General features: G+C 38.4%; 1 protein-coding gene and 2 pseudogenes across 2 annotated transcripts; 2 read left to right on the top strand and 1 right to left on the bottom strand.

Annotated features, from left to right (window-relative positions):
- The first annotated feature begins 13,902 nt into the window (after positions 1-13,902).
- Positions 13,903-108,831, top strand: CD96 (CD96 molecule). 2 transcript variants are annotated; one of them, XM_090262383.1, is made up of 14 exons: positions 13,903-14,053; positions 15,974-16,321; positions 25,786-25,907; positions 38,685-38,892; positions 43,497-43,552; positions 53,963-54,053; positions 56,719-56,907; positions 71,431-71,523; positions 92,054-92,122; positions 92,641-92,712; positions 101,469-101,534; positions 102,464-102,553; positions 105,782-105,905; positions 107,812-108,831. In XM_090262383.1, the coding sequence occupies exons 1-14, from the start codon at positions 13,993-13,995 to the stop codon at positions 107,918-107,920; spliced, it is 1,698 nt and encodes a 565-aa protein (XP_090118509.1). In that variant the 5' UTR covers positions 13,903-13,992; the 3' UTR covers positions 107,921-108,831. The 2 variants fall into 2 exon arrangements, with proteins under 2 accessions (XP_090118509.1, XP_090118579.1); XM_090262453.1 differs by having other exon boundaries at positions 101,472-101,534.
- On the bottom strand, positions 48,738-52,119 carry ZBED2 (zinc finger BED-type containing 2; annotated as a pseudogene).
- On the top strand, positions 98,078-99,091 carry LOC150021515 (cytosolic 5'-nucleotidase 3A pseudogene; annotated as a pseudogene).
- Positions 108,832-144,179: the final 35,348 nt, after the last annotated feature.

Consider the following 144,179-nt stretch of genomic DNA (forward strand, 5'->3'; position numbering starts at 1 on the left):
TTCTGTATATTTCATGGCTATCTTATACTTTATAACTTAATGGCAGGCCAAGCTGACTACATAATGTTGAGATCTCTAAAAATCATTCAGTGATGACCATTAAACTTGTCTTGAATCAGTGAACTAGAGGGCATTTTAATTTCTGTAATATTTAGTAGTTTACTATTTTACTAATGAGAAAATGCAAGTCCAGAAAAGTTAAATGGATTATCTGTCCAACATCACTGAGTTGGGGAAAAGCTTTGTCTGGCAAGTCTTCCTTCTCTTATTGCCCCTCCTTTGTGTCTTATTTTTTATGAACTTTATTGTGGCTTCATTAGCTATACTGTGAGCCAAACTCTGTACCAAGTCTTTCACATATGCAATCTCATTAAATTCTCATAACAACCTTGGAGGATAGGTATAGTTACTATTTTAATTATACACATAAGAAAACTGAGACTCAGCCCTGGGGAGTGTGGATCAGTGGATTGAGTGTTGGCCTGTGAACTGAAAGGTCACCAGTTCAATTCCCAGTCACAGCACATGCCTGGGTTGGAGGCCAGGTCCCCAGTTGGGGGGCATGAGAGGGGTAAGCGAGCAATATTTCTCTCCCCCTCTTCCTCCCTCCCCATCCCCTCTCTCTATAGATAAATTAAAATCTTTTTTTTAAAAAAAGGAAACTGAGGCTCAAAGAAGTTACTTGACTAAGGTTGTTAAACTATTATCTAGTTAATCCCAGATTTTAAAATGAAGCTTGTTTCAATCCAAACCCTAAGTTTCTGACCATACCCTATACATAACATTACTTAGAAAGATGAGATTATGATGTTCTCTCTCAGTTGTCTCATTCCCCCAATGTCTCTCTTAAGGCAAAATGTGATTTTCTAAATTGTTGATCCTCTGAGAGCAATTCTTTGTCTGAAAAAAATCACTCTTTTTCACCACCTTTTGCTGCATACATCACTGTCTGTGTTAGGGATTCAAATCATAGCTGGGAACTTCAGTTAATGATGGTTGGCACTAAACAGGGTACAGATCACTTTTCTCCAGCTCTTTCGAATCTGTCATTAACACAAGCAGACAGAAACAAATTCAAGTTATTTTCATCAAGAAAAGAATTAGGCAATAAATGCAAATTAATATTTGACAAAAGATTATTATTATCATTAGAAAAATCAATAAAAAGGAGTATTGTGTATTTTATGTTACTGATAGGTAATTTTGCAGTAGGTTCACCTTGGTGCCAGGCACTTAATATGTTATCAATCTTCACACTCATCTGTTTAGCAGCTCGGAGAGGTTAAGCATCTTGTTTTGGTCACAATGCTAGAAAATGGCAGAGTCAAGAACTGAAGCGGGTCTAACCATAGAGCTCATATTCTACACTTGTTGCTGCACATTAATACAGGTACTTTCTTTATATCCATGTACAGGTTTAGGTGTGGTTTTCTTATAAGGTTTTAGATTCTAACATGAAAACCAATCCCCAGTAGAAGGTTTCTTCTAGGAATGTAGATAAGATGTTTCTGGAGGCCAGCTGGGTGCTACTTAGTCTCCCCCCCAGAGATCAGTATTAAGAAACCACATCTTTAGAAAGGTTGGTTATTGATGATATAAACCACTGAGAAGAAGACTCTATCCTGTAGGTCTCCATGGTCACAGCAGAGGACACAACACTGTGATACACTTGTTTCATCCTGAGATTATTACAGATCTAGATTACTTTTTAACTTTTAGCTCATTTTTGTTTTTCTATTTCCATACTTAGAATTTTGTTTTGTTTTTTCTTACTCTCTGTTCTCAATATCTAGGACCTTTTACTTTCATTTTCTGTTTAAAAACATATTCTCAAATCTTTTTAATAATGATAATTTCTCTTACTAATACTCAATACCTGCTGATAACCTACTCTGCCGTCTAATTTTTGAAAAATGTTGCCTCTATTTTTTAAATTTTGTCATCCTTCTCAGGTTTGTGATAAATTTCTTATACCAGGTTTCTGATCACAGGGATGATAATAAGCAGGAACCTCACATAGTGAAGGGAAAGGACTTCTTTCACTCAAGGTTCCCTTTGATAACCCCAATGACTCTCCCAGCTCACTGGGAAAATGGTTCTCCACTGACACTATCTAAGCTACTTAGATTATCTATGGTTTATCTCACGTTAGTGTGTGTCTTCGGTCAAGGTCCTTGGGAAACAGACACTGTGGTGGGACTTTTCTGTCAGCGGTTTACTGGGGACTGCTCTTGGGAATAACACCTACAAGGGAATAAGGGAAGCAAGATGGAGTAGCAGGAGAAGTTGATAGGGGAGCTCTGGAGCTGGGATTGTTACTGGAGCTTGGTTCTTCTCACCGATGCAGTAAAGAATTACAGATCAACAAGATGAAAGTGGATGACTAAGAAGTAAGAGTTTTATTATATATCCTTGAGGGAGAGAACAGACCTGTCAAAAGTGGCAAGTGGCAAGAAAGGTGTGAGTCTCCTGAGTCTGCTACCTTAAGTATTAGATAGTATAAAGGAAGAGTTCTATACTGATTGACAGATATTTTGGTCATATAGCGTTAGTCTCTTCCACATATGCCCTTTCCCATAATTCTTCTTGACTGCCCACTGGGTGGGAGGAGTAAAATCATAAGGGAAATTTTGCTAACAAGGGCAGATAACTAAAACTACTTCAGCTGTTTGCGTTGGATCAACAAGGGCAGTGGTCCCCTCCCGTCTTTGTCCCTCCACTCATTTCTAACTGCTGCCAAACAGGATCACCCTTCAGAGTTGTCCAGAATTGAGGAAAGGGGCCAGGGTTTTGTACCTTCCTCTTCATTGTCTTCGCATTACATGTGGGCTTTCTCAGGGAGAAAGCAAAAATATGGGGAGGCAGTTGTCTTCAGATGAAGGAAATTCTTGGAGAATGACTCTGCTATGAGCCATTAGCAAGTGACCCTCTCAGTAGCAGGGAAAATGACTGCTTCAGTCCTTAATGGGGAAGTTGGTCAGCACACCACAGTATTTACGATCAGATTCCAATTTCCTGAGTGCTGATAGCATGCTTAATTCTCTGAGATGATTTTGCTTCATATCTTTAGTATCTTGAATGGTGTCCCACCACCAAAAAAAAAAAAAAAAAATAGGTGTGTAAATCCTAAATCTTAGTACCTGTGTGACCTAAATTGATAAAAAAAAGATCTTTGCCAATGTAATTAAATTACATATCTCAACATGATATTATCCTGGAAGAGCAGGTGGGTCCTAAATGCAAAAACTAATATCCTTAGAAACAGAGGAGACAACACAGGGAGAGGAGGAGAAGGCCATGTGAAGACTGAACCAGAGATCGGAGTGATGCTGTCAGACACTGGAAGCTAAAGAGCTGATGGACAGAGTGTCCTCTCGAGCCTTCACAGGGACAGCAGCATTTCCTATGCCTTGATTTCGGATTTTTTGCCTCCAAAATTGTGAGAGAAAAAATTTCTGTTAGTTTAAGCCACAAAGTTTCTGGTAATTTGTTAACGGCAGCCCTAGAAACTAATATAATGTGTTACCCCATTTATTCCTACATAAGATATTTTTAAAACCCATGGTCTCCAATATTTCTGTCCAACAGATTTTGTGCAAACCATGACAACAGAGGTCAGGATCCAGCACTACATAGACATTCATCATTAACCATCCTATGGTATTGTAGAATGTCTTGATCGTCAAGAAAGAGTCTTTGTTGATAGTTTGTAGTTGGGTCTTCTTCTTTCTTTGAAACCAGTCAATGTTTTAAGTATTCATGTCTCTTATTAACAGGTCATGAAAGTATTTTCTTGGTCTTTGATATTTTGTGCCCTGTATCAGGTTTCTTTCCCGCATTATAAAGGTAAAAAATTAGTTGGAAAACTCCAAGGGTTTTCCCAAATAAGGGCTTCAAGTTCACACCTGTGCTCGCTCTTCACTTGTCAGGAAAACCTTTGTCCTACCTCTAATGTTCAGACATAATGGAAAAAGGAGATTTATTATGTGGGTAACACTTGTCCTCCCCAGGATAAGCTCTGGACCTATAAGGAGGTAACAGAGGTGATGGAAGTTAGGGGTCTTGACCCTTGGCCTGTCTTTAAAAGCAAGAACTAAATGTTAATCTACAATGGTTAGCATCTCAAAAAATGTTTTAATTACTCCATATGCAGAGCAATATAAAACAACTCTTACAATTTCATTTTCTTCCATGAAATCTCTTATGAGAGCCTCTAACAGGCATTGCCAATAGTGAAAGCTTTCCCATAAGATATACCTCCTATTGCACATGAAGTGACACTTTTTAAGCCTTTCTCCAACGAAGAGAAGGATCCTCGTCTATCACCCTGCTGCACATACTTTGACTGGTGGTTTCTGAGATGCCTCCTCACCAGCAGTCTGGGCACTCAAGGGTGAGCCCTGGCGTAGGTCAACCTTCAAAGAAAACCTGCAGCCTGTCCTGTTGCAATTACTGAAAAGCACATAGTTCATATGCCATATTACTTGTTTGTCCCTCTAGATCCTTTGGGAGACTAACCTGTGTGGACTATATCAATGGGGCCCCTTGACCTCTGGCTTCAGCAAATAAGTACAAATAAATATCTGACCTCACTCTCCTTCTTCCCTCTATTAAGAAAGAGAATGAGGTCAGGATATTTACATCCTCAGCTTCCTACGTGACGTGTGCCAGTTTGTCTGCACTTCTATACTGAGGCCACATTTCTGTCAGGAAGCTCCCTTCCACCACCCCCCATCGCCCCCACAACTACTCTCTCCAATTTCCCCATAGTTCTGGGGAAGAAAATGGCTTCCCAGTGTTGGTAGTCCTGAGGACTGTCAACCCTTTTTCCCCTACACCCAACCACAACTTTATAAATAAACTCTATATTAAGCTCTACTCAATTATCACTTTTGAATGTTCCTTCTGTTTTCTGCTGAGATAAAATTGGCTTACCAAGTCGGGAGCAATGCAGCTCCCAGACAACAGTAACTTCAATGAATACTAAGCCATATTGACAGCAAAAGTTGCATTGTGGTTTTCCTGATACATTTTATTATGTGCCTATAAGTAAGAGACCTAGACTTTATCATATTCATTTACCTATAGTTATAGTATTATAGCCTTTAACTCTCTGGTTATCAGAGAAAAAAATCCTGTCTGACAGACATTAGTGGAGGTAGATTTGTCACCCTTATTTCTATCTTAAGTACTGCTATTGAATTTCGAGTCTCATGTGACAAGACTTCTTTCTTTTCTACAGCTGATTTGAGCACCTGAAAAGTCAGCCATGAAATATCTTAAATTTTATATTCACTTTGTCAAGGTACATATTGTCTGCACTTTTCTCAGGATACATACTGTCTGCTTTTTTATGAGCTCCTAATTTCTTTAGTCTTGTATACTTCATAGGGGACCAAAAGGTCATAATTGGTGGTAGATCCAACAGGGGTCCTTGAAATGCTCACACTAATTAATAGAAGTCATCCCTTTTCCTGATAGTGCCGAGATGACATCAGCGGAGAGGAGAGTTTCTTTAGCTTTGCCTCTGAGGTTAATCCTAGTGCCTGACATGTAGGTACAGCCCAATGTTTGTTGAGAAGCTCATCAAAATAAAAATATGTCTTATTTTTAAGATGATTTAATTAGCTTATTTTAATTTTGTAAATAATGTGAAATGACTATGCTATATTATTCCCCTTGAAAGGAAATGGCATTACTTAGTCAAGAGAGTACCATCTGAAATATTTATGTAGCATCTGTTACACTCCCAATGCAATTCTTGGGGCTGCAGATAGAGCAGTAAGTAAGAAGGCAGCCTTAGCATGCACTCTGCTCAAAAGCACAGTGCAAGATAAGAGCCTGCTTACCATACTTTGAGATATTATTCTCTGGAACAGGAATGGGAAACTGAAAAAGAGAAAGCAGGGAAGAAGAGAAAGCTAATCCCAAGGTGCATTATTAAGCAGTTTGCACCACAGACAAATGTGTCAGGATACCCCTGGGCACCCTCTGAGGAGCCATGTCAAATGCACCTTAGAATCATTCACCTGAACATCAGCAGGGGAGGGGTTCATGCACCAGCTCCTGATCCCATTGATCATGTGTTTCCCTGTGGGGTGTTGACTTCCTTGCACTTTCAGGGCTATGCTTGTGTGAGAATGGATGAGGCACCGTGTCTCTTCCCTAAAGATGCCACTTCAGAAAGTGAGAGGCATTTTGGGCACCTGAGGAGAGGTACTTCTGGTTGCACATGTGAGTAGCTGGTTGACTTCTCAACAGCTGGAATAAAAAGGCAGTTTGGTGAGGCAGAAGCAATGACTAATACATAAAATCCCTATTTTCACAGGGTTTATATTCTAATGGAAGGTACAACATACCAATAAGAAAATAAGCAACCTAACTTCTCATGGTGATAAGCACCATGAAGGAAATACAGTTATAGCTCTAGATGTGACAGAAATTCATGGGGCAGTTGGAGAAGGGGAGATGGGGGCTCACCTAGGTAGTTACAGAAATCAGGAAAAGCCCTTGCAGAGGAGAAGGCATTTGAATGCCCTCAGGATGAGGGAATTCAATCACATAACAAGTCTATGGAGGAGTATTTGAAGTAGATAAATTGGCAAATGCAAAGAACTTGGGGTTTAATGGACATGGAGCACCTAAGGGATAGAAAGGAAAGAGGAAGCAGGACTCTAGTGGGACTGAGGAGGGAGGAGAGGGAGCAGGGCCATCCGAGTCATACAGGGTCTGGCAAGCTGTGATGAAATGTTGGGTTCCCCTCAAACATGTGTATGCTTTATAGATGTGTGAAAAGAGAAACTTGGGCATTTACAGAGCTGACATTTGAGGTTTACACCTCTCACAAGTAACTGTCAGGATCTCTGATGACATTGTGTTGTGCAATTTTCTGTCACAGAAGCGCACATTTGAGTTACCAGTGCTGTGAAGCTATAGGGGTGACTCACTTTACTGGGAAGTGATTCTGGTTGACAAGTTAGCACCCACATTTCAGCCTAGTTCCTTTATTCCTGATCATGTAAATAGCAACATCTGTAACATGGTTAATCTTTATGGGGAAAGTAATGGCCCAGGCTAAAGCCAAATCCTTCAGTTGGTGTTTATGGCATAACTAACTCTGTAGCCTCAAGTTTATTATTTTTCTCCACTAGACACCAGATTCCTCATTTACGAAATAAAGAGGCTTATTCTTCTGAAATCCCATAGTTCCATAATTATGGTTAGAGCATGAAACTGATACACATACTCCTAATTCTAAGGAGATTCTAACATTCTCAGAAGCAAAAAGCCATGATTTTGTTTTAGAATAGAAAAACGTTGAGAATCATCTGCTTCCTCAAAAGGACTCTCCACATACAGTGTTTTTCTTTGCTCATTTGTTTGCACCCTCATCTAGTTCTCCTAGAAATGTGGCCTTCCCAGCTAGGTGTGGGGGAATTAGAGCAGCGTCCCCATTCACCCAGGGGCTGTGTGTGCTGAGGAGGGAAGAGAGGCTATACAGAGAAAGAGAGTTGTTTGGAGATGTAAATAGGAGATCTATACTATCTTTTCAGAGCAAAACCAAGGGGAAAATGCATAGTAAATGGCTAAAGAAGTGTGAAAATAAAATAAATTGATACTGAGTTATATCACATCCGTATGAGGTTAATTCAACACCTTGGATAAAAAATAATGTGCCTGATTTCACCCAGAGAGTTGGTTAGAGTTCCTCCAGGAAATCAAATTGAAGAGCAAGAAAGTGAACAAAACACACAAACACCCTGGCTGCTGTGGCTCAGTGGATCGAGCGTCGGCCTGCGAGCTAAGCATCGCTGGTTCAATTCCCAGTCAGGGCACATGACTAGGTTGCACATCAGGTCCCCAGTTGGGGGCGTGAGTGAGAGGCAACCACACAGTGATGTTTCTCCTTTCCTCTGTTTCTCCTTTCCCCTCTCTCTAAAAATAAAGTAAACAAACTAATTAATTAATTAATTAATTTTTAAAAAACATAAACAGAAGCGTCTCGAATAAATATATTTAAATATATATATTACAATATTGTTTCCTCCATAATGTATAGATACAGGCTAATAGAAATGTCATGGGAATTAAAGTTTTTATAATTGGATCTTATTTGTCCAGATATTTGCATTTTAATTTGAAGAATGGTTGGTTTTAACTATTCATTATGTTAAACTAAGTAACTTAATAGTGTAATATAATACAATATAGCAAGAAGTATGGGATTCTTTTTTAAATTATTGTATGATTTCATTTATGTAAAACATCTAAACAGGTAACTCCATAGACACAAAAGGTTGGTTGATGGTTACCAGGGGCTGAAGAGGACAGGAATGGTGAGTGACTGGGGCTTTTTTGAGGGTGATGAAGTTGTTTTAGAACTAGATACAGGTGGTGGTTGCACAACATCACGAATGGGATTCTTCAGGACAAGCTCTTTAACCTTGGGCAAGACACTGTTAACTTTCAGAGCTCAGTCTCTTCATCTGTAAAAGTAAGGGCTCTTTCTTTACTAGCTGATTGGTACAGTTCCTTCTAGCTCTATAGGCAGAAAATAGACACCCTTTGTGTGAGCGCATGCTCATGCCTCTGCTTTTAACTCTCCCACAACAGAGGCAAACCTTTCAACAGTTAGACTTCTTTTCAGGAGGGGGAAGTATGGTTTGATTCACAACTATCCTCTATCTTCATATAGTCCACTCTGGTGTCTGAGGTTCAGAGCAATGTTCCTGGTCTTTGTAAGAAGCTCACTCACCAAATAAAATAAAATAATGTTCATTACAAGGTTTCTCATTGAGCCAGGAATATGAAATAAAAATTTTTTAAAAATGTTCTGCAACAAGGACTTTCTTATCATTTCCTTTCTCCGTTACAGTTTTTCCTCCTCCAAGAATTTGGTTTCGTTCTTAGTTACCAAGGAAATGCTAATAATGACAATATATTTCCTGATAGCATCACTTAATTGAGGTTGCGCTGAGCTATACCATCACAAAAAGTAAGAAATTCCAATGTGTGAGTTCTCTCACTCTCTCTTCTTTCCCCCTTCCCTCCCTCCTTCCTTCTTGTTCTCATGCTCAGAACTCCATTTAAAAGGAAATTGTTGAAAAAGATGCAGGATGTGGGTCAGGGTTTTACTAGCAAAAGGTCAGATCCAGTCCTTGGTTGATTTTACCTAACCTATTGTTTTCACCAAGTATAGAAACACAATATTTCTATGTGAATCTACAGTTGTAAAAATACAATATAGTTAAGAATATTTTTATAGCTGTCTACAAAAGGATCTCAGTATGCGATTTAGCTTTATGCAATCTTTCTAAAACCAGTAGCAACACTTCTCAATGTTTTATTGAATGTGAGGAGGCATTTTAAATCAATTTCCAAGTTCTGAAACCAGGTAGAACGTAGAATTTAAAATATTTCTTCTAATTTTGCCTATATTAAGTTTACTCTAGAAATATTGATGATTTCTAAAATGTATTTCTGCAAAACTCAACAATATTGAGCCATTATTGAGTCAACATTAGCTTCCCAGCATTTTGGCAAAAATCAAGCTCTCTCTCTCCACCCTTATTTCAATTTACCACTAAAAAGATACATTCAAAGATTACTAACTATAATTATTCAGTTAAACTTCATAATTGTATTTCTCAAAGTAAAACATTAGGTGGAAGTTTTATACTTATTTTACTTCAGATTATTTTTCTGTGCATCCATACAATAAAACATCATACAATCATTTAAAAAGAAAAAAGTTTATCTTTGTTGTATAACATGTTGTACGTCTATGATATATTGTGAAGTGAATAAAAGCACAAGTTAGAGTGCCCATGGTAAAAATAGTAAATATCACTTTTCTTCATGTATGTATATTTATGTAAAACTGTAGAAAGATGTAAGGCAAATATAAGTATTGGTTGTCTTTGGGTGGTTAGGAGTCCAGCTGATTTTTATTTTCTTTGTTAATATTTTTAAATGTTTTCTGGAAATGAGCAGATATTGATATTATCATTGGAAAAATGTATTAAATCAAAACCAGTCTTTAATAGATAGAATTGAGCATGGTGGAAATCATGATGGTAAAACAGATTGCTATGCTGAAAGCCTCGCAAAATTCTTTCTCTTTCATTAGATAGTAATTCCTAAAACTCATAAAATCTGAGTGAAAACCAAAAGAAGGAACTGGGCTCTCAGGAAGGCAGGCCATCTGTGCTGTACCCTAACCGGTGATTCCTCTCTTCCCATCCAAAGTCCAGTGATCCTTTGACAATTGCTCTTTGGGTGGGGTGGCCCTTTCAGCGGGAATCCAGCTCTACTAGTTTTTCTCTTTTCCTAAATCTGATGCATTAAACTTTACAGGAGACTTTGATTCCAAGTCCAGTCAGACAACAAGCCTCACCTCCCCTATTTAGTAACGTACCTGCCCCCATCGCTCTCATGGTAATCACTGCCAATCCGCAGGCTTTCCCCTCTGAGGCCAAAGGAAATGTGAAATTCCCTACAGATATTCTGCTTCTCTTTCCTCCCTTCTTTTATTCAATCTACATATGTCAATTTAATTCATTCTTCTTTCTCCAATGTTACATTTAAATATATTACTCTTTTGTTGAAAATTCTATAATTCTGTCTGACATAAGAAAAAAGCCTATAGGCTAAAATTCAAAGCCCTCCATAATCTAAGCTCCCTGACTGGACAATTTTGTGGGCCCCAAGCCCCCAGTAAAGTCTCTGCTCAATGGTAACAACCAAATCCCTGAATTAACCTTTAACTTCAATACTACCAAGTGTTGGTTCTTACTGTTTTCTCTGCCTGGGGTAACTTACCTCATGGATTCCACCAGATGCACTTCTATAATATAAAGCCAAACTTAGGCTCCACAATTCAGATGTTTCTACCCAACTTGATCCCTGGAGATCTCCCCTTTCCTAAGCCCTGTCCTTCCTACCCTTTCGGTCCTACACATTATGTTACTCAACTAATTTGGTGTATAGGAATGTTTTCTCTCCAGCAAAATGTAAGTGCCTAAGGGGCAAGAGGTGTGTTTTATTATTTATATTTTTAAATCACCTGGAACTATGGCTTTTCAAAATATTTTAAGAGTTGGCACTCAATAACTACTTTTTGAGTAACAAAGATATTAAGTATTATGCTTTCTAAACATTTTGGGAGAGAAATATAATACTCCACATATTTTTGTATAAGTAAAGAACAGAATAAAAGACAAATTCAGTAATGCTTGAGATAACATCTATGAAAACCACTAAACTAAGTTTGCCATTTTGCTCAACTTCCTATTTCTGAAAATGTCTTTCTCATTGAGGATAAGTGTTTAGATGGAGCATAGAAAAAGTTTGTCCAAAGCACACAGTTATGGCTTGCCAGTAGCAGAAATAATGTGTGTCCCTGCTTCTCTTTGTAAATAATTGAATTTGCCTCTGAAGTTCAAGAAGTTCAAGATTTCTTTTTGTGTGTGAAACTGACTGTTTCTGATTTCTCTTTATATGCAGCAGGCTATACGCTAAGACACAAGAAATGCTGTGCAATTGGGATTTGGTGAGCAGGAAGGACAATAGAAGAGATTGACATGACTTCCACAGAACAGTTATTTTTAAGCTTAGAGAATGCCTATCCCCATGCTGAAAGGGCCTTTAGAAAATACTATTGGGATTGAAAGGCAGTGGAAGCAAACATTTCCATCATCTGGGAGAGCTGTGCCGGTCTGCAGGCTGCTGCTGCCACCTGCTGCATGCAAACGGACATTAAGGGGCTGTCACCTGGTCTTGCAGCTGCAGGACACCAGGTGCATTCAATAAAGATTCTGTGGGCATCTGAATTTTTTCCTCTCTTAGAGCCTGAGTGGGTCCCAAAGGAAAACTAGTCAAATCTGATAATTCCAAGCTGCAGGGGTTTCTAAGTATAAGAACCATGAAACAGGCTGTGAATAAATACCCACAGAGGGCCAGTTTGCCCAGCAGCCACTGAGCGAGTGCTTTGAGTAGTTCAACTCAATGAGAGGTAAGGATTCCATTAAAAGTGAATCTGTAACTCTGGGGGATGGGGAGGGAATGACAATTTTCTTTTTTTCTGAATTTAGAGTGATTTATTTTATTTTTTAAATTTTTTATAGAGTTGCTTTACTTTAAAGCAATAAGAAATAGGAGATATGTAAAAATGTCAAGAGAAGCAGGTTATTGCTCCTAGAGAACTCAATAAATTTAGATTTCTATTGGTTTCCACTTAGGCTAATTCTTCTTAATATGAGAAGTGGAGTGAGGTAACAAAGTTTCTTCCCCAGGCTTGTAATGTGTCCCAATTTAGCAGGGACACCAAACTACAGATCAGGATCTTCCCAATGCATCTCTTGCACTGCCTTTGGTTCTGTAGTCCATCACTGTAATTTACTGGAATTTCTAGGGGAAATGAAGAGGAAATAAAGGCAACAAGAACGAAGACTTTGGACTCCACAACCCTCTCTGAGACTTAGTGGGGAGGTTGAGGGGAGGGGAGCTGGAATAAATATTGGGAGAGTCCTAAATTAGGAAATAGGTAACCATCTTCTGGCCTTAGCAGAAATCACCGTTAGCTGAGTAGTAATGGTAAGCTTGATGTTTGTCATGGTAAGTATTTGCAGTGATACTGTACAGTGCAGCCTGGACATCCAGGAAGACAGAAAGCCCATTTCACCATATGCTAATCTCTCTTCTCCCAGCTAATTTCTAACCGCCTCAGTGACAAGGATGATGCCTCATGTCTCAGCATTATCTATATCTCCCCCTCCACCAAGTCCTTGCATTGGACAGGTCCGTATATACTTTAATGACATGGCATGATGACATGAAACATGGTGACAATCTGGTGAAAATTATCTCCAAAAAATTATCACCTCAGGAATGAAGCTCAGCCTTCTCCTTTGTCTTCAGGTTTTCTAGGTGCTGTCAAAGGTAGCAGTGTAGTAGTGAGATGAGGCCATAGAATATCTCACCAGTTGTTCATACAGTTGTATGTAGACACATGTATTTACTCATTCTTGTTCTTTGTTTATTAAACATACACTGTGGTCTTGAGACTAATGTTTGTTTTCTTGATGTTGGAAAGTGAAGATGGTTTATTTTATTCGAAGCTGGAAAACTATACAGTTGCATCTGTCGAGGGGAGAGTCATCATGTCCCCCCAGTCTCAGTCCTCTGCAAATGGAAGCGACTAAGCAGATGTAACAGGCTTGGTGGCTGGCTGAGGAAGGAGATTCTCTGTCTTTGGGCTCTGCTTGATTCAGCCTTTCTCTATATGGCATAAGCTTTTCTGCCATCAGCACAATAGGCCTGCAGCCAGCAGGGAGAGAGACTTCCCTGCCTAACTTCTAGTCAATTCCAGACATGGGGTAGGTAGAAAAGGAGCCTCCACTCCCCAAAAATGTAGGTTTCCCTGCAAGAGAGGAGACAATAAAATTTGGTTTGATAGCTGATGCTCAGTTATTTTTCATATTTTATTAAAATTAAATGTGTTAATTTTTTGTTCTTTTACTCCAAAGCAATTCTGTAAAGAAAATATATTTTTAAATTGAACAGAAAAACTATTATAAAGGACACAAAGCTCAAAACTGTTAAATGACTTTGTGCTCTTGAAAAGAAGTATAAAAAGCACATTGTGAACTGCTCTGCTTGATTTCTTCAGATCTTAGAAGCAGCTTGAGTGACACGGAGGTCCTGACAGAAAATCTTTGGATGCTGAAAAGTCTTTTAACAAAGGTGATACACAAGGTTTCAGAGAACAATTTCAGCATTGTTCCGTTGAAGGTTATACTGAGCTCTGAACCACATTACTTTCCTGTCTACGTTTCATTTCCTGGGGTCTTGCTAAGTGATAAACAGACCCAGGCGTGTGGTAGATTTGGGGTTTTTCAGCACAAATAGGGTGTCTGGAGTTTGCTTAGTTAAAGGCATCAATTGACTTCTGTGATCACGATGAAAATGCTGGTGTGAGGCCTTCAGGAGACGATGGAGAGAAAATGGACATACTGTGCTGTCTATTCCATCATCCAGATACACTTTGTCAGGGGTAAGGCTTGCAGTTGTCCTTTCTTGTCAAATCAGCCACTTTAGGGGGTAAATGAGGTCTCTGTTCATTTAAAATGTCTGTCACTGCCGCTGAAATTGAGCACCAAAGGCAGATAGTTACCAAGGGTTTCAGTTATGTATTTAAGCAGCAGCTATGGGAGAGCTGTTAGAGTCTAGAAATGATTACTAACGAATGCTAAAACCAAGAAGGGAATGGGTGGTTTGTGCCACTGCTGAGAGACATTTTTACCCATTTCCTTCCTAAGAGGATCTCTGGAGTAATGGGGAAATGTTGTGTCTTGGAAATAAAATGCTCTCCAAATGATAGTCAAAACAACTCTGGAATACTACAAATAAATAAATCACAAAGCCATCAATGCTCAGAGATCCTTGCTCAACTTTTTCTCTCTTTCAACTACTCTTTTTTTTTTTTTTTTTTTTTCTTTTGTATATAATGAACATTTCTCCTCCAAATGCTGTCTTTGGGAGTTGAACATATGTTGAATTTTAATGAGGCACATGTAGGTAGAGACCTGGGAGACATAGTGGAGTCCTTATGACAGTGGGAAATGGTGCCTAAAGGGCCTATTTTAAAATAGTAGAGAAAAGCTTAGTTCTGTATCTCACAGTATGAGGGTCTTAAGAATTAACTGGCTTTTCAGATAGAACTACTAAGATTTTTAAGGAGAATTTCTAAATCAAAGGAGACTTTGTAATATAATGCTGTAGATAGGATCAGAAACATATGATCTGGCAAAGGGGAGCTCACAGGGAGCTACATTAAACTTTACTAACCTCTGCCTACCCATAAAAAGTGCAATAATTCCCATTTGCCAAGTACCTTTAAGAGCCTTGTTTCTTCTCAGTTGCTTGTCATCTTTTTATCTTTCCCTTTGTTAGTTTCTGTGGTACTAGTCACAATAATACATCATTTCTGTAAAAGTATTCCATGTTAATTCTAAAACTGAGGCCTACAGTATTGAAGGAATGTCAAAAACTCAATACTTAACATTTTTTAAGTACCTGTACCATTCAGGCTGAGCACTGATGGGAGTGAATGTCTATATGAAATTCTATCTCTAATATTTCAAAGCATTGATTATAGATGATGCTAACCATTGATTTATCTTTACCTGAAGTATTCTCTCCTCTCCTCCCTTCATGAACACTAACTACATGGGAATGAAGACCCTTTCAAATTCATATATATTGAATATCAAAATTCCTACCCTTCTCAACCAATTTGGGAGACATTTGGAGGTTATGAGATTATAGATAGAACACAGACTCTAGGCAGTCGAATTCATGTTCTTTTACTGAGGTGTGACTCTGAACAAATCATTTAATCGGTTCCTCAGTTTCCTCCTTGAAGTGTTAACAACATCACTCTTTGGTATTAGAGAAGGATTAAATGAGACAGTGTATATAAAAGCCTCTTGTAAACATATATTTTTTAAAATTTCCATACATAATAGTTTGTAGTTATTCTTGCAATTTTAAAAAGTACTATTTGCGTGTTACACACAAGTGTTGATTCATCCAAAAAAAAAAAAAGTCAATAGTATTAAATGTAAGAATAGTTGCCTTAATAAGTTTGATGGTGAGTTTCAATTTTAGCTAGTCTTAATTTTATTCACCTGTAGTCAGAGACCTTAAGTTCTTTTTTACATAGACCAACCGACAAAGAAGTAAATATTCAGAAGTCAGTAAGTTCCTCAAGTGCCCTTAAGTAAGTGCCTCCTCATATGTACTGAAACTCATGCTTCTCTCTTTGGGTCATACACAAGCTCTCTCCAACCCCTCAGGCAGCTAGGGAGAAAATTCTTCTGTTGCTCCCTCATTTCACCACAGTACACAAGTTTAGAATTAAGTCACTGCATGTGAATCATGCAAACTAATGGCTCATGTTCTTCCTTTTCAGGAGTATGGGGAGGAAAATTCAATGCAGAAGAAGACATCTATGCATTACCTGGCTCTGATGTCAACCTGACCTGTGAAACACAGAAGAAAGGCTTCTTGGTACAAATGCAATGGTCCAAGGAGTTGGATCTCATTGCTCTTTATCATCCCCAGTATGGCACCCATTGTGCCAATGGGGTTCCCTGCAAGTCACTAGTGACTTTCACAGAAATTCCTGGGAATGTGACAAAATGGACTCTGCACTTAAGGAACATATCCTCTTCACTCAGTGGGAAGTATGAGTGCAGTTTTATTCTGTACCCAGAGGGCATTCAGACTAAGATCTACAACATTCTCATTCAGGAAAATGGTAAGCCTAACAAATGTGTGTCATGTGCCAACCATGTGCTGGGCATGATACTAAGTATACAAGGTTGAACAAAAACAGATATTCCTTGTAAGGGATACAGAAGGTATCACATAATTCCACCAATAAATGTACAATTGCAACACTGAAAAGTAATAAGAATTGCAATGGTCTTGTGAAAGAGCATATAATAGAGGTCAGAGAAATTATCTCTGAGAAAGCAAAATCTGATCAGAGGTCTGAGGAAAGAGTAAGAGTTAACACCATTTCAGAGATGGGAGGCTAGTGAGTGATCAGGGAGAGGCAATAGCTTGTATGAAGGGCTTTGTAGTGTTTGAGAAAATGGGAAAATGTCAGTGGGGATGAAGTGTGAGATATGGTAAGGGCCAGATCATGCAAGACCTTGTCAGCCATGTTTGAGGTTTTGATTTTTATCTAAGTGCCATGGAAAGACATTGAAGTATTTTCAGCCAAATGATGGGATGACATTTATGGCTTGATTGTATCTGTGTTATAAAAAGATCAAGTATAAGAATGAAGTGAAGGTGCAGAAAAAGGGGAAAAAATGGAGAAAAATTAAAAGACGATCCCAGTAGCCCAGAGGAGACAGGGTGTTGTTTGGGCAGATGTAGGAAGAAAAAGATAAATTTTATGCATTGTATATAAAAGAGATATGACTTGGTAATATAGGACAATGGCAGTATGAGTGAAGGGGAGAGAAAAATGGAAGTTGATGTCCAGGCATCTAACATGCACACCTGAGTGGTAGTACCATTTGCTGAGATAGGAGGCAACGTAGATAGAGCAGGTTTGTGGGGAATTTATGAAAATAGCTTTGGATATATTTAGCTAAGAATGCCAAAGAGACTACTGGACATGTAGCATTCACACAAACATGCTTTGGACACCTACATTTGCAGACAGGAATCCTAGGTTTAAGTTCTAGCTCCTTTCTGGCTAGAAATAAGTTTTACCTGGGGTCTGCCATGTCAATTCCCTGAACACATCTGAAAAATGATCATAATAATTTCCACCCTATATTAGTTGGTCCTAAAATAACTGATTTCCATTTCTACTAATCAAAAAGAATAAAAACATTAGCCAAAAAATAGAAAATGCACTGGAAATAGAATATTTTTAACTCAAGGCAAAGTTGCCTGGTAATATAAGAAAAGAACAACAAATAACTCATGAAAGTTATGCTAAGGGAGGAATAGAGCTGCCCGGGGCAAGCAGGTATGAATTTATTATCTCCTTTCCATTTCCTATCAAGAAATAAGACCATAACCATGGCCCTGGCTGGGTTGCTCAGTGAGTTGGAATGTCATCCCATGCACCAAAACGGTTGCAGTTTCAGTTTCCGATCAGAACACATACCTAAGTTGCAGGTTTGACCCCTGGTTCGAGCATATGGGGGAGGCAACTGACCAATATTTCTCCCTCACATTCTTTCTCTCTCTGTCTCTCTCTCTCTCTCTCTCTGTCTCTCTCTCTTTCTCTTTCTGTCTTCCTCTCTCTGAAAGCAATAAAAATATGCTCAGGTGAGAATTAAAAACAGACAAACAAATAAATAAAAGAGATAAGACCATTGTATTAGAACAGTCTACCCATAGACCAGAACCTCCTCCACCACCACCTTACAATGCCCTAGTCCTATGACTGTTTGTTTTCCAGGGGAAAAAAAAAAAAAAAAAAAAAAATATATGTATATATATATATATATATATATATATATATATATACACACACACACATATATATGTGTGTATATATATATGTATATATTTGAGTTCAGTTGGGGATGGAGTTGAGGGTGGGGGAGATGGTGGTTGAGTGAATAGAAATAAGGAGAGCTGTACAGGGCATCATTTGGCTGCACAATATTGGAGTCAGGTAGCTCAGATTTTAGTATTGGCTCAGTCATTTACCATATACATCATCTTTGCCAAGTTATTTCAAGTCTCTAAGCTTTTGTTTTTCTATATAACAAACATAATACATAATTATAGTACCTTCTTCATGGATAACATTATTTTGATGATTAAGTGAGATAATCTATGTAAAGCACTTAGCATAGTTCCTATCAAAGGATGAGTATGGTAAATGGTAGTTTTAATTAAGTATGGTAATATAGTACTGAGTGAACTGTTTCTCGGTTCTTATTGAAAATGAGTCCTCATCCCTCTTTTTTTTATACTTGCCTGATTTGGAACCCAACAGGACATTTGTTACACATTAGCACAAGTACAAATTGACCTTGGCTTAGACAGAGATTTTGTACCTTCTGCCTAGATCTGTAAATTATACTATTACATATCTGAGGACCTGCTGTTTATCCATGAGACTGTTAACATGGATTGATGTGCTCTATAGGAAATAAGACATGTATTCTGTATGAAATAAGATGTCTTCAACATGAAGACAAAAATGAAGCAGAGGTAGTATGTTATTCGAAAAGAAAAGTTGTATTGCCTTTAAGGCAAGTGTATTTCTTAAAACGAGGGATCACCCAAGGGACCCAGCTGTTGCTACTAAAAACTACAAAACAATGGAGAGACAGAGCCAGGTCTGCATCTTACGTGGCTGCAAAATTCCTTGTCTTTTTATTATCACTTTGCTGTTGGTCAGCTGGATCAGATGAAAAGCAATGGCCTCAGTGTGAGGGAAACAGTTCTGACATTGTGTATTTGGGTATAAAGGGAGCAGAATAGAAAAGAGCAAAACAGAAAGGAGAAAAAAATCCCTCACCATGGAGTGACCAAAAATGCAAGGCTGACACAGGGCTAAGGGGTAGACACTTCACTCAGAGGAGATAGTTGCATTTCAAATGCCTTGTCAGGTCCCACACACAATTAAACATCTTTTCCCCCTCTATTCTTTTGATCTCCTCCCACTTCTCCTTTTACTTGTCCCATTTCCCTCTTATATCCCTGTGAGATTTTCAAATTTGCAAGCTAATTGGGTAAGCAAAGCACACAGGAAGTGCAAACCTTATGATGTACGTAAACAAATGCAAATTGAAGGGGCATATAGGAATCTAAGTAAGAAAATGCTCAGAGACCAGAGCAGTTGGGAGCTCTTCCTGTTTCCTTTCTGTTGTCACCTGAGTTGCTCTCTCCCCTTGTCTGCTCACACAACAGGGTGTGTCTAACTTCTGTCCCCTGTTCCCTGAAGGCCCAGCTGAGAAGGTTTTTGTTTTTGTGTTTTTTTTTTCTTTTCACAGTATTTTGTTCCTGTGTGTGAGTTAGTGCTCTGAGGTTGAGGATGAGGGTAGAAATATAATAAAGTTTGGTGTTTGCTTCTTACTCATTTTTGCTTGACAGAGTTTCCTCTTATGTTAGGAGCTTTCAAGTTATTCCAAGAAAGTTTCTGAGTTAAGCCTTGGGTTATTGTAACCTAGATTTCCTTAATTTGAATGCTACTACAGTGCTTCAGATTGTAAGACTTCAATGAATTTTAAAATTTGTAGTTATTAGAATTCAGTATAAAAGTACAATGGGACCTTAATTTTCCAGATTACAACAAAAGCCATAAGAGATTTTTACCTTTAATCACCACGCTATACATTAGATCTCCAGAACTTATTTATCTTATAACTGGAAGTGTATAACAATAAAATATCAGAAAGACAAACTAGGAAATAATCCCATTTAGTATAGCACAAGAAAAATAAAGCACCTAGAAATAAATTTAACCAAGGAGGTAAAACCTGTACTCAGAAAACTATGGAACACTAAATAAAGAAATTAAGGACAATACAAATAAATGGAAGTATATACCATGTTCATGAACTGGAAGACTTAACATTATTAAAATATTCATACTATCCAAAGCAATCTATAGACTTAATGCAATTCCTATTAAAATGCCAATGGCATATTTCACAGATCTATAACAAATATTGCAAAAATTTATATGGAACCAAAAAGACCCCAGATAGGTTCATCAATCTTGAGAAAGAAGAACAAAGTAGGACGGATCACAATACTTAATTTTTTTTACCACCTTTACTCATATTCTCAATCCCCCAGTCTCCACCTTTGGCAAGTACCAATTTATTCTCTGTATCTATGAGTTCAGTTTTATTTTATATTTTATATTCCACATATAGGTGAGATCATACAGTGTTTGTCTCTCTCTGTCTTATCTATTTTTTAGTATAATGCTTTTAAGTTCAATCCATCCTGTCTCAAATAACAAAATTTTATTTTTATGACTGAATAATATTTGATTGCATATTAGAACATTTTCTTTCTCTATTTATCCATTGTTGTTTCCATATCTTGGCTATTATAAATAATACTGCAATTAACATGAGGATGCAGATTCTTTTTGAAATAGTAATTTCATTTCCTTTAGATATGGAATTGCTGGATCACATGGTAGTTCTATTTTTAATTTTTTTTGAGATATCTCCATGCTGTTCTCTATAGTGGCTGTATCAATTTATAATCTCTCTCTTTTTAAAATTTTTGTCATGTTGTTTCCATTACCATTTAATCCCCCACCCCCTCCCCCTGCAATAACCACACTGTAGTCCATGTCCATGGGCGGTTTTTTTTTTTTTTTCCTTTTTACTCAATCCCTCCACGACCTATAATCCCCTAATTTTAGCTATCATCCTGCTCTCTATCTATGAGTATGTCTCTACTTTCCTTATTAGTTCACTTCATTAGATTCCACATGAGTGCAATCATATGATATTTGTCTTTCTCTGACTGATTTATTTCACTTACCATGTTGTTCTCCAGATCCATCCATGCTGTCACAAAGGGTAAAATTTTCTTCATTTTTATGGCCAAGTAGTGTTCCATTGTGTAAATATCCCATAGTTATTTTATCCACTCACCTAATGATGGACACTTGGGCTGCTTCCATATCTTGGTGATTGTAAATAACACTACAATGAACATAGGGGTGCTTATGTTCTTTCAGATTAGTTTTTTGGGTTCCTTAAGATATATACCCAGAAGTGGGATTACTGGGTCAAAATGCAGAACTATTTTTAAGATTTTGAGGTATCTCCATACTGCTTTCTGCACCAATCTGCATTCACACCAACAGTGTAAAAGTGTTCCCTTTTCTTCACATCTTTGCTGGCACTTGTTTTTTGTGGTTTATTGATGATAGCCTTTCTGACCAGTATGAGGTGATATCTCATTGTGGTTTTAATTTGCATTTCTTGATGCTTAGTGACACTGAGCATCTTTTCATATGTATATTGGCCATCTGTATGTCCTCTTGGATAAGTGTATATTCAGGTCCTTAGCCCATTTTTGAATGAGAATGTTTGTTTGTTTGTTTTTGGTGTTTTTTAAGTTTTTTATAAGTTTTGGATATTAATCCCTTATCAGATGTAACATACAATCTCCTAAAACTAAATCAGGAAGAATCAGAGAATCTGAATAGACATACTACACCTAGTGTAATTGAAGCAGTAATCAAAAAACTCCCAACAAACAAAAGCCCTGGACTGGATGGCTTCACAGATGAATTTACTAAATATTCCAAGAACTAACACCTATCCTTCTCAAACTATTTCATGAAATTCTAGAGGAGAGAAGTCTCCCGAGCTTGTTTACAGCAGTATCCTAATTCCAAAACCAGATAAAGATACAACAAAGAAACAAAATTACAGGCTTGTGGAGCACAGATGCTAAAACCCTCAACAATATATTAGCAAACTGAATACAACAATGCATCAAAAAGATCATACCATGATCAAATAGGATTATTCTGGGAATGCAAGAGTGGTACAACACTCTCCAATCAATGAATGTGATTCACCACATAAACAAAATGAAGGATAAGAACCACATGATCATATCAATAGATGAAGAGAAAACAGTTTATAAAATCCAGCATCCATTTATAATAAAAACTCTCAGCAGAATGGGATTAAGAGGGAAGATACCTAAATATAATAAAGACCATATATGACAAACCCACTGCCAGTATCATACTCAACAGGCAAAAACTACAGGCGTTCCCCTCAAGATCTGGAACAAGACAGAAGTGTGAGTTTTCACCTCTTTTATTCAATATAGTACTGGAAGTCCTAGCCACAGCAATCAGACAAGAAGAAGGACAAACTGCCATCCAAATTGGAAAGGCAGATGACAAGATGCTGTACATAGAAAACCCCAAAGAGTCCTCTAAGAAACTACTAGAACTGATAAATGAATTCAGCAAAGTAGTAGGATACAAAATTAATATGCAGAAATTAGTTGCATTTTTATATGCCAATAACAAACTTGCAGAAAGGGAAATTAAGAAAACAATCCCATTCACAATTGCTTCAAAGAAAATAAAATACCTAGGAATAAACCTAACCAAGGATGTGAGAGACCTGTACTAAACAAATTATAAGACACAGAAGAAAGTGAGGAAGATACAAATAAGTCAAAACACATACTGTGTTCGTGGACTAGAAGAATTAACATAATTAAAATGTCCATACTACCCAGAGCAATCTATAGATTCAATACAATTCCTATCAAGATCCCAATGGTGTATTTCGTAGAACTAGGATAAATATTTCAAAAATTTATATGAAACCACGAAAGGCAACAGTGATCCTGAGAAAGAAGAACAAAGTTGGAGGATCATGCTACCTAATATTAGACTATACTATAAGGCCATAGTAATCAAAACAGCATAGTACTGGCATTAAAACAGACACATAGCTCAATGGAACAGACTAAAGAGTCCAGAAATAAACCCATACCTTTATAGTCAATTAATATTCAACAGAGGAAACAAGCACATACAATGGGCTAAAGATACTTTATTCAATAAATGGTGTTGGAAAAATTGGACAGATATGCACAGAAAGATTAAACTAGACCACCTTTTTACACCACACACAAGAATAAATTCAAAATGAATCTAAGACTTAAATGTTAGACCCAACACTATAAAAATCTTAGAAGAAAACATAGGCAGCAAAAGCTCAGATATTGATTGTAGCGATATTTTATCAGATATATTTCCCCAGGCAAGGGAAACAAAAGAAAAAATAAATGGGACTACATATAACTAAAAAGCTTTTGTATAGCAAAGGAAAACATCAACAAAATAAAAAGACAACCCACAGAATGGGAAAACATATTCACCAATTGACATTCCCATCAATAGTGTAAAAGGGTTACCTTTTCTCCCTATCCTCACCAATGCATACCATCTCTTGTCTTTTGGATACTAGCCAATCTAACAAGTGTGAGGTGATATTTCACTGTGGTTTTGTGTTGCATTTTCCTGGTAATTAGTGATGTTGAGCACCTGTTCTTGTACCTGTTGGCCATCTCTATGTCTTCTTGAAAAAGTGTCTATTTAGTTCCTTTGTCCATTTTTAAACCAGTTTGTTTGTTTGTCTTTTGTTGTTGGGTTGTATTGGTTCTTTATATATTTTAGCTATTAACCCCTTATGAGAAATATTATTTGCAAATATTTTCTTCTATTCAGTAGGTTGCCTTTCCATTTGATGATTTCCTTTGATGTACCAAAGTTTTTAGTTTGATGTAGTCCCACTTGATTTTTCCTTTTGTTGCCTTTGTTTTTGGTATTAAATCCAAAAAAGTCATTGCCCAAACCAAAGTCAGGGAGTTTATCCCTTATGTTTTTTCTAAGAGTTTTATTGTTTTTAATGTTACATTCAATTTTTTAATCCATCTTGAGTTGAATTTTGTGTATGGTGTAAGATAGAGGTCCAGTTTTGTTCTTTTGCATGTGACTGTTTTTCCAGCACCATTTATTAACAAGACTGTCCTTTGCCCATTAACTACCCTTGAGTCCTTCGTAATAAATTAGTTGATGATATTTGTGTGGCTTTATTTCTGGGCTCTCTATTCTGTTCCATTGATCTATGTACTCGTTTTTATAGCATAGTTTGTTCTCGAACTTGGATGCTGGCTCTTCTTAAATTTTTGGATTTAGTATTTATCTAATAAATATTTTTAACAAATATATTACAATGGTAGGAATGAGGGGTATACTGGTATGCATTAGACATGACTCTGCCCTCAGGAATCAGGAAGTATAATGGGAGGAGACAGACATTTGTCAAATAAGCAAACAAATGTCACATTGCAATAGTGAGCAGTGATCATCGGTAAAAAAGTAGACAGTGTCATGAGAGGGCAGAATAGAAAAATCAAGAAAGTTTTCCTGGAAAAGTGACACTTGATCAGGCATTAACCAGGTAATGGTGGGGAATATAGCTTTACAAAGAACAGAATGTGCAAAGGTTCTGTGGTAGGGGAAGATATGGCAACTGTGGGGAATTTTAAAAGGTGTTAGGCTTTTCAAAAAACCAGAAGAATTGAAAAGAAAGCAGTTGAAGATAAAGCTAGAAAGTTCAATAAGTCTGGTTAAGATTTGTTATTACCCTAAAAACTGGAAACTAATTGAAAAGTGGTTTGTTTATATTTTTATTGTTTTGTTTTGCATATCAAAAAGATAGTTGTGGCCAATGTGTAGAGAATGGATGGGAGAAGAGCAGAAAGAATAGTTAGTGTAGGTCAGTTAGAAGACAATGGCAGAAAGCTAGATGAGAGATGCCAACGAGACTGAGAAAAGTGGCAGAGAGATAGATTCAGAATGTTTGAATTAGAAATATGTTTAGGAGATTCAACCTACAGGATTTGGAGGAAGACTGTATATGTGAAGAATAAAAAGGAGCACCAAGAGGATGCTTTGGTTTCAAATATGTAGAATAGGAAAAAAATTGGGAAATTACTCATTGTGTTAGGAAACACCAATAGATGATGAGATTATGTAGAAATGACTTTGAGATTGACTTCATCCATGCTGAGTTAGACATGAAGTTGAAACATACAGAAGATGTCAACAGATGAATATGCAATTTCTGTTTCACAACCCATAGTCTGTACAACACCAAGAGTGAACCCTAATGTAAATAAACTATACAGTTTGGGTGATAATGATATGTCAGTATAGATTCACCAATTGTAACAAACATATACTGTTAATAGGAATGTTAATAGTGGGGGAGGTTGTGCAGGCATGCGGCCCAGGGTTATATGGGAACGCTCTGAACTGTCCACTCATTTTGCTGCTTTAGGTTCACAGACTTAAAAATATTTGCATTAAAATTTAAAAAGACAATTAGAGGCAAGGTTTCAATGTTTTATATTCTATCTGATTGAGGAAATGTGATCTGAAGACTAAAGCATGAATTTGTAGGTAAAGCAGAGGAACATTTCAAATTATGAGCTGAATTCTTTTAGGATAGATTCCCTATAACTTTTCAGTGATAATTTTTCTCAGTGGCTCTGTTTTGCCATTTATACAGTAAGGACTATAATGTGATTTTGCCTCTTTACTCCATAAGTGTACCCTGAGGAAAGATCAATCTTTATACTAAAACAGTTCTCATTTCCTTGATAAAAAGTACTTTATGAACCAATCACAGATCCATGTCTTTTCTACCTTATGTTTTGTTACAGTTACACAGGATGAATGCAAAAGTGACAATACAATAGAAATAGAGATAAATCGTACTCTGGAAATACCATGCTTTCAAAATATCTCAGAAATTTCATCTGACTTCACCTTTGCATGGTTGGTGGTAAGTGTTGCCCTTTTCAGTGGATAACTGCAATGCTCTTTAAATATTAATGAAGTAAAAATGAATAACAAATAATAAGGAAGGAAATATACTGTATGAGAGACACGTATTATGTGTTAGGTTAGGGAATGGCTGTGGTGGGGGGTACACTCAGCAAGTCTCTGGGTCTGTGAATGCACTAATTTAGGGATTAATTTCTGAAGGTTAGTTTCTACTTCTATTTCAAGCTAGATACCAAGCTCTGATTACAGAAAAGAGTATGATGTTGCCCTTGAGAGGAGCCACATCCACTAGAATCCCCTTCTCACAAATGTTTGTTTTATAAGCAGCATATGCCAAGGGATAGATATTTTTTCTCAGAATACTTACCATCACATCCTGGGAAATGCAAACCATTGCTTTAGATAGAAAAACACAAAGTCTAATGCTTATAAAATACATGTAGAAAATGTACCTGATAGCAGCAGGACCTATATTACAAACAGCCACTGCTCAACTCTGTTACTGCCACAGGGATCGGCAGACCCATAGCTGCCATGTTTTCTGACTTCAAAAAAACCCCCAAAATCCGGAAATCTGAATTTGTGTGAGAAATTTTCCAAGACAAGCCAATCAAACGGCAGCTAGCTATTACCCAATATACATAGTAGAACTCTGATAGTGTTATATCAGATGATAATGTTACTGAACTGAAGGGGTCCCTTTGCCTGTGCATGTCAAAGCCCAAAAAGACACAAACAGGAGTTTGCAGCCAAAAAAAATAAGGATTTATTAAGGAGATGGCATCATGCCCGGAGTCACAGGTAGCTCATGCTCAAAGACCAGGCTCCTGGAGGGCTGCCAGGGGATGGATTATAGAGGGAAAAAATCATTAATCACAGTGACTAAAGCAGTTAATGTGGCAGGCTGTACTGATAGGTTGGTGCTAGGGTAGGGGGTGGTTGATCATTGCATCTGGTCCTGAAGTCAGCCAAGAAGTTGTTCTAACTTCACAAGAACTTATTCTATGGGATCGTTCCACTTCCCTGGATCTGGAGCTAAAACACCACTGAGGCCAAGGTATTATGTTTAGTTTGATTGAAAACTCTGTCTTAACAGTCAATAGACCCAGGATCTTGTTCCTAAGATTACTGGATGCTGACTAGAACCTCATTGTCCTGAGGGCTTAATTAAAAATGCTTACATTTTTAATATTGTCCAAGGGAGAGGGAGGTGGGTGAGTCAGGATGCTGGATGAGGCCAGTTTGAATCAATGGGAAAAAATCAAAATAAAGGGCAGATTAAAGAAAATAGGGTTTCTGCATGGTTACAATAACACAAGACAAAAACATTACAAAGATCATTGTAAACACAGTTTTGAAAATCACATAATGAGTGTTCATTTGGATGTTCCAGACTGTGACTATATTTTTAGACTGTCATCACAATAAAAACACAAAATTTTAAAATTCTTATAGAACTCATAGACCTTCATGAATGTAGCAACTGATAGTTTGCAAAATCATTTGTATTACCAGTTACCTAGATTTTTATGGACTGTCTTGGAAACTAGATCCTTCATATGAAAATATTTTTCTGGTGATACAACAAATCCAATAGGCCTTAAAATACAAACAGGCCTTAAAATACACCCTACACATCATTTTTCACTCTCTAGATAGTTGGGGGGAAGTCATCAGGATAAAAAGAAAAAAATATTCACAGATAACTTTCTCAAACTGTTCTAAATTTTATAATGTCTCTTAATTATCTGTCAGAAAACACTTTTCCATCATGGGGTTTGGTTTCTAAAATATAAGGCTTCCTGGGCATTATGGTTAGTATAAGTCAATTGTTCTGAACAGATACAATGTGTTCTTAGAAAAAGATTATAAAGTGGAGATGACCCCAGGAGGGCAGAAACTCACTACACCAAACATGATAGTAATGGAAATGTACTTTCTATACCTTGCTTACATTTTTAATATTGTCCACCAACAGGCAAAAAGTTTCCACCCTAATTATCATAAATTCAACTATCAATAACAATAATAAAGTTGAATAATAATGAAGTTGAATAAGCCTTTACTATAGAAATTTTTGCTGGCTAATAGGTTGTTCTGTAGTGCCTTATCTTATCTTTAGGGTATGTGATCTGTTTTTCCAAGCAAATGTTTATTCTGGAGCTTCTCCAGAATAAAAAATTAAATCACTCACTTCAAGAATCCCTAGCATCTGGTAGTGCTAGACTCAATAAATAATTGAATGGATCTGTTTCTTCTTGTCTCCTTCTCCCACAGTTTTATTCCTTGTCCTCATATTAAGTTGATAGTCACTAAATTGATGCTGGGCATTTGATTGGTTAATGATTAGCAGCTCATTAAGTATCAGTGACTAGATAACTGAAAAGGCATCCTTATCTAGTAGTTTTCTTTAAAGACACTAAGAAGTCTAAAAAGAATGAATCTTTGGATCCTTTGAGGACATTTAAGATAAATGAGGGGTGGAGAGAGTACCCTAAGGTCACATACTGAGAGAGTGAATTCTATACTTCTGCTGAAACCTCAAGCCATGCTGTCACTTTAAAGAATGCATTTTGATACAGACAACTTGAGGTATCTTTTTGAAAGAAACCTCTCTTCAAAAGGAATATTATATTGGCAAATGTGCTGATTAAATTCTTACTGTGCATTCCATTTTTAAATGTCAAAATCTATTTGCTCCTCTGAGTTACTTCCGTGCTCCATGCTGTTGACAGCTGCAGGATTCAGCAAGTCTGACATGAAGTTATCTAATTTCCTCATTAAGGAATAATCTGCAGCTTTTTTATGTCATGACTATTATACATCTGCAGACTATATAAATATCCTCTCCAACCCCTATTTTAGTTCTTTAATATCTTGTTAAACTAGCAATAGCAATCATGAAGATAAGCCAGTTCTCAAAAACATCATATAAATTGGCTTTTAGAGAAAGATTAAAATGTAGAGATGGGGAGAGGAGCTCAGAGGGCAGAAAACTGCTACATTGAACTCAGTTACTCCAGAGAGCTGCAAACGCTCTCACTTCCAGTCTGCATTAAACCCTGGAATTTATTTTACAAATCAAAAATTATTTTAATAAAGATCACTGGAAAATAAAAGTCAGGTCTTCCTATATGTGGAATTTTACAGAAGCTAATTAAATCAGTTATGACCCTCCTGGAGAAGGTTATTATTGGGATTCTCAGTTATCATTAGAAAATAAGTATTTAGCATATGTATCTGATCCCATAGTAAAACTGTGTTAAATGTGTTCATGGAGTAGATCCTTTGCATTTGGGGAAGTTACTTTCCAGAGCTGTGACTACATTGAAGCAGACAAGCATCAGGCACAAATAGGGCATCCAACATTGATCTACCATGAGAGGTAACTAGGACACAAAGGGGTAATCTTTCAGTGAACACTGAGGGACTGTGAATGGTGAGGTGATGTATAGGAAATCACAGAATACGTGTATGTTTAGATGGGATGCAACTGGTAGATAAAAGACAAGTGATATGTTTCCCATTTTATGTCCTAGGGCATAAGCATACAGTCAGGGAAATTCTACAGGCTTGTTCTGAGAGCTTCTACATACACGCTAATACTCTGTTTTCATTCCAAATTATCATCCTGATTTCCCACAGTATAAATTTCAGTTCAGTCCAATAAACATATGTGAATCTATTTTGAGTGCTAGGTCCTGCAGGGATACAAACTATAATGAACATATTTCCTAAAATGAAATACAGTTTTGATAAAAATGTGTTTAAAAATAAAGAAAAAATGTTGATTCTTACTAGATGAACCTGAGAAAACTTCTTTCAAAAAGTATTTTAAGCTGAATAATTAAAAATCAGTTAGCCAGTAAATGATAGACATGTACAAAGATTCCGGAACCAGTGAGTACAAGTTGGTAGTTGGTGTAGGGGCTTGGCAAGTGGGTTGAGAAAATGTTTGTTCTCAAAGTTGGTGGCTAAAGAGAAATTCATGATTTTTCTTTTTAAAATCATGACAAGAAGGAGAGGAATATTTCAGAAACAGTTGAATAGTAGTGATAAAGGCATGTAACTAAAACCTAGATGCTTATATTTTTTAAAAGTTTTACCTATAAATATAGGTTTTCAATATACTGTTTTAAAATATTTTTGATGTTTTATATTTAAACAAAGAGACAAATGATCCTAATAAACCATGCTGGTTCCCATGCCTATGGAAAGCCTTGCTATTCAGAAAACAAAAAGTGGCCTTCTACCCCATAACAGCTGATTCTAATTGTCCTCACCATAACTAAAATTAAAATGTTAGCCAACCTACAACCTATTGACAACCAATTGTGATGATTAGAAAAATATTGGTCTTGTGCTCTACAAAGTAGATGTGGGGAGCTTTGCCAAGAACCTGCTTTGACAGCACTGACTGGACGGAGAATAAATGGAGGAAATGGAAAGATAGAAAGCAGTTTGGAAATAAAGATGTAGCAAGTAATACTGTTAACAGAATTTACTGAATGAGCTGCATACAAGTACACTCAACACCCACTCTGTGCTTTGGTCCACACCGCTGGCTCTGACATGGAGCTTGTGCTATCCCAGAGATAAAATAATGCCACTAAATCAAATAGTACCAAGGTCCCTTTCTGGATGGAAAATTCTGATTGTAGTACAAAAATAGGAAAGCCTCCACAAATCAACTTCAGATTTGTCAGGTCTTTAAGGAACACAGTGAAGCAGTATCTCATGATTCAATATGACCCAGTCAACCCTCAGCATGCAAATCATCTTATCCAGCTCCTCTATGAAACTTAATAATGTGTTTATTTCTCTTCTATTAGGATGATTTTGTATTTGTTTTTCCTGTGAATGAGTTCCTCTCAAACAGAGACTGTGTATAGCAACATCATTAACAGCATGACTTTTGGAGGAAAATTGTTGTTTTCAAGTCCTGGCTCTACCATTTACTAACTGTGTGAACCAAGGGCAAGGATTGGGGTACATAGGGCCCTTCCCTTCAGTGCACAACTTAAGGGAGTGCCAAAAAAGTCAGTCATCACGACATAAATATTAATGAAATATTTTTAAAGACAAAATTTAGGGAAAATTCATGATGAACAAAATATCCACGTTTTAAATAAAGGCAGGCTATTGTTTGTTTGTTTGTTTGTTTTTTTGTTTGGAGACCCAGCTACACTGTTCAAGGAACAGTGTTTCCCAACCTGTCTGTGGTTCCTAAACCTTCAAGGTATCATCTCCCTGACTGGTGCATGTGTAAAAGTTGACAGAGGAGAAAAGACTGAGCAATGCAAGCTTTATGCAGTCATTTAGAAAAATTTAATTGTAGAACTTTTATTAACTTTTTCCACTTAGTCAAAATATGGGAGGATAGATTGATAAGTGTATATAGAAGCACGTTTTCCCTTTTGTCTCAAAATTCATAACTTGGATATGTTGCCTAATCTGAGTTTTAGTTATCTCATCTATAGAAGGGGATCATTTTAGTACTGACCTCATAGCATTGTTATGACTTGTAAATAAGGTAACACAACTAAATAACAGCATGTTCCCATATTTAGTATGTATTAAAAACCAATCTCTAAAGAGTTAGTTTTATGACTCTCCATAACTCCTCAATTTAGTCAGGCAGGTACAGAATAGTCATGAAGAAGCTGATTGATCATCATCAGTGAGGCTGGAGGACAGTCAGTTTGTATAGATTGATGTATTGAGTGTCAGGGCTAGTATAGGTTAGCTAGTTCAATCTACATTTCCCATTAAATCATGAAGGTCCATCAAATTGAGAGTCCCATGAAGTTTTAGAAATACTTATTCATATTTTTAAAAGTTGCCAACATGTTTTCCTAAAAGAGCAAGAAGAGAAAAACAGGCAAGAATAAAGACTCTATAAAATAAAGATCCCCTTACCAGTCTGTTTCCTGTAGACCCTAAGATTATCATTATCAGGTAGCAGTTGAAGTACATTCTATAACACCTAGAGTCACAGGGTATATGACTCCCGAGGGCCCTTTCAATCAGTATCTAGAATCTATAACTTACATAAAGGCCTCTGGCCTCCTGGAATTTCTTTTAAATTTTTCATTTCTGATACTCCAAAAGTGTGTGTGTGTGTGAGATGCTTTAGTTTTCATTAGCGTGTACTGTGTCTGAGGCTTACTTGTCCCTGGTCCCGGGCATCCCTGCTTTTTGATGCTGTAACTCAAGTACCTTCTTACTTTGTGTGACCTTTGAGCAACTTACTTAACTTCAGTTTACTCCAGATTGCTGAAAGGAGTAAATAAGGTAATATTTGAAATAACTTTGCCCAGTGCCTAAAATAGATGTTAAATAAATATAATCCATGACTAATAAGAAAATAAAATTTTAGTAGTGATCATAGCATGATACTGGTATTTTTAATATTTCTGCCTTTCCCAGCTGTAGACATTTCAATGTTCACCTGCACTGGTTTTTCCACCTCTCCTCCCATTCTCTTCATGAATGGAGCCACTCGTATGCAGTCTTGCCTTGGCCCCTTTATAACTGGAACTCAAGATTCTCTCAGGATCTCTGGATGTTGTAGGTTACAAGGCACACTTTGCAAACGAATCTCATCTTTCTAAACAAAGGAATGAAACCTTCCCTCTACAACAGTCAATGGCCCAGAAAAACAAATTTAAAACAAACAAAAAAAAAACTTTTGAATAAATTGGGTCTTTGTTTGTTTTGTTTGCAGTATATCTTTCTTCCACCAATTAAATCACCCTGCCTAGTTATACCCAGCCACACACTAAAGGAAAGGCAGCTTTTCTCTCCAGTCTCCAGCCTCAGCCTCTGACTGCCCTTCTTCCCACATCAAAGAGACAGATGGAAATGTCCCAGATGGTGAACTCTTTACTAAATGACCAAGGAGCATTTTGAAGTCCAAGATTTTCACAAAAACAGTCCCTGTGCTTGAAGCAGGAGCTATAAAATCAAGTTTGTTGTGCTGGAAGACCTGCAGGGGGAGACTGCCCCCTTAATTATAATTACTGGCCTCCAGATTTGCAAATGCTGAGTAAAATGCCACGCAATACTTCAGGCTAACTTCGGAGCCCCTGTCTCCAGAACATAAGCTCTTTCCCTTTAATGTGCTATACCATTCTTCATTAAGAAGGCAGCAGAATAGACTCGTAGGTCCTTTTTTATGTGGCTATAAAGGTATGTACATTGCTGTTTGTAAAGCTGATACCAATCTTAGCCACAGTCACTTAAAGAATTGTTTCTTACATAAGATTTTCTACTAAGTATATTTGGAAATATCTATATAAATATTTAAGTCTACATTCATGTTTCCACTGTTTCTGCTCCCAACCCATACTTGAATTCTCTCTAACCTGACTTCCATTTCTTCTACCCTGAATCCGTCTTATTTTTTAAACTATAGATTCCAGGTCAGATCTTTATTTTCATTGTCTCTTGACTTCTTCCCCATCAGATGCATTCCTGTTCACTCATCTCCTCTTTAGTTCCCTCCATTTCTCCTGGCCCCTGTGCATGAGTTTCATCTGTTGTTTAGAGTTAGACCAGTGGTTCTCAGCCCTGGACCCTCTGAGGAACTTAAAGAAAAAATGCCCCAACCTTGGTCTCTCACCAGAACAACTGAGATCAGATCTCCAGAGGAAAGGCTTATGCATCTGAATGTTTTCAAAGCAACTCAGTTGGGAATATTAAATTATACTAAAGGGATATGAGGATATAACCTTTCCTCAACCCTTGTGCCCCTCAAGAGTCCTCTCCTCACCAAGCCCTTAGTCAGCACAATTATTACATTGACCAACACTGTGACACTCCCAGGACCTTGTCCATGGAAATTCTGCATAAGGCAAGAATAATAGGAGCTCTCTTCATAGACCCATGAAAAGATATGGAATAGAGGAACCACATACTCCAAGTGAACCCTGATCTCCAAGGTTCAGATTAACATTTTTTTTGTAAGTATATTTTATTGATTATATTGTTACAATAGTTCCTATTTTTTCCACTTTCCTCCCCTCTGCCCAGCACCACCACTCCCCCAACAATACCCCCTCTACAAGTCCATGCCCATGGGTTGTAAATACAAGCTCTCCTGCCTCACCCTTTCATATATTCTTCTTCTTTTTTAAAATTAATTAATTAATTAATTAATTAATTAATTTAACAATAAAAAATAACAATTCCTCCCTCTCAGATTTAAGATCCTTTATAATCTTATAAAGGACAATGGGCAAAGGTCTTGAGCTCCTCTAGCTGCTTCAAGCTGGACATGGTCATCGTCCTACCTACCCTTGGGTCCAGAAATCCCTAATAAGAGTTGGGGTGTGGAGGGGATGGTTGCCTTCCCACATGGGGAAGAATCGTGCAGACTCCAGGTCGGTTGGCTGTCCCCAGACAATGGCATGTTTGATAAACAGGCTGGCATTCTTGTTGTATACTAGAGGCAACAGATTTGGCAACAGAGTTAAAAGACATCATTCAATCCATAACCACTAGATGACAAAAGGCAGGTATTAATTATTCAATGTCCCACATTAGGGAAAAGAAGGGCTTCTTTGGAGGAAGGTGTGCCAGGTACATCTCACCTGCCTAAAACACTTTTGCCCATTATACTTAGTTTGGGCTGAGGGAAATATTTTAGGTTTCCCCCCTCTCAAACCTCTGGGTTCTTTCTGTCCAAGCCATTAGGACAGAAAAGAGAAATCAGTTTTAAAGTGAAGCCCACAGACCGCCCCATACTTCACCAACCCAGCCACTTAGTTCAGCCAAACCATTGACTCTCAGGAGGCAGCGATGCAGACAGGATTAAGTGTGGCCTATACATACAGATAATCACTCAGGTAATGAGATCATAGGCTTATGCCCTTTGAGAACAGAAAACACATGTTAATTTATGTAACATAACCCACATACAAGTCTCTAAATCTGTAGGACTGTCTTATCGGAAAGACATCCAGTTGCAAGGCATTTGACATTCTTCTTGCCTGTAAATTAAACTTCTTTGATAATACCACAGACATAGTTTAACTTTCAAATGAAAACAAACTTTAAATGAAGATAAACTTTAAAGACGGTTAGCTGCACTACTTTATAGTCTACCACTGAGCGTTTTGATTTTCTTTGAATCACGATTATTCTCCCTAAGATTACCCTCCTTGTCATTAAAGGGACTGCATTAAGTCCACTTTTAATTTATCCTGTTCGTTTGCATAAACACAACAAGAGCAGCAAATGATCACTTATGATCTTTAGTTCTGCTTTGCTGGAACTTACGCAAGGAACACTTAGGGTGACCTTCAGTCTGCCCTTCAGGGCACAGAAGCAGAACCAGATACGTGGCATTCAGCCTTGCCTGCAAACACCTGTTTTTTCCAAGTCCTTCTGGTTTTCCATTGTGCCTTAAGGTCCCTTCTAGCCATCTTTCAGGAAAGCAACCTTCGTTCCTTCCCTGGAAAGATTGCCATGGACCACACATCCAACCAAGGTACCAGGCCTTTTATCTCGTGGGCTTTTATTACCTTTGAAAGTCAATCCCAGTTCCTCGGGGCTTTTTGGTAACAACCAGAGCCCAAGCATGTCTCCTTTAGGCATGACATTCCAGTCAAAGTCTTAGTCAAAAAAACCTCTTTAAAAACTGGTCTTATTAGTTTTATGCAAAGAAACCTGTCATTACCTACTTGTTTAGAATGCCAAACTCTGGAGTGATCAGATAGGGAAGAAAATATACAACGTGAAGGAAAATCCTTGTCCCTCCAACATTCACTGAACTTGCATTTCCATTCTTTATATTTTTATTTTTTCCCCCACTAAAAATTTTTTTTGTTTATTTTTCCATTACAGTTGTCCCACTTTTTTCCCCCTCTTGCGTCCCTGCACCCTGCCCTCCCTTCTCCCACATTTAGTCCCCACCCAGTTGTCCATGTCCATGGGTCATTTATACATGTTCTTTGACTAGACCCTTCCTCTTCTTATCCCCTTCTCTCCCTCCCATCTCCCCCTTTGTTACTGTTAGTTTATTCCTTGTTTACATACTTCTGGTTCAATTTTGCTCATTTGTTTGTGTTGTTCATTAGTTTCCCATAATAGGTGATAGCATAAGGTATTTTTCTTTCGTTGCCTGGCTTATTTAGCTAAGCATAATTCTCTCTAGTTCCATCCATGTTGTTGCAAATGCTAGAAGTTCCTTCTTCCTTTCAGTACTTATTCATTGTCATTTTCCCCCTTTGTACTCATGTTCCTCTCTGTCTCTCTCTGTTTCTTCATCTTCTTAAAGCAGACCCTTTAGCATCTCTTGCAATGCTGGTTTGGTGGAGATGTATTCTTTTAGCCTTCTTTTGTCTGGGAAACTCCTTATTTCACCTTCCATTTTGAATGAGAGTCTTGCTGGGTAGAGTATTCTTGGTTGTAGGCCTTTGTTTTTCGTTGCTTTGAATATTTTTTGCCATTCTCTTTTCATTTGTAGTGTTTCTGCTGAGAAATCTGATGATAGCCTTATTGAAGCTCCCTTGTATGTTATTAGTTGTTCCTCTCTTGCTGCTTTTAGGATTCTCTCTTTGTCTTTGAATGTTGCCATTTTAATTATGATGTGTCTTGAAGTGGGCCTGTTGGGTTCGTCTTCATTGGGACCCTTTGTGCTTCCTGGACTTGCATGACTCTTTCTCTCCTCATGTTAGGGAAGTTTTCTGTCATTAGTTTTTCAAAGAGGTCTTCTATCCCTTGCTCTTCTTCTTCTCCTTCTTGAATTCCTATGATATGGATATTATTACGTTTCATGTTGTCCTGCAGCTGTCTTAGGGCCTCTTCAGTCTGGTTCAATCTTTTTTCATTTTGTTGCACTGTCTGGGAGTTTTTGTCTACATTGTCTTCCAGCTCGCTGATCCGATCTTATGCTTCCTCTAGCCTGCTTTTAATTCCTTCTACTGTGTTCTTCAATTCAGAGATCGTATTCTTCATTTCCTCGTAGCTCTTATTGATAGCTTCTATGTCCTTTTTCAAGCTGGTGTAATCCTCAGTAAGTTCCTTGTAGTTTTTCTGGAGTTCCTTGTAGTTTCCCTGTAGTTCTTTGTAGTTTCCGCTGAGCTCATTGAGCTTCTCCATAATCCATACTTTCAACTCCATATCTGATAGTTGGCTCCCCTCTATTTCATTTAGCACTCTTTCTGGGGATTCTACCTTTCCTTTCAATGGGGGGTTGTTTCTCAGTCTCCCCATTTTTGTGACCCCTATTGTTTGTTGATGCTTCTTAGAATGATCTGCACTTCCTGGATCTGCCCCTGGTGGCATCAGATGCTGTACCAGTCTGGGCCTAGGCAACCTATTGGAAACTTCCAGGGATCTACTGCCTTTGTCTGACTTCTTTAGTTGTTAATCTATTCAATCTGTGATTAGCTGTCAGGTTTAAGAACCGTGGGTGTGGCAGCTCAATTCCTGTAGGCTGGGCTTTTGCTTCCCCTCAGGCTGATGCCATGTGGAGGGTGGGTAATGGTCTGCCTGCAGTACTGGGGATGAGTCAGCACTGGGACCCGACTGGCTGCTTCCCCAGTTCTCCCCGCAAAGCCACCACACCAAATTCTCCCCAAGTGTCTCCAGTCCTCTCTGCCTTCCCTCCGCTCAAGCCCAGGGTAAGTGGGGGCCAAAATATTTTCATATGTGATCCGCTTAAGAGCTCTTTTTCTCCAGCTGTTTCTCTATGGCTAGCAAGAAACCATGTGGCTTTTCGCTTTTCACAGCTGGATACTATTTTACTTTCCACTCTGTTGCTGTAGGCTGGGAAGCTCAGCTGGGGTTTTAGACCCTGCCCTTCTCAGGGGGAACCGCCGGCTGCTGAGCTGTTTCTCAATTCCTTCAGCTGCCACCTGTGTGAGCCCAGCCAGCCCTTCCGCATCTCCGCACTCCCTACCGGTCACGTTGTGATGTAGCGGCCTTTTCTGTCTCTTCGTGGTTATAAGACTTCTCTCCAGCTAGTGTTCAGTTGGTTATTCCAGATGATTTCTCCAAAATTAAGTTGTAAATCCAGACTAGTTCTGGGAGGAGGTTAGTGTAGCTTCCACTTATTCTTCTGCCATCTTGTTTCTTCCCAGATTAACATTTATAGCCTACTCTTCATGTGTCTTCTCTGAAGGTAGCACAAACACAGCAATAAAGGCAGAAGGGCAAGGACCATGACTGAGGTAAGGAGGAAAGGAGATGCCTACAGCACAAAATTTAAGGAGGCATTCACCTTCAAGTGCCTAGCTTGCACTTACAGACTGAGAGTGAGTACCTCCTTAAATGTTGTGCCTTAGGAGTCTCCTTACCTCAGCCTAGTCCTAGCCCTAAAATGGGACCTTTTCTAAAGTAATGCTGGGAAGAGAGAGTGAAACTGTGATCATCCAGTTCAGCTGAAAATTTTATAAGCAAAACTTATAAAGCCTTCTCAGCACATCTTAGCATTAAGATTTGTGAACCTGAAATGAGAACTGTGTTACCATTAGCCCTTCAAATCTCACCCCAGACATTCAGTTTATAGAGGGTTAAAAGGGGAAGTTCTAATCTGAACAGCAAGTTTCTATATATATACTAGAAGATAACAGTAGTGTTTAACTGAAAGTCAAGTGTAGTGATATTTTGTCTAATAACATACTAAATAGCTCTTAATTTCAATTCTTTATTCATAATCTATTTTTAGAAGATATATTATAAATAAATTACAGTAATGCTTGTGGAATACTTAGCTCAGCATGGCACAGTTGAGTGCTCAATAACTGGTAACTGTTTTTCTCACTAGGAGGATAATGGAACCCAGGAAATACTCATCAGCCAAGGTCACCCCATCAGCAAATCTACATTATTTAAAGACAGAGTCAAGCTGGGGGCAGACTATGGGCTCTACCTCTCTCCAGTCCAAATCCATGATAATGACCGGAAGTTCTCTTGCCACATTACATTCAGGCCTGGCAAAACCTTGAGGAGCTCCACCACAGTCAAAGTTTTTGGTAAGAGTTTTTGTTTTCTGGACTCCCCACCATCCTCCTGTCAATGTTGCCTACCTAGCTTTTTTCCTAGAGAGGAAGCAACCTGGTACCTGGAGTAGCCGTGAAAGGGTAGCTATTCCGAAGTTCTGTTCACCTTGATCCCTGTCATTCATGTTGGGGGTGGGGATGAGGGTAAGAAGTAAAACAATGATGATTCAGTTAATAGAATGAAATCACATGGAAAGCCATAAGTTGGTCAGTTTCCTAGTGACAACTCCCTTACTTACAATTTTAATGTTTCCTAATAAAACTGGAAATCTCTTTAACTATAACTGCCAAAGTATAATTGCTGAATTGTATAATTGTCTTAGCTGCTTGCTGGAGCAAGACAGAATAGGGCCAGTGTGAGGGAAGCAAGATGATAAACACAGCTCCCGAGAAACTCTGCCAGCACCCCCTCGCCCTCGCCACAGCCCGCTGAGGTGAAGACTGCCCTGCTCCTCCAGCAAAGGAGCCTGCAGGGTCCAAATTTGGGGGAAAATGTGAAAATTCTATTTTGCTCAGTGATACGAGGAAATATTAGTAAACAAAAATCCCTGGCTTTGAATACTTCTTTCATCTTTGTGACTAAAAACTGTGTTTTTTAAAACAACATTTTTATATTAAGGCAAAGAAAAATGCAGTGATGTGGATGAGCAATTACAGTAACTGTTTTTGAAAATGACATCAACAAAAAGAAATTAACACAAGTCATGAGTGACAGAACAAGTGAAAAAAATCTTTGTTTTTACTGTTTACTTAGAATCTTATTGCATTATTATTAGAGATCACACAATTCAGTTTTCTGAAGGAAATTCTAGCTCTGTGGTTAATAAAAACAGAGTAGCTATAGTGATGATTAATATATAAAAAACTCTTGCTTATAGCTTTTCCTATGTTTCTCTGGTTCTCACCCTCTTCTTTCTGACCCCCCTCCCTCCTTCCTTCATTCCCTCTCTAGCTCTCTCCATGGATAAGCTGGGAAATAAACACCCCTAATGGTCAGGTTCCTTATGGAGCCTAAGCAATGTCCTATGAAAAGTTGGAAAGGACTGTTCATCTCTTTTATCAATTATTACCCTCAGTTCACTTACCAAAGAGTGACTGTGTTAGTGTTACCGAACAGGAAGGTGGGGTCGTGCTGCCGCCACCGCCACTCTCTAGGCAAAATTCCAGAGGCAAAGGTTTGGTGATGAAGGATATGAGTCTTTATTCAAATTTGGAATAACAGCTTTCCATAAGCATTAGTCACTTAGGCCTATCCATTAGGGCTAAACTCTTTAATTCTTTTGTTACAGCTTTAATCACTTAAGCCTTTCAATGAAGGCTAAATTCTAACACCTGGGTTCTCTTAGCATTCCCCAAGTTAGTTTTTAGTTATCTTATTTCTACAGGGTTAGTTAACCAAACAACATAATACACAAAAGCTACACAATTCTGGAAGAATAGCAGGCTTCTGCCTCAGAGCCTGTTCTCTCCAGAACACACAAAGGATAAACCTGCCACCCTCTGCCAGGCCAGCCTGATCTAGGCTGTGCCTGGAGTTCCTTCCCATACAAAATACTGTCCGTTGGGAAACACAGGCAGCTGCAGCACCATCATCCAGGCATCCTCGAGGAAGAAGACCCCCAGAGCCAGAGAGAGCCCGTGTCCTTTATTTCAAATCCTCTCGCCCATGTTTCCAAGTTCTCTGGAGGCATTTAGCTTCTCAGCCAGTCCCATCCTAGACTGCTTTCCATTGCCTCACAAACTCCTCCTAATGCTCCTCTGTACTGCCCAGTGATTTGATCAGATCTCTCGGTATGATTAGCACAAACATGAAACTGACTCTTCTGGTGGGACTATTGACAAATCAATGAAGACAGCCATCCAGGATGTGCAAAGAAATATCGGTTCTATGTAAGGCAAACTGTATTCCATTTAACCAAGGGTTTTTGCACCATCACTTGATCTAATTGCCTTGTCAACAGTTAAACTGTGTCCAATATCTGTTGGTCTTGAGTGCTTTTGACTCTTTTACATATCACTCTTATCACCCTGTCTATTCATCTATCTCAAGATTACTGTTTATTCTTTGAACTCCTTTCAGTAGATGCTTTAAAATATAAAACTCTGTCTGCTTGTTGATCGAATTAAGTTTTCCCTGCTTCCTGGGCTTTCTCCTTTAGCAAATGGGCCAGCTAGGTTGTGTTAGGAGAATCTCATCTAGTCTTGAACCTACTGGGTGTCACCCAAATGTATATTATAGTGGCCTGACCCCAAAGTACAAGTAACCCCATATAACACTATTGTTAGGTTCCTAACAAGTGCTGTGTTATGTGAATCCATGTTATAGGAAACAAAGAACTAATACAAAAAGGGGGGTTTAGGTTCCAATAATTAAAAAAACATACTATTATATTTTTATAATTAAGATAAATATGTTTATTAAAGCGATTTTCATCAAAAGTATTACATATTAATATGAATTAAGTAATGTTTTCTTTGTCATCACTACTAAGCTCCATTAACTGAATGTGTTTTATTTTTGACAAGATATCCTCATCCTCCGAACTTTGTTCAGCATTATTTTGATTTCTATGCTCTACTTTTTGCAAAAAAAAAATGTTACTTTAGATTGCTTGTTTTTAGCTAAAAGATCATTATAAATTTTGTTACACGGTGCTAAGCAATTATGAAGTTCTCTCTTAAACTTTGTGCTCCTGTCAGTGCAAGGATCTTCATTTAAGAAATATGATTCTTAACTGGCTAAGTCTAGGACTTTATGCTTTTGAGTAAACTGTTTAACTTCTTTGTTTTCATCAGTGCTACCTTGGCACGTTCCAGATGTCATTTCCACCAAAAGTGCTTCATCAGTTTCTTCTTCTACCAGCAATTCTTGGATATCTTCTATAGTCATATAGTGTTAGAGTGAAACCATGTTATAGAAGTACCATGTTATATGGGAAATACCTGTACAGTACATATTTTAATCAAAACCCACTCTTCATCCCCTGGTGATTACTCAAAAAGAATGAGCCAAAATTGAGACTATGAAAACCTTAAATACCCAAGTGTACCACAGACCCATTCTACATGCCCTTGATCCAGTCTCTTTCCTCTTCCTGAACAGTGCCTTCACTCTCCAACAGACTAGGGAATCAGAAGCTTGCCCAGCTCCTCTGTTGCTTCCTGCAACTTCCTTTATTAGTCTCCTTTAACTTTACTTTTCTTAATGGGAAGTCACCTATAATCACAAATTTGATCTCCCCCAATCCTTAGTTCTGCACCTGATTGTCCTGAACCTCAAAAAGAATCTCGATCACCCCTACGACTTTTAGTAATTGTTCTTTCTTTCAGGTCCTTCATTCTACTGGTACTTGTTGCTAATGGGAGGTCAGAAATACCCCTCCTCTCATTGGTGTTTTAGGACTATATCTTGGTTTGGGTTCCCCTGAAAGAAAACAGTGAGACAAGTGTTTGAGTTGAACTTATTCATTTGAGAAGTAATCCTGAAGATTACATCAGAAGAGGAAGGAAAGGAATATCAGAAGAGAAGGAAGATTATAGAATGGACATGATCAAGCTGTGGGATTAGAACTCAATTCCTGGGGAACTCTAGGAGAACACATATCAGAGTTATCCCAAAGGAAGACCAGGAAGCTGTGGCATTAGCCACCAACTCGCCATATTTTATTGTAAACTCTCTGGAACTCCTAATTTGCCCTACTTGTGGACTCATTGTTTTCTCATAACCCCAATAAATCTTTAGGAGAGAATCACAGGTGTGCCCAGCAAGAGGCCTCAGTAAGTAGAGGCAAATGACAAGTGGATTTGCAGACATTAACAGCACCTGTGACAGGGTCTTAATATTTCCTCCACTGGTTCATAGACAGTTTTGTCTGCTGTTCTCAAGAACTTACTTGAAACCACAAGTTCAACATGATATACTCATTGTCTGTTTTGTCTATTTGTGGGCTTTGTTAAGTGGTTGAGATGAATAAATGAATAAAACAGTCTGGCTTTGAGGCTACTAGAGTCTAGCAGGACAACAAAATCACTGAAAGAGTCCCTGATATTTTCTAGTATCAAACAACTAAAGTATCAAGTGTTTTTCATGTCCCTTTCAGAGGTCTATAAATTATACTGTATTTCTAGGCCTTTGGACATGGAGAAAACTCCTTTCTTCTCTCTCCTCACCACTGCCCCTCCCCTCCTCCACACTCCCTATTTCACCTGACTCACTAATAATCATCATGAAAGTATCAGTTAGATTTTGCATCTTCTGAAAGCTTCCTCCTATTCCCCAAGGTTGAGTTAGGAGCTTCTCATAAAAGCTTTTTTTCAAGTCTGTATGTCCTCAATTATGGTACTCACCTCAGTGTATTCTAATTTCTAGTTTATCTGTCTGTGTTGTTCACGAAAATATAAATTTCTTGAGGACAGTGAAGATGATTTGCCCATTTTTTGTGTCCTAGGAATCTAACATTCTGACAGGCATGCAATGGATGTTTAATATTTGGTGAATGATAAATCTTGCGCACACACACATGTGGCCAGGTAAGATGGGATTCCATGTCACTAACTGTGTTTTCTTTGCCTTTAAGCTAAGCCAGAAATCCCCGTGATTATGGAAAATAACTCCATGAATGTCTTGGGAGAGGTGAGTCACATTAAAACCTTTGAAAATCTGTAGTATAACATGCCAAGGTGTGTCAGGTCACATTATTGTCCAGAATGTTTTTCCAAAAGATCTTACTTCTTGGCCCTCAGCCAATTAATTCCTGGTGAGGAAGAAGGGAAGCTGAATTGCTTCTAGAAACCTAATGGGAATTCTTACTTTTTGGCCTTGGGCTCTCAGAGCATGTGATCTATGATCCCAAGTCCTTAATATATCTGGAAAAATAGTCTCAACAGCTTAAATATCTTTTTAATAAAGGTTGAAGTAGACAGTGAAGGAAAAGTAGAGCAGAGAGCAGTGTGAATCCCAGTGAAAGAATGAGTTTTATGCTCAGCATACATTTAATTTCTTCAAAGCCATTTCCTGTACCAGCTTTCCCATTGTTTTTACTTTGAAGTTAACAAGAAGAAATCTATCCTTATGTACCCCCTTCATATCCTTGGCTATTTCTTAAGCAGTAGGAGAATGGGCAAGAGAAAAGGCAAAGTAAAGTAGGCCTTCTGACTTCAATTTCTAGTAGGTAGTTCCCAGCCTTTAATCATTGGAATCTGAGCTCTCTGGCCTGCTCTTCCTCTTGCTGGTTGTGACCTTGGGCAAATTATTTCACATCTCTGTAGTCAGTTTTCCCACTTATATGAAGATGATAAGACAAGTATCTGCACATTATTGTTGTTTTTAAAATAACATGTGAAAAGTTCTTAGTATATAGTGTGGCATCTATTAATTGCTTAATAAACATTATTTTGTTGTTTTGTTGTTATTACTATTATGTGTGTTAATCAGCTGTCTTATGGCATGATTTCATTCAAGCTTTTCAAAACTCCAAGTAAAAGAAATATTCTCGTTAACTCTCAAACATTTTCTATTACATGGCATGAGAGAAAGTTATATTCATATTCCAGTTTAATTTCTAGTCCCAAGAACATTAAATAACTTATGATTTCTAGTCCTGCTGAAGATCAGTAATTTAATTTGACAGTGGAATACAAATGGTGGAATAGTGTTAGAAGAGTGTGTGTGTGTGTGTGTGTGTGTGTATATATACACATATATATATATATATATATGCATTATCCAAGTATTTGTGTCTTTTGTTGATTTTATGTATTAATCTTTTAGATAATTGCTATTGTAGTTCTGAGCATATAGGAAAGACTTTAAATTGTTCTGTCACAATTAATTCCCAATTTTATCAGTGGGCTTTATTTCAATAATTTAAATAAAACAAATAATCTAATGGTACAGTGTTTGATAGGTGTTTTTGTTTCTCATAAGGATGTCTTGTAGGCTCTTGGTACCAATGTTTATAGGTAATATGTACTCAATCAGATATGTAACCATAAAGTTCAACCCAAGAATTCCAGTTTTGAAAGTAAGGACTTTGTCTTACATGTTATCAAATTTCCTCTTCTGTACCCATGCTTGACTTGGTGCTGAGAGGGAAAACCAGACAACCTTCCTTCCTGGGGAATTAGTGAATACTCTCTCACCAATCCATATAACCAGCTACAGAACACAGCTTGCCTATGGATCTTTTAACATCTTGCCAAATATTATAGCTTCCTCACTGTAATATTCTTATAATCCCCATTGTACTTGTAATAACTTATGAACTCTTCAAATCCTTTTTACATTTTTTTTATCCTATGATGCTCCCAACAAGCCTTCAAAATAGGTAGGGTATCTGGCATTTTATAGGTGAGAAATTGGGACCTGGAGAGTATGAACAATTGGCTGAGTCACTAATAAAGGGCCAAGATGGAAAGAGAATTTAGCAGGCATATGGAGGCCAGGTGGTATAATGAAAGAAGTCAGCTTCAGGGGCAGGTAGAACTAATGTCAAATCCTAATTTGACCACTTACTAGCTACATATTCTCAACAAGTAGCTAACTCCCATGGGTCTTAGCTAACTCATCTCTAAAATTGGGGTCATAATAAATATTTCACAGGGTTCTCAGGTGAATTAAATTTATGCACAGTAATGAAGTACATGACACATAGTAAATGTCTCATGAATATTTCTTTCCTCCCCACTATTTATCATTCACTCACTTTCTTTCACTCATTACTTCCTCTGCATTTATATTCATAAATCTATTATGCAATTGATTCTAGGAGACAGTGTAGGATAATGAAAACACAGACATAGATTTTGAAATCTCATAGACCTGGGTTGAATTCTCACCCATCACTTATTAACTCTGGCCCCTGGAATTTCGGTTCTCTAGCTCTCTTGTCAGTGAACAGAAACAGCAATCCCAACGGTGATGTTGGGTCAAATGAGAGAACATATGCAAAGTAATTACCATAGGTCACCTTAAGTGTTGGGCAGCAGTAATTTTCTATCCCCTCCCTTCATTTCTTAGAAATTACTAAGTCAACATCCATGTGTTAAATGCCTACTATGTACTACATATTCACTACCCCAGCAGTGCTCATTGTTTGAACAATAGGGATTTGGTCATTTTTGAGTAGTGTTTTCCAGCATTACTAGTTAAAGTCATAAAATTTATGGTTAACTTAGTTATCCTATAAAATAGAAAAGTCCCCAAATTATTCTGACAGGGATGCCTCTCAGGATTAGACAGGCCAAGGATGTCCAAGTGTCACATCTGTGGTTATGATGTTCTTGTGTGTTCCTAACAGCAAAGCTTCACGAGGGTTCCAACATGGCACGTAGCCTCCCTTCATAGCTGAGATGGAAAAGGGACCTTTAACTTAAATCTCAGGGGCTTGCCATACAGCAGATTTTTACATTAGAGCAAAAGGTGCTGAGAAAGAGCCCCTCAACTCAGAGCCACTGGCCCTCTACACTCAGCTCCGATGATGCAGCAAAAGAAGGCACAAGAGAGATGCATGAAAACTCTGGAGCTAACTCAACAGTTCAATTTCTGCACAAGCCACAAGTCTCTCTTGTAGGCTTGTACTTTATACTTTAACTCCATCATCTCTTTAGGTCCTGTTCTTGTCACTCTTAGTCTTTATTATATTTGACAAAATTTAGGGAAAAAATATAAGGAAAACTACCTAACATGAAACATGGGGAACAAAAGCAGTTGGGGTTAAAAATGCTTAAGAAAGACAAGAATAATTAGAACCATATAAAACAGACACCATAAGCTAAAAACACAAATCAGAGTTAGCAGAATCACTCTAGTAGCTATTTACAGGATTTGATATTTTGTTTATTTAGTTTTGGTTTTGTAAAAGCCTAAATCCCTGTGGATTCCTTGACCTTCTTAAGCAACATTCCAAGTGTGTGTGTGTGTGCGTGTGTGCGTGCGCGCAGCCTCTTTTCTTTTTCTCTAGCATATTGTGACACAATAAGTGCCTGGTCACCTGACTGCCAGCCACGTTCATCACTGCAGTGGTGCTGTCCTGCGCTTTCCCCACAGCTGGAGAAGGCCCTCAGAGGGAAACCACACCCCAGTGGGAAACCACATGGGAAGTGAAACTTTTAAGACCAGCCAGGTTTCTAGGGGAAAAAAAAAGGATTACAGGACTACAGTACAGCTGGGGTTTTTCACAAGCCCGGTGTTTGGACGTGTGTTTGTTCCACAAACAGCTCACAGGGAAGACAGATCTGGTTGTTAGAGCTGCTGATGGAGTCTAAGAACAAGCAGTCAGAGGGAGCCACATAGGTGAGGGCTAAAAGAGGCAAGATACTATTACTGTACCAGGATCTTGTCCACATTCAGGGATAGCAGAGCCCATAAATTATGTAGGCTTCTACAAGATAATGAGCTTCTACAAATGTTATCTTTTTGTGTCTTTCCCAGCTTTCATCATTCCCTTTTCCTTATTCCCAACCCATTTTTTTAATAGGTTCTAGAGGGACCATCCAAAACAGAAGTCAGCTCCAGCACAAAGCCAGAGTAGTTTCCACTTTGATTTTATTGTGTTCCTGAGTTATTATTTTAGGCATATCTTCAGCAGCCCAGGGGATTTTTCTTTCTATGGACTGTTAAATCTTCTTTTCTCAAAACAGCTCTGAAAATTTAATGATGAATACTTTTCTAAAACACTGAGAACAATGGATGGATATGAAGTTAACATTTCAGAGGCAGGGAAAAAATCCCAAAACTACTGCTCGAATGGACAAATGGTTTTGTGTGTTCTGTGGAAACAAAACAAAAGCAACTTAACTCACTAAAATTGACTTTAGAATCTAAGAAAATGCTCTCTGTCCTCTCTCCCAGACAGTCATGGTCTCTTTTATCATTCTATGGTGCATTCTTTCGTGGGAGCTGTCTCTCTTATCCTGTGTTCACATTCTTCTCTATCCCTTTTTCTTTCTTTTTAACTTTTGTGCCTCTGGTCTGTATTTCTTCTATTTACCCCCATCTCTCCTTTTTTTTTACATTTGTTTTTGAGTTTAGTTTCTTTCATGTCTTCTTCACTAACCCCTTCTCCTTTAACAGAACTTAATATGAAACCAAATTACATTTTTAACTATTTATAAATAAATTTTATGTCCTCTATTCTTAATGCTTAAGTCAAGTGAGTTAAAAGTCTTTAATTCTCTGTGTGCCGATTATGCATTAATTACTGATGTGTAAGTTGTTGAAAAGACTTGTAAGTTTATAGCGATGAAGCAGCTTTAATATAAGCAGGTGGGATAACGCTGCAACAATAGGAGAGAGGGATGTATTGGAACGGTCTGAAGGTCTCAAGCTCAGACTTCTTTGTCCTTCCACTTCTGGATTCCACAGAACAAGCATTGTATCCAGGTCTCAAATCACCTCTGGCATGCATGCAAACACCTCAGTCCCAAGATACCTAAGCTCTGCTCATGGCGGGGGTCTCCTTGAGTGAGCTGGTCATGCAGGTACATTCCAGCTACCTGACTGACTTCAACTGTCAAAACCTTCACTTTACCAAAACCAAGTGCTAGGCACAAGTCCCATTATTTTCACTAATCAGTAGTGACTGGCAGGTACGTTCTGCCCCCAAACAACTTAAAGAACCATGGTAGCAAAACAACATTTATGCTTATTTAGTACATTTTAAAGTTTTGATTGGTACAGTACGAGGAACCCTGTAGATAAGCATTTGGTTAATTCAGACCTACTGAGATTAACGCATAGTATGGACTCTTTCTCTTAAAAACAAAGTCGCACTAAATTGCTTTACTATCTGTTTAAGCTGGAATTAAATGGCTTCTTGCTATGAGTCTAAAGTCAGTGTTCTCAGAATAGATTTCCCCAAGCCCTTCTTAAACAAAACAGAAGGGTGAGCTGCTACAGGCTGGCCTGTTTCCTCAGGCAGGCCTCCCTCTCAGCCCTCATCTTCCATTTCGTCTCCAGGATGGCCCTTTCCACCTCCTCCACTGCTCACTCTCTCCTTTCCACAGCCCACTCCCGCCATTCCACTGCCCTCTCTCTCCTAAGATGGACCTTTTCTCTTTGGTTGGCCTGTAAAGACAGGGCCCCTCCCTGCTCTGGGAGCTTGGCCCAGTCGCTCTCAGTGTCCATGGGGAACTGCAGCCCCTGGGCCCTTGAATCCAGGTGCTGCCCTGCCTGACTGTGGCAACTCTTCTCCAGTGCCTCTTTGTGCATGCTCTGCAGATGCTTCCACGGGGCGATGGTACCCATGTTCCCCCAGGGCCATGGCTCACCTGCCTTCTGCACAGGTGTCAAGTGGTGTATTCGTTGGGGTGGTGCCCAGCATGAGTGGGGAGTAAGTGGAAATACTCCCTTGTTGTGAGGCACGGGGGTGGGCATGGCACTCACAAAACGGCCACCCAGTTCTCCTGCCTCCTCCTCCTTTACCTGGAAGTCGCCTTTTACCTTTGTCCTGTTTCTCTCCTCTTCCTCATTTCCTGCCTCATATTGTCTCCTCTTCTACAGCTTTCCTTGAGCTAAAAGTCTCCGTTGAACCACAACTATGGCTAACTGTGTATTTGGAGTGGAACTGTGGTAATTCTTGGGGATTCACGAAAATGGTCAAAGAAAGGCTGGCCACACCTGGGTGGTGTGATGTTTTATCTTTCTGCTTCACTGGAGAGTCAGGGTGAGCCAGAGCCAAGCAAAATGGCCTCTAAGTCTCCCCTGAACATTCCCCATGTGCTCTGAATATATACCGATCAACTTTGGCTGGGCCAGAAAGTCAAAACAAATCCATGCAACAGTTACAAAGCTCTTCAATGAACTCAGTGTTCTCTACATCAACCACCACTACAGTGTTTTCGAATGTTGAAAATTTTAGGTTTTCTCCTGGCTGCTTCTACTGTCTCTGTGCTCCCGGATACCTATAAAATGTGCTTGGACGTAGGAACAGCAGCCTCGGGTGCAGGCTGTTCAGGGCACCCAGGGCTGGAGCGTCACCAGATCTCTCAGTGTAGGTAGCAGCAAGCACAGACAGATGCTGATGTGAGAGCTGTTGCAACAAGCAGTCAGAGGCTGAAAAGCCTGCCAAGGTCCAGGTAGTGAAGTTCCTAATGTGATGTCAGTTTATCCCTAGATTAGTCCTCTGGGGCTGGAATTCTAAGACATCCAAATGGCAGTCATAGCTGTTTTCAGCAGGAGGAGATGGCACACACAGAGGAGAAATAGGTGGAACATATCTCCACAGGCTCAGTGTTTCCCAGTGGTCCCAGCAAGCCGCTCAGTACACTCCACCTTCCCTGGCACCACTACCAGCAAAGCCAAAAGCTGATACGACCTTCCTGATGACAGCAGTTTACTCAAGATGTTTGACTTATTTACCTCATTTTAAAGATTTTTAAAAAAACGGAAAATTATATTACATTTTATAGGCAGCCTGACCTCTGACTGCTTACTTGAACTGTTTCTTAAGTGAATGAGAGCCTCCTTCATCAAGCTTTGCAACTCCCAACAGCTTGGAAACACCTGCCAGCCACAAGTGGGTACTTACAGGCAAGAGGGGCTCTGATCTTGTCTCTGATGACTCCGGTGCTGTGTGTGCCTTGCATTGTTATTAGCTGACTCCTGCGCCTCCAGTTCCTGTTCCCTCTTACTTTCATAAGAGCCTTGTTTCCAAGTGGGTGCGTCCCTGCCTGTGGGTTTTCTGCAATATAGACACAAATGCAAACTTTTTTTCTGCCCCCTCCAGCACTAAGAGTATGTTCACGGCAAATGCCATGTAATAAAACAGCAAATCCAGCCCCTACACATCTTAGTTCTATTTCCAAATGACCAGGTTATCTGCTTTCAAGCAAAGGAGATTTAAGAGGAAAGGGGTGAATATGAGCAAAGGAACCACACACCTCAGGGGCATCTGTGGTTTCAAATATTTTGTCCAATTGTCAGATCAAGAGTCTCAATTTGGTCTAGAAAATATAGGTGTTGCAAATACAGTAAGTAAAAAGCCAAAGATCTTGCAGGAAAGGGAAGATTAAATTTTTTTAAAAAATTCAAGAAGCATGGCAAATTGAAAAATAGATTTGGGGTTGCTTTTTATTATATTATGTAAGTAGAGTTGGAAAAGCTGAAATGCTATTGTCTCCTACTCTCAATCGGAGTAAAGGAATAATCACAACTTAAACAAAAATATATTCACTCACATTATAAATAAATTAATATACATATATACATTTATTTAAGAAGAAAAACCTTCCAAGAGAAGACAAAAACATTCTAAAGAAGGTGTACTTGGAAGAAAAAATCTTGAGTTATAGGAGAAAAGATAGAAATGGCAAAAAAAAAAATGTAAAACAGTAAAAAAGATGTAAAGACTGAAAGTAAAATTCCCAATGAAAAGAAAAGGGGTGGCGAGAGGAAGAAAGACTACAAATAGGAATGAAGTGTTGATAAAGACATAGGGAAAGATTTTTTAAGATTTCTCTTTCTAAACCAAAAAGCTAAATGTTTTCAAATGATTTTTTGCAAAGCCCTTTGGAAGTGGTTCTGTCTAAATTTAGGGAAACTAAATATGGGTTAACTGACAAATGATCACCATTTCAGGATTTCATTTGTGAAAATAAGGAAATGATCAGTTTTACAGCCATATTTGGATCCAACTTTCCTGGGTCCCCAATCTCATAGTGCTCCAACTATCCACGGGCTTCCCTCTGCTTCCAGGACAACATTCCCAGCTCACACCTGGTCTGCAAACCCACTTCATTTGTGCATCTTTGTGAATTCCCCACTACTGTCCAACAGAGACCACCTGGAAAGTCTGGGCTCATCTCTTCCCTGTCCACAAAATGCAACTCTGTTCTTTAAGTTGTTTTCAGATTTCACTCTTCTCTGAACTCCTACAAAATATCCGAATAGTTTCTGGAACTTATTACATAATTCTTTATGCTATTGCTCACTTATTCCAGGTTGACTTAGAATAATGTATTGCAGAAACCAGTGATTTTGCTTGTCTCGCAGAGGCAACAGGCACACAATGAGCGAGTGAATGATTCTACTTTAGAGCAGAGGAACATGTCTCTGTGTATGCTTGTATATGTGTGCACATAGACTTTGTGCATATTTACTCCTTTTTTTTTTTTAACTTAACATGTTTTCTTCTTACTCATTTGGGCGAAGTAGAAATTGCCAAATAAACACAGCTCTCCTTGCTCAGCAAAACCATACATGCTTGATGAGTCCTAAGATGTTTGACTTCAACTTGAACTAATTTAGTCTACAGTTTTTCAGTTTTGGAGGTACTGGGAAGAGTTTCAGAACAAAAAAAAAAAAAAAAAAAAGATATTCCTAAACAAAATCTTGGGACATAGTCTTGAGATGGTATAAAATATTTGAAATCTGAATCATTCCATAAAATCTGAATTCAGAGAATCCACAATAATTAAATCTATAAACATTGTTATTAAGTTGACAACAGAATTTTTTTCATCAAGACAGTATTGTTGCAAAATAATGGAACCCCTACTTGTTACTGATATCACCATATCATCATCTTTTGGTGGGTTAACTGAGCATCGGAGAAATGAATCATAAGGGTGTTTAAAGTTATTGACATAATAACACTTAAGTTCCTATAACTTGTATCTCCCTTCATGGACCACCTTTAGATAATCATCAATCTTTGGCATTTTATTGGATTAAATAAAATGAATTCTTTTCCCTTCACTAAATAATAATATATTTTAAGGGACCTGATTTTCCTTTTGATTTTTTAGGTCAGAAAGTGAAATAATTTCATAGATCTGCATTCCTGCCACTGCATGTAGTCCCACTGTCGAGTGAGTGGGAAAACTGGGAGCTGCACTGTTTGCTACTGACCATCTTGGATACACAACAGATAGCTTCTTCAGAAAGTCTCATTATTTCCTTGAGATTTTTATAGTGACATATTGAGAGATATTATACTACACCTTGGTACAATCTCACCAGAGAAATTTAACATGGTATGCTTAAAGTTGGCATCTCAGATCTATAGGTCCAGACTCTTTGGGGCTAATTAGTCTGTGGGGAAATTGGCACATCAAGCATAACATAGAGTTAACTGTTCTTTATTAGTTAACTAGTATAGTCATCAGTTGGAAAATATTTAACAACTAAGAACAAGAGCTGGCAATGTGTAAAATTACATATATCTCTTGATGAGAAAACAAGTAATTATAAGTGGAATTATAATTTGGCAGTATCTCAGACAAAATAAAGAGAATTCAATAAGTCTTACTGGATATTTTCACCAAGCTATTGCAGAAACCACCACCATCTCACAAAGAACGAAGTGTTGAAAACATAACCCTACCTCTAAACTTTCTACTGTTGCAACATAAACTACCTGGTTTCTATTTTTCTCTTATTTCAATACAATGTGTTTTGCCAAGAAATATTTTGGACTGGGATTGAGGTAACACAGTTCCCAATTGTACCATCAACTACATTCTGCTCCCTTTAGCCATTCTGTGCCTTTGTTTCTCCATCTGTCAAGTGGCAATAATAAGGTGTGTTCTACCTACCCTATAGTATTAAGGTAATAAAATGAAAAAATAAAGTCTGTACAAGTCAAAAGTGAGATGTTTATATTAAGGTGTTTCTGTGGTTATTGCTACAACTCGTTCTTAACATTATTTGAGGAATGGAAACAACCAAAGTGTACCAGTTAGTCTAAAAGAATATTCTTTTCTGGCCTCTGTCTGTTATAGCTTCTTCCTTCTATCCTTTCATTTCCACTTAGTACTGTTTTATTCTGCATGTGTAGAATTGTGATTTTCTTCTTTCAAAACCAAAAATTCAGATTTGCAATATTAGTATTGCCTTGAATTCTAGCCATTAACTTATAACATAAAGAGAAACTCTATAGTTCAAATTTTCATACAACCTCTTAAAGGTAAACATTGTATTGTTAAAAGTGGAGAAAATGTTTCCTGCCGGTTTGCCTCTTGTGAGGCTTTGTGTGGATATAAGAGTCATTTGTTTCTTCTGAATTTGCAAATGATTCTTTCTGTGTCCTGTCTTTACGTGCAGAGAATATTCACCTGCTCACTGAGAAATGTATTTCCTACAGCAAATCTCACATGGAGTACAGACAGAAGCTTTTCTCAAGGTGAAAGAAAAGGTAAGAAAATCATTCAATGGAAATGGGTTTGGCAAAGAAAGAAAATAAAGAACAATAAAAATTGTGGTTGCCTAAGCTTATCTTGGCATTTAAGAACAATTCTCCTTCCAAGAAAAGCATCATCTTGCCTACTAGATGTCACTTTCTGATCGCTCATCTGGCTCCTCCAAGAGGATGAGGGTAACATGTCCCAGAATGTAAGAAATCCAGTTGACTTCATCAACTTACATATAAACACTAATGTTTTATTTCACCATTAGTAAAAGCAGATCTCTTATATGAGGGCAAAAAGTTTAATTCAACATACACTTGTTAATAATTTTATTTAGTTCAATAAATTTAGTACCGCTGCTTTAAGTCAATAAACAAACGATTTCTACATTTTCTTGTAGGGACCTGGGTGGAGTGGGAGTTGGGGGAACTGGAGGAAGTACACATAAAGGACTTGGCTCTGTGACAAGAATCATGTTCACCCGGAGAATTAAAAGTTCCTGGAGCAAGAACACACATTGAAACAAGCTCAGGGGAGACTGTCCAAAGTCACATTTTTCATAGATGACAAACATGACAGCCTCTGCCAGAACAATCCCAGCCATCCCCTGCCTGGGACAACAGCTCTTTTCTTTTCTCCTGAGTCATTTTTCCTCAGAGTGCAATGTATTTTCAACAGTAACTGAATGGCATGGCTCTCACTGGACTACTTTTAATTGATAATATTAAATGTTCATGTTGATGAATGATTGTGTTAATCTACTTGATTCATTTTGAGACTGCTATTGGTTTTGTTATTAGTTCACTTTAAAAACAGTTCACTATAACAGTGATAGGATGCAATCCTGATATATCTGGTATGTATGTATATATGTATGTATGTATGTATTTATTTATTTATAGAGAGGAGAAGGGAGGGAGAAAGAGAGGAAGAAAAACATCAATGTGAGAGAGAAACATAGATCTGTTGCCTCTCACACATGCCCCAACTGGGGACCAGACTCACCACCTATGCATGTGCCCTGACTGGGAATTGAACCAGTGACCTTTTATTTTATACTACAATGCCCAACCAACTGAGCCACACGAGTCAGGGCCTGATAATATCTGTTAAATATCATTATAGATTGTTCTCTTGTTGAATAAGCCCTGATTTGATGTGCCCATTATGTTACTGAACTAAAGGGGTTAGTTTGCCTCTGTGCATCAAAGCCCAAGAAGATGCAAACAGGAGTTTGCAGCAAAGAAAAGGTTTATTTAGGAAATTGGTACCAAGCCCAGTGACACAAGTACTCTAAGACTTGTTTCTCCAATGGCCTCTAGATGATAGACTCTATAGGGGAAAAATTATTAATTGTGGTATCTAAGGGAATTGGGGTTGTGAGCTCTACTGATTTGTCAGAGTTAGAGAAGGGAGTAGCTGATGATTTCATCAGGTCCTGATGTCAACCATGGCATTGTGCAATCTGATTTCATGAGGATGTTATTGGTAGGGTTGCTCTGCTTTCATGGGTCTGGGGCTAAAACATAACTGAGGGTAAGATGTCATCTTTCGGTTGGCAGAAACTGTTCTCATGGTTAACAGACCTGAGGCTCTGTCCTTAAGACAGTTTGATGCTGACCAGAACCTAACATCCCAAGAGCTTAATGATTAAGGGAATTGATGTGCAGTATGTGCATAGGTGGATGGATCTGGTTGAAAGGAGACAAGTGATTCACAGCACTATTAGTTTGGACAAAGCTAGCATGAATTAAGGAGAAAATTATATTAAAGAAATGAGGTTCCTGTGCAGTTACAATTACACTCCCAACCATAAGGCCAGACAGTGTGGTCAGAATTCTACCAGCATACACCTACATTTAGTGCTGAGTTGGCAAGTGATAGCTTCAGAACTAGCATTTAGAACCTGTAATGTAAAGGAGCTGTGAGAGTTCAGAAAGTTATGACCTATGATGACAGATGGTTTTACATTAAATTCCTGCTGCCTTGTAAGCTATTTGGAGCTTGTACTAACAGTGGCAGTTAAATAGATCTCTATTTCTAAAGAAGACTCACAGGACCCAAAATGACAGTGGTTATCAATCTAAAGCTTATTGCAGGAAAAGGATACAATACAGCAATACCATTAACATAGGAATATGCAACACGTGTACATTTATAGCTAGGGGCCCAGTGGCGTCAGGCCTTTGTTCTTGCTCCATAAGGGGGACTTGTGGAAGGGGGAACCAGATATGGTACAAAACACCTCAGAAGCAGGAATCCCAAAATGAAGTCTCAGCTGAGGTCATTTTGTATTTTCCCGGTCATTTAGGTATATTCCTAATGTGCATCCAGACTCCACAGCAGAGTCTTCCCAGGTTCTCACCCAGGGCAGGTGTAATTCATCAATTTTGTCCCCAAACCTCCTGAACCCATGGTTACAAACAGGGCAACACTCTTAATCAACACATTTCACACCTTGACCATGGATCAATGCCAGGCAGGAGCTTAAGCATAACAGTTCTAGTTAATTACAGGCATGCTGGAACAGACCCTCACAGCCAGAAGCTGTGATATGACCTCTTTAGACTCTACATTAGCATAAACCAAACTGTCTCCAGACATGTCTTGGCATCACTGTAAGGCTCATATAGAAAATGTTAGTGACTAACCTTGTTCTTATTTGTCTTGTAGAAATATACATTTATAATGAAGAGAGAAAAGACCAAAGTGGGTTTTTGAGCATGAAGTCTGTTTTCTCATTGGTGTATGGCAATATACCAACCCAGTCCAACAATCTGACCATCTGGTGTGTGGCTCTGATTCCAATGCCTGGAAATGAAGTGTGGAATATCTCATCCAAAAAGATCACTTTTTCCTTGGGTGAGTTGTCTAATTAATAAGGTCAACATGAGGTGGCCAAGACTGCCTTAAGATTAGAATATGTCTAATTGGAACACATAGAATACTCATTATTTCCATGATATTTTAATCTTGGAAAACTTTCACTACACTACTTAAAATTATTAAATTTCAAAGGAGCAAACATTTCTTTACAAATGGGACATTATGAAAAGAATTTCTTCAAATAAAAAGTAGTTAATTCTTGTTTTCAAGAATTTCAGGTGAATACAACATTTTTTTCAAATTCCATTAATAATAACTCCCAACTGGCATTTTTGTTTCTCTGCCATATAATGAAAATTAACACTAATATATTAATGATCAAGAGAGCTAATCATTTAGGATTTTTAAAAATCTTAAAATTCCTTCTGAATCACCAAAAACATTCAATTATTTGTAGCATAATGGGTACACCATGTATGAGATATAAATACTTTACAGATAGGGACTATGTCTTAATGGTTTTATTTTCCCTAGTTTGAAGCACAGAATCTGACACATAGGAGACTGCTTTTCCTGAAAATTAATATGTAGTATCATTCTATTTATTACTACATTTGATTAACCAGATCGAACAGTGGAGATTTTACTACATAAAAGATGTGAGCAAATGTTTTAACAAACACTATGACAACAGACTGCCTATAAAAAATAGAAATTTGTACTTCCGGCCAAGATGGAGGCCTAGACAGACATGCTGCATCTCCCTCCACAATTAAGAAAGAATACAACTACCTCAAAATTAGAGAAAACCAGAAGTTCCAGAAAATCAAGCTGCACAGAAGTCCAACAAACAGGTATTAAGAACAAATACTCATCCAGACAGGTAGAAAGGGCTGAGTCAGGGCAGAGAGGATGTGGTGTGGTGGGGGCAGCAGTAGGGGTAGCAGCAGACCAGCAGAAAGCATGGTCACAAGTTTTAAAAAGTCAGGAGGGACACCTGGGGAGCACTCCCAGCTCCTGACCAGACAGATGGCGCGGCTCAGAGTCCCAGCACCAGGAAAAATAAAGCCTCATTGCTTCCGACTGTGTGAGTTGGGACGGATGAAGAAACAGCCAGTCTCTCTCTCAGTAGAGTCCACTTGTTTAAAGGGCCCCCACGGTCCGAGAACAGCCAGAGACCCACCCACTCTGTGAATGATGGCCAGAGCAACAGCTGGAGGGGTGCCAGTCCCATACAGCAGTGGGAGAAGCACCTGGAAAAAGGGTGAGTGCTGAGCAAGTGGCACTGTTTCCTCTCAGACCCCTCCCCCATATACAGTGCCACAACATGGTGAAACGGATTGCCCATACTGATAAATACCTAAGGCTCCGCCCCTTACAATGTAACAAATGCAATGGCTCTACCTAAGACACAAAGGCAAACAAAAATAGGAGCCTGTCAAGATGAAGATACAGAGAGGTATGGCCCAAAAGAGGAAATGGGTCAAGGTTCCAGTGGGAAAACTAACCAACCAGGAGATAGCCAACCTCACTGATGAGGAGATAGCCAACCTAACAGATGAGGAGATAGTCAACCTAACAGATGCAGAATTCAAAACACTGGTGATAAAGATGCTCACAGGTTAGACAGATATGCTTCAGGATGGCAAATGCATAAGGGAAGAAGTGAAGGCTATGCTAAATGAAATGAAGGAAAATCCACACAAAACCAATGGTGAAGGGAAGGAAACCAGGGTTCAAATCAATGATTTGGAACATAAGGAAGAAGTAAATAGTCAACCAGTACAGAATGAGGAAACAAGAATTGAAAAAAAATGAGGAGAGGCTTAGGAACCTCTGGGACAACTATAAACGTGCCAACATCCAAATCATAGGGGTGCGAGGAGGAGAAGAGGAAGAGCAAGAAACTGAAACTTATTTGAAAAATAATAAAGGAAGATTTCCCAAATTTGGCAAAGGAAAGAGACATACAAGTCCAGGAAGCACAGAGAATCCCAAACAAGCTAGACCCAAAAAAGACCACACCAAGACACATCATAATTAAAATGCCAAAGGTTAAAGAGAAAGAGAGAATCTTAAAAGCGGTAAGAGAAAAGCAGAGAGTTACCTACAAAGGGGTGCCTATAAGACTCTCAGCTGATTTCTCAAAAGAAACTTTGCAGGCAAGAAGGGGCTTCCAAGAAGTATTCAATATGATGAAAAGCAAGGACCTACAACCAAGATTACTCTATCTAGCAAAGCTATCATTTAGAATGGAAGGGCAGATAAAGTGCTTTCCAGACAAGGTAAAGCTAAAGAAGTTCATCATCACCAAGCCATTATATAAAATGTCAAAAGGACTTACTTAAGAAAAGAAGGTCAAAATTATGAACATTAAAATGACAACAAACTTACAACTATCAACACCTGAGTCTAAAAATTAAAAACAAAATCCAACTAAGCAAACCATAATAGGAGCAGAATCTTAGGTATGGGGATGATTTGGAGGGTTATCAGCTGGGAGGGACAAGGGGGAGAAATGGGGAAATGGTGCAGGGATAAGATGCATAATCGATTGGTACAAAATAGACATGGGGAAGTTAAGAATAATATAGGAAATGGTGAAGCAAAAGAACTTCTATGCACAGCCCATGGATATGAACTAAGGGGGCAGGGATTGCTGGACGGAAGGGGGATACTGAGCAGAAGGGAGCAAAGGGAAAAAAAATTGGGACTACTGTAACAACATAATCGATAAAATGTACTTTAAAAAATAGAAATTTGTAATGATAACTGTCAAATATATATATATAATAGTAAAGTAATACGTATAAAACTTAAACAAATTTGCAAGCCATTAATAAACTCTGCAAGACTATTAACATATTTTACCACCTTCATATTTTCAGAGATATTGTAGTCTACAGCATACGCATAAAAGAAAAATTTATGAGGTAAAGAGTTTTTCTTTGTTGAAAGGCCATAGTCTGCATCTTGGGTCCTTCCCAGCCTTGTCATAAATGCAGGCAGCTGGTTCATGGGGTCATTAGATGGAGAAAGGTATATGGATGGCTTCAGAAACAAGTGCAAATCTAAGACTGGGCCAGTAGCCCCATCACTGTAACCCTCTCTATGTATGTATATATATACAAATTGTCCTATAAACTTAAGAGTTAATTATTCAGAAATGGACATAGGCTTACAATGAAACATCCATATTCAACTTTGCCTAATTCCTTAAAAAATAAATACACCTTCTTTTCTGCAGTGTGAGCCACACTCTTGGAACAGCAAAGGTAACTGCTTCTCACATAGGTTTGCCAGTAGCTTTGGCAGAACCAAATGACATGAACTAAAGACCAAACAACCTCAAAGTCCAAAGAGAACCCTATTTTCATCATAAAAAGAACTATGTTTTTAAAACCATTATTTTATTATTTTAAAACTGTGCTTGTCCTTTCCCTCTTGTTGACAGCGGGGGGGCAGCCTCTCACTGGCTCTCAACTTTGGGAGTTTTAAGGAGATGCAGTGATGGCAGAAACCCCAGGCACAGGTAATGTCTCTGCTGGCTCTGAGAAGATCCAAGATGACTGAGGAGTAAGTGGAATCTAAACTAACCTCCTCCCAGGATGAATCTGGAGTTACAACTAAATTGTGGAGAAATCATCTGGAATAACCAACTAAAAAGTAGCTGGAGAGAAGCCTTATAACCACTGTCAGACAGAAGAAACCACTTCACCACAACATGATTGGTTGATTAGATTAACAGCTAAAGGAGACAGCCACAGACTGTGGATCACTGTTAGTCTCAAAGAAGCTGCCTAGGGCCAGACTGGGACACTGTCTGACTTCACCAGGGGAAGATCCAGAAAGAGAAGACAGTGCACATTTACAGCAGCATGCCAGACATGGTGGGTGGAGTGACTCTCAGTCAGCCAGCAGGAGGAAAGGACCCACGAGAGAATGACCTCCAAAAAACCAAAACCCAATTACAATCAGAGGGCCCACATAAAGGGCATAAAGAGCATCCCAAGAGCATCAAGTTCAGGAGGTTAAAGAGACTGCACCACTGTATCCCACAGGTCTCCTACCACAGAAGATCACACTACAAAGAAAGAGTCAAAGCAGACAACCTGAGAAGGAGAAACAAACAAGAAGAGTCAGCTGAAATGGAGAGACAAAGAAACAACCCTCAATCAAAAGGAAAAGAGGAATCCTCAGAAAGAGTACTAAATGAAATAGAGGCAAGAAAACTACCAGACATTGAGTTCAAAATGATGGTTAGAAGTATGCTCAGTGAGCTCAGTGGGAACTACAAAGAATTCCAGGAAATCTACAGGAAACTTATTGCAATCTACATCAGCATGAAAAAGGACATAGAAACTATCAATAAGAGCCAGGAGGGTTAGGGTTGGGGCCTAGTCAAGGACCTAGCACGAATGACCCATGGACATGGACAATAGGGTGGGGATTAAAAGTGGGGGGGTGGGGAGTAATGGGGGGAAATAGGACAACTGTAATAGAAAAATGATTTTATATATATATATGCATATGAAAAAAAGGAGCCAGGGGAAAATGACAAATACAATATCTGAAATGAAGAACATAGTAAAAGGAATTAAAAGTAGGGTAGATGAAGCAGAGGATCGAATCACTGAGCTGGAGGACAAAATAGAAATAAAATCCCAGACAGAGCAACAAAACAAAAAAGGACTGAAAAAGAACAAAGAGGGTTTAAGAGAGCTCCAGGACAAGATGAAAGGGAATAATATCTGCATCACAGAGATACAAGAAGGAGAAGAAGAGGAGCAAGGGATAGAAAACCTGTTTGAAAAAGTAATGACAGAAAACTTCCCTAACTTGAGAGAAAAAGTCACGCAAGTCCAGGAAGCACAGAGGGTCTCAATCAAGATTAATCCAAACAGGCCCACTCCAAGGCAAATCATAATTAAAATGGCAAAACTCAAAGACAAAGAGAGAATCCTAAAAACAGCAAGACAGAAACAGCTAATAACATACAAGAGAGCCCTAATAAGGCTATCGGCTGATTTCTCAACAGAAACACTACAAGCCAGAAGGCAATGGCAAGAAATATTCCAAGTAATGAAAAACAAAGGCCTACAACCAAGACTAGTCTACCCAGCAAGAATCTTATTCAAAATGGAAGGTGAAATAAGGAGTTTCCAAGACAAAAGAAGGCTAAAAGAATACATCTCCACCAAGCCCCATTGCAAGAGGTGCTAAAGGGTCTGCTTTAAGAAGATGAAGAAACAGAAAAATAGAGGAACACAGATACAAAGGGCAAAAATGACAATGAATAAGCACCTATCAATAATAACTTTAAATGTAAATGGAAAAAAAAAAAGAAATGTAAATGGATTAAATGCTCCAGTCAAAAGACATAGGGTAGCTGAATGAATAAGAAAACATGGCCCCAATATATGCTGTCTACCAGAGACCCACTTGAGAACAAAAGAGCTACACAGACTGAAAGTGAAGGGATGAAAAAAATATTCCAAGCAAACAGACATGAAAAAAAGCTGGGTGGCATACTTATATTAGACAAAATAGATTTAAATTAAAGGCCATAAAAAGAGACAAAAAAGGGCACTACATAATACTTAAGGGAATAATCCATCAAGAAGATATAGGCCCTCGCTGCTGTGGCTCAGTGGATTGAGCATCGGCCTGCGAGCCAAGTGTCACTCGTTCGATTCCCAGTAAGGGCACATGACTAGGTTGCACGTCAGGTCCCCAGTTGGGGGCGCGAGTGAGAGGCAACCACACAGTGATGTTTCTCTCTCTCTCTTTCTTCTCTCCCCTCTCTATAAAAATAAAATAAATAAACAAATAAATAAATAAAATTATTTTTAAAAATCTAACCCTTGTAAACATATATACACCCAACATAGGAGTACCAAATATATAAGGAAAATCTTGAAGGACTTCAAGAAGTATATTGACAGCAACATACTCATAGTAGGGGACTTTAGCACCCCATTGTCAACAATGGATAGCTCTTCCAAGCAAAGAATCAACAAGGATATCGTGGCATTGAACAAAACTCTAGTCCAAATGGACTTAATTGATATATACAGAACATTTCACCTCAAAGAAGCAAAATACATATTCTTTACAATGCACATGGAACATTTTCAAAGATAGACCACACAGTAAGTCACAAAACAAGCCTCAACAAATTCAAGAAAATTGAAATTATATCAAGCATCTACTCAGATTACAATGGCTTGAAACTAGAAACCAACTTCAAAGAAAAAAAAACTCAAAAATATTCAAATACATGTAACTGATTGACATGCTGTTAAGTAATGAATGGGTTAACAATGAGATCAAGGAATACATCAAAAAGTTTCTGGAAACAAATGAAAATGAACACACAACAACCCAAAACCTATGGGACACAATGAAGGCAGTCCTGAGAGGGAAGTTCTTAGCAGTACAGGTCTACCTAAAAAGGTAGAAAAATCTCAAATAAGCAATCTAACGTTACATATACAAGAACTAGAGGAACAACAACAAACAAAGCCCAGAGCAGATAGAAGAAAGGAAATAATCAAGATCAGAGCAGAATTAACTGAATAGGTACTAAAAGAGCAATTCAAAGAATCAATTAATCTAGGAGCTGGTTCGACAAGCCTTTAACCAGATCCACCAAAATAAAAAGAAAAAGGACTCAAATAAATAAAATCAGAAACTAAAAAGGAGAAATCATAACCAATACCACAGAAACACAGAGGATTGTAAGAAATTACTGCAAACAACTGTATGCCAAGAAATATGACAACCTGAGCCAAATGGACAAATTTCTAGAAACATAATCTTCCAAAAATTAAGCAAGTAGAAGCAGAAAACCTGAATAGACTGATAACAACTAGTTAAATTGAAGCAATAATCAAAAAAACTCCCAGCCTGCAAAAGCCTGGGACTGCTTCACAGGTGAATTTTTCCAAACATTTAAAGAACTGACTGTTATCCTTCTCAAACTATTCCAAAAAAATTAATGAAAAGCAAAGGCTCCCAACTTCTTTCTATGAGGCCAGTAGCGTCCTAATTCCAAAACCAATTAAAGATACAACAAAGAAAGAAAAGTACAGTCAATTATCACAGATGAACACAGGGGCCAAATTCCTCAACAAAATATTGGCAAACCAGATCCAGCAATACATTAAAGAAATCATAAATCATGATCAAGTAAGATTCATCTCAGGGATTCAAGCATGGTATAATATTCACAAATCAATAAATATAATACACCACATAAACAAAATGAAAGATAAAAATCACATGATCATATCAATAGATGCTCAAAAAGCATTTCATAAAGTGGAACACCGATTCATGATAACTCTCAGCAAAGTGTGAGTAGAGGGAGCATACCTCAATATATCATAATAAAGGCCATATATGAGAAAACTACTGCCAACATCAAAATGGGCAAAATCTAAAAGCTTTCCCCCTATGATCAGGAACAAGACAAGGGTGTCCACTCTCACCACTTTTATTCAACATAGTATTGGAAGTTCTAGTCACGGATATCAGACAAGGAAAAAAAAAGTCATCCAAATTGGAAAGGAGGAAGTAAAACTGTCATTATTTAAAGATGACATGATAGTATATATAGAAAACCCTATATGCTCTACCAAAAAACTACTGGACCTAATAAATGAAGTTGGCAAAATAGCAGGGCATAAAGTCAGCATTCAGAAACTGAAGGTATTTTTGTACACCAACAATGAAGTATCAGAAACAGAAACTAGGGGGGGAAATCCCAATTACTACAACAACAAGAAAAATAAAACACCTAGGAATAAACTTAACCAAGGAAATAAAAGACCTATACTTGAAAAACTATAGAACAGTGAAGAAATTAAGGAAGATACAAATAAATGAAAGCATGTACCATATTCATGCATTGGAAGAATAAACATCATTAAAATGTCCATACTACCCAAAGTAATCTGCAGATTCAATGCAATCCCTATTACAATAGCAATGATGTATTTCACAGATCTAGAAAAAATATCTCAAAAATTTATATAGAACCAAAAATGACCCCAAATAGTCTCAGCGATCTTGGGAAAGAAAAACAAAGTAGGAGGGACCACAATACCTGATATCAAACTGTGCTACAAGGCCACTGTAATCAAAGCCATCTGGTACTGGCATAACATCAGACACATAGATCAATGGAAGAGAATAGAGAACCCAGAAATAAACCATGTCTCTGTCATCAATTAATATTTGACAAAGGGTGTAGTAGCATAAAATGTAGTAAAAAGAGCCTCTTCAATGAATGGTGCTGGGAGAACTACAATGGTACATGCAAAAAAATGAAACTAGACCAGCAACTTTCACCATACACCAGAATAAACTCAAAGTGGTTAAAATACTTAGACATAAGCTGTGACACCATAAAAGTCCTAGAGGAAAACATAAGCAGTAAGATTTCAGATATCCCATGCAGTAATATTTTCAGCAATATATCCTCTAGGGCAAGGGAAATAAAGAAAAGAATAAACCAATGGAACTACATCAAATTAAAAAGCTTCTGCACAGCTAAGGAAAATGTCATCAAAATGAAAAGGGAACCAACCATATGAGAAAAGATTTTTGCCAATGATACCCTGGAAAAGGATTTGATCTTCAAAATATATAAAGAACTCATACAACTCAACACCAAGATGACAAACAATCCAATTAAAAATGGGCAAAGGATCTAAACAGGCACTCCTCCAAGGAGGACATACAGAGGGCTCATAAGCGTATGAAAGGATGTTCAACATCACTAGTTATCAGAGAGATGCAAATTAAAACCACAATGAGATACCACCTCATACCAGTCATTAACATATCAACAAACAACAAGTGCTGGTGAGGATGTGGAGAAAAGGGAACCCTAGTGCACTGTTGGTGGGAATGCAGACTGGTGGAGCCACTGTGGAAAACAGTATGGAATTTCATCAAAAAAAACTAAAAATGGAACTGCCTTTTGATCCAGCAATTCCACTGCTGGGATTATACCCAAAGAAACCTGAAACACGAGTTCAAAATAACCTATGCACCTGTACGTTCATAGCAGCACTGTTTACAATAGCTAAGTGCTGGAAACAGCATAAGTGCCCATCAGTAAACAAGTGGATCAAAAAACTGAGGTACATTTACACAATGGAACACAGCAGGAAGAAAGAATCAACTCCTACCTTTGCGACAACATGGATGGAACTGGAAAGTATTATGCTAAGTGAAATAAGTCAGGTGGTGAAAGATAAATACTATATGATCCCACCTATAAGAAGAACCTACTGAACAAAACAAACAAGTGAGCAAAATAGAACCATAGACATGGAAATAAGGAACAGACTGACAGTGACCAGAGGGGAGGGGGGAGGAAGATAAGGTGGGAAAGAAGGGGAAGAGTCTAGTCAAGGAACAGGTATAAGGACCCAAGGACGTGGACAACAGGGTGGGGATTGACTATGGGAGTGAGAAGCAGGGTGGGTTGGGCAACAGAGAGCAACAGGGAAAATTAGGACAACTGTAGTAGAATAACAATAAAATATCTTTAATACCATGTAAACAATAAAACTGTGCTTGTGTTTTTGTTTAAAGACTTTATTTTTTTTAGAGCAATTTTAGGTTTACAGCAAAATTAAAAGAAAGGTGCAAAGATTTCCCTCATACCTTCCCCCCTACACAGATATACATGCATATTCTCCCTCATTATCAATATCACACACCAGAATAGTGCATTTGTTACTATTGAGAAACCTACATTGACACATCATAATTAACCAAAGTCCATAGCTTACCGTAGAGTTCATTCTTGGTGTTGTACATTTGATGGATTTGGACAAATGTATCCATCATTACAGTATCATACAGAATTGTTTCACTGCCCTAAAATTCCTCTGTGCTCTGCCTATTCATATCCCTTTTCTCCTATACTCAAACCCTGGCAAACACTGGTTGGTTGGTTTGTTTGTTTATTTTTACAATTTCAATAGATTTCCCTTTTCAGAATGTTATATTGGAATCATACAGTATTTATGTAGCCTTTTTAGATTAGCTTCTCTCATTTTAGTAATATGCATTTAGAGTTCTTCCATGTCTTTTCGTGGTTGATAGCTTAATTTTTGTTTTTAGCACTGAATATTATTCCATTGTACCCATGTACCACATTCACCTACTGAAGGACATCTTGGTTCCATCTGAGTTTATACATAGAGCTGCTGTAAACATAATGTGTAGATTTTTATGTGGGCATGAGTTTTAGACTACTTTAGTACATGCCAAAGAGCACAGTTGCTGGATTATATGGTATACGTTTAGTTTTGTAAGAAACCACCAAACTGTCTTCCAAAGTTAGCTGTGTCATTTTGCAGTCCCACCAGCAATGAATACGTTCCTGGTGCTCCACCTCTTCACCTGCATTTGGTGCTATCAGTGCTCTGGTTGTTCTGACAGGTGTGTTGTGGTATCTCCTTGTTGTTTTAATTTGCATTTCTCTGGTGATATGTGATGTAAAGCATCTTTTCATATGCTTCTTTAACATCTGTATATCTTCTTTGGTGCAGTGTCTCTTAAAGTTTTTGACCCACTTTTCAATCAGATAGTTTTTCTTATTGAGTTTTAAAGGTTCTTTGTATGTTTTGGATACCAGTCCTTTTTCAGATGTGTCTTAAGCAAATATTTTCCTCCTAATCTGTGGCTTGTCTTCTCCTTCTCTTAAACTATGTTTAGTTTTAAGATTATAAAATAATAAATATTTTCAGGGTAATAAGGAAAAGCACTGATTCTCATATCCAAAGCACACAATAATTTCAATATTACAGGATAGCCCTGGATCTAGTATAATTTTAGGAGCTGAGCAGATGGTTATTTTTAAATTTTTATAATGAGTTTTTATCCTTTATGATAAAATATGGAAGACAATAAATCTTGAAGAGTCCAGCTTTCCAAAATTATAGCTTATATTCTGGTCATAGTCTGACACATATCTTTGTGAATGATGTAGAAGAAGCAGTTGAGACTCCATAATGTCATCACTGTATCGTATTACCCTGTTTGTTATAGTAATTAAACACTTTCAGACGTGTGTCCTCTGCCTGTGTTACTACCACTGGATGAACACTGGAGTAAACTTCTGATGACCTGCCCAAGACTCATTGCCTTATCAAGCTATTATTGTTGACAGATATTAAGATGAAAATATAGAAAAAAATCTGTTGTTTCTGAGTGCTCAAGCAGAGAAATTCTGGAAATATTACAGAGCAGAAAATATATTTAGGGAGTGTAGAGCATTTTTTGCTGCCTTTTGTCCTCAAAGAAGAATAATGTCAGAAGCTTCTCCCTTCCCCACTTGCCTGCAGTCTCCCAGGAAGTTTAAATGCTCAATGATCCTTAATCTAGAAAACTCAGATATGGAAAGAAGTCAGGAAGGGGTTGATTGGTAGCTCATCAGACAGCTATTCGGGTATCAGGGCTTGCATATTCCTGTAATTCAACAGTTAATTTTTAAAAAATATCCTATCCTGCTTCCCTAGCTTATCAGAATGTCTAAAATTGTACTACTGCAGAGTTAGTTTTTTGACATAAAGTGTTTTGTTTTGTTGACGTGTAGGGGATGTTTGTTTTGTTTAGTTTTGTTTAGTTTTAATCTAAAAGTTGAGTATGAATACCCCCTGGGGTGGGTAATATCCTGGCTGTCATCAGCTTTGACAGAAATTTGTTTATTAAATGAATTTTCAATTGTCACTGTTAAGGTCAAGACCTTCAAATAAAAAGAGAGTTAAGGGTAAACAAGTTGTGTGAGTTTGTGTGTGAGTTTGCACATGTCTTTTGGAATGTGGAGAGAAAATTAGAAAGGGATATATCAATAATGGGGCAAAAAGATTGAATAATGAAGTGAGGTATACTAAACAAATACTTGGCTTGTGATGTCCCTCATACCTATGACTGATCCTGGGGATCCTGAGTGCATTAATGAAGGACTTTAATACAAATACAAATTACCCAAGGACCTTGTTAAAATGCAGGTTCTGATTCAGGAAGTCAAGGGGGGTGGAAGAGGACCTGAGAGTCTGCTTTTCTATTAAGTTCCTAAGAAAAGCCATGAGCCACATTTTGAAGCAAGAGCCTAGCGTGTCCTGGAGTTAATTTCTAGGTGGAGCAGCTAAGGGCTGATTCAAGCTCTGGGGAAGCCCTAAAATTGACCCCGCTCCCTTGTGGGACAGACATGTGGTCACTGCTTCCCACTACTGGTCCTGTGGGCCTCACAGGCCTGCTGCAGAGCAGACACACTCAGGAACTAATGGAGCTGCTGGAGGCCAGCAGCTCAGCCCCTGACAACAGGTAGTCAATGTAATGGTCTGAAAACTGGCTCGCATGTTTTTGTTAAACTTTGCATTTGAGTTTTGGAAAATAATTTTCTCCTCTGAGTTTTGTTTTGACCAAAGTGGAGTTTCTACTTTACAGGACAATCTGAAACCAGAAGAATATGTTTTGGCCTTAAGTTTCATGTTAAAGCTCTGTATCATTTTTGTCAGAGGGCAAAGAGTTCCTGAGAGACTGGGGATAGGTGGGGAAGGGAACGTCTCAGAGTGCTGTTACCGTGCAGTCTTTCAACATTATTACTCTTCTCTGGGAACAAAAGGCAGCAAAAACTGTTCTCCTCTCACTAAATCTTTTTTCTGCTCTGTGATATTCCCAGAATTTCTCTGCTTTAGCACTCAGAAGCAACACATTTTCATATATATATACAATGGATAAAGAAATGGGCATGACTATGTTCCAATAAAACTTTATTTATGAACATAGGCAATGAGTGGGATTTGACCTGTAGGTCATAGTTTGCCAATCTCTATTCTAAACAATTTACAGAGAAAAACACCTGTGCATTATTTTTCCATGTCCATGCTCCAACTGATTAAGGTTATTCCTTTGGAAGATGATGCTTATGATGCACCAGTAGTCAGTTCTGTACTTAAAACTGGTCTTCTTTCTTCCAGTGTTAAACAGGAATTTGTAGGCTCCTGATCATTATCCATTTGCATAAAATACAAAAATACAAAATGCATGAAATAATTCCTTCTTCTGGGCATAACCAATGAATAAAAAGGCCTTTGCTAGGGTAAAGTCTGAACACATCAGAAAGATCCTAGGTTTCTTTAAGTTTGAGGAAGGGCATCCAGAGGTCTGGGGAGGGAAAGTGTTAGAAACAGCGTGCACAAAGATCAAGAAGTCATGGAGAGCATATTGTGTTTGGGAAACTGGGTGGAACTATCAGCTGTTGGATGGACGATTTGATTTGAGAGAGATGTAAAAGATGATAGGCAGCAACAGGAAATGAATTTGGGGATGTACCAGGGGGCCAAATAATGATCAAATGTGTACATCATGCAAAGAGGTCCATCCTGTTTGGATGGCGTGGGAGAAAGAAGATGGTTATTCTGCCAGCCTATTCACATGCTCTCCATATAACTACCCTCCTCACCTTCTCAGAGATTAATAACAAGAAATCATTTGTATGATAGCAAGTCAGAGCCAGCTGTTAGTGTCATCTACAGCCAACAGCAAGGACAACATTACCAACAATGAGAATAAAATATGGATGAATCTAGGTTACAAGAAATTCCTTCCAACATGCTATCTGATATCAAGTGACATAACTAAATAATATACCATTTTCCCTTAAAGTAAATTACAGAATAGGACCAATAGTATAAGTAACTGACATCAGATATGTGACACTATACCCAATGCCATTTTATCTAGAAAATCACAAAATCCCCTAGCCTCAATATCATTTACCCATATTTAACCCACGTGTTCCTAAAATCAGTGGATCCTTTTGGTATTTATAGATTGCTTTATATTGCTAATAGGAATATTTTACAGTAAAATAGTGGAGGTTTAAAATAATTTACATGGATATATAATAAGTCGAGTAACATATTTCAGCCTCTCTTTCATTCCTAACCTCCCTTCCATACACATAGAGAAAAGTATAGCCAACTAAAAATTTTATGACAAAAATAGACATTTTAGAAAGAGTATAATAATACCATCAATTTTAGGTTCATTGGTGTTACATCCAGTCTCATAGATGTATCATTGTTTCTACTCTTGCTAATAAAACAATTTTTGTGGGGTTATAGATCTGTAAACTTTGTGATTACTTTTTAAATACTTCAAAATATTAGGTGATATATTTGTTGTATCAAGTCTTGGTTAAATGTTACTTTCTCCAGAGAGCTTTTCTTGACCTCCCAATCTTGACTGGTGGTCCTCCTTCGCATTTCCATGGCCCCCTGTACTTTCACTATCACTGCACTCAACACAGTGCTGGCTGCCCACCTATTATCTAGGCTGTAGGCTCTGTAAAGATGGCCCATGTCTTTGTCATTCACCATGACATCCCACTGCCTTGCCTATTAAAAGGCCCTCAATAATGATATGTTAAATGAGAAAAGCAAAGCTTTTGGGGGGAGATTAAGTCAATACTTTATCTTTCTATTACAATACTTATATTCATTATAAATGTCTGCTTCATCCTTTCAGGCTCAGTAAACCCTCCAACAGATCCTGTGCTCAGTGTTACAGACTCTACCCTTGACACCCAATCTTCTCCAGCCAACAGCATATCTCCTACAAGTAAGAATGTTTTCATACTGTTTTAATTTCCATGAGTTATTAATCCTTTAATGAATCATATTGATAAAGAAAAAAATTCAAAAATGTTGTATCATTCATAACCTCTTCTAACTTCTGACATTTTAAATGAACATATTAAGCACTATTCTCATGGTTTCCAAGAGTTAGCACAACTTCCAAAGTCCTCACTTGAAGTTCTGGCAAAATTAGGGTCAATAAATATTCAGTGAGAAATTAAATTGTGTATTTATTATTAAGAGGTTAATAAATTGACAGTCTTCCTCCACAGCTGTGTTCTCAGTGGGGTGTTTAAGGAGTTGGTTGTAAATGGAGATCCTCTGGACCAGAGGTAGGTAGATAGTTTTAAATTTAAGTTTTTTCTGCTTCACATTAATTTTGAGCAAGTTGACTTGTGAGGAATATGAATTCAGCCTCCCAATGGCAGTATTAATAATGAAGGTCAGGCTGGATCAGTGTTTCTATGGCAAAGGGATAACATTGACTTTCAGAAGTTGGCATTGATGCAAACAAGTCATTAATTTTCATGTTCACGGCCTTTGTGTCTAACAAAGAGCCATGGTGACTTTCTCTAATACATACTCACAAAAAGTATATTCTTTGCAGAGTAGAAGTAAAGTTTTCATTCTTATTGAATTAAAACTATTAATTTTAGGTCAAAATGAGAACAAATGGGATAAAACAAAAGCGGTCATTAGGGATGAACAATTCCTTTACCTGTGTCTGGTATATAGCCTGCAGTCACTCTCACAGGTTGATAGCTCTCAGAAATAAAGTGTGGCAGAGTGAGAAATGCCTCTAAATCTCCCATTGGAAATTTTACATTCACCTGATTTTTCCTAGTTCTTAAGATTTTGTCATTTTCTTCTTTTAGCTTTTTTTTCTTTCACTTCTAATTCATCATTCAGCAATAAACTATAGTAGATTATAATAATCTTCATTTAACAAATATTAGCATATTCAAAATAAAACCTTAAATGTCTGTAATACTCTATGGATTATTTATCTATTACTTCATAACAAATCACCCCAAAACTTAGCAACTTATAAAATATATATTGTCTCAAATAGCTTCTAAGGGTCAGAAATCTAAGGGCAGCTAAGCTGGATGGTATGGCTCAGGTTCCCTAATGAGGTTGTAGTCAAGCTGTTAGCTGGAGCTTCCATTGTGAAGGCTTGATAGGGTCTGAGGGTTCTGCCTTTAAGCTGGAGCATGTTGGCAGGAGGCCCTAGTTCCTCACCACATGGGCCTTTCCATGGGGCTGCTCACATCATGGCAGCTGGCTTCCCCTAGTCAAAGTAATTCAAGAATTAGGGTGACAGAGATAAAAGCTACATTGCCTTTTATGATACAGGCTCCAAAACTGCAAACCATTACTTTTGCTTTATTCTGTCTGTTGTTCGAAGCAAATCACTAAGTCCAGCTCATACTTAACAAGACGAGAATTAGACTCCACTTCTTGAAGGGGAGCAATCAAAGAATTTGTGAACAAATTAAAACCATCACATTCAGTCACTTAGAAAATATTGGCACATAAAATGCAATGTGGTTTGACCTTCTTTATTATGACAGGTAAACAGAACAAGCATTATCATTCCCATTTTCCAGATGGAAACACTGAGATGCTGAGAGCGTAAATGTTCACATGCCTAGTAAGTGGCCAAGTTAGTATTCACACCAAAGTCTTCTGATGCTAAATCTAGTTCTCACCACATTAGATACCATGTTTTCCCTGACTGATCTAAACACTTCATAAAAAGAGAGCACATATTTGTTTTGCATCCGAGCACATGCCTAGCACGGAATAGGCCAGTAAAAAATATTAGTTGAATAAATGAGTGAATAGAAGAATTAATGAGAATAATGTTCCTTCACTGTATAGATATCATTTAACATACTCTATGGTGTAATGATAATTTGTTCCTGCCTTCACAAAGGTTGCAGAGTACTTGAAGAGAGATGACATGCACACATGAAAATGATAATTCAAAATCATAAGGTGAAAGGTGTTGAATCTCATAGAATTAAAATGCAAAGGGAGCCCTTGCTGATGTGGCTCAGCTGATTGTCTTCTACACCAAAAAGTTGGGGGTTCAATTCCCAATCAGGGTTTGATCCCTGGTTGGGACACATATATAGGGCAACTGATTGATAGTTCTCTCTCAGTTCTCTCTCAGCTCTCTCTCTCTCTCTCTCTCTCTCTCTCTCTCTCTCTCTCTCTGTCTCTCTCTCTCTCTGTCTGTCTCTCTCTCTTTCTCTCTCCCTCTCCCTCTCTTTCTCCCTTCCTCTCTCAAAAACATTTCCTAAATGCACAAGGAGAGGTACAGACCAACGAGTCTTAGGCTTTGAGCAAAAAAGAGTCTCTATGAGTTTATGGACTCAAATGTTACCTAGAAAAGATTAAGTAAACTGATTCTTGAAGTGTGTGTTATATTTATTTGACTCAGTTGAAAGCTCAATAAACATTCTAAACAAAGAGAATAAACTGAGCAGTTTTTCATTGGCAAAGATGTTTATGAGAATTTGATAAAATATTACGGGCTAAGCATGGGTCAGAGGAGTGGCACTGTGTAGCAAGGAAGCAGAGATGAACATTGGAAAATGCAAAATAAAGAGAACTTTAAGCCTCAGCCTAAGGATTTAAAATGTTTTCCCTTAAAAAATGGGTCAGGGACCCCATTAAACATTTTTTAAAAAGGAAATTATATAATTAATTTATTGCTTATTTATTGGGCACTTAGTATGTACCAGATACTCTCCTAGGTTCTGGAAATACAACGGTGAACAAAACAGAAAAAAAATTATATCACTATGACACTTACATTCTTCCAATTAAAAGCAGAAATTAATTTCTTCTAACTTAGTTTTCTGTGGGGTTATTGGCATAGAGCAACATATTTTCATCAGATCAAGCACCATTCTTATTTCTGTGAAGAAATTCAAGGAAAGAAAAAGGACAGTATTACCCTTAAGGACTCTATAATTTATTAGAGCTCTAATATTAGGGTAGGAAAGAGAACACAAATAAATATATTTGTTAGAAAACAGAAAAATACTACCTGACCTGCTGTCATACTATGGTAATGGAGTTGGGAAATTTCTGAAGAATCAAAAGACCTCCTTAAGATAAGGTCCCACCCATCAGGTTGGACCTCAGGACTGTTTTAGATCAGTGGTTCTCACTGAGGTCATTTTACCCCCCAACTTCCGAGAGACATTTGGTAGTGTAGGCGACATATTTTTAAAATCTCACACAAGGATATGTTTATTGATTTTAGACAGAGAGGAAGGGGGAGAGAAGGGGTGGGGAGAGAGAGAGAGAGAAAGAAAGAAATATCAGTAAGAGAAAGATCAATTGGTTGCCTCCCTCATGTACCCTGACTGGGGATCGAACCCACAGGCAGTCTAGGTATGTGCCCTGACCAGGAATCAAATTCACAACCTTTTGGTGTATGAAATGATGCTCCGACCAACTGAACCACTCCGTCAAGGCTATGGGGACATTTTGATTGCCACAATGGGAAGTTGGGAGGGTGCTACTAACTTCTAATATGCTAAATATTATGCAACATAGGACAGGACAGCCTCTACAGCAAAGAATTACCTGGTCCAAAAAGTCAATAGTGCTGAGATTGAGAAACCCTGTTTTAAATCAGGCTCTGATTTAAGAGTAGCTATTTTTTGCCTTACAAAATTTCAACCTCTGTCAAGATAATAACAATAAATTATGTTTGGAACAATTCTCAGTCTGATTTTTATGTAAAAAAAAAAAGTGTTCAATCAATGGCTGAGTATATCTAAGTAAAAATTATATTCTTAGAATAATCACTGAATTACAACTGAAAAGTCCAAATTTTGTCTTGGCAAGCTGGAGCATGATGATGACTGGCTACCTCAGATGCTGGTAGGATTTCCCCTTGTGTGTTCTTTTAAGAAAGGAAGCAAGCAAGATGGAACATGTCATGGAAGCCAGCTTCAAAAGTTGATGGCTTTACTTCAAATTCTAAGATGTAATGAACTACATAATTCAGTCATATTTATTAAGCTGCATATTTTGCTGCAAACATCCAATTCGTATTTTTTCCTCAGTAAAAGGATTTTTTTAAAATAAATATTGACAAAAATGGAAACAATATTCTTTAACTAGAGGAGATTTTGTAACTCATAACAAACTCCTTAAGTTACCCAGGGAAACCCAGTTCAATTCAACCTGAACTAATTGGTGTTTGCTGAGTCCCAGCTTCATTTTCTGTCCTTGGAAAAGACATGAGGCTGACAAGCTAAGTGGTGAACCCACATAGAAAAAGCCCACATGGAACAATCAGAGACACCTGACCGATCCAGAGGGGGACAGGACTGGCATAACCCGGGGGTTTCTCCTGCCCAGAGGAGCTCCCTATGCCTTCTACAAGTTATTTATTCAACAACATCATGCCGGGAATGTTTGAGGTGCTGGGATATGGTGATAAACCAGACAGGCAGGGCTCATGCACACAGAGCTTATGTTCTAGCAGGATCCACTTGCCTAGCCTCCCATTTTACTGTCTACCAGGCCACAGACCCTCCTGTCTTTATGGCTCTGCACAACCCTTGGACCTGATGACAGTGATTTTAATATTAAGGCCTCCTTAAAAACTTAACTTTCCCCCACAGTTTGAATATTTCCTGGACACCTTGAGTAACCATTGGCAGGCTCCCCAGGTGAACACACCTGATCCTTGGTGAGTAGGGGCTCAGACACTGAAGGGTACAGACTAAAAGAAACAGTTGCCCAGGGAATGCAACAAAACTACTAATTTATGAGCAAGCATGTCAGAAAGGGGTGGGGGATTAAACTGGAAACTATGTCATTGGATAAGATTGGTCAAATACAAATAATAGGGGAAGCAGACAAGATCACTTGTAGGTATAAATATTGGGTTCTAAAGCTAAGAGGGGGTTCTCAGAGGGAGTCTTCAGGCAGTGAGAAAACTCTGGTGATGTTTTTGTGACAGCAACTTCTGACACCTTCCCTGGTCATGTCATGTCTGCCTTAAAGTGTCCAGATGCCTCCTTGGCTGTCTGATAGTTTCCACCATTGTTACATGTATCTCCAGGCACCAAAAAGTAAGAAAAATCAGTGAATGCTGATGGTGAGGGGAATGGAGTCATGGAAGTCTGCACAGGGGCATCTGGAATTAAATACAGCTCCAAATGGAAGAAAGATGAGAGACAAATATTCAGACAATAGTTTTGGTCAAAAACAAAATAAAATGAATGCAGGACATAAGAAGATCAGCAGGATGAGTGCTGGCAGAGCTTGTCAGGGACGTGGCTGTAAGGTCACTGGGGTGAGGTGGAGCTAGGTGAGGGTGAACTTAAGTTAGTGAACTATAGACTTGGGCTGTGATCTGACCACCACCAAACAGCCACTGGGGCTTTTTGAGTATGTAAATCATGTGAGTAAAATAGAAGCTATGTGTAAGGTGAGTCGTAGCAGCAAAACACGGAGCAAGAAGATCAGATGATGTAGATTTTAAGTGATTTAAAGTGGTGATGGTCTGAATTAAGATGAGGATATAGAGAAATGGAGTGTACTGTAACAGGAGACTCAGCGGAGTTGTCTGCCTAAATGTGGGGGACAAATAAAAGGTTTTTAGAAGACTATCATACAAAGGCCTTCCAGTTTTTTTTCCTAGTAATTACCTAAAGTGTTTTACCAACTTCCATGATTTTATTAATAGTACCAAGCAATAATATGAACAGTATTTGTTCATATTTGAGTGTCTCTAATATGTTACCTCATTTAATTCTTCCCAACAACACTATAGGTACTATTATTATCCCCATTTTACAGATGAAGATACTGAGGCACAGAGGTTAAACAACTTACCCAAAGTCATATAGAAAGTGGAAGAGCCAGGATGGAACCCAGACAGTCAGACTTCAGAGACTGAGTCCTATTGCCTCAGAGAGCACCTGATGGGTGCTCAGTAAATACGTGCAGACACTGACTAAATCCCTTCTAGTGTGAAGCTGGTACACCTGCTAGGAGAAGGCTGACGTGACAGCTGTGCCCCTTTACCTTTAGTCCTTTTCTTCTCTGGACCAGCATTTCCTGTGACATGCAGCCTCTGGGAGTGAGGCTCACTTCCTCAGCGGGAAATAAATCAGAGAAAACGACCCTCATCTTTTTGTTACTCCTTCTCCTCCCAACATTATTATAATTCTTATTGCCTAGAGATATGTGCAGAATCCATACAAAACTCCAGTGCTGTCCCATGAATTCTAGGGAATACTGGTCATTACACCCTTCTCACCACATTGCAGCTGGGACACATGTTACAGGTTGTTAAAGGATTTCTTTTTTGTTGTTGTTTGTTTTGTTCATATCTGCCACTGATAGCTAGGGGTAGCCTTCTTGATAACTGGTTTACTCTGGATATATGTTTATCCAGTTTTCCCCCTTGGAGTAGGATGCCTCTGGAAAAATTTATCCGACAACCTATCTTTCAGTTCATTTCCTGATTATTGAGCATTTACAAATGCAGCACATGTGTGATGAGCTCCGTCCTCCTTACTATTGTCTTCCCTCCATAGACTCTTTCAAACCCCTTCCTAGACCAGTAATCCAGCAATGGACATGGTCTTTAGTCATCCAGAAGCACATGTTTCCCCAAACAATCTGCCTCCAACATGAAAGCAGGGCCTTCCTTCCTTGGGCAGAGATTAGGATTGCACACCATGTGTCTCCTTCATGCTGGTCTGAAGGTCAGTATCCACCTCCTCCTGACGTCAGTGGTTGATGAGGCTGACTCAGGTGTGTTTGGATGTAGTAGTTGATAGCCTGTACTCTTTTTAAGTACAATTCTCCAGTGAATGTTAGCATAGCCTTAAAGGCTCTTTGTGCTACAGGTGAAGTAATTGATGGAGGTGCTGTAATTGATAGAATACAATTACACCTCCGTTGAGGAGACTGTGTGATTATGCCAATAGATGCTATGTTGATGGAGTGGAAGGCCAAGTAAAAATATTATTATTTGAGAAGGTAATTCTCATGTCCAATTTTACACAGGAGAAATGTAAAGTCTTGGATAATTTAGTTTGACTAATCAGATCACTCAAACAGTAATAGCCTAAATTTATAAATAACTTTGCCTTTACAAAGTTAAATAATAAACTGGTCTGTGCAAGTTAGCAAAAACTAATTTTTTCCCAGCAATTCTTGACCAAATGAGGTCTATTAAATATTAAATAGTTTCCTCCTAGTCTCTAAAAGAAATTTCAGGCAGACTGCTTTGCTTTCTTTTTTTTTTTTTTTTCTTCTTGGTGATTTTCACGTAATAAATTTTGTCTGGTCCCTTTCAGTAACAAGACCAGATCCCTGTTAATAATTAAAGAGTCTTTTCAAATATAATGTCAAAACTCGCAGAAGCTAATTTGGTCCAGAACTTCTGCCCCTCCTTGCTCCCCACCCCCACCCCCCGGGGCTGTGTCAGCTGCAGAAGCCTGGGCATGTGGTTGTGTGCTTTATATCTGTGGGGGCTGGGGAGAGATGTGGGAGATGTCTTCGTGATTTCCTGGCTTCTTCCTCTCCTCCACTCCTAGATAGTGGCTTGAACCTATTTTGGAGATCAAAAAGCAGAGAAAAAAAGGAGAGGTAGGTGGGGAAAGACTTTCCTTGTCATGCTGTCCATAATATAATTTAGGTGCTTTCTGGATGGCGAAAATAAAAATTGTCATCTTGACCTCATGTGGCACTTTGGCACATTTCTCAGAAATCTGATTGGCTTGTGGCTGCTATTTCTTAGGTGTAGGTTAGACCTCTCCTCCAGTTGTCTGCTTCTTCCGTTCCTGCAGCCCCTGAGCTTCTGGAGGCCTATCCCATTTGGGGGCCTCTTTATTTTTCTTGGGTATTCTTCCTGAGTGAGAATTCTTTGCATGGCCTTTAGTTTACTTTGGGAAAATAGGCGCTTTGGCCACTTATTTAGGAAATATGCTTCTTTCCCTCAGTATGATCATATTCATCTTCACTAGGCCCATTTAGCACTGTTTGCCAAGAATGGTCTCCCAACATATTTTCTTCAACCTGAGTCAGGTATCAGCCCCCTTTTTCCCAACCTCCAGGGCACATGGGCCAGGAACTCTGGGAAGAACAGTGTTGGAAGCATCACACTTCCTAAGTTCTCACTGTACTACCAAGCTATAGTAATCAAAATAGTGTGGTGCTGTTATTAAAACAGACACATAGACCAATGGAGGGAATAGAGAGGCCAGGAATAAACCCTAGCATATATTGTCAACTAATTTTCAACAATGGTGCCAAGAGTACACAATGGGAAAGGATAGTTTCTTCAATAAATGGTGCTTGGAAAACTGGATATTCTCATGCAAAAAAAATGAAATTGCACCCTTATCTTATACCTTACACACACATACACACACACACACACATACACACACACCCCTCAAAATAGATTAAAGACTTAAACATAGACCTGAAACGATAAAACTCCTAGAAGAAAGCATGGAGGAAAAGTTCCTTGACATTTGCCTAGGCAATGATTTTTTAGATATGACACCAAAGGCTCAGGCAACAAAAGGAAAAATAAAAAAAGCATACTATGTCAACCTAAAAACAAAAACAAAAAAACTTCACAGTAAAGAAAACAATAAACAAGAAGTAAGGCAACCTATGGATTGGGAGAGAACATTTGCAAGTCATATATCTGACAATGGACTAATATCCAAAAGGTATAAGAAACTCATGGAACTCAATAGCAAAAGAAGAAATAATGTGGGCAAACAACATGAACAGACATTTTTCCAAAGAAGACATACAAATAGCCAACAGGAATATAGAAAGGTGCTCGACATCACTAATCATCAGGGAAATGCAAATCAAAACCACAGTGAGATATTGCCTCATACCTGTTGGAGTAGCTATTATTAAAATATAGAATATAACAAGTGTTGATGGGGATGTGGAAAAGAGCATCATTTTACAGTGTTGGTGGGAAGGTAAATTTGTGCAGCCACTATGGAAAACAGTGTGAAAAACATAATAGAAAACAGTTTTTGAGGTTTCTCAAAAAACTAAATATAAAACTACTAAAGATTCAGCAATATATCTTCTGGGTATATACACAAAGGAAATATCAGTCATCTCTAAGAGATATCCATGTTCTGATGTTCATTGCAGCGTTATTCACAATAGCCAAGATATGAACACAATCTGTTTCCACTGATGGACAAAGTAAGATATATATACACACACAGATATATAATATATAGAAACATTATATAGAAACATATATGTAATTAGAATATTACTCATTCTTTAAAAAGGAGATTCTACCATTTGCAACAATATTGATGAACCTGGAGTACATTATGCTAAATGAAATAAGCCAGACACAGAAAGAAAAAAGTGCATGATCTCATTCATATATGGAATCTAAAAATATGTCGAATGCATGGAAACACAGTAGAATGGTAGTTACCAGGGATGGGGAGGTGTTGGTCAAAGTGTACAAAGTTGGTGTAACATAGGATTAACAAGCATAGAGACCTAATGTATGCATATTAACTATAGTTAATAATACTGCTTTAAATATTGGAAATTCTCTAAGAAAGTAGATTTTAGGAGCTGTCATCACACACACATACACACAAATGATAACTATATAAGGAGAGAGGATACGTTAACTAACATACAGTAATCATTTCATTTGTGTATATGTACTTCAGATTGTCATGTTGTATACCTAAATATATATAATTTTATTTAAAAATTAAAAAATTAGTAAATAAAATAAATTTAGTAAAAATGAAGCAAACATGATGAGGTGATGGTTTACCCATTGAGATGTCCACAGAAAGCTGAGGTTCTTGGCAACAATATGATGGATTGGCAAATAGTAAGCAGAGTTCTTAAAGCATGGCTAAAAGTGAGGTTGTTTGAAGGAAATGGGGAAGACAAGAGAAAGAAGAAAAGGAAGAGTTAGTATAGGTAGTTCCTTCCTCAATGGGTAACTAAAATCAGCAGAAGAGACAAGACATGCAAACCACCTAATATAGTCCCTGGTTTATAGTAAGTGTCAAATGTTGCATTTTATTATTGGTCCCCTTAAGTAACTTCTGGAACCCAAGGTAGGAAATTAGAGTGGTTGATTAACTAACCAGTCTGTCTTTGTCTAAGTTATACATGTGTTTTAATAAAAACAAATAATCCAGTCCTAGAATTATGTATCTGTTTCTACTTGAGATGAGATGGACTCCGCTGTAAATAAAACCTACCAGGATCCTGGTCACATGAGAGGAGAAGGAAAGTGGGTGGTGAAGAGGGGTAGATATCTACAAAGTTAGCTTGAAAAGCCACATGTTATATCCAATTAATATCTTATAACCCCACTATGCTACTTCACCCTCACTCACTTCACTCAAATTGGCCTCCGTATTGTTCCTCCAGCATGCTAAGGTTGCTCCCACCTCAGGGTCTTTTTACTTATTCCCTCTGACTGGAAAATTCTTTGCCCCAAAGTCCACATGGCCCATACTTCATCTTCTAATTATTGTTCAAATGTCATGTTCTTGATCTGAGTTTCCAAGACAATTTTATTTAAATTGAAGCTCCCTCTATCTCACTTATTTTCCCCTTTCTATAGCATCTTTTTAATATCCTCTATAATTTACTTGTCTGGTTTGTCCCCAGAATGAAGTAAAACCCAAGAGGAGAGAGGGGTTTGTGTGTGTGTGTGTGTGTCTGATTTATCAACTGAAGCATTTCTATCACTTAGAATAGTGATTATATCTGATTAGAACTACATTTTTAAAAAAAGTTTTAAGTATATTTTATTATGTTGTTACAGCAGTTCCAATTATTTTTCCTTTTGCTCCCCTCCCCAAGTATTCCCCATCCCTCCAGCAATCCCTGCCCCCTTAGTTCATGTCCATGGGTCGTGCATATAAGTTTTTTTGTTTCAACCTTTCCTATATTATTCTTAACTTCCCCTTGTCTATTTTGTACCAATGAATTATGCTTCTGAATCCCTGCACCATTTCCCCATTCTCCCCCTTTCTCCTCCCAGCTGATAACCCTCCAAATGATTCCCATACCTATGATTCTGCTCCTATTATGGTTTGCTTAGTTGGATTTTGTTTTTAATTTTTAGACTCAGGTGTTGATAGTTGTAAGTTCGTTGTCATTTTAATGTTCATAATTTTGACCTTCTTTTCTTAAGTAAGTCCTTTTGACATTTTATATAATGGCTTGGTGATGATGAACTTCTTTAGCTTTACCTTGTCTGGAAAGCACTTTATCTGCCTTTCCATTCTAAATGATAGCTTTGCTGGATAGAGTAATCTTGGTTGTAGGTCCTTGCTTTTCATCATATTGAATACTTCTTGCCAATTCCATCTTGCCTGCAAAGTTTCTTTTGAGAAATCAGCTGAGAGTCTTATAGGCACCCCTTTGTAGGTAACTCTCTGCTTTTCTCTTGCCGCTTTTAAAATTCTCTCTTTCTCTTTAACCTTTGGCATTTTAATTATGATGTGTCTTGGTGTGGTCTTTTTTGGGTCTAGCTTGTTTGGGACTCTCTGTGCTTCCTGGACTTGTATGTCTCTTTCCTTTGCCAAATTTGGGAAATCTTCCTTTATTATTTTTCATATAAGTTTTCAGTCTCTTGCTCTTTATCTTCTCCTTCTGGCACCCCTATGATTCGGATGTTGGTATATTTAAAGTTCTCCCAGAGGTTCCTAAGCCTCTCCTCATTTTTTTCAATTCTTGTTTCCTCATTCTGTACCGGTTGACTGTTTTTTTGCTTCCTTATGTTCCAAATCATTGATTTGAACCCCTGTTTCCTTCCCTTTACCATTGGTTTTGTGTGAATTTTTCTTCATTTCATTTAGTATAGCCTTCACTTCTTTCCTTATGCATTTGTCATACTTAAGCATATCTGTCAAACCTATGAGAATTTTTATCACCAGTCTTCTGAACTCTATGTCTGTTAGGTTGGCTATCTCTTTGTCACTTAGTTCTCCTCTGGAACCTTGATCCGTTCTCTCTTTGGGGCCATACTTCTCAGTCTCCTCAACTTGACAGACTCTTGTGTTTGTTTGCCTCTGTGTCTTAGGTAGAGCTGTCACATCCGTCACATTGTAAGGGGCAGAGCCTTAGATATTCATCAGTACTAGAGGCCTGTTTTACCATGTTGTGGTGCTGTATATGTGGGAGGGGTCTGAGAGGGAACATTGCTGCTTGCTCAGCACTCACCCCTTTTCCAGTCACTTCTCCCATTTCCATATGGGACTGGCACCTCTCTAATTGTTGCCCTGGCCATCATTCCCAGAGTAGGTGAGTCTGCAGATGTCCTAGGACTGTGGGGGCCCTTTAAACAAGCAGACTCTGCTGAAGTAGCAGCAGTTCCTGCCTCCACCCCAACCACCACTAGTTTGCACAGTCAGAAGCAATGATGTTTTATTTTCCCTGGTGCTGGAACCGTGAGCTGTACTGTCTGGTGTGGGGTGCTGGGAGCACTCCCCAGGTGTCCCTCCCTACTCTTTAAAATGTGTGACTGTGCTTTCTGCTGGCCTGCTGCTGCTGTCACTACACAGCGTCCTCTCCACCCCAGCTCCGCCCATCCTACCTGTCTGAATGAGTATTTCTTCTTTATATCTTTGTTTGTTGGATTTCCATGCAGCTTGCTTTTCTGCAACTTCTGGTTCTCTCTAGTTTTGAGGTAGTTGTATTCCTTCTTAGCTGTGGAGGGAGATGCAACGTGACTATCTTGTCCTCCATCTTGGCTGAAAATATCTATAAGTACATATTAATAACTCAGTAACTTTGGAGGGAAGGCTGAAGGATATTTTTAATGTATGAAGGAGGAAGATATTAACAAAGGAAACTTTGCTGGCAAGGAGAGGAAGCCCCCTCCCCACCAAAAGCACCTGCTTAGAACTTGAAGGTTGAGTAATCTTATGATAGGAAGCTGAGAGGTGACGGTGGAAGAGGCAGAGACAGAGGCTATAAAAGGCCTTTAATTATGGGTGATTGTGTGCTAGGGACCATGACTGGGCTCTTCCATTGCTAAGCCCTGGGTCTGATGATGCATGCTATAGCAAAGCTTAGCAAAGCTAACAATACTCTATAGGGCTACCAGAGTAAGATGAATATAATCTTTGGTGTCGAACAGGCTTGGGTTTAATTCTTGTCTCTGCCACCTACTGGCTCTGTAAGTTGGGGCAAGTCATTGTGCCTCTCTGATACTGCTTTCTTATCTTTAAAAAAAAAAAACAGGAATAATATTATCTAATTAATATAGTTATTATGAACATCAAATGTGAAAATGCATAAAAAGCAATTACAAAGCAAAGACCCATATGAGAAGGCATGCCATATCCAAAGAAGAGCCTGGTAAACAAAATTTATCTCGAGTAAATTGACCTTTACTTTATATTTTGTTATTCCATTAAGGAGGAAACCAATAACTAAATCAATATTTCTTTTATTTTTATTACCATTTATTCTTTATCCTCCACTTACCTTATATCATACTTGCTACCTGTCTCTTTTATTTGGCACATAGTAGTCCATAATGAATGATCTTTAAAATTTAAATTGTTTGAAAAGTATTTTAAAATTTTCCCCCAATTAACCCATCATGTATTTTCTTGCCTTTCCCTTCTTCAGCAGTGAAAGGAACAGTCACTGGAAAGTTGGCAGAAGTCAGGGTTAAGAGATTTGGTTCTGTTTCATGATGTCCTGAGGAGCCAATTAGAATTAGCTCCTATAGAACATGCTTCTGTCTTCTTTATTCAACTCAGAACTGACTAGAAATGTCTTTTGACTTAATTAGATTTCCAGTGATAATATAGAGTTAATTTTTAATTTGAGTAAGAATATTTTTAAAGAGTAAAACCAGAAATGGACTATGAAGGTTTTAAGCCTTCTCCTCTAACCTCATAGTAGTTTATGAAGTAATATAAACAAGATATTTGCACAAAGTGTTTTCTTCTAAACTCCTTTCCTGGAAACAACTTATTATACTGTATCTCTGGACACTGGTAAGATTTGATGATAATAAACATTCAAACTGAAGAAGAAATAACCAGCAAACAAAGCAAACAACTCTATCACTGGGTTTAGCACATTAGTTATGTACACAGTAAGTTATAATATAGAACCAACTATTGAATAGAAGAGGCTTTGCTGCATTGTCAAGAATAAGCTTACCCTTGATACTGTGATCAATATGAATTTATTTTTACCTATTTCAGTATTTACTGTTGGTCTCTTTATCATAATTCCATACCTGATGGTTTTCTTTTGATTAGAATATTTAAGTAGGTAATTTTTTCAACAAAAATATCTCTTCTCACCTCTTGTTTATATGAGAATGTTATTGTATTGCCTTTACACATAAATGATTCTTTGTATAAATTGATTAACATTTTAAGTTTATATAAAATTTTAAGTTTTTAACTCACCACTATTTTCTTCCATTATATCTTCATATTTTGCTTCTGAAACTCTTCTTCAGTTGCAATTTGTGAAATATCATGTCTATGTTCTCCATCTTCCATGATTATCTCTTATATATTAATCAATGTGAGTCTTTTAAAGACTTGGCTAGAAGAAATACAAATAACAATTTTTTTTAAATGCTCTACTTGTTGTCAAAAGACAGACAGATATATCCTCTTATAGTTACAGAAGCTCCTGGTCAGGGTCTAGGAAGGGACTACTATTTTAAAAAACCACCACCACAACAACATTAACCTCGAGGAATAAGCAGTGTTCTGCCACCAGGGTGCTATAGTTAGATCACTATCCTACTGAGGCTATAGGTGTGCACTGAGACATATAATGCCCCATAGCTTCACACACATGTCAGGTTAACACTCAGAACAAACACTGCTTGAGGACTTGTAAAGCCAGCCAGGAATGGACAGGTACCTCATGTTGCTATTACTAAACTATGCATGTGAGAACACTCTCAGGGCCTTTGACTTGCTGTGTTCTCTGCCTAAAAACTCTGACCACCTCCCTCTCCTGCCCCAGTTTTTCTGCTACTTCCTCAGTAGAGCTTTTCTGGGATTCAGATTTGGCCTTTTCTCTTTCACATGTTTTCATATTTGAATTGATTTATTGATTCCCTGGTTGATGTATATATCCTCCATGAACTTAAACTCCAGAGAAGCTGATCATTTTACCCTCAGTGTGAAGCACAATGCTTGAAAGATATAGTCTCCTGAATGCTAGGTCAATAAATGAAGAATGTATGCAGTGATTAGCAAGAGGTAACAATGTGGACATTGTTAGAGGTCAGCTCATATAAGGCTTATGGCTTTCACCTTAAACCATGGTGTAAAACCAAGGGGAGTAGGTGGGATTTAATTTATATAGGGAACTGGATAGTTCTCTAAATGGCTTTAGTGCTGCCTTCTACATGATGAACAAGGTCCTGTAGTAAAGGGATCACTCTTTCAATAGCCTGTGCAACCTGGTTCAGACTCTCAGGACAAGACCCAAACGAAATTCAACTGGAGACCAACAAGACTGAAATGACCTTTGGCTTTCTCGGGATAGTGATGGGGTATCAGTGACTCTTTTGTTCCCAGAAGCTTATTGGCACTATTCAGCCCTCAACAAACTCCATAGGCCTGCTTGTGAGAGGAAGCATAGAACAGCGCTAATATCAAGCAGGCAAGAGAGACAGGAACATGAAGGTCACAGCAGCATGCATGCCTTCCCCTCCCACATTGTCAGCGAACAACATGCGCTGCATGGAATCGAATGAATTCCCCTTCTTTTGTGGTAAACCCGCAGTAAGCAAGGATTTTAGTTACATTATTTTCTGGCTTCCAGAAAAGAACATTTAATTAGTCATTTTAATACAAATGAAATCTCAGACAGATTATCATACTTCATCAGGGTCTAGTGATACAGCCAGAATTAAATCATATGGAACTAATCAGTGCCACCCTGTGTGGGCAATCAGACTTGCGAGGAAAAATGTCTGTGACTTTAATAAGAGGTATTTTAAAAGGTATCTGGCAATTGCTTAGTAGTCTGAGATTTCTAGGTAACAGTAGTATAGCTTACAAATAAACACAATGTTCTCTGATGATTATTTCCTGGTTCTATTTCTTTGTCATTGTTATCACCATTGGTACTGCATCACGACTGTTAAAGCAGTTCCTTTCTGTTTTCTCTTACAAAGTCACTCAGTGAATTCTGTGGAGGTCAGTTCTCAAAGGTAAGAGATAGGGTGGAAGAGAACGAGAAATGAATGAATGAATGAATGAATGATGCTGGTCCATGCAAGGGGAGATAAGAGACTGCAGACAGTCAGTGAAAGCTTAACATGAGGAGTAGGGTTCCAGAGTAAAGGGATAATTTTCTTCATCCTTCTGAAAATTGTTTAAAACATGAATAGTCTTCTTTGTCCCCTTTCCTCTCCTCTTCTCTTTCATTCTTTCTTCCTCTATCAATTAGTAGGAGTACATCATATCTCCTAGTAATTCACAGTATCTAATGATTATTTATGACTAGTCATTGTTTTCTTCCATGCATTTTTTACCTTGCCTTGTTCCACAAAGGATATGAGATAACTTAAAAACATACATAACAACATAAAATTTTTACAAATAGGTAACTGGAGAAATTGCTACAGAGGGACAAAGATAAAGCCATCTCAATGAGAGAAATAAAATTCAAACTGACTGTGAGACACAGGTTCATAAAATTACAACCAACCAGTTACCAATAGAGAAGCATAGCTGCTTTTGATACAGAGACTACCTGGGCCCTCCTCTTTGATGAATGGTGGCAGACAGTGAGATAGAAGTTACAGTTACTACACAAGAGTCTGAGCTACCAGTGGCTCAGTGAAGTGAAAGATAAGATGTAGGTGACCCTGCCAATAGAAATTACTTCCCCATCATAAAGCTAATGCCCCAGAAAGCTGCCACTTTCTTCGCCCCTGCCAATTACCCTTTTCTGGTGCTGCCTTTTAGAGTATAGTTCTTGACTTGGGTCAGTCTGGGGAAGGACGGATTAATTACCTTGAATCAGCCTCCTGGAAAGACCAAGGGAAGCAGGACAATTGTAAAACTCATCAGGAGATTCAAGTCTCCAGTTGGTAGGATATACTTATATTTTCAACACCTGAACTAAACTGTAGATGCCCTATTTTATAGCTTCTAAAATCATTTTTTAACACTTCATGCCATGCACTCTTCTAAGAACTTGATAGGAATGCTTCAATTTTTGCAGTCACCCTACTAAAAAAGTACTATTTTACAAGTGAGGAATTGGAAAAAGAGAGAAAAATCAATAGACTTTCCCAAGACCTGTGCATCTAACTTAGAAGTAAGCCAGAATTCAACCCAGGGAGTCTTGCTCTGGAATTCAAGCTTTTAATTGGTAATCTACAATGTTTTTGCAAGTCTTCAAGTGCTTTGCAAATCTGTTTCCGGGACTCTGTATACAGGTTGATGGGTCTAATGCAATGGCTTTCTAGCAGTCAAGTGCTACATGTAAATCTGTCTTCTTGGCAGTGTTTAACACCACTGACCCAGCAACTGACATACAGTATTCACTGACAAGTATTTGCTAAACTGTACTGACTTGCCCCACTTCTGGAATCCTTAGACACCTTGGCGTCTCTAATGCCATATACTTCCTTCCTGCCTTTCTGGCTCCTCCTTTTCAATCTTCTCTTTTCTGCCAGTCCATTATATGAAAGAATTCTTCATGGTTTCTTCTTGGGCCCACTTTTCTCCCTGGACCCACCCTCCCTGGTACTCACAGCTACTCCAATTATTATTTACATGTTGGTGTCTCACAAATATCTATGATATTTGCATCCGAGTTTCATGGCTAAGATTCAAACTCACATGGTAAACCCTCTGCTGGAATTCAGTGACTCACATGTACTCAAAATGATTCTGTCCAAAACTTAATTCATCTTCGTGACTCTGGCCACTTCTAAAACTCCTTCTCTGCCTACTTTTCTTAATCAATAACAGCATGACCCAAATAGCCACTCGAGATAGAAATCTAGAAGTTATTTTGACTTCTCTCTCTCTTCTTTATTTTCCTACACCCAATCATTAACCAAGCCCTGTTGTGTCCACATTTTAAACCTGTCCACGTCTCTTCATCCCTATAGCCTTCACTATATAGTTCAGGCCACCACTGGCTTGCATTTAGGTTAGAGGACCTTGGAAGTTCCCATTGAATGTCACTTCTTCAATGTGGCCTTTCACATGTAGCTCCTTCTTACTTCTCCACCTGCCTCTCTCTTTACTGTGTACAAAGTGCTTCCAACATTTTTAATTGACTTCAGTTTTCTCCTACCTTTTCTGTTCATACTGTTTGGAACAATCATCTCCTTGCTTCTCCTCTTTCTTCCCCCAACTTCCAACTTGTCTTATGAGTTTCTGCCATCCTTCAGGCCTAGTTGCTCTGTCACTATTTCCAGAAAACCTTCCTTGAGCTCCCACTTCTTGGATAAGTTTTCCTCCTCTGGAATCTCACGCTATACCATACTTTCTCTACCACAGATAGCACTTACTACCTAGAAATGCAATTATGTTTTTACTGTTTGCAAAGGGAAACAAACTACAGTAACAACAAATGCCAAATTTTTATTTTGTTCATTTACACTTGATTTAGTATCAGTGATATAGTATAGGTTCAGGAAATAGCCAATGAAGGGCCAAGCCAGTGGCGGGGGGCCTTGTTCCACAGTCACTCAAGAACCTAGGCTGCTGGCAGCTCTGTCACCTTTGAATTATGACTTATAAGTCTACCTGCACCATAAGATCTGGAAGGTACCCGAGGAAAGATCATGGGGGATCATATATGGGAGGCATTATAGGTCAGGCCTTGAAATGACAATCATCACTCTCACTCACAATCCATTGGTTAGAACTCAATACATGACCACACCTAGCCACACAGGAGACTGGGAATTGTCCTTCACTTTGTGCCAGAAAGAAGAGGACTGGCTTGGTGATCAGCCAGTAGTCTGCCTAAATTATGTTCCATGAGGACAGAGGCTAAACATTTCTCTCTTTACTTCATCTTCTATTCTAGCACACACTGTGAACTCAATAAGTATTTGTTGGACTAATAAAGCTATTCATATCCTATCTTTAAAATGTCTTTTCTGCCCATTTTAGTTTCTCATACAGCATGATCTGAGGCAGCTTCTAAGCCATCTCTCCCTATCCAACTACATTCATGGAGCTGAGGTGTAGTATTTATATCTTTGGTGTTCATTGGTAGGCTACATTGCAAAATGATTGTGGTTGATCGTCTCTATACGTGAACTCCTTATAGGTGCATAAACCACAATACCAATTTCTTTATTTATCCTACTTTTTTTTCAGAAATTTGATTACCCATATTTTCTATTTAAGGCATATCTTTTCAGAGAATTGAGGGACCTGGGAAGCTGGGACGCCATTCACTAAGTCTAAAGCTTGAGGGTGAATGAGCATGTTGACTGTCAGAATGTAAGAATATTGTTGGGAACTGTATACATTATTCCATATTCTTTTTATAAAGCCTGGGAGACATTTATTTTTAATCACAATAAAAGGAATAGATTTCTTTCTCTTGAAAATTGACTGTTTTTCTATTATGATGTTCATCAATGGCATAACATATACTCTTTATTTCTTAACACTGTTACTAGAAAGTTCTGACCAAATGTGGGGCACACAGCTACTAAGAGTACATGACATGAAAGGGACTCAACATACTTTTTAACTGGATTTTCCTTACCCTTATTTTTCCTTTCTCTCTACTTCTTTGATCTTCTTGCATTGTATATTTATGTAAGCCAACTAAATTTTGTTCTGTAACAAAGAAGAAATACACATAAATATAATATATTGAAAATTTGTCTTCCCAGGAGACATAACATGTTTTCAGTGGAGTGTGGCTGTGTAGTTTTCTTCTTTAATCTAATTTACTTCATTTGCAGAGATATTTTCAAATGAATTTGAACTAGTCTTTTATTTAAGGGAAAGAGAGCATAGAGGAAAATGAGAAATGATGGGTTATAAAGATAGAGATGACTCTAAAAGCTAAGAATTGATGTAAATACAAAACCATATTTAGTATGTTAAAATATTATAGACAGTTGTGAAAATTTACAATAAGATAAATTCCATGGGAATGAGAACCTTGTCTTTATTGTTAGTTGCATGTAGAGTCTGGCACACCATAGACACTGTAAGAATATATTTTGAAAGTATGAATGTAACGCACTTGGTTTTAGTTAGGAAAACTGGGTTAGTATCAATTAAATGATGTTGAATATTCACTAAGTAACCATAAGCATGTACCTTTTGGACTCAATTTCATTACTTATAAAGTGAATACTACGTATGCACTAAGATTCTTTCCATCTGTAATATTCCATGCTCTGCATGCCACCCTTGTTAATAGTAGTGGCAGAGTTAAACATGTGTGTAAATATCTATAACAATTTGAAAAATTTGTTTTCAAAATAGGGTATCCAGCTACATCTTCAAAGGTCCTCGTAGGTGTGAGTGCATCGACTCCAAGCAACAAGCCTCAAAGTGAGTATAGTCAGGCTTTCCTGAAATGATTTGAAAGAGACAACAGGCTCACAAGTTTTATTGCAGATATGATAGTGTTGAGGTTTGGGCAAAAGACTATATGTTCTCATTTGATGTTGATATTTTGGATTTGAGTTACTTGTAATTTGTAATCTGGTTACTATATATTGATATGACAATCACTATAATCTTAAAAATAAGGGTTGGTAATTTGTTATTATACTGTACCTTTTATTTGTCATGGGATTGTAACATAATATTTAAGTAATCTTGACAGTGCTCCCAGTGATCTGAGTTGGTGACAAGAGCAGAAAAAGAGAGCAAATCATAACAAGTTGGCATTAAACATAAGCTGCAGAACTTTTGCTCAATATGCCAGCTAGTGTTCCTACACAGGGAAGCATATTTTCAATTTTCAGATTTCCCCAAAGTCACATAAATTAAAAATTCAGCACATCAAAGCAAAGTTAAATTGCAGCTTTATAAAAAGGTTGGATTCTGGAAATTTTGTCTTATAGCTAGCAAGTCCAGTGTGACTACACAAGGCTTCAGCTACTCTGGGACCTCCAGTGGGAAAGACACCAAACACTGTAAGTATAACTATGAGTCCATTTTAGTCCTCTGGGCCTCTCACAAATTTTGGTGGAAGAAAGACAGACAAATGGTGATAAATGAAATACAAAAAAATAAAATAGGGAAGGAAGAAAGTGAGAATAAAGTGTGAGAGTGGGTTGCCATTTTAAGTAAAGTAAGGCTTTTCAAGACCTAAATTTAAGGTGGCATCTGAGCAAAGATATAAGTAAAACAGAAGTAAGAGTGCAAGCTTTGAGTATATCTAGGGAAAGAGCATCTTAACAGAATATACATATCACTAATAAAAATGAAAAAGGGAACCCAGTATGAGGCACAGAAATGGTTTGTTACTTTTCACCTGGCCAACTAACAGCTGCAGTGTCTGCTGCTTTAGTAGGTATTGACAGGATCTGAAGAGGAAATACACTGTCTCTTAGTAGTATCAAAATAAAGATCAGCATTGTGGCAACATAGCAAGGGATGTGGCCAAAATGATGACCTTGGATGCCAAAGAGGCAGAACTTTGAATTAAGCCACTAGACCCTTTGCCACAAACAGTATATATGTGTGTTCACTTTGGAAAGCATTTAAGTTGTATATCTATAACTTCTCAAAATTTTTTGTACCCACTGGCTTAGTCATCTCTCTACAGGTAACTTGCTCTTAGGAAATAAGTAAAAAAGAAATGTGTATAATATTGCTTTTTATAGCACTATTGATTTATTTACTTCATCTCTTTTAGGGACATTGGGTTCACAGATTTAGATTAATCATAATTTTTAATTTATGAGACACTTTCATCATGAGTCTCTGCATAATTCTCTGTAATTTAATGTATCATATTTCTTTTAATAAATAAGTTAATAATATAAGTTGACCCTTGAACAACATGGGTTTGAAGTGCACAAATCTACTTATACGTGGAATTTTTTCAATAAATACATATAGTACTATAAATGTATTCTCTTCCTTATGATTTCCTTAATAACGTTTTCCTTTCTCTAGATTAATTTATTGTAAGAATAAAGTGTGTAATACATATAATAGGCAAAATAGGCATTAATCGACTGTATTACTAGTAAGGCATCCAGTCAACAATAGACTATTAACAGTTGCCTTGGAGGAGTCAAAAGTTGTATGTGGATTTTCAGCTCACAGGGGTCAGGGCCCCTAAACCCTGTGTTGTTCAAGGGTCAACTGCAATACACATCTGCAAACTCACTGCTCAAATAAATACAACTGAAAAGGCATTATAAAAAAAGAGAACACACAGAGAGTGACGAATAAGTGGAACTTAGATGTATGTCAAAGGCAGCATGAGAGATTACTGTGAAGAGAAGAGATTGTTCAGCAAATGGACCTAGAACCATTGATTATTTATAAGAAAAAAGCATTAAATGCACTTCTATCATACATATTACACAAAAATAAATTTCATATACTTTAAGTTTTTTACATCAGCAAAGCATTAAAATGTAATAAAATAAAGGTGAATTTTTTCCAAGCTTTGAGGTAGGGAAGGGCTTAAAGAAGAGACATAAAGCACTAAACATAAAAAAAAATTTTTAATAGAATTAAATAAAATTAAGAAAAAAGTTATCAAAAGACCCTTTAAGGAATGTAAAAATAATGGAAGCTATAATCTGTGAGAAGATAACTTATCACACATATAATTGCAAAAACATCAAGAATACATAATTCACAAACAATCAAACTTTACATGAGGGTACATAAAGAATGCCTACAAATCAATAAGAAAAAAACAGAAAGCAATAGAAAATTAGCTAACCGACGTATTACAAATCATGAAACAAGTGGCTAGAAAAAGAGATTCTCAGCCTCTCTAGAAATTAGGAAATGCAAATGAAGACTAGAATCAGATAACTATTTTATACCTAATCAATTAGCAACAATTAAGAGGTCTGTAATTACCAAGTGTTATATAGACTGTAAAGCAATGTAAGTTTTTATGTATTGCTGGTTTTTATATATTTTTAAAAATGAACATTTTTGTACTCTGTGATCCAATAATTTTTTTCTTCTAGGTGACTATCGCACTACACACACAAAAATACTAGTACATCTATCCAGGAGATATATACACTATTCATAATAGCAAAACTATGAATAATATAAATGATCATATCCAGGAAAATAGATAAATAAATTATAGCATAGTCATATAATAAAATATCATAGAGCAATAAAAATGAGTAAATGACAGTCACCTACAACAGCCTGAATGAATCTTTATAACATTTTGTTGAGTCAAAAAAGTAAATGCCAGGTGTCAATACATGGAATAATATTTTTAAATAAAATTTACAAGCAAGTACAATCAACTACCACACAATTTAGGCATATGTGATAAAAATTTTAAAACTATGTAAGTGAATAATAGACATAACATTCAGAACAGGGTTTGCTTTTGAATGGGCATACCAAGAAAGGGATGGCATAGACATATAATGTTATTTAGAAAAATCAAAATATTTGTGTGTATGAGTGAGAGTGATGTGGTGTTTAGGAAGAATTTGTCCAATAATAAGAGAATGTGGAATAGAATAGATAATAACTCACTGAAATATTATGAAGCCTGTTAAAACCATAGCCATAATGTACTAAGCCAGACAGTATATCTTATTATGTAGACAAGGCTAGGAGCTGGAAAACATTTACCAATCAGTTATAAATGAGAATAAAAGTATTAGTTAGACTAGGGATGAAAATCTACACTTAATAGATTAACATTTATTTTTATATGGTGTTAACATAAATTGAGCTGTTTGTAATAAACTATGCTGAAAGTCTACCTACACTAATTTGTCATCCTTTCCTCTTGATACTATAATGCAAGTAAGTTCCATGAGAGTTTTTTGTTTGTTTACCGGTGTTCCCAGTGTCTAAGATAATGCCTAGCATATAATTAGTGCTTAATAATTTTGTTGAACAGGTAAGTTAAATTATACTTGTTGGTTACAGGATGGGGGAGGGCAATTATATAGAAGTGGCGAAAAGAGTGTATTGGACAATATTATAGCAAAAAGCTGAACTCCAACTTAAATTTATGCTATAATTATATATGTAATTATACACACACATATATATAATCCCATACATTAATTGTTACCACAACTTGTCTGTTTTTCTTTATTTTATTTATTTGTCTATTGAAATTATACTAGAATGTAAGATACACAAGAACAAGTACCTAAACCTTTCACTCTCTTGTTCACTATGCTGTCCTAATGTCTGTAGCAGTGGCGGGCATACAGCAAATATCCATTGAGCAAATATTTCTTGAATGATTGAAAGAATATATGTATATATGGGCAAGGACAAGAAAGAAAACACATAAACACAGTGAAAAGAATGATGTACTTAAATGGAATTTTTGAACTTTTTATTTATTTGTTTTATTTAAATTGTTAGAAATTCTTTTCATGCCATGCTTCACATCAATGTGAAGCAGACAGGCCCCCAAGGTACATCCCGCCTCAAAAACTGTAAAATGGAAAGAGTTTTGCTTGAAAGTACTTTATAATTTGCACAAGTGTATTCTCTGTCTTTTTAAAAGATTTCCTAATTAAATGAACTATTGTAATCCTTTGCATTTTCTGTCTCTTCCCAGTTGGAAACTTTATTTATCCTCACACCTGTTTATCATTCTTACCATAAAAATAGCCTTAGAAATTGTGAAGTCTAGAAAGGAACTTTAAAACCCAAAGAACAATTTCTTTTCCTGGCAGTAAAAACCCATATTCTTACTTATGAAAAAATAACAAGTTTTGTTAACCAATTGCCGTTTTATAATTCATAAGCTTATAGGAAAGTTCCCCACAGTGAGTTGTTTTATGTGTAGTCATTGACAAACACACATTAGGATCCAACAAGTGAATACTGATTGCTTGCTCCCAAACTGTTTTTGAATCGTGTTTCCACTCATTGGATTGTACTATAATGTGACATCTAGCATTAGATGATGCATTTGGAAAGGCTCATGACAGGCATTGTTAATGGGATTTTTCTTCCAGGATGTTTATTTCAATAGATTTATGAGATGTTCAGAGGTAGAAAAGAATGATAATGGATGGATTTCTGGTGAAATAAACCCACAATAATATTTCTAAGGCCCTTGCTATTTGTCAGCATGTGCTATGGGATATTTGCTTATACATACATTTTATGTAGCTCATATTTATTTGGATGTCACTAGACAGTTCTGACTTCATTACATTTACACTAAATTTAAATATATGTTTTAATGTATTCTTTTGTTGTCATTTTATTTATCAACTTGAAAGAGTCTAAGCTGGGATCCAAGAATATTGGTGTCTAATCTTAGTTCAGCTTCCAAGTTTCCTCAATCTGAAACAGAAATGCTTATTCTACTTTAACTGTGAAATGGGGATACCAAATCTGATCAACTCAATGGCAAAAATGTACAAGGTTAATAACGTCCGAGGACATATTTTTATCCTGACACTCAGGTGATCAGGCCATGGAGCAGAATATTGAAGCCTAATTTCTTTTTTCTTTTTGGTTTTTCCTGTCATGCATCTGGTCCACTGGAGATAAAAGCCACACTTAAATCAATCAGTCTGTCTAAGTTATACAAGCAGAAAAATTATATGAACCTCCATGAGCCCCTATGTCTCCAACTTGCCCCCTGACTAAAATCAACAATCTCACTGTCAACACACACACACACACACACACACACACACACACACACACACACACACACACACACACACACACACACACCTGGCCTCAGAATACCTCTTAGTGACCTCACCTTCCTTACCTTCAAAATTTATGTATTCTACTTAAATCTTAAAGATGCATTGCTTATCCTGCCCATGGTTCTAGCTCATTCTTCTCAGGTTTTTGGTAGATGTGCCTGATAATTTTACAACAACTTTTTTTACTTTCTATTAGCAGAGGGTGATGAAGAGGCTAGAGTTGAGGGTTTGAGGGGCAGGGGCAGAGACATGGCAATGAGAGCGCCGGCAGCAATGCTGGGGCCTGTTCCTATGTCAGTCTCTGTGATAACCTTCAGTCCCTCTGGTTGGGATGCTGATTCTCTTGAGTCACCACTCTTACCTTCAAATTCTAAAATCTTATGCATCTCAGATCACATCTCATTCCATCTTCCTCTTCTCTAAAATATCGTTCTCCCATTCTGTCATCTAGTTTCTGATTATGTCAGTTTCAAATTAAAGATGTATTTCTCTGACTTAAAATTCTATTGTTTGTTAAACTGCTAGTTTCTGGGGCTCTTCTAAAGCTAATACACAAACTTCACACTGTGAAAGCTCATGAATGTCACCTTTGTATGTGTTTGTGGTCAGGTAGAGTATGAGGGTCTCGTCTTTGGAGTAGGAGGTCATGGCAAAAGTAGACACTGTCATTAGTGCTAATATATATGTTCTGGTGGAAGAGGTGGTGCTGGCTGAGCACACATTCACCTTGAAGAGGAAGATGGGACAGAAGACCAAGGTCATTGAGATCTCCATATCTAAGCTCTGCATCTGTGGCTATTGCTTGCCACCTATGCCATTGTTCTAGGACAAAATTAAAAATGAAAGAACTCAGAGTGCCTCCAGAAGACTGGATAACCAAGAAAAAGTCTGGACAGGTAAAAATGATTCCAGATTTTCAGAGAAGTTCATTTTGCCACAAGAGTAAAAGAAATTATCTGTAGTTTCAACAAAAGTGGTACTGCCAAACTTCAGATAATTACACTTTTATATGACACTAAGTAGATTTTCCTACAACTTTAAACTGGTTACAGACAGATGCCTAAAGATGTTATAGCAACTAAATGAAAAATACTATGCTGAGATAAGTACACTTTTATGGTAGAATGGTATCACATAGTTTCCTTGTTGAACAAGCTTTACCAAAATTAAATTTAAAGAAATTGTGGAAGAAACCAAGGTTTTGCTAAAGAGAGGATATAAACAGTTATTTGAGAAATGCCATCAACACAGCATCCCTGTGTTCATGTTTTTAACTGATAATGGTGATATGCTGAAGGAGGCTATCCAACCAACTGTGTTTATCATCCAATTGTCAGAGTCTGTTCATTTGTGGATTTTGATGAAAATGGGTGCTCAAAGGATTTAAAAGAGATTTAACTTTTCTATTTAGTAAACATGACAATGACTTGAAGAATACAAAATATTTCAATCAGTTAAAAGACAATCACAATGCAATTTCACTGCGACTCTCAAGAAGTCTTAAAAATTGCAGATGGAGTAGTCAATGTGGAACACATTCTAAATGTTGGATATCTAAATGATAGAGTGTAGGGGCTTTTAGAAAAGTATTGTATTAGTGAAAGATGAATCACTGCAGGTAGCCAACTCTGTCTTACTGAGGATGCGATAAACAAGCATTATTTAGGAAGACCTCTCTCCTATGGGAGCAATCGATGCCAGAATTGTTCATCTCTTCATCTTGCAGAAAGACTTTTATTTATAATATAGTCTTTGCTCTTGAAGTTTTTCCTTTACATTACTTAAGTATTTTCAGATGTGTTGAATCCATCAACTAGAAATTCCTTTTTCTTCACCTCTTTCAGTGCATTCCCTTCTATATTTTTTAAACAAAGTTAAAAAAAATCTTAAAACCAAAATTAGAAAAATAACTCTCTACTTTTCCATAGTGGGTTTTGTAGTTTTAGTCTATCACACATTTTTTAGATGTCTTTCTTACACTTGAAAAATTCCTAAAAATCTAAAAAGAAGCTTTATGAAATGTTCAAATAATTTGCATGGTTTTCAGTATTGCCTTTGTTGTAATTATGAATCATGCTGATGATATCACCATCTCCTGCAACTGTGTTATTCTTGGTTAGTGCATTCAGAGAGAATCAATACTGACCAGAAGGGAAAAAAAAAAAAGCAGCACTCTGTACTTGGCAAAAACAAATCAAAACAAAACAGAAAATTTTTGGGGTCCTTGTGTACCTAATCATTACAAAATGTTCTCTAGCCCTGGCTTGTGTGGCTCAGTGGATTGAGTGCCATCCTGCAAACCAAAAGGCTGCTTGTTCAATTCCCAGTCAGGGCATATGCCTAGGTTGCAGACCAGGTCCCCACTTGGGGGCATGTGAGAGGCAACCACCCATTAATGTTTCTCTCCCTCTCTTTCTCCCTCCTTTCCCCTCTCTCTAAAAATAAATTAATAAATTTTTTAAAGTTCTCTATTGACGGCTAATAATAAACATGAAATGGTAAATCTTTTTTTAAATACATGGTTTTCTCAAAACGATACCATTTGGTCAACCATTTATATCTTAGCATAAATTAATTTGTCACATACTTTCTTACAAACTGAATTTGAAGATATCAGATATAAAGGCATCAAGCTCTACAAATAGAAAGTAAGATATACCAATATTGGGCAAAAAAAAAAAAAAAGGAACAAACTGCCTTCATCATATCTGTACCTAAATCCGGTCATGATCCCAATTTCTTTTTATAGTTGTTGCTCTTTGTCAATCAAATCCCTGGCTTAATGGCTTAACCATTTAAAATGGGCATTAAAAAAATGCTCAGTCCATCATCTGTAGACCTTGGTGTTCCGTCCAGGAGAAAAAGAGAGTCAAGATCATAGGTGCAGGGTCAGAAAATTATATTGAAGATAAGAACATCTTTCTGGCCTTGTCAAACTCAAAATAGCTGTGTACAAAACCACCCTTACTTGTGGGGTGACTCCACTATAGCAAATTGTCTGGTGAGTAATCCCTAGGAAGCACTGATATATATCTCTTCTGAAGGACCTGATAACATACCTTTGTCTGCAGTTGCAACTGCTGTTGGCATTCGGGAGAAACCAGGAACAGAAAGGCTAAGGAATTTTTTAATGTTTGTTTTGTTTCATTTTATTTTTATTTTGCTTGTTTGTTTTGGTCTGGACACACAAGAAAACACTTAACTTGTAAAATCATGTATGCTAATTATTTTAAATAAATGCGTATATTACTCATACATTACTATTATTATTGTACTTTACATCTATCCCATTATTGGCCTGTTATCAAATACAGATATGTGGAGTTTGCCAAAGAGTATATTTTTCTTGCCAGAGATGGGAAACTAAACAAAATGAGTTGATGGATCTATTTCAAAAGCTAGACATGCTGCCTGAATCTGTTGCCATCCTCTCAAGGGGAAGATTTGGCTCTGAAATCATCAAAAGGACACATCCAGCAGCTAACAGGCCTGTGACCACAGGAGTCTGACAATTCACTGTTGCCACAGTTTAGTTTTCACAGTTGAATAAAAATGTCAGCTTACCCACAAATACCAACTGTTTTGTTCCCTCATGTGTTCTACAAAGGCCTTCCAAGTCCAATTGGCACCTTTCCTTGGCAAAAGTCCTCCATATCACACCTGGGCTTTCATTCTCTCCTATTCTTTTAGTTCATCTATGGGATGGATGTGAGAACAAACTCTGTGACTGGGAGAACCTCTCCTAGTATTTTCCTTTCATTCCTTCTTCCTTCTTCCTTCTTCCTTCTCCTGAGAGGCTAATATCCAAACCTTCCCTATTAGAGATATCAGGATCACAAGCATTCCCTCAACTCTCACTGTATTTTGGGACATTCCAACGTGTGCTGCAGAATAGTTCAATGATGTTGCTTTAAATGTACATTAATATCCACTTTTCATAACCATTAGATTCAATTAAACGTCAAGAAGAGAAAATAACTACTCGTACAGATAATTCTTCCAATATGTTCAACATATTCTTCCTTTAGCAGCTCCATGGATGCCCAGTGAAACATACAGTTCATCCCCCTCAGGTGCAGGCTCAACCCTTCCTGGTGAGTGCTTGGGGAAGATTCAGGGCCAAGGAAGGGAGTGGACTGCTTCCTCTAGGAAGAGATTAAAAAAACAAGGACTGATAAGAACCCAACCTCAGATGGGTATTTGAAAGTGCATCTTGATAATGAAAATGATAGTAATTATGACAGTGACAATAGTGGAACTAAAATTCTTCCCAGTCACTGAAAGAAGAGTCAGAGATCAAGTCTTAGATTTTGTTTCTCTATTTTATTTCAAATAGAAGTCTATATAACCTTTCTGAACCAATTAAATTCATTAAAAATTGTTTTTAATTTTTCCATCAGAAAGTGTAATGATCTGTCAATATGGATTTGTCTACCTGAATGCTACAAAGAAATTTTTTTAATTTATTTTTACTGTATTTTTTACATTACCATTTATCCTCCTTATACCCTCTTCTACCTCCACCCACCCTCTCTTTCCCCCACCAAAATCACCACATTGTTGTCCACGTCAATGAGTCCTTTTTCCTTTCTGTTATTGACTTTTTCAAACACATTAGAGTAAGGAGAATCAGTATTTTGATTGTCTGGACCTCTGATATCCTGAGAGAACAAGGATAGACCTCATCTTTTTATGATACCAACTTGAGATATTTTCCCATAATTTCTCATGGAGATTTTTCAGCAGATATTGGTTTGTTTGTGTGCTGTATAGCTTCTTTTTCTTCCTTTAAACCAATAGGAAGTTTCACTACTTTGGTGTCCATTAGATAGTTCCTAGGATCTTAGCCTTGCTGTAAATTGGTCCTTAGTGAACTTTACACATAAAATTTTAGGAATATTTAAGCCATTCAAATTGAGCTCTTCTTAATAGCAAATGAAATCCAATCATGATTTTATAGCAGTTGATCAAGTTGATACATCTCTAATAAGATTCATTCAGATAATCCCCTTCGTATCCTTAGGTGATAACATTACCAGCACAAGCAAAGAATTTTCAGAAGTTTACACAATTGCCAATAGATCTACTAAAAATCATCACATCCATATCACTGGTGAGTGATTTGCCATTTACTTTTTGGGTATGTTTTATTCACTCAACAAATATTTATTGAGTGTTTACCATTTGCCAGATGCTGTGCCAATTGTTGGATATACAGTGAAAACACTGACCTCCTGAAAATTAGTATCTGTTAGAGATGATATATAGTAAATAAGTGATAATACAATAAAATTTATTTGTGACATGCTATGATGTAGTACAAGATATTATCAGAGTCTAACAGAAAGAATTGATTTTAATTGGGGAACAAGAAAGGACTCACTGAGAATATACTTAAATTAAAATCTGAAAAATGAACAAAAATTAGCCAAGTGAAAAGCAGTGAGAAACAGTTTCAGTTTTGTGAAAATATAGCCTGAATCAAAAAAGAGATAGTTGGAAAAAAGAGAATTCCTACATTCAACTAGTACAATTTTGCCAATACTAAATATAATCTTTATTTTACATCATAAGAAGGCAAGGGATTCAATAAAGTTTAGATCCTCCCAATACAGGTCTTGATTGTAAATTCAGAGGTACAATCAACTCTTTTACTTCAGGAGGTATTCACTTGACTAGTGAACTCTTCACCTGGGAACTCAGCTTATTGCATATGGAAGGCCATGCAAACCTTCAGATCATTAGGGCATAATCCTTCACACAACATGGCAACAGAGTGCAAACTGAGGTCCTACCAATATCTTTAAGATATTGGTGCCTTCAGGAGCTGCCCACTTTAGCGATGGGGCAGGATTGGAGCTCTACTTCTGCACTGAGACATTCCTAAAATCAATGGCCTCATTTTCTATATTTGGTTGGAAGAAAACTTGTAAACACTAATGTAACCCCCATTTAAAACCTTTTGTTCTTTCAATTCTCTAAAACTTTGGGGGTAAAATGTTACATACCACCTTAATACTCGTGTAGAGTCTAGTCAATTTTGACTGCACTAAAACAGAACTTTGTGTAGTCCTGAGTTGGCCATCTGTACGACTGTTTCTTTTGTAATCATATTCTAGTGGTTTGAACTATTCTGAACTCTCTCTAGCCATCTGTGCATGCACAGTGCCACATGGTTTTGTAGGGTTACATAAATTTCCATCTGTGTTTGTTTCAACAGGGTTGGGGTGGGGTGAGCCTCAGGAAAACCTCAAACCCTTGGATGTCTGTTATAAAAGAAAAAGTCTTTCACAATGATAACCAATGTTAACATGGTAACATCATGTGTCTGTAGGCCACACTATGTAAAACAAAGACGAGACTTGGTACCTAACATTTTAAATTCAGTTTTATAACCTGTGTTTTTTATTTTTATTTTTTGAGAATTTGCTGTATGAAAATCAGTATAATAAATCTAGGCAATAAAAGAAGTTAAGATTCTAGTCTCCACCTGCAAGCAGTTTATAATCTAGTTGAAATAATAAAAGAAAATCAATCCAGATAATTCTGAAATAAATATGCACTATTTTCCCAAATGATCTATGAAAGCTAAAGAACTAAAGACGTATCTGTAATATATAAGGAATTTCACTGGAGTGTTGTTAAGAAATAACAGAAGCCTGGAAACAATTCAACCATCTAATATTAAGAGGCCAATTAAATAAACTATGGTAGAGCCATACATTGGGGAACTAGCCAGGATTTTAATTGAATGAGGTAAATTTCTATGTACTTCTTTGGAAAGTATTCCAAGAATGTTTTTGAAGAGGAAAAAAAGAAAAACAAGGGACAGGCAGAACAGCATACTGTATGCCCCCAATTATAATATACATATTTATGTATGCATAGAAAATTTCTAGTAGGATATGTAATTGACTATTGAAAGTTATTGCCTTAGTGTGAGTAACTAGCACCTTAAGTAGAAAGGGCACTTTCTTTTCATTGCAGTTTTACATTTCTGTGCTGTTCGAATTTTTTAATATGATCATAATATACTTTTTGAAAAGTAAGTGCTATTACTTATCTCCAGGTAGACGCAGACAACCTCATTTACTAAAAAATAAAAACATCCAGAGTATGATACTTATTTTGTTGCTTGTCTAGAATCTACAATGTTTGAAAGTCTTCTTTTATGTTTATTTAATTTTTTAAATATTTATTTATTTTTATTGTTCTTCTGTTACAGTTGTCCCACTTTTTCCCCCACTTCTCCCTGCCACCCAGCCCACCCCTTCTCCCACAGTGAATCCCCACCCCGTTGTACATGTCCAAGGGTTACTTATACCTAGTTCCTTTCCTAAACTTTTCCCCTACTTATCCTGCTTCTTTTCCTCCTCACCCCCACCCCCACCCCCCAGTAACTGTTAATCTGTTCCTTGTTTACATGCCTCTGGTTCAGTTTTGCTCATTTGTTTATGTTGTTCATTACCTTTGATTCATGCAGTTTGACTTAGTGTTCAAATGTTAAAATTTAATGAATTATGTAAGTATAGGTGTGGTCAGCATGGATAAGAAAAACCAGCCCATTGGTTATTCACCAATAAAATTAGAGCTGGTCCCTTACTTTCAACTTTCTCCCTCTTCAGACCATAGAAATAGCAAAACCAACTGGTTCCTGTTTTATCCCTTTTGTCCCATCTCCCCTTTCTATTTCTGAAATGGATATGGAGAGAAAGAAAAAAAAGAGGGAAGTTGATAGAAAAGGATAAGAAAATCTCTACTCTAGGTATGATTCCTTGGGTGACAGATGAGAAGTCTTGAAACATAAACTTTTCAGCACTGTAACTTCATAGGTATTGGCCAGACCTTCCCAGTTTTGGCCCTTCGGGGCTTTGGGATGTTATAAAGCTTTTTTCCTCCTCCTATCACACATACTTCTATAAGGCATTTAATGACTCCTTCAAGAATAAGAAAATCCAGTGCTAGACCATTGTTTCATAAATAAATTTTTCTTTGCTGGAGTAAATTTGAAATACAAATTTATAGATTTTTATTATAATTTATTCATTCCTACAAATAACATTTCATTGGGCACCATGTGTCAGGAATTGCTGGGGCCTTGGGAAAATAAAGGAAAAGATCAGCTGTAGAACATTCAAACAAGAAAGACATGTCATTGTTTAAATGCCAAAGCAGAAATTAGAACAAGGCATAGACATGATTCCAAAGCATGACTGTGGTCAAGGACTATCTCATGGCCCTTGAATAAAATATATCAGGTAGGAAAAATAGTTCAATTAATTCCGGTTTCCAGTGGCTCAAGTTTTGCATTAAAATTCCTTTCTCTTTATGCCCTTTTCAGGTATTGTGGTTAAGAAGCCCAAAGATGGGATGTCCTGGCCAGTGATTGTAGCAGCGTTGCTATTTTTCTGCCTGGTAATGTTTGGTCTTGGAGTGAGAAAATGGTGTCAGTACCAACAGGAAATGTAAGTATAATGCTAAGATGTGCAGAAACAGATACTTTTGCAATATGCATTATTCAGTCAGCACTGTGAATATCATTCCTACATTGAGTCATTCTCATATTTAACTGAGGAAACCAGTCTCAGAGAGGTTGTATAGCTTTCCCAGCACCACACAGCTGGGATCAGATATACAACTTCTGATGTAGTATCCCCTCTGCCCACTCCAGCTACAGCACTGCACTAAACAGATGTAACAAGTCAGTGGGCATGAAACAAAAACTGAACCTTACCTTACCCCAAAATGGAAAATTATTTTCCTTTTAATCTTCATTATTTTTTCATTTTCACGCATCTCTGAATTGCCTGGGCCTAGCCAGGCCTAGATGCTCAACTGTGAAATTGAGTGAGAAAGGTAATTTAAAGAAATTTCCAGCTGCTTTTCAACAGAATGAGCTTTTATTGCCCTTGTCCTTTTGTCCTATGAAAGGAAAGAAAGTAGTCAGTTACCCCTTCTTTGTCTTATTGAGATGTTTTCCAGAACTCTTCTCCCTCCAATCAATAATCTGAAATGACACATAAGGTTACGCTTCACTTTTCTGACTTGGCTATTTTGGATCAGCCCTGATTAGGCCATGATTAGAGGAGACCCTCATAATACATAGGGCTGATGTTCCATGTATCATATGACTACTAAGATAACATTCACCATTCTGAGAGTATCCTTGAAAACTCTAAAATCATGTGCAGAGAGTGTTTCATGGTAAATAAAGTACTAAACCAGTAGTCAGAAATTGTGGATTCTTATCCAAATACTCCACTTTGGCCACCATATGGCTTTGAGAAATTCATAAGTTACCTGAAAAAATGGAAGTGTAAATTTCTCAGAATTTTATCTACCTTTTGATAAATATTTTCTCCATTAAAGCATCGAAAACCAGGTAATAGGCATTGGAAATTTATAAATTAGAGTGAGAAAATGGGAGTTTGATAATCTGAAATGATTTTTTGTTATTGTTGTTCTGTAATCAAATATCTGTATTATATAGAGATCAGAAACAATCTCTCAATAGATGTGAGAGAGAGAGATCTGGAGAAGGTAAGATGCTATAGATTGACAGACAGGGATAGAGGTGTTTGAATCATGGACATAAATCTGCTCACATGTATAATTCTGCTTTCTAATATCAAGAGTGCTGGAGCATGTGTATAGCTAAATCCCACACACTCACCTGTACACTTGATGCATTTCAGGCAAGAGATGAGTTGTGCAACAGAGAAGAGTTCTTTATGCAAAGGTGATAATTAAGAATGCTCACTGATTTAAAGAGAAGGTATTCTGGCATTATCCTATCCAGTAGCAACCAACTCAGGGATTCAGGAGAGCTTTACTTCTCACCTCCAGCAGTTCCCCACAGCACACAGAGTGTGTGGGTGAAGTGTGGGGGTATGGCTGGCCAAAGAAATATTTGAAAAGTTTCCATCTTTGGTCCCAGAATCTTAAAATTTTGTCTCCAGAGAAATGTTTTAACCCACATAAGAGAAATACTTCTACTAAGAAGCAGTTGCCATGGAGAGTATAGGTTTTGGTTAAAACACTTGAATCGTTGGTCTGGTTCTGTGGAGCAAGTTGTTTAAAACCTTTGTGCCTCATTCCTTGAAATGGTGACAGTAATATTCAATCTCTAGATACAAATTAATTAATATTATGATAAAAATTCTTTGCAAACTACAAAATTACCATATAAATATTAATTAATCATATTATTAGGATAAAACTAACATTCAGAAGGTTATACCAAGAAAATTCTGAGAGAGCTAGTGGAGCATGGCTCTTCCTCTTCCTCTGTTTCCTACTTTGAAAGAATATATATATATATATATAACCCCCTCACATTCTTAGCATTGAAAGAGCATGTTTTATCCCTAGCATGGAAAGACCCCCGTCTTTCAAGCCACCTCCACCTCCCATCAAGTACACTTGCATTCAAGAGTCCACTGGAAGTGGCCTGTCCTGCCATGAGTTGGAAACACTCTAGTCCTTTGAGACTTTGCCGTACAATGAAACTCTACTAGAATTCTCTTGAGAAGGTAGATATTTTGCTTTATTAAATATTCACCCTCTAACCAAGCCTCTACTGCAGCTGAAATGGAAGTCAGAAGAGAATGAATGACCTCTTTTCCCAGCAGCTCATCCCCTTTCATCTGCATATGCCTTTAAAGAAGAGTGAGAGAATTTGTTTTGCTAACACTCAGTGCAATCTGTAGGAATGTTCTCGCTCCTGTAAGAAGTGCAAATTAGGCTGCTGCCTTTAAAAAATACTTGCAGTGTTTTTATTTTTTATTTTAATTATCTGATTAAGTTGATGACAATGGTTTCAAGTGTATATTAATACCAGATCCTTTTCTCTATGGGCATCTGCCAACATTCTAAACTATTTGCCAAAAACATGATAATCTCTTGAGGTTTGTTGCATTCCCTAGGAAAACAAAGTTCTAGCAAGAGTTCCAAATAATGGGAAGGTGTAATTTGTCTTTATATTGAAATTCTGCTCTTTATTTTCACTGGAGGAAAACAGAATATCCTTCACAAGAACCACAGTTCCAATCCTCCTTTACCTTTTTTCCCATTATGTTCAGCCCAGGCCCCTGCCCCATGGGATGAGGCAAAATCAAAGAGATAACTAGCAACAACCAAGTAGCCTAGTAGATACAACCCTTAACTGGCTTCTAAAAGTATATGATCTCATTCTCAGCTTTACTTCTGTGCGCATGCGCACGCATGTGTGTGAGTCAAAACATTGGCAAACTGTTATAGAAGTAAAAAGATAGCCTAACCCTAATCTAACTCATTTAATTCCCATTATTCTCTTTTTCATCTGAAGACTTTCCTGTTCATTCAATGTGCCTGTTCTGATATGTCTTGAAACAAATAAAGAGTCTCAAATCAGACTAGCGTTGATGAGTTAACCCTGCTCCTACCAATCTTTTAGAAAACAGTTCAAACAGAACATATAGGTGGTGGAGAAAGAAACCTAGTCAGCCTGACCTGCTCTGTGTTCAGCAATAGTTTGTGAATGAATAAATTACCAATGCCCTTGCTCCTCTAAGCCTTGCCACACACCCCTGCTCCAGGAGGGAAGAACAGATATTGCTCACAAACGCTATACTATATTCTGTGTGAACTTTAGTCTCAAAAGGAACCTCTACTTAATTTTCAGTGTACTTATCCCTGACTGCACATAAGAATAACATGCAGAACTTGTTTGATATCACGGCCGTCCCTTCTGATCAATTTAATCAGAATCCCCATCAAGTTAGGCCCAGGCATAAGCATTCGCAGATAATTCAAGTGTTCAGTTGCAGTTGAGAATTGCTGAACCAGAGATAGTCCCTTCTCATTGATCAGAATCTTGCTTAAGTGCTTAACTCTGTGGTAGCCAACCTCCAAGATGTCCCCTATAATTTCTTGCCTTTTATAGAATCCCCTCTGACACTGAGTACAGCTGACATGTTCAGCTGGACAGGACCAGATTGAGGCTAACAAGGTAACAAAGGTGTAAAATTTAAGGACATATTTACACTCAGCGTCCTGCACTTATACAATCTTGTGAGTGAGTATCAGTCCCAGGCCTGGTATAACCAATAAAATATTGCATAAATGACCGGAGTGTGACTTCCAAGGCTAGGTCATAAAATATATTGTAGCTTCTGCTTTGATCTCTCATTGACTACTTGTTCTGGAAGAAACCAGTTGCTATGCTGTAAGTACACTCAAGCAGCCCTATTGAGAAGTCTACTTGTCAAGGAACTGAGGGCTCTTGCTAACAGCAAGTATCAACTAACCAGCTATCTGAGTGAGTCATCTTGGAAGGAGCTCCTCCAGCTGCCACTCAAGTCTTCAGACAACTGCACCCTCAGTTGATTTTTACACTGGGACTTCAGGAGACCCTGAAGCATCCAGCTAAGCCTCCTCTGAATTCCTGACCCACAGACACTATGTGAGATAATAAATACTTCTGATACAGTCTAATAAATGGAAAAAAATAATGTTTGTCTGCCTTAATTACCCTCAATTTCTCATCAGTTCTCAAGAAACAAAGAGGCTTACTTTATGATTATAACAATTGCATCATGTGTAGTTATTTTTATTTAATACAACTTAATCATCTGGAACCTGTGTAATCATTGTGGAGGTATTGGGATAAAAAATGGCAGAATTGAAGTATGTTTAAATTATTTCAGTAAAGGGATAGACAGTTTTACATACGTAAGTACATCCTAAGTCATGTGATTGTTTAATCTATTATATAACACGTGTCTCACAGTGTTTTTGCATTAGCTCCTTTTTGAAGCAACATTCTTTTGCTTTTATAAATAAGTCCTGGTCAGCATTTGCAAAATCATCTCCAAGTTGATTAGAGTGAGCAGGTGCTTACCCACGAAGGAATACTCATAGTCAGTGGTTCAGGGGAATTTTTTACAAACCTGCAAATTAGAGGAGCTCTGGATGCTTTTCAGGCAGAGCTATGATCTTGACCTCCCTCATTTGTCTGCAATGGCAGTTTTACTTGCAACTTAAAGTTCTGTGCAAGTAAGTTCATAAAGGCTGTCTCAAACCAGCAACTCCTCCCTCTAGAAATGCATTCAGTTAGGGCCCACAGTCGGAAAAGTAGCAACAATAGACTCTAATTTCTTAGGTTTCTGCATATCTTCATCACTGCCTTTATTTTCATTGAGAAGAAACCATACATAAGCACTTCCATCACTCATTTTCAAAGCTCCATGTGTTAGGTTGATGTTCAGAACTTTTCACTTTCTCATCCACTTGCATCATGAGCATCCCTTGACTCTGGGCTTGGCCATGTGATTTGCTTTGCACAATATCATGGACGTGATCTACCCACGGTTTGGACAGTGCTCGTATCACTGAGCATACTCTCATTCTCTACTATTAGCACGACAACATTTTCAGACTAGCCTGCTTGCTCCAAGAAGATGAGAGATTCATGGAGAAGAGCAGAACTATCCAAAGCCATTCTCAATCTAAATCAACCAACATACAGTGTACCTCAAAGGTGCATAAATTAAATATTGTTATATGCCATTGAAATTGTGAGATTGTTACATAGCATTATTGTAGCAATAGCTAACCTATGCACATAAGTCCAGAGGTAGGCATATTTTTGCTCACATGCAAGTGCCTAGGGTAAATGATCAAATATGTGTGTGCACTTTGTCAAAAATAGTGTTTTCTTTGATTCAGCATAAATTTTGTTTCAACTAAAGAACATATGGTTGGCTTAATCAAATTAACTTTGCAACATAGATCTTTAAAATTATAAAACATTTAACCTGGATGTGCATTACAAGTCATGTTACAAATAAGGAGTTAGAGTCTCTGTGAAATTGATTTGCCCAAAGCCACATAATTAGAATTGATACAGCTAAAGTGATGAACCAGCTCTCTGCTTTCTAGTTCAGAGTGTGATAAATCTTCATTGTATCATGATATTTAATTGTTTTTGTATCTCATCCTACTATAAATAAGAACTGTTTTGTGTGCATTTAAGTAACTATTGATTTTTTTAATACCCATGTTGTATATTCTAAAACCATTGACAGAACACAAAAGAAAAAGTAGACATAATTGAGCCCTGGGGGTGAGATGGTCAAGAAAGTGTGAAAAAGTGACTATAAAATAAAAAGGGGAAAGGGAATAATCAAGGTCAGAAGTGGAAAGAAAGCTGATTAAGGGCAGAGGTAATGAAAATGCTCAGAGGCTCAAAGCAGAAGAGGTTCTGAAAGGCAGCCCTCTCGGCACTGGGACTTGGGACTGTGGCTTTGGTTTGAACCTGAAAATTGAATCTACAGAAACACGGAAACTTTATTCTGCAAGGGGTGACATACATAGCTTGAATTTTTGACAACTGCAATCTTTGCAGTGTCAGCTAGCTGAAGCTTGAGTATCCAACAGAGACAGCTGAGGTAGTGAGTGAAAGTTATCACTATTGGAGAAAAAGACATTAACTGGCAGAAAGGGGCTGATGTTCCAGCCAGAAGCACATGCTGAGATGGTGAAAACAGCATTTTATTTCCCAGCTCCTGCAAGTGAGTTGTTTTTGTTTTTGTTATTTTCCTGGATTCTGTGATTACTACTAGGTCTCACACTGCAACCAGGAAGATGTAACCGGAGTACAGGAGAATGTGACATAAGACAAGGTCAGGGCCAGGGAACACTTTTGAAATTACTCTTAAACTCTGTCCAGTGCTTCTGTAATGGGTCTGGACCTTGGTTGAGTGCAAACTAACATATGAATGAGAACAGCAGAATCTGAACTTTTCTCCCCCACCAACATTTTCATACCCTCGTAACTTCTTTTATATTCCTTGCCTGGTCTACTCACTCAGATTCCTAATGTTTGCTCAAAGTGTCTGTGAGGTTATGATTATGGGGAGGGACGCTGAGGGCAATAAAGGGGAAGAGTAACAAACCCAGGATCACAACATAAAGGAGAGCACATGGATAGAGCTGCATCCAGCTACCCTTGGTAAATGCCCAGATCATGTGCACATTTGCCCTGAGTTCTGTCAGACAATGCTCCATTTTCTGTCTCATAAAACTGGTTACAGTATTATGCCATTCGATTATTATCAGAAAATGTTGGAAACTGCTGAGACGGCTGAGTGGAGGGGATGGAACAACAGTGAACTGTGACGAGAAATTTGATAGCAGAACTGACAACCTGAGAACCATGTATGAGAGTTACCCTCTCTATTCTGAACTTCCTCTGTTCAAAACAGAAATATCTGGTAATGCTGAATGAGAAGAGGAATGGAGACTTGATAATTCCATATATGGTAAAACTATTAGAAAACAACAAAAGGAGGTTTGTCTGCCTGCCATCACAAAAGCCAAACTCAGGAGGCATTTGGTGGTGAAAAAGAAAGGGGCTTTATTCAGATGCTGTGCAATCTAGGAGAACGGCAGACTCCCTGTCTCAAAGCTCATTTCTTACACAAAACCCAGACGAAGTCCAACTGTCCTCAGCAAGACCAAAACAAAAGCCAGTGATCAGAGTTCCTGCTCCATTTTAAAGTAAGGTCCTTTGGGGCCCACAGGCAGCTGTTAAGTGGTCATCCAGGTAGTTTAGCTTGTTTCTGGCTGCTGCCCATTTCAGGTTCCCTCCTAGAAGCTATGGGCCATGCAGCTGCTAAGTCTGCAAGGCCACATGCTCCCAGGAGTGAGCGCATGAGTGCACCAGCTCATGCTTCACCAGGTTGGCAGGAGAGAGAGAGATAAAGATTCCCTCTTGGAGGCCATGGGCCATGTGGCTGCTAAGGCCAGAGTGACACATAGAGAAGACAGGTGAAAACACCATGCAAGTGCAGGTTCCAAACCAGAGTGCCACACAAAGGAGCATTTCTTTTTCCCCCTCTGTTTATATTAGTTTGGGTGTGGGACAGACCAGGTGCTTTCTCAAAATTACCAATTAACCTCCCAGACATCCATGCACTTCAGGTAGGTCCACTTCCCAACTAATCCTTTCTTTCCACAGGCTAGACTGACAGGTCTCTTTGTTTTGGCACCTCCCCCTATGCCATTTTGACTTCTGTGGAGCACGTGCCTGTCTTCCCCTGGCCCCACCCCCAATCTGGTACTAGAAGGGGGAAGGAGGGCTTTTTTATCTATCTAATTATCTTGTTAGCCTTGGGCATGCTCAGTGTAAGATCTTCCCCATGCCACCACCTCAGGGTCATGGGGTGTGTGTTGAGGGGTCCTCCCCTGGTGCTCTGTCAGCTCCCCTCTGGGGGCAGTGTCACAAGTCACATGCTGGGTTACCTGGGCAACAATGCTTCATGCCTCACAGAAGTGCATCCTGACACTGTGCTGAAAAACTGGATGTCTTCGCCATGACCGCAGGAGGTTCCTGAAGGCATTCTTTGACCAGCTGCACACCCTCAGTATTCAAACTTCCAACCTCCATCTACCAGTAACAGAACCATTTTGTACTACTAGTTTGGGTTGCATTGGATTTTTCTTACGTTATACATAAAGCTGTCGCCCTTATTCAAAGGAACATGCTTTGATGCCTAATAGATCCTAATCTGACATAATTATACATAGGAATTGATTCTGATTTCTGTGGCTAGTTAATGGAAAAGTATGACAAGCACTGCTCCTGGTAACACTTCTGGATGGCCAGTTTAGGGTTTTTAGATTTCACACTCAAGAAACTAATATAAAAAATACCTAAGAACCACTGCAGGCCCTCAATGAGTATAAAGTTTAATGGGAGACACAGACATTTAAACAATACAGTACAAGCTGAAACATGAAAATAAAAACATGTACAAAAAAGAGAAAAGAATAAAGAAGAGGGTATTATTCTAGGGACAAAGTGTGAGAAATAGTTTAAAATGGCTTCAAAGAGGTGACCATCAGCAGAGGCAAAGACAATGCAATAGAGACTCCGATATCTGCCCTGGCTGGTGTACCTCAGTGGCTTGAGTGCCAGCCTGCAAACCAAAAGATCACTGGTTTGATTCCCAGTCAGGGCACATTTCCGGGTTGCGGGCCAGGTCCACAGTTGGGGGTGCACAGGAGGCAACCACACATTGATGTTTCTCTCTCTTTTTCTCTCCCTTCCCCCTTCTCTAAAAATAAATAAATAAAATCTTTTAAAAGAGAGAGACTCTGATATCTGAGACACAGTGATGGGACTTGAAAACCTTACTTAAGGATTATACCAGGCATACAAGGAGCGCTCAATAATATAAAGTATATTAATATAATTTACTATATAAATGGTGATCAAGAGGAAGAGTGCAAGATTAACTTCCATAGATGCTTAAAAAGTGTTTGGTAAAATTCAACACCCATTCCTAGTTGAACCTCTTGAGAAAATGGAATATTTCTTTATATATGTATATGTATGTACATATTTATGTATGTATGTGCTATGTGTGTACATATCTATATCTATCTATATTTATACCTCTGTATGTATATACATACACTATTATTTAGTGTATAGATATTATAACTATGTATATTTATATAAATATATATATATGACTGTCCAGAAGGTATCCAGCCATGTAATAGGAAAAATAAAGACACTTATTGAGAAGATACAAGATACAGAAACATTTATACATAGGACAATGACACCTCAGTCCCCTTCAAAGTAGGCACCTTGAGACCTTACACAGTTATGCCAATCGCCATCAGCTGCCCCGTCATATTTTCATGAATTTCATCGAAGGTATGAAATCTCTTCTCTTTCAAAGGTTATTTTAGTTTTGGGAAAAGCCACAAGTCACAGGGCACCGTGGGCTGTAGGGGGGCTGAGTCACCTGGGTGATTTGATGTCTTGCCACAAAACTCTGCATAAAACATGGTATATGAGTGGGCATGTTGTTATGATGAAGCTGACAATCACCAGTTGCCCATAGCTGTGGCCTTCTGAATCATCCAAATAGTTTCTAAAGAGGAATATTCAAGCTTAATGAAAAATTTGATGCAGATGAATTGCTCTACTTGCTCAGTCATTTTGAATTCGATAGCCACACAGTACACATGCTCACTCAATGGTGTCTACCACCCCCATTGACTAGACCAGTGAAGTCACCATTGTTCATGCATGCACATTCCAGTCCACTCACCTTGGCTGCCAGGTTACATCAATGTTGCCCAAACCATTCTCATTATATGAACAATGGCTGGAATTTTTCCAACAGACCTCATATATTAATACATACATACATATGCTCGAACATATACCATACTATGGTTATAGTATATACATACTGTAATGTTACTATAACAATAACTATATAGAGTGAGATGCAATGAAAAGAAAGATGGATAAAGTTGACTACTAAAAATTTTTTTTAATTGTGAGAAAAAAACAAGTCAAAAGGAAAATAATTAGCTAGGTGAAACTATTCACCTAGCAAATATCACAGAAAAAGGATGATAAAGAAGTTACAAATTAATAAAGAACTTACAAATATTGAGACTAGAGATCCAAGATGGCAGAGGAGTAAGTTGAAGCTACACTAACCTCCTCCCAGGACCAATCTGGAATTACAACTTAATTGTGGAGAAATCATCTGGAATAACCAACTGAACACTAGCTGGAGAGAAGTCTTATAACCATGGAGAGACAGAAAAGGACACATCACAGTGTGACTGGTAGGAAGTATGCAGACACAAAAGGGCTGGCTGGGCTCTCATGGGTGGCAACTGGAGGCACTGAGAAACAGCTCAGCAGCTGGGGGTTGCCACTGAGAAAAGTGGGGTCTAAACCCCCTCCCCCACAAACAGGGCTTCCCAGCCTACAGCAACAGAGCAGAAAGCAAAATAGCATCCAGCTGTGAAAGGCAAAAAGCCACAGGGCTTTTTACTGGCCTGGAAGAAACAGGTGAAGACAAAGAGCTCTTAAGCAGATCATATACAAAAATGTTTGGTACCCCCTTACCCTGGGCTCAAGCAGAGGGAGGGCAGAGAGAACTAGAGATGCTTGGGGAGCATTTGGGGTGTTGGTTTTGAGGAGACAACTGAGGGAGCAGCCAACCGGGTCCCAGTGCTGACTCATTCCCCATACTGCAGGCAGACCATTCCCCTCCAAGTGGCATCAGCCTGAGGGGAAGCAAAAGCCCCGCCCACAGGAATTAATCTGCCCAACCCTCAGAGCTTAAGCCTGATGGCTGATCATGGATTGAACAGATTAACAACTAATGGAGACAAAGGCAGTAGAACTCAGGTAGTCTCCAACAGACTGCCTAAGCCCAGACTGGTACATGATCTGATGCCACCAGGAGCAGATCCAGGAAGTGCAGATTGATCTAAAAAGCAGAAATGAACAAGAAGAGTAACAAAAAACGGGGAGAAAGAGAAACAACCCCCCATCGAAAGGAAAGGAGGGATCCCAAGAAAGAGTGCTAAATAAAATAGAGGAAAGCAAACTATCAGACATGAAATTCAAAAGATGGCTATAGGGAAGCTCAATGAGCTCAGCGAGCTCAAAGAAAACTACAAAGAACTCCAGGGAAACTACAAGGAACTTACTAAGAATTATACCAGGACATAGAAGCTAACAATAAGAGCCAGAAGGAAATGAAGAATACAGTTTCTGAATTGAAGAACACAGCAGAAGGAATTAAAAGCAAGCTAGAGGAAGAAGATTGGATCAGCAAGCTGGAGGACAACATAGAAAAAAATTCCCAGACAGTGCAACAAAATGAAAAAAGACTGAAAAAGAATGGAGAGGTTTTACAAGAGCTGCAGGACAACATGAAACGCAATAATATCCATATCATAGGAATATGGAGAAGGAATAAGGAGAAGAGGAGCAAGGTTTAGAAAACCTGATTGAAAAAGTAATGACAGAAAAACTTCCTAACTTGATGAGAGAAAAAGTCACGTAAGTCCAGGAAGCACAGAGGGTCCCAATGAAGATGAACCCAAACAGACACACTCCAAGACACATCATAATTAAAGTGGCTACACTGAAAGACAAAGAGAGAATCCTGAAAGCAGCAAGAGAGAAACAGCTAATAACATACAAGGGAGCTCCAACAAGGCTATCATCAGATTTCTCAACAGAAACACTATAAGCCAGAAAGGAATGGCAAGAAATATTCCAAGCAATGAAAAACAAAGGCCTACAACCAAGACTACTCTACCCAGCAAGACTCTCATTCAAAATGGAAGGTAAAATAGGAGGTTCCCAGACAAAAGAAGGCTAAAAGAATACATCTCTACCAAACCAGCACTGGGAGAGATGCTAAAGGGTCTGCTTTAAGAAGATGAAGAAAAAAAAGAAAAAAAAACAGAAAGGAACACAAGTACAAAGGGGAAAAATAACAATGAATAAGTACCTATCAATAATAACCTTAAATGTAAAGACAAGGGGGAGGGGGAGGGAGAAAAGGGGAGTAAGAAGAGGAAAGGCCTAGTCAAAAAACAGGTATAAATGACCCATGGACATGGACAATGGGGTGGGAATTAACTGTGGGAGAAGGGGTGGGAAGGGTGGGGAGAAGCAATGGGGAAAAAGGTGGGACAACTGTGATAGAAAAACAAACAAAAATTTTTAGTGGGAAAGAAAATAAAAAATAAAAGCAAATAAATGAATAAATAAATGAGCCAGCAAATTCCACCACCCCCCCCCCCCACCGCACCACCCCCCCAAAAAAACACTTCACATGTAGGAAAGTGAACAAAAGAAAGTGTAAAGTATGGAAATACAATTTTAGTGAATAGTAGGACAAGGATTTTCCTTCACACTGTATATTTTTCTCCCTACCTGATCCCTCCAGAATTTGGCATTCTGAAGAAGTAAGTAACGACATAAGGCTCTTTACATAAAACGAATAAAACCAGTTGTTAATAGAAGTTTTGTTAACCAAGACTTTGACTGGAATGTCATGCCTAAAGAGGCATGCATGGGCTCTAGTTGTTACCAAAAAGCCCTGAGGAACTGGGATTGAGTTTCAAAGGTAATAAAAGCCCACGAGAAAAAAGGCCTGGTACATTGGTTGGTTGTGTGGTTCTTTCCAGGGACGGAACGAAGGTTGCTTTCCTGAAAGATGGCTAGAAGAAACCTTAAGGCACAATAGAAAACCTGAAAGACTTGGAAAAAGCATGGGTTTTACAGGCAAGGCCAGATAGCAGGTGTGTGGCTCAGCTTCTGTGCCCTGAAGGGCAAACTGAAGGTCAACCTAAAGGTTCCTTGTGTAAGTTTCAGCAAAGCAGATTTAAAGGTCATAAATGATCATTTGCTGCTCTTGTTGTGTTTATGCAAATAAACAGGATAATTAAAACTGGACTTAATGAAGTCCCTTTGATGACAAGGAGGGTAATCTTAAGGAGAAATATTGTGATTCAAGGAAAATAAGAATGCTCAGTGGTAGACTATAAACTAGCACAGCTGTCTTTAAAGTTTACTTTCACTCAAAGTTTATTTTCATTTGAAAGTTAAATGAGGTCTGTGACATTATCAAAGATGCTTAATTTACAGGCAAGAATAATGTCAAATGCCTTGCAACTGGATGTCTTACCAATAGTACAGTATCGCAGATTTAGAGACTGGTTTGTGAGTTATGTTGGGAAAATTAACACGTGTGTTCTGTTTTCATAGGGCATAAGCCTATGATCTCATTACCTGAGTGATTGTCTGTATGTATAGGCCTCACTTAATCCTGTCTGCATTGCTGCCTCCTGAGACTCAATGGTTTGGCTGAACTAAGTGGTTGGGTCAGTGAAGTGTGGGGTGGTCTGTGGGCTTCACTTTAAAACTGATTTATTTTTTCTATCCTAATGGCTTGGACAGAAAGGGCCCAGAGGTCTGAGAAGGGGAAAACATAAAATATTTCGCTCAGTCCAAACTAAGTTTAGTGGGAAAAGGGGCTTTGGACAGGTGTGACATGCCTTGCATAGCTTCCTCCAAAAAAGCCTTTCTTTCTCCTAATGTGGGACATTGAAAAATTAATCCCTGCCTTTTGTCATCTAGTGGTTATGCTTTAATGTTGCCTTTTAACCCTGTTGCCAAATCTGTTGCCCCCAGAATACAACAAGGATGCCAACCTGTTAAACCAAGCACACTGTTGTCCAGGGACAGCCAACTGGAGGTCCATGATGTCCAACTGTCTCTCACTAGTGATGTTAATTCTGATCTTGTGTGTGTGTGGAGGGTAGGCCTCTTGTAGTACAGGCTTGCTCTGCTAGGTAAGTATTCTATGAGCCCATCTGTGTCAGTGTACCAGCTGGCATTGTTGTGAGAGGCTGTGTTTGGCTTCATTTAATTTTTTAAAAGACTCTTTCAATGCATTTGCCCATTTCATGATGGGTGATTTACAAGCACACCTGCCCACACCGCACTGAGTCATGACTGCCTTGCCCCACGCTCCCTCTTCACTCAATCTCTCTCCAAGTGACTGCTCTTGTTTCTCCAGCTGAAAAAAATTCCCAAAGGGAGGTGTTTTGCTGATGTGGAAGAGGTGAAACTAAAAACAGCTGAAGCACTAAAAGGCATCAAAATTGATAAATTTGAAAACTGTTTTGAACAGTGGAAAGAATGTCTCGATAGGTGTATTGCATCAAATGAAGAGTTCTTTGAAGGTGACTGAAGTTTAAACATGTATGAATAAATACACAATTTTTTACAAATAAATTTCATTTGGGGGAGGGAGACTTCCTCATATATATGCCTACCTTTCCTAGATCTGTCTTTTGAATGCACCCAGAAGCAAAGATATTCCAGTAGCAAGAAGCAACACTGGCACTCATATCTTGAATTCTAATATCATTTCCTGCTGAAAGAAATCAGAACTTTCCAGAGAAGTATCTGATTAAGGGCAAGGTAGCTATAAGATAAGATTGGGGTATCTTCTTATAACAAGAAATACAAAAAAGGAATGAATTCAAAAAAAAACAAAATGCTGGGGGTATGTCAAAAGGATTCAGGAGCCAGCTTGAAGAAACTCCTATTAGCTAAATCTAAGACAATTAAAGCACCAATAAAATTAAGTATACTAATAAATTAGAAACCATTGAACAAAAATATGAATTCGTGAGATGATATAGGTGGAGAGAGGTGGAAGAAGGAAAGAAGGAAGAAAAAAAAAGGGAGGGAGGGAAAGAGGGAGGAAGGAAGAAAAGAAGGAAGGAAGGGAGGGAGGAAAGGAAAGGGAAAAAAAGAAAAAAGAGAGAGCTCTTGCATACAGTAGAATGCCAAGATCCAACTGGTAAATGTGGAGTTGGAAAATTATTATTTTGTAATCATCATAGTAAAGATTGAATCAGGCTAGATTCAAGAACAGATATTAAATCAAAGAAGAAATTTTTATGACAATCAGGATATTTGCATGGTCTTTATAGGTCACCCTGAATTATGCTTATTAGTTACAAGAGAGGAAAAAAGAATAGTAATTACGCAGTGGAGAAATTAAACAACTTGATGAACTGATCAAAATGAACATCACCGGTGAGGGACAGATAGACATCGTGCTCCTCTGTATGTGACACTGTGGGAAGGTAACAATATCACCTATATAATATTAAGGCTTAGAATAAATAAACTGAAGTCAATCACAAAGTACCATTAAAAAAACACACACACAAAATAGGAAATGTCTAAAAAACAGAGATACTCTAAAAATATTTCCCCAGATTGAAGGAAGCTTAAAAGACATGACAATTACAATATTTCATTCTAGATTGGATCCTTTATTGGAGAAAAAAACACCATAAAGGAAATCTGACAACCCATATATAACATTTGTCAGATCAGCTAACAAAATTGGAATATGGGCAGCAGGCTACTTAAAGTATTGATAACTCTGCTGTGCTTAGTAAGAAAATATTTCTATTCTTACATAATACACACTGAACTTTTTAGTGATAAATGGCCGTGATGTACGTAACTTATTCTCAAATGAATTTGTGTGCACGTATATGTAATACATACATGAATACATGCAAACATGCATATGTCCATATACACAGAGAAAGAGAGAAAAGTAGGAGATAAAGAGGTTAACACTAGTTGAATCTAGGTATAGGGAATGTGTAGGGAGCTTTTTACTGTTTTTATTTTTGCAACCCTCTTTAAAGTTTGAAATTATTTCCGAATAAAAAGTTTAATAAGTACTTAAGACACTAAGAAATAATACTAAATGTGATTCAAAACCAGCCTACTTTTCCAAATATTGCAACTCTTAAGCAGTATGACAGGGTGCAACAAACTGTTTATTTCGAAGAGTTTTCTTTCTTTAGTCTCTGGATGCCAGTTAACCTAAAAGTTCAGAAGAAAAGAAATGAGAATTCATCCTGCAAGTTTGCTATTTTTGTTTCATTTCTGGGTTTTATTCTGCCTTAGGTACTGGCTGGCAGCCACCAAAACTTCAGTCAGTCTTTCTTTCTTAAGGAAATGAACAGAGCCCTTTGATTTTCCCAGGACTCCAGGGCAAGCTTTTCCTCCACCATTAAACCATTTCATATCAAAGGAGACTAAGCTGTGTCTCTCCAGACTTCACCCACGAGAGAGACCTCAGTTCCTCCGCACAACCTTGGGCAATGTTTTTTGTTCTATACCATAGCATTAGAAACTATGGAAGCAATTTGAGGTTGACAGCAGTTTCTGCAGCCGGATCCCACGCTGGGGGCAGGTGTGGGTGCAGCTCCCTTCCGCATTCCTATTGAACTCTTCCAAACCTGGAGGCAGAAGGCTCAGCAATCACTACTCCTCTCTTATAGAAGTTTATGCAGCACTCCAAATTTTTGGTAAAGGATGACCAATATGTATTTGTTCAATAAATACTTAATTTCAAGATTGTCAGGTCCAAGACCCCCGAATAGCGAGGTGGGCCCTGGTCCGGTGACAAAGAAAAACTGCTGCAGAGCCTTCAAGAGCTTTTGCATGCTTTATTGGTGCAGCGTGGCCAAAAGTGCTGGCAGTACACTCTCGCACCTCCTCTACAGTGCCATGGACTTATATACACTTGTTACACAAAGGTGGCTTTCTAGCCAAGTGGTTACACAACCTGTTGAATCTGCTACCGGAAGTGGCAATCTGGAAGTAGGCCTGACTCCATCTTAAACCTTGGCCACATATAGTCACGGCCTTCCCCCTGACACTCCACCTCTATGTGGCCGTGGTTTTCAAACGATGGGTCAGCAGGAGACCTGCTCCTACCAGGGCACACAACCTACCCTGGAAGGCAATAAACATGTCTAGGGTTATGCAATTTGGTATGTTACAGGCCCTCTGTTGCACCTGGGTCACAGTGCAATGCATTCCCTGATTACTTCTAACAACCAGGGGCTGCCCATAGGCAGCACACAACGCTTTAGTGCAGCAAGCACAACCCGGCAGGGGATGCTCTGCTTGCCTCCACAAATGGCCTTTCCCACCTACACTTGTAGGTGGGACCCCCCCTCCCCCAGTAATCTGTAGCCTCAAGCTACACCTCTTAGCACATATCAATTCCCAAGACATACTCAAAAGTGGGGAACACAATTTACACAGAATACTTAAGCAGGGGCAGGTGCCTAATGCCCAGTGAAAGTTGCACAGCCTGCACTTCCACACTATTCCCCTTATAGTCAGCTATATGGGCCTCAGGCTCTGGAAACTTCTCAGGGTTCCCCTACAGGAGAGTGTATTTTGTTCTCATATTTCTCCCTTTTCTCAGGATTTCAATGGCACAGCCATGTGGTCTTCAAGACACATAGGTTTCTCAGGGTACAACCCTCGGGCAGCTTTACCCCTTCTTCTGTGTTTGTCAATCTTTGGGTATTCTGTGATCAACTCTAGCCCCCGAGATGGTCCTCCCACATGGGTGTAGGTTACTTACATGGGTTCACTTTCTACGTCCTATAATTCAGCCCACAAAGGGCTAGTGGAGAGAGTGCTTCTTTGCTGCAACTTCTAAACCAACACTATTAACACAGTAGCAAGTTCCCAGCTTTTGTAACATCAGCTGCAACTCAGTATATATTTACTGGTAGGAAGCAAAATACCATCCACCTCTAAATTTTAAAGGGTGTGGGGCACACTGCTAGGAGCTCCTCAGGCCTGCGGGGCAGCATACATAGCTGCTAGCTGCTTCTCTGGGTGAATAGCATACCTCAGCTCCTTTCTAGAGTTGAGACCAAAACTCTAGGGGCATCTTCCATTTCCCCTGTGCTTGCCACAAGGCCCCATCTATATCCCTCATTGTGAATTGAGACATCCAATTGAAATGGCATGGAGGGATCTATTATTTGCAGAGTCTGTGCCTGGGCTACTGCCCATTTGGCTTCCAGAAATGCCCACTCCTGGGCATCTCCTTAATAATAGGCAGAACCTTTCTTTACAAGGGCAAACAATGACACATCTGGGCTAAGTGGAGTATGAACATTCTCCAATACCCCAACAGACCAAGAAAAGTCTGCAACTCCTTTACCATCATAGGATCAGGATAGGCCTGGATCTTGGCAATTATGGCTTCGGGTATAACCTTAGTCTTACCCGACCAAATAATTCCCAAGAATCTGACAGATAAGCCATGCCCTTTGACCTTGTCCTCATTGACTGCCCATCCCCAGGATTGTAGAGCGTGACGCAGGGACTTGGCTGCATCTTCTAAATCTGAAAGAGAATCAGAGGTTAGCATAATATCATCAATGTAATGTGACAGATGGACAGAAGGCTCATGTGTCCAAGTTGCCAAATCATGTGCCACCAAACCATGACATATGGTGGGACTATGCATGTACCCTTGTGGTAACACTAGGAAAGTCCATGTCTGCCTTCTCACATGAAGGCGAACTGCTCTTGACTCTCCAGAGCAATGTCAATGGAGAAGAAGGCATTTGCCAAGTCCACAACATAGTGGTAGCACCCGAGACAATGCGCCAATGTACCCATGATCTCCAGTAGCAAGGGCACTGCTGCATGCATGGGGGGAACTACTTTATTGAGCTCCCTGTAATCCACAGTCAATTCACCAGGTGCCATTGGGTTTCTTCAACCGCCACACAGGGGAATTATAGGGACTGTGTGTGAGTCTCACTATCCCTACTTTCTCCAACTGGAGAATAGTCTCCCCTATTTCCTGGTGTCCTCCAGGAAGTTGATACTTGTGAACACGATCCTCCAGGGACTCGGCAGAGCCACCGGTGGGTGATGTGGGTGTCTACGCTGTACCGTCTTCACAATGCAGACACATAGATGAAAGTTTCCTTGAGTAGTCCAGAGGGTGACATTGCAAAATGTCAATGCCGAGAATATACTTAGAAATTCCCAAAATATGGACTTTGTACTGGTGGGGAGGGAACCGTCCGATACCTAAAGTCAAAGTCACTTGTCAAACACGTATAGCTTGCCCTCCATACCCGTCAATATTGGAGATGGGACCCTCAAAATGATCGGGGTTGCCATAGACCAAGGAACATTCAGGTCTGGTATCTACTAAAGCAAGTACATGTTGTACATTGTGGGAGAACAAATAAATGGACAGGTCCACATGTGGCCTTTGGTCCTCCAGGTCCCCCTAGACGGATTTCTTTGTGGAAGCATCAGTCATATAGTGTGTCTGAGCCACCAGATGGCTGCTTGATCAGATCCCGCAGACCCAGGCAAGGTTCCTTGCTCTTATTCTTACCTGGTCCCTTCCCAGGCATCTGGATATATCATTGTCCAGAGTCAGCTGCTGCCACAGTGATAGGAGGACATCATTCGGCTGGTAGTCTATTTTCTCAGGCAGCACTCCTGCAACAATGAGATCTGCCCACATCTGCAAATGAGATACCTGTGTAGGTCTTCTCCTCGTCTTCTTTGGGGGTTTACGAGGTCCAGCCAGTTTATTCTGCTGCACTGTGCAGATCCCCTTCTCTTGCTTGTGCACCTCCATGTCACCTAGCACCGCTATGGGAGAAGTGACATCATACACTCATTGCCCTACATAGGGTGTGAGAAGGGTGGCTAGTGAAGCAAAAGTACCCTGAGGTGCTCTGGTAAGCACCAAGTCCTTCATATCGGTAGTAAAGACCTCGTAATCTGGGGAACAATACTGGGCAACATAGATCATTTGCTTCATGCCCAGCTCCCAGATTACGTTGACCAACTCAGTATACATGGTCTACTTGGGCAGGGCCCCTGGGAGTTCAACATTCTCCCAGACCAATCGCCATCAGTCAGTTAATGATTGGCTCGTCCTGCACTCCAGCTCCCAGTCTTCATGTGTTCTGGATACACTGTCAGATAGAGGGATATGTCGTAATGGCACTCAGCTGAGCCATCTCCTTAGGCGTTACCTGGAGATCATCTACGCCATCATCCCACAACCACAAAAGCCAAGCAGGAATGGACTCCGCTGGCCTCTGACCCATCTGCTTTGCTAACTCCCATAACTCCTCAGGAGTATACAGGAGATAGGTAAACTGCTGCTTTACTTGGGATAGGATGGCAGCCCCACCCTCCGGGGCCACAGGGGTTTCATGCTCCATCTGCCGCTTTATTACTGGGCAAGCATGCAACAGTAGCAGGATACTTGCACAAGATGTTATGGCATCTGGGTTCCGTACTCCTGCATCAATGGACACTTGCCTGTCTCTGGCAAGGTTTCCTCTTGGGCTTGCAGACAGACATCCAGATCACCCTCGGTCTGTCTCAGCTGCCGCACCTGTGACTGGGCTTCCAGGGTCTCCTGATGATGTGCCCACAACATTGTAAGAAACAACCACGCCACCCGGGAGACTGTTTCCACACTGGCCATCGGGAATCTGCTCCTCCAGAGTTTGCAGTGCCTTGGCGATAGCCTCTGGAGTCCAGGAAACCTGCAACCAAACCTCAGGTGGCCCCCAAGCCATGAGGACTGTGGCTACCGGGAACCACATTCCCTTTGATGGCCACATTTATGCCATGTCTACCAGAGTAGAGGGTCCACTCACCTTGTTATCCTGCCAACTATGCCAGATGTCAGGTCTGAGACCCCCGAGTAGCGAGGTGAGCTCTGACCCGGTGGTGAAGAAAAACTTCTGTGGAGTCTTCGGGAGCCTTTGCATGCTTTTTTCGTGCGGCGTGGCCAAGAGTGCTGATGGTATACTTTCACACCTGCTCTACAGTGCCATACATTTATGTACACTTGTTACACAAAGGTGGCTTCTGGCTAAGTGGTAACACAACCTGTTGAATCAGCTATCAGAAGTGGTGGTCCAGAAGTAGGCCTGACTCCATCTTAAACCTTGGCCACATATAGCCAGGGCCTTCCACCTGACAAAGATATACTCTATTTTACTGAAATCTAACTTCTTAGTGTGCCGTTATTGCTTTGGTATAATGTTCACATCAAACTTAGTGTCATGGCCAGTTAAGAACAGGCCCTGAGCTCTCTGCTGGACTGGAATGTCCTCAAGAGCATGAGGTTTCTTTGCATGCATCAGCACCCGCAGGGGGAGGGTGAGTCCTGTGACAAGTTAGTCCTCAGTTAACTATTGGGTGGAGGTGTCACCAATGACAGATGATGGCAAATGAGTGAACAGGAGAAAGAAAAATGCCTTGGGGAAAAGAGAATTTAGCTAGAAACTGGTGATAGTCTCCCACTCAATATGACAAACTAAGTTTTGTTTTGTTTTTTACTTCATGGCACAGACCAATGCATCCATTTTACATGTGTTCTTCACATGTTCTTATCGGGACAGGTCAGTCAAGCTAGGAGAGATCAGGACCTAAACTGGGGTGGTTTGGCACATACCTTAGATTGAATAGGCCTTGGGCTCAGTTTTAATGTTTCACTCAGACTGGTAGAATCAGTCAGTCAGTATCCACTGGCGCAAAGAAAAAACAAGATCCAGAGAATCAGTGAAGAACAAAATAAGTCAATACAAACACCCTGGGGAGGGGGGAAGTGGGGAGATATTGGTGAAAGGGTATAAACTTCTAGTTATGAGAGGTGTAAGACCTAGGGATCTTATAACAAGGTGACTATACTGAGCAATACTGTACTGTATACTTAAAAGTTTCTGAAATAATAGATCGTAGGTGTGCTCACCATAACAACAACAACAACAAAAATGGTAATTATGTGAAGTGGAGGGTGCGTTCATTAACCTTATTACGATAAACATTTCCCAATATACATGTGTATCAAATCATCACATATACAATGTTATATGTCAATTATATCTCAGTAAAGCAAGAGAGGGGGAAAAAAAACACTATTTAGCCAGGTGAGGAACCGTGGTCCGAAACTGAGAATATGAGCAAGTATCAAGAGGTCAGAGGACTGTCACGGCTGCTCTAGACCTGAGACAGAGGCCTCTGTCCTCTGCCTCCTTTGTGAAAATTTGTCAGGCTGTACTATTTATTGTACATTTGGTGGTAAGATGGGCAGGACACTACAAGTGAAGTTTTTCCTGATAAAGTCAAGAGAAAAGAATTAAGTCTTAAGTAGGAAGTCTTTGATCTTCTATTCTCTTTAAAAACATGGTCGTGTCTCTGATGGCAAGAGAAATTTGGCCCATATCCCTGATTCTCAACCTGCTGTTTCCCAATGTTGCCTAAGGTTTAGCAACTGGGGGATGGGGAAAAGGAAGCAGCTTTTAAGACGCCTTTGCATGCCTGGGGCTAGTTGCTAGTGTCTTTGTTATGCAAAATTGCTTTGATACTTCCAAGGCCCAAAAAGATGGGAGGAGTCTTGAACTGTGGGATGGTACAGAAGGAGCCTACAGAGCCTGCGTAGGGTTCTATGAATGGTCAGAACTGGTTGCAACACCCACTGCGTCAGAGGATGCAGTCAGGGATATTTAAGCAGCTGCAGACATTTTAGCAGGGTCTCATGCTCTCTGGCTCTATTGGTCTCACGCTCTCCCTCTTGCTCTCGCTCGCTCTTGCTCGCACCCCCTCCATGCGGCTTGGTGAAGGGGCCTTCTCCATGCGCATTAAAGAAGCTGAGTTCTCCATGCGGTTTTGAGAGGGCTCTCCAGGCCACTTTAAGAGGCTCTCGCCATGTGGTTTTGAGAAGGAGAGGAGATCCACACGGTTTACAGGAAGAAGGCAGTTTACAAGGAGGCTGAGAATCCAGGCGGTTCTGCATTGAGAGCTGGAGGGCACCGCAGCACAGAAAGGACCTCCCCAATCAGATTTGAGTGATTGGCAGCTACTGGTAAAGCTGAACTGTGCCTAGGAAGTAGGGAAATGGTGTTTCTGACTTTTCTAAGGCTGGCCTGGTTTGGTAGGGGGAGGCAGAACTATGTGTTTGTGGGTATTTTAAAGAACATAAGATTCAACAGCAGAAATCCGCAAATAATCGAAATCTATTTAACTGTTAAATAAACAGTTCTTTTTCTTTTTACTAAACTCTAGTACTGAGAGTGTAATTCTGGCGGCGGGCAATCAGGCCCCTATCTAATGGCCTGTGGGTTCTGTTTCAATCAGAGCAGCCCAGAGGTTCTGTTACAAAAGGATGGAAAAAGATATTTCGCGCAAAGGGAAAAGAGGAAAAAAAAAAAAGGTGTAATAGCAGTACTTATATCTGACAAAATAAGCTTTAAAACCAAGGCTATAGTAAGAGACAAAGAAGAACACCACATAATGATAAAGGGAACAATCCAACATGAGGATATAACCCTAATAAACATTTACACACCCAACACAGGAGCACCTTAATATGTAAAGCAAATCATAATGGACATAAAAGGTGAGATCTATAGAAATACTGTCACAGTTGAGGATTTTAACACCCCATTGACTTCAATGGATAGATCTTCCAGACAGAAATTCAACAAGGAGACAGCAGCAGCCTTAAACGACACACTAGATTAAAAGGATTTAATTGGTATCTTCAGAGCATTTCACCCCAAATCAGCAGAATATACATACTTTTCAAGTGAACATGGAATGTTTTTTAGAATAGACCATGTTAAGACACCAAACAAGACTCAATAAATTTAAGAAGATTGAAATAACATCAAGCATCTTCTCTGAGCACAATGCTATAAAACTAGAAATCAATCACAAGAAGAAAACTGAAAAACATGCGAAGACATGGAAGCTAAATAACATGTTATTGTGCAATGAGTGGGGCCACAAGATCACAGATGAAATGAAAAGATACCTTGAAACAGATGAAAGTGAAGACACAACAGTCCAAAATCTGTGGGACACTGGGAAAGCATCCTAAGAGGAAAATTCATAGCATTACAGGCCTAACTCAAGAAACAAGAAAAAGCTCAAATAAGCAATCTAACTTTAAACTTAAAGGAACTTGAAAACGAACAACAAACAGAGCCCAAAGATAGTAGAAGGAATAAAATAATAAAGGCCAGAGCAGAAATAAACAAAATAAGAGTCTTAAAAAATGATACAAAAGATCGATGAATCCAAGAGCTGATTCTTTGAGAAGATAAACAATATTGACAAACTTTTACCCGGATTCATCAAGAAAAAAAAAGAGAAAGGACCCAAATAAATAAAATCAGAAATGAAAGAGGATAAATAACAACTGACACCAAAGAAATACAAAGAATTATAAGAAAATATTATGAACAACTATATGCCAACAAATTGGACAACCTGAACTGTGGGGGACAGACAGACGTGGGGAGATGTGGGAAGCAGACAGGCTTGGTCTAAAAGACTGACCGCTGTGCAGAGCTGCCCCCAGCTGGGCCTTTAGCCAGCAGGTTGTCTTCCAGGCCTGCTGTGAATCCCACCCTCCGGGGGATTTTAAAGATAAAATAGAAATACAAAGTGGCTTTCAAGGAAAAGGGAACCTGCTCTGTTTTTCTCTGTAAAGCCTCAAATCCTTGTCAGTAAAATGTGAAGAACAGAATGATTAAGTAAGAGGAAGTGCTTTTGACCTTGTGTAAAATACCTGGATGTTTCAACCCTGTATTGATCTGCATTTCCTTTTCTCTCCCTACCATTTGGGGAAGTGCTGCATATTTTCCTTAAGTATGTGCCCATGTGGAAAGTGGATAAAAACCCTGGCTAATAAAGAAACAGGGGTGATTTTCCACTAGAGAAAACCCCCTCCCTTCCTTCCTCAGATGGAGAGTGTCTGAGTAGTTTCTTCATCCACTCCGAGGGACCCAGAATCTCTCTCACTGAACAAAATGGATAAATTCCTAGAAACATACAATCTTTCAAAACTAAATCAAGAAGAATTAGAGAGTCTGAATAGACAGATTACACATAGTGAAATTGAAGCAGTAATAAAAAGACTCCCAACAAACAAAAACCCTGGACTGGATGGCTTTACAGGTGAATTATACCAAACATTCCAAGAAGAACTAAAACCTCTTCTTCTCAAACTATTCATAAAATTCAAGAGAAGGGAAGACTCCCAAAATCATTTTACAGGGCCAACATTATCCTAATTCCAAAACCTGATAAAGACACTGCAAAAAAAAGAGAATTACAGGCCAATACCCCTGATGAACATAGAAGCTGAAATCCTCAGCAAAATAATAGCAAATCAAATACAGAAATGCATCAAAAAAAATCATGCACCATGCTCAAGTGGAATTTATTCTGGGAATGCAAGGTTGGTACAACATTCACAAATTGATAAATGTAACTCACCAGATAAGTAAAATGAAGCATAACAACCACATGGTTATATAAATAGATGCAGGAAAGGCATTTGATAAAATTCAGCACCCATTTATGATAGAAACTCTCAGCAAAGTGTGATTAGAGGGAACATACCTAAACATAATAAAGGCCATATGTGACAAACCCACTGCCAGCATCATTCTCAATTGGGCAAAAACTACAAGCATTCCCCTCAAGATTAGGAAAAAGACAAGGATATCTACTTTTTCCTTTTTTATTAAACATGGCACTGGAAGTCCTAGCCACAGTAATCAGATAAGAAGAAGAAATAGAGGGCATCCAAATAGGAAAGGAAGAAGTGAAACTGTCATTATTTGCAAATGACATAATACTGTACATAGAAAACCTCAAAGATTCCACCAAGAAATTAGTTCTAGCTACTAGAACTAATAAATGAATTCAGCAAAGTAGCAGAATTCAAAATTAATATCCAGAAATCAGTTGCATTTTATATGCCAATAATGAACTAACAGAAAGGGAAATTATGAAAACAATCCCATTCACAATTGCTACAAAAAGAATAAAATACCTAAGAATAAATCTAAGCAAGGATGTAAAAGACATGTACTTGGAAAATTACAAGACACTAAAGAGAGAAACTGAAAAAGATACAAACAAGTGGAAGCACATACTGTGTTCATGGATAGAAAGAATTAACATCATTAAAATATCCATACTACCCAAAGCAATCTATATATTCAATGTCATTTCTCTCATGATTCCAATGACGTATTTCATAGAACTATAACAAATATTTCAAAAACTTATATGGAACCACATAAAGCCCCACAAAAAGCAATCCTGAGAAAGAACAAATTTGGAGGAATCATGCTACTTGGTATCAAACTGTACTATAGGACCATAGTAATTAAAACAGCATGGACTAGCATAAAAACAGACCCATAGGTCATTGGAACAGAAAAGAACCTAGAAATAAACCCATATCTTTATAGTTAATGAATATTCTACTGAAGAAGTAACCACATATAATGGGCTAAAGCTCATTTATTCAATAAATGGTGTTGAGAAAATTGGACAGATATGTGCAGAAAAATAAAAATAGGCCACCTTTTTACACCACACACAAGAATAAATTCAAAGTGGATCAAAGGCTTAAATGTTAGACCCAAAACCATAAAAATTGTCGAAGAAAATATAGGCAGCAAAATCTTGGACATTACTTGTAGAAATATTTTATCAGATATATCTCCCCAGGCAAGGGAAACAAAAGAAAAATAAACAAATGGGACTATATCAAATTTAAAAGTTTTTGTACAGCACAGGAAATCATCAACAAAATAAAAAGGTAACCCACAGAATGGGAGAACATATTTGCTGATGCATCTAATAAGGGGTTAATATCTAAAGTTTATAAAGAACTTACAAAAATAAACACCAAAACAAACAAACAAACAAACAACCCTATTAAAAAATGGGCACAAGACCTGAATAGACACTTCTCCAAAGAGGACATACAGATGGTCAATAGACATATGAAAAGATGCTCAATGTCACTAATCATCAGAGAAATGCAAATTAAAACCACAATGAGATATCATCTCACAGTTGTCAGAATGGCTATCATCAATAAGTCAACAAACAACAAGTGCTGACAAAATGTAGCAAAAAGAGAACCCTTTTGCACGGTTGATGGGAATGCAGACTGGTGCAGCCACTGTGGAAAGCAGTATGCAGATACCTTAAAAAAAATTAAAAATGGATCTGCCTTTTGACAAAGTGATCCCCCTTTTGGGAATATATCTATAGGAACCCAAAACACTAACTTCAAAGAACAAAGACACCCCTATGTTCATTGCAATGGTATTTACAATGAAGCAGCCAAAGTGCCCATTAGTAGATGAGTGCATAAAACAACTATGGGACATTTACACAATGGAATACTACTTGGTCATAATAAAGAAGAGAATTTAATCTTTTGCAACAGTATAGATGGAACTGGAGAACATTATGCTAAGTGAAATGAGCCAGAGAGAGAAAGACAAATACCATATGATATCAGTCATATGTGGAACTAATAAACAAACTGAACTAACAAGGAAAATGAGGATGGACTCATAGATAGGGAGCATAATGACAGCTTGTGTAGGGGTTGGTGAGGGACTGGAGGGATTGAGTGAAAAGGAAAAAGAATTCATGGATGTGGACAACAGTGTGGTGACTGCTGGGGGTAAGGGTATAAGGGGACTAAATGGTAATGGAAAAAATACAATAAAGATTAAAATTTTAAAACAATGTCAAGATATATACTATGGGCTTTTGCTTTTGACTAGAACCTAACATTCAGAAAGAGTTGATAAAGACAAAACACTTCATTATTTTTATTATTTACACCGAAATTTATTTACTTTGTTTTTAAAAAAAAGAATCCTCTTTGTTGGTTAAAGATGTGGCACACACTTGCAATTTTAATAATAAGGTTGGGGAAAATGATAATATCTGCTCTCAGTTACCCTGATATTTACCCCTTGGATGGTGTGATAGGATGCTATTTCCAACTCATGTCAGCAACCCTAAATAAAATGTAAAGCCATTAAAAAGAATATATTTTAAGATTAAATTTGAGACCCTGGCTGATGTGACTCAGTGGATTGAGTGCCATCCTGCAAACCAAAACTTTGCTGGTTTGATTCATAGTCAGGGCATATGCCTCAGTTGTGCACTAGGTCCCCATTTAGGGGGCACACAAGAGGCAATCACACATTGCTGTTTCTCTCCCTCTCTTTCCCCCTCCCTTCCCCACTCTCTAAAAATAAATAAATAAAATCTTTTTAAAAGATTAAATTTGGGAAACAAGATGGCGGAAGAGTAAGTGGAAGCTACACTAACCTCCTCCCAGAACTAGTCTGGATTTACAACTTAATTTTGGAGAAATCATCTGGAATAACCAACTGAACACTAGCTGGAGAGAAGTTTTATAACCACGGAGAGACAGAAAAGGCCACTACATCACAACGTGACTGGTAGGGAGTGCAGAGACGCGGAAGGGCTGGCTGGGCTCACACGGGTGGCAGCTGAAGGAATTGAGAAACAGCTCAGCAGCCGGGGGTTCCCCCTGAGAAGGGCAGGATCTAAACCCCCAGCTGAGCTTCCCAGCCTATAGCAACAGAGTGGAAAGTAAAATAGTATCCAGCTGTGAAAAGCAAAAAGCCACAGGGTTTCTTGCTAGCCATAGAGAAATAGCTGGAGAAAAAGAGCTCTTAAGTGGATCACATACAAAAATATTTTGGACCCCACTTACCCTGGGCTCGAGCGGAGGGAAGGCAGAGAGGACAAGAGACGCTTGAGGAGAGTTTGGTGTGATGGCTTTGGGGGGAGAACTGGGGAAGCAGCCAATCGGGTCCCAGTGCTGCGAGCAGACAATACCCCCCCCCCCCCCGCCAAGTGGCGTTACCTGAGGGGAAGCAAAAGGCCAGCTTACAGGAATTAAGCTGCCACACCCATGGTCCTTAAACCTGATGGCTATTCACAGATTGAATAGATTAACAACTAAAAAAGTCAGACAAAGGTAGTAGATCCCTGGAAGTCTCCAACAGGCTGCCTAGGCCCAGACTGGAACAGAATCAGACGCCACCAGGGGCTGATCCAGGAAGTGCAGATCATTCTAAGAAGCACCAACAAATAATAGGAGTCACAAAAATGGGGAGACAGAGAAAGAACCCCCCATTGAAAGGAAAGGTAGAATCCCCAGAAAGAGTGCTAAATGAAATAGAGGGGAGCAAACTATCAGATATGGAATTCAAAACACGGATTATGGAGAAGCTCAGTGAGCTCAGCAGAAACTACAAAGAACTCCAGGGAAACTACAAGGAACTCCAGAAAAACTACAAGGAACTTACTGAGAATTACACCAGCATGAAAAAGGACATAGAAGCTATCAATAAGAGCCAGGAGGAAATGAAGAATACAATCTCTGAATTGAAGAACACAGTAGAAGGAATTAAAAACAAGCTAGAGGAAGCAGAAGATCAAGCCAGCAAGCTGGAGGACAATGTAGACAAAAACTCCCAGACAGTGCAACAAAATGAAAAAAGACTGAACAAGACTGAAGAGGTTCTAAGACAGCTGCAGGACAACATGAAACATAATAATATCCATATCATAGGAATTCCAGAAGGAGAAGAAGAAGAGCAAGAGATAGAAAACCTCTTTGAAAAACTAATGATAGAAAACTTCCCTAACCTGAGGAAAGAGTCACACAAGTCCAGGAAGCACAGAGGGTCCCAGTGAAGATGAACCTCAACAGGCCCACTTCAAGACTCATCATAATTAAAATGGCAACATTCAAAGACAAAGAGAGAATCCTAAAAGCAGCAAGAGAGGAACAACTAATAACATACAAGGGAGCTCCAATAAGGCTATCATCAGATTTCTCTGCAGAAATACTACAAGCCAGAAGGGAATGGCAAACAATATTCCAAGCAATGAAAAACAAAGGCCTACAACCAAGAATACTCTACCCGGCAAGGCTCTCATTCAAAATGGAAGGTGAAATAAGGAGTTTCCCAGACAAAAGAAGGCTAAAAGAATACATCTCCACCAAACCAGCATGGCAAGAGATGCTAAAGGGTCTGCTTTAAGAAGATGAAGAAACAGAGAGAGACAGAGAGGAACACGAGTACAAGGGGAAAGTGACAATAAATAAGTACTGAAAGGAAGAAGGAACTTCTACCATTTGAAACAACATGGCTGGAACTAGAGAGAATTATGCTTAGCAAAATAAGCCAGGCAACGAAAGAAAAATACCTTATGCTATCACCTATTATGGGAAATTAATGAACAACACAAACAAATGAGCAAAATTGAACCAGAGTTATGTAAACAAGGAATAAACTAACAGTAACAAAGGGGGAGATGGGAGGGAGAGAAGGGGATAAGAAGGGGAAGGGTCTAGTCAAAGAACATGTATAAATGACCCATTGACATGGACAACTGGGTGGAGACTGAATCTGGGAGAAGGCGGGGCAGGGTGCAGGGACGCAAGAGGGGGAAAAAAGTGGGACAACTGTAATAAAAAAAATTTTTTTTACTGGGGGAAAAAATAAAAATATAAAGAATGGAAATGCAAGTTCAGTGAATATTAGAAGGACAAGGATTTTTCTTCACACTGTATATTTTTCTCCCCATCTGATCCCTCCAGAGTTTGGCATTCTAAACAAGTAAGTAATGACATAGGTTTCTTTGCATAAAACTAATAAGACCAGTTGTTAATACAGGTTTGTTTTTTTTTTTGACTAAGACTTTGACTGGAATGTCATGCCTAAAGGAGACATGCTTGCACATGCTTGGGCTCTGGTTGTTACCAAAAAGCCCTGAGGAACTGGGATTGACTTTCAAAGGTAATAAAAGCCCATGAGATAAAAGGCCTGGTATCTTGGTTGGATGTGAGGTCCATGGCAATCTTTCTAGGGAAGGAATGAAGGTTGCTTTCCTGAAAGATGGCCAGAAAGGACCTTAAGGCACAATGGAAAACCAGAAGAACTTGGAAAAGACAGGTGTTTACAGGCAAAGCTGAATGCCAGGTATGTGGTTCTGCTTCTGTGCCCTGAAGGGCAGACTGAAGGTCACCCTAAATGTTCCTTGCGTAAGTTCCAGCAAAGCAGAACTAAAGATCATAAGTGATCATTTGCTGCTCTTGTTGTGTTTATGCAAGTGAACAGGATAAATTTAAAATGGACTTAATGCAGTCCCTTTAATGACAAGGAGGGTAATCTTAGGGAGAAAAATCATGATTCAAGGAAAATCACAATGCTCAGTGGTAGACTATAAAGTAGTGCAGCTAACCGTCTTTGAAGTTTCTTTTCATTTAAAATTTGTTTTCATTTGAAAGTTAAACTATGTCTGTGGTATTATCAAAGTTGTTTAATTTACAGGCAAGAAGAATGTCAAATGCCTTGCAACTGGATGTCTTTCTGATAAGACAGTCCTACAGATTTAGAGACTTGTATGTGGGTTATGTTACATAAATTAACATGTGTTTTCTGTTCTCAAAGGGCATAAGCCTATGATCTCATTACCTGAGTGATTGTCTGTATGTATAGGCCTCACTTAATCCTGTCTGCATCGCTGCCTCCTGAGAGTCAATGGTTTGGCTGAACTAAGTGGCTGGGTTGGTGAAGAATGGGGTGGTCTGTGGGCTTCACTTTAAAACTGGTTTCTCTTTTCTATTCTACTGGCTTGGACAGAAAGAGCCCAGAGATCTGAGAGGGGGGAAACCTAAAATATTTCCCTCAGCCCAAACTAAGTATAATGGGCAAAAGTGTTTTGGACAGATGAGATGTACCTGGCACACCTTCCTCCAGAGAAGCCCTTCTTTTCCCTAATGTGGGACATTGAATAATTAATACCTGCCTTTTGTCATCTAGTGGTTATGGATTGAATGATGTCTTTTAACTCTGTTGCCAAATCTGTTGCCTCTAGTATACAACAAGAATGCTAGCCTGTTAAATCAAGCATGCCGTTGTCCAGAGACAGCCAACCAACCTGGAGTCTGCACGATTCTTCTCCATGTGGGAAGGCCTCCCTCCCCTCCCCTCCCCCACTCTTGTTAGGGATTTCTGGACTCAAGTGTAGGTAGGACGATGACCATGTCCAGCTTGAAGCAGCTAGAGGAGCTCAAGACCTTCGCCCATTGTCCTTTACAAGATTATAAAGGGTCTTAATTCTGAGAGGGAGGGATTGTTATTTTTTATTGTTAAAATAATTAATTAATTAATTATTTTTTAAAAAGAAGAAGAAGAATATATGAAAGGGTGAGGCAGGAGAGCTTGTATGTATGACCCATAGGCATGGACTTGGGGGGCGATTTTTTGGGGGGGGGGTACTTGGCGGAGGGGATCAAAGGGGAAAAAATTAGAACTATTGTAACAATGTAATCAATAAAATATACTTTAAAAAGGTTAAATTTGATAAATGAATAGCAAATGTACAGAGGGCATTCTGATTGGGACTGAAGGTCAAGCGGCTACTAACATATAAACCAGTATGCGCAAGTTTCCATAATAGCTGATGTCATTCTCATAATTCCAGGAAATTTGGGGTAAGTTAAGTAGGGAGAACAGTTGGTTTTCATGCCAGTTGAGCCAAGATATTCTTCTCTGATTGCAAAAATTATATACAATGTGGATAAATTTGATTACTCTGCCATTCTATCTATTTTAATGTGTTGCGGTTTTTTTAATAGAATTTGTTCGACATTCCAAAGTCTTGATCTAAAGCATTTAGGATGTAAAAATTCTCCAGAGAATTTATTTAAAAGGAAGTGAAAAGGGTGTCACCACCAGAGGATCTTATTCAATAGAGTTGGAGCATGACCCAAGAAACTATTTTTTCATAAGCTCCTGGTTGTTCCTATTGGTGCTGGTGATGTGCAGACATTTTTAGAATGACTGAAATTGAAAAAAAATTTACCATGTTCATGAAGTATGCCTTCAGTACCAGAAGGTGGCTCCATAGCATATTAAATCAGGCACTTTGCAGTTAACTATTAACTAGCTGGAAAATAAAAGCTTTAAGGTCTTTATATTCTCTCAATTACTTATTTTGGTGATAGGGGTGGGTGGGCAGAGGGAGTAGAAGAGGGTACAGGAATGATCTGTGGTGAAGGAATACAATCCTATGCTGCATAATGACATTTAGGTCAATGACAGACCATATATGCGAGGGACGGTGGTCCCATAAGATTATAATGGAGCTGAAGAATCCCTACCACCTAATGACATTGTAGCTGTCACAACATCACAGTATAAATTCATTACTCACATGTTTGTGATGGTGCTGGTGTAAACAAACCAACTGTGCTGCCAGTCATATAGAAGTACAGCACATACAATTATTTACAGCATGTAATACTTAATAAAGGTAATAAATGACTATGTTATTGATTTATATATTTACTCTACTATACTTTTTATTGATATTATACAATAGAATGTGCTCTTTCTAGTTATAAAAAGAAGTTTGCTGTAAAACAGTATGCTGTTATGCCAGTAGCAGCCTCAGACATGTGTTTATGACTGCAGCATTTTCTCTGGTGATTGACTAAATCTTATGTTGTTTTAGAAATGTAGTGTAGCCTAAGTGTAAAGTGTTTATAAAGCTTACAGCAGTGTACAGTAATGTCCTTGACCTTTATATTCATTCAGCACTCATTCACTGACTCACCCAGAGCAACTTCCAGTCCTGCAAGCTCCGCTCATGATAAGTGCCCTGTACAGGTGTATCATTTTTATCTTTTTATTTTTTTTACTGTAACTTCATTATGCTCAACTATACAAATACTTACCATTGTGTTACAACTGCCTACAATATTCAGCACAGTAACAGTCTGTACAGGTTTGTAGCCTAGAAAGCAATAGGCTATAGCATATAGGCTAGGTCTGTAGTAGGCTAGAACATCTAGGTTTGTGCAAGTGCTCTCTGTGATGTTCACATGACCAAATTGCTTATCTCAGAACTATCCAGTCATTAAGCTGCACATGATGACTGTAAAAGGATATTAAACTAAGTTTACAGTCATCACTTGTTGGTTCCTCTCAAAAGCATAATAGCAACATTATGTTGTTATTAAAGGAAATTTTTCTTAAAATATACCAGAAAAAATTGATGCACAATAAATATAAAAGGTAGAGAGACTCTAAAGATCTGCCTAAACATGAAGCTTTCAAATCCGGGGGAATTTCATGGCCAGTTACTACTGCCATTTACTTGCCTCCCTACAGAACCCGAGTTGTGAGCCATAAAGACCACGGGGGCATGAGGTGATTCCCATGTGATGCCTCCTTCTTAAATTGCTGCTGCTCTCTGACAGTTTGTCAAAGGCACTAGCGTGAGTATAATCGGGGAATGGGTCACAACCCTTTGGCTCTAGCTCTATTCAACACAGTAACTGGATTCCTGGCTTTTGACTCTGCCTTGACGTCAGGATGTCTGAGGAATGTCTGAAGAATGAATCAGTGTGCTTCCCTATCTCCCTTTTCTTGGAGGCTCCTGAATGTCCCAGTTGCTGCAATGATGTCCCTCTTCCTGGAGGTAATTGCTGCCTCTGTCATCAAGTCCCCAGCACCACCCGTGCCGGCGGCATTTTTTCATTCTACTCTGATCCTTATCGCATAGTTCTTTTTACTTGCATTGGAGAAATGAGGTTGGGGATAAGTAGGGATAAATAAACTGCTGATTTGAAGCATAAAACAAAGTGGCCTTATACTCCATCCTGACTTTAATTTACCTGCTCCTAATTTCAATCCCTCACCCTCCCCACACCCTCTAGCCAGGAAAAAAAAAATGTGAATGACACATCACTGTGGAACTTCAAGTATCATATAACCACACTCACCTCTAGGCAAAGTCGCTGGGGCGAACATGCCTGCATTCTGATTCTCTTTGAGGTCTGTTTCTTTCCCCTCTAGCACAGAGACTGGGAGGTAAGGCAGTCTAGGGTGTTAGACATGGAGGCCAGAGACAGCCCCAGCCACAGTCTCATTAAGTCAATGTATTTCCTCGGAGGCTTTTAAGTTTCCTTCCATCAGGTAGAATCTAGGTCATCTTGCCCTGCCAACCAGACATGCCCAAATGACAAGTTTAGATACTCTGGGACCCTCATTATTCATTTATGACAAGATTCCAAAAAAAATGAGCCATCCTAGACACTTTCAAAATAAAATGTAGCCTTCAAGAGAGGGCAAAGCCTGCAGTAAACTCTTTAACAATTCAGTGGGGCCCTTGATTAAATAATGGAGAAAATTTTCCAGAAAAGGAAAAAAAAATTGTAGAGGTATTTATATAAATGTGTTGGGTCCTATATAACAAAATGAATGACCAAATTGATGAGACTTTCAAGGGATGACAAATAATTTCAGAGGCAGTTAGGCGGTCCCCTGAGGCCGTAGAATTATGGGACCTTGCAGATGAGAAGAGGGGATGAGTAGGCAAGTTCCCCAGTTAAGAAAGGCCTCACATTTAGTTTCCGTGTCAGGCCTTCTGCAGGCTTTCTTATTTCTCTTGCTTGAATAACTTGTTACAGTCATTTACCCGAATGACAGTATTTCTCCAGCCATTCTGCAGCATGCCAGAATTTTATCTTCCTGAAGTACAATGTAAATCATTCTATTCCCCTTCTCAAAAACCTACAATGACCTATTTTTGTGTACAGAAAAAAAAAACAACAAAAAAAACCTCTAAACTGTTTATATACTTCGGGTCACAAACAGCCTTTTACCAAGTTTACAACAATACTATATAACATATAACAGGAGGTCACTAGCACAATGATCAAGAGATTTGTAGTCACATTTCTGCCTCTAACTAGCTGTGGAATCTTGGGCAGAGTTATGGAGACTCTAAGCTGCAGTGTCCTTTGCAAAATGGTAATGGGAATAGTACCTAACCACTGGGCTCTTATAAAGGTTCAATGAGAGTAAATGAGTTATATTTCCCACTTATTCCATGTGTGGTTTTTCACATCTCCCATTCATTGTCATAGTTTTGCTTATGTTTTCTCAGCTACAAATCTCTTTCTCACTCTAGAACTGTCAGAACATGGAGGCAGCTAGAATGCACACCTGAACTTTTGGTATATGCTAATCAACCTGGCCAACCTGGCCCTTGACTTAGCCATTCCCAAAGATATGCTGATTGACTTAGAGGTTCCCAAAAGATATGTTGATTGACTGAAACCATTCCCAGGGGTAATGGTAATGAACCTAGCCCGATATGTTAACTAACCTGGTGTGGGGGGTGAGGGGGGTGGATCAATCAAATGTAAATGATCTACTGAATATGTTAATAAGCAAACTCACCCTCACCAAAATGTGTGGTTAACAAGTAAATAAAAGGTGTCTGCAGAAGTGTAGGCAGGCCCTGGCTGCTGTGATTCAGTGGATTGAGCATCAGCCTACAAGTCAAGTGTCACTGGTTTGATTCCCAGGCAGGGCACATGACTAGGTTGCTCGTCAGGTCCTCAGTTAGGGGTGCGAGTGAGAGGCACCACACAGTGATGTTTCTCTCCCTTTCTTTCTCCTTACCCCTCTCTCTAAAGATAAATAAGTTATTTAAAAAAAATAAAAGATCTGGGAACTGCCTCTCCCCTTCCCCATCTTTTCCCTCAATAAACCCATTGCCTAATCCCACGGTGGTCTGTGGGTGATTTCTCAGAGCAAGGCTGCCCTGACAAGAACCTTGCACTCATTTTCCATTTGCAGAAAGTTTTCCAGACCTGGATTGAACGCCAGCTCTTCTAATAATGGATTCTTGGCCCTTCCCCCACCAAAATGTATGTCTCTTCATTGCCCTCCACATATACCTCTCATCCCTTCACTCAGCTTCCCATTACAATTTGTAATTCACATATTTGACTCTCTTTCCTGGATTATATATTATCTGAGGTTCATTAAATACCAACTTTTATTTAATTTTTCTTCTATTTCTAGCACTTATCAGAATGATTTTTAAATAAGAAGCACTCCATTTGGTTGTAATTATTAATTATAAATTATTTGCTTTAAGATTTCAATACTTCTATTAATTTAGTCTCCTTTTCCTTTGATAAATTCATAATACTTAGGTAAGAAAATATTAACTATCAAATTCTAAATATTGGTTTTTATTTTAAATTCTTTTCCTTACATATCTGTGATTTTATATAAAAATTCCATTGACAGTTTAGTTTCTATTACATTTTATGACAAAAAACTTATTTCTTAATATTTGGAGATTCTTAGATAGAATTTTAATGCAAATTTTTTAAGTTATAAAAGTGGTATAAAATATTATAAAACCTTAGAAAAGAGAGAGGAGAAAGCAATACAGAGCCCAGCCTTTCAAACATGAGCCTGCTTTCTAAGGCCTTGTACTCAAAGTGTGGTATTAACCAGTGGCATCAGCATCTAACAAGACCAGAAGCTTACTAGAAATGCAGATTCTCGTGCCCATCTCAGACCAACTCAATCACAATTGATTTGACTGATTTGCACTTTAGGTGTGAAAAACACTGTCCTAAGGTATTACCTGGAACCCAGCAGAGCATGTTTACCAAGCATCTCCCTCCTAACAAATAGTTTTTGAGCACCTGCTATATGTCACGTACTGTAGTAGATTCTGTGATTTCATTTACAAGATTTCTTCCAGGACTGATACAAGAATATATGGAGAGAGTGTTAACTTCTTTCTAACTGTTTTCTTGGGTAAATAAAATAGTTTTTATTGAAAATGCTGCCAGGGGTACAGAACATCTCATTCTGAAGTGGTTCAATTCCTCTGGCTTTCAAGTTCTCATACAGTAATGTTTCTAAGTCAAAAGTTTAATGCTTTCTTAATATGCTCACTCCTTCCATTAAAAACTGAAAAATAAGGGAGAAAAAAAAAGCATAGAAGTTAACATTCCACAGTAGTGCTTAAAGAACATACTTTGTGTGCCTTGGGCAGCTTACATAAAGTTTTATGTTCGGGAATTTAAAATTTAAGTTCAAAGGAAGCCCAGAAAGTTTCAAAGTTAAATCTTATGGCACTCCTTCAGAGTAGTTTTCCAAAAGAGAAAAATTTTTGGTCGGGTCGAACAACTAAATGACATATTCCCATTATCCTGTGATATACTTTTTTAAAAAGATTACCCTGTAGAAGAACCCTTTAAGCATCAAAATATACATTATGAATAGTGTACACTCTTCATTAACCATGTGATACCCAGAAAAAGGAGAAGAAATAAAAAACTCTTGGTAATATTATGCAGCTCAAAAGGCTGAAAAGCAGGCTTTTGTGAATGTTAAGAATAGCCTGGAAGAGGAAATTTTAGTAAGGATGTCCAAAGGTAGCGATGTGCAGTTATTCCTGTGGAAAGGTATCTGGGGCCTGCTCTGGAGTTACGTTGGTGATAAGGTGGGTGATTAAATGTCAGCTGATCCACAGATCCCTATATGAACCTACAGTCTTCTCTTAGCAAGGGCTACTATTTCTTTCTCCTATTAGCCCCTACTGAGTCAGCAAGGAGCAGCAGACCGGGCGGAGTGGCAAGGGGGAGTGTTTTCCTGATTTGCCAGTTTGCCAAGATGTTCCTATGATTATCCGTGTGCAAAGTTCTCATATCATGAGAGATCTTACAGTTTACCACCATAAAAAAAAAAAAAGTACCATTTGAAGGAGTAAGGAACATTACAGAAAGTGGGGAAATGAGTTT

The sequence above is a fragment of the Furipterus horrens genome, unplaced genomic scaffold (assembly GCF_987537825.1).
Source record: "Furipterus horrens unplaced genomic scaffold, mFurHor1.1.pri manual_scaffold_1, whole genome shotgun sequence".
Lineage (NCBI taxonomy): Eukaryota > Metazoa > Chordata > Mammalia > Chiroptera > Furipteridae > Furipterus > Furipterus horrens.

Excerpts from the sequence above, each read along its gene's own strand:
- CD96 (XM_090262383.1), top strand. The coding sequence starts at position 13,993 with ATGGAGAGAAAATGGACATACTGTGCTGTCTATTCCATCATCCAGATA. Across the intron at positions 102,554-105,781 it reads TCATCACATCCATATCACTG|GTATTGTGGTTAAGAAGCCC; the intron begins GTGAGTGATTTG and ends TGCCCTTTTCAG. Across the intron at positions 105,906-107,811 it reads TGTCAGTACCAACAGGAAAT|CATGGAAAGACCCCCGTCTT; the intron begins GTAAGTATAATG and ends TTTTATCCCTAG.